Source organism: Prionailurus viverrinus, chromosome D1 (assembly GCF_022837055.1).
Source record: "Prionailurus viverrinus isolate Anna chromosome D1, UM_Priviv_1.0, whole genome shotgun sequence".
In the NCBI taxonomy this organism is placed as follows: Eukaryota; Metazoa; Chordata; class Mammalia; order Carnivora; family Felidae; genus Prionailurus; species Prionailurus viverrinus.
In genome coordinates this window covers 62355201-62499379 of record NC_062570.1, presented here as the reverse complement: position 1 = coordinate 62499379, position 144179 = coordinate 62355201, and the positions used below count along the sequence as shown (strand labels likewise).

The 144179-nt window shown below is 40.8% G+C and overlaps 7 protein-coding genes across 12 annotated transcripts; all 7 read right to left on the bottom strand.

The window, feature by feature from the left end:
• Positions 1-157: 157 nt before the first annotated feature.
• On the bottom strand, positions 158-1132 carry LOC125176900 (olfactory receptor 52H1-like). The gene has a single exon (XM_047878819.1). It carries the CDS (start codon positions 1130-1132, stop codon positions 158-160), a length of 975 nt encoding a protein of 324 aa, XP_047734775.1.
• An 8996-nt stretch (positions 1133-10128) lies between these two features.
• LOC125176933 (olfactory receptor 52H1-like) lies at positions 10129-11070 on the bottom strand. The gene has a single exon (XM_047878869.1). The coding sequence runs from the start codon at positions 11068-11070 to the stop codon at positions 10129-10131; it is 942 nt and encodes a 313-aa protein (XP_047734825.1).
• Positions 11071-28182: 17112 nt separating this feature from the next.
• On the bottom strand, positions 28183-40670 carry LOC125146492 (E3 ubiquitin-protein ligase TRIM22-like). Its single transcript, XM_047823226.1, is given in 10 exon segments — positions 28183-29949; positions 30206-30232; positions 30537-30637; positions 31877-31899; positions 34737-34967; positions 35599-35694; positions 36281-36545; positions 36547-36643; positions 38682-38733; positions 40620-40670. Coding segments are annotated over 10 exon segments (1536 nt in total). The 3' UTR covers positions 28183-29356.
• A 9470-nt stretch (positions 40671-50140) lies between these two features.
• LOC125176111 (tripartite motif-containing protein 5-like) lies at positions 50141-65957 on the bottom strand. 3 transcript variants are annotated; one of them, XM_047877009.1, is made up of 7 exons: positions 65145-65957; positions 59025-59497; positions 58261-58356; positions 57391-57621; positions 53155-53177; positions 52004-52107; positions 50141-51421 (listed from the first exon to the last, which is right to left on the bottom strand). In XM_047877009.1, exons 2-7 carry the CDS (start codon positions 59445-59447, stop codon positions 51402-51404), a joined length of 897 nt encoding a protein of 298 aa, XP_047732965.1. In that variant the 5' UTR covers positions 59448-59497; positions 65145-65957; the 3' UTR covers positions 50141-51401. The 3 variants fall into 3 exon arrangements, with proteins under 3 accessions (XP_047732965.1, XP_047732964.1, XP_047732967.1); XM_047877008.1 differs by lacking the exon at positions 65145-65957 and adding an exon at positions 64526-64784; XM_047877011.1 differs by lacking the exons at positions 52004-52107; positions 65145-65957 and adding an exon at positions 64526-64788.
• Positions 65958-67501: 1544 nt separating this feature from the next.
• On the bottom strand, positions 67502-87848 carry LOC125176109 (tripartite motif-containing protein 34-like). The gene is made up of 8 exons (XM_047877003.1): positions 87641-87848; positions 80826-81315; positions 80128-80223; positions 79091-79321; positions 73323-73345; positions 71759-71859; positions 71428-71454; positions 67502-70945 (listed from the first exon to the last, which is right to left on the bottom strand). The coding sequence occupies exons 2-8, from the start codon at positions 81243-81245 to the stop codon at positions 70380-70382; spliced, it is 1464 nt and encodes a 487-aa protein (XP_047732959.1). The 5' UTR covers positions 81246-81315; positions 87641-87848; the 3' UTR covers positions 67502-70379.
• Positions 87849-102504: 14656 nt separating this feature from the next.
• Positions 102505-111536, bottom strand: LOC125146491 (olfactory receptor 52B4-like). The gene is made up of 2 exons (XM_047823225.1): positions 111517-111536; positions 102505-103468 (listed from the first exon to the last, which is right to left on the bottom strand). The coding sequence occupies exon 2, from the start codon at positions 103465-103467 to the stop codon at positions 102505-102507; it is 963 nt and encodes a 320-aa protein (XP_047679181.1). The 5' UTR covers position 103468; positions 111517-111536.
• On the bottom strand, positions 111282-133063 carry TRIM6 (tripartite motif containing 6). Of its 4 annotated transcripts, none has more exons than XM_047877006.1 (8): positions 132987-133063; positions 124470-124958; positions 123896-123991; positions 122976-123206; positions 120473-120495; positions 119047-119147; positions 118734-118760; positions 111282-111479 (listed from the first exon to the last, which is right to left on the bottom strand). In XM_047877006.1, the coding sequence occupies exons 2-8, from the start codon at positions 124890-124892 to the stop codon at positions 111382-111384; spliced, it is 999 nt and encodes a 332-aa protein (XP_047732962.1). In that variant the 5' UTR covers positions 124893-124958; positions 132987-133063; the 3' UTR covers positions 111282-111381. The 4 variants fall into 4 exon arrangements, with proteins under 4 accessions (XP_047732962.1, XP_047732963.1, XP_047732960.1 ...); XM_047877004.1 differs by lacking the exon at positions 111282-111479 and adding an exon at positions 117557-118511; XM_047877005.1 differs by lacking the exon at positions 111282-111479 and adding an exon at positions 117557-118511 and having other exon boundaries at positions 123896-123988.
• Between the last annotated feature and the right edge of the window lie 11116 nt (positions 133064-144179).

The following is a 144179-nucleotide window of genomic DNA, read 5'->3' as shown; positions in this document are numbered from 1 at the left end:
CTTACTTTGTCTTATTGATTCCTATAACACATGGAAGACTTTTAAGATTTCATATGTATTTAAATAACCATTGTAGATATTTTAGCTGTAAAAAAATAAAATGCATTCCAAAATAAACATGGTTACCTGTTTCCTTTCCCAAGCTCTCAGTCTCATGTCAATGGTTCCTTTTAGGGAAGAAGGGTAGGATGATTTTTTCCCGAATCTGCTTGGTCTTCACCCCATAGATGATTGGATTGAGTGCAGGAGGGATGGCCACGTAGAGGTTGGCAGTCAGTATGTGGAAGGAGTGAGGAATATTGTGACCAAAACGGTGGGTGAGGACAGAGAACATTGCTGGTGTGTAGAATATAAGAATGACACAAACATGGGAACCACACGTGTTGAGGGCTTTCTGGCGGGCGTCTCGGGATGGAAGATTAAAGATGGCACGAAGGATGAGAGTGTAGGAGATGCCAATGAGGATCAGGTCTGATGTAACAGTCATTACAGGCACAGCAAAGCCATACCAGATGTTGATGGAGATGTCCGCACAGGCAAGCTGGGCTATGCCTATGTGCTCACAGTACGTGTGGGGGATGATGAGTGTTCGGCAAAAAGGTAGTCGTTTTAATAGGAACACACATGGGAAGATGATGCAAAAGCTCCTGCTAACAATAGCCATTACAATTTTAGTAATAATCTGACGGGTAAGAATAGTGGTATATCTTAGGGGGAAGCAAACAGCAACATAGCGATCAAATGCCATGGCTAACAGGATGGCAGAATCCATGGCAAAGCTATAGTGGAGAAAGAACATTTGAGTAAGGCATCCAGAAAAGGTGATTTCCTGAGGACCTAGCCAGAAGATGCTGAATGTTTTGGGTACACATGTATTAGATAGGATGAGATCTGTAGCAGCCAGCATGGAGAGGAAAAAGAACATGGGCTGATGAAGGCTGCGTTCCATGGAAATAAGGTAGAGAAGGGCACTGTTGCTTGCAAGGGCCACAAGGTAGATAATGAAAAAAGGAATCCCGATCCAGACATGGAACTCCTCCAGCCCTGGGATTCCCAGTAGGATGAAAGGGCCTGAATTGAAGCTGCTCAAGTTGAATGTGGTCATTATGGTCTTGGACTGGATGTGTCTCATAGACTGAAAATAAAAATTTTGTAACTGATTGTTACAATGATCTACAGACGTCCACCTCTGAGTCTTCTTCAATATTATCCCATCACTTTCAGCTCTGTAAAGGGATAAGCTATCCTTTGCCTCTTCTCTTCACTAAAAATACTTGCCAAACTTTCAGTTACAATTTTAAGTCATAATAGAAGTGGGATCAAAATAATTTTTTCACAGAGACACAAGTCACATAACTCCAGTCATACAATTTTAGTCCTGCCTCCTTACAGGAACCCAGGAAGGTTTCTAGGAAAATATGTACACTAAACACTATTAGGCAGAGAAACAATGACTAGTTAGGAATTTGCAACAAAGTTCAATGTGAAGTTCCCACCCTAGGGAACTGGAATAATAACTGTAGGGTCCCAAGGGGCTAAACAAAGGCAGGCCCAATGTCCAACACCAAAATAGACCATGCAGTCTCTTTTCTTTTTTGCTCTTTCTCTGCAGTGGAGCATCTGCCCTCGTTCTCATCAATATTGTAGCAAAGTTCACCAACATAAAGAGGAGACAAAGAATATTCTTCCCTAGAATCTAAGGTTTAAGTGGTTTACTCTGCCTTCAGATATTACCAGGTTGGGAAAGTTTTCAAGAAAAGGTATTCTCCAATAACTCACTCTGTCACATTGGTCTCAAGGAAAGAATGGAACCCTGCTCTGAACCTTCACAGAAGACATCCCAGCAGAGGGAGCCCAGTCTCCGGGTAGAGTTATGCCATAGCATTCATGCCCCTATCTAATCTATACAATGACTCATTCTTGTGAAACTTAATTGAAACAGCTGGGCCTTTCTTCCAAAACTCTTCTGTTTGTGACATGATATACAAATGTTTTCTCCAACTTCAGTATTCACTCATTTTTCTTTCTACCTGGTCTTAAGTAGTTAGCATTCTGTAGTGCTCTATATATGTCTGCTGCTTTACCTGGCTGATAACCCCAAATGCCATGACTTTGTGACTCCTATGTTGAAGATTCTGAATTTTTTAATTTTGAAGACAATCCTCTCTCCTTAGCTTTGGAATTAGTTACCCAATGTCTGCCATGTTAGAAATCCCATGCGCATCCAACTCAGCATGTTCAAATCTGTTTCTCCTATAATGTTTTCCAATTTAGCAAATGATAGTATAACACAGTTTCTCAATCTAGAAGCCTTGAAATTATCTTAATCATATCCTCTCACATACAATCATCTTATTCATCTTCCAAACAAGTATCATGTTACAGGTTTGTTCCCTAAGTATCTCTGTATTACATCCACTTATTGCTACCCTTGTATTGGCTGTTCCATCCCATGTGCCGTCATCTGTCAGCAAGACCTCTGCATTCGAACTCAAATGTACCAGTTTTCCTTGAGCAATTAAAGGTACATGTGATGTAGAGTCTATCCCAACTAGAGAGGGGGAAAAAAGATGGAAAGACTGTAATTCCAGATAGGAAGAAATAGCAAGTCCGGCAGTCAGCAGCAGTAAATATCTTCGGTACTCAAATCTAAGTGCAGTTCATTTCTTTAAACATAGATTCAGTTACAGCAGAGGCTAATGCATAGACAAGACTGAGCTAGGTTTCAGGAGCTAAAATTTCAGTTCCCTATTCACTGCCACAAAATTATGTATAAGCCACCTTGCCTACATCCCACATCCCCTACCATACTGGAAACTGGAAGGACAAACTATTACAGAGAAATAATAATTAAACAGGAGGCAAAAAATTCCATGACAAATGCACTAATTCAAATGAAAAATATATAATTCCATTTAATACATTTATTTAAAGTATTCTTAGAGTCACTATAGCAAAGCCCTTTAATCAAGTGGAAAAAGTGGCAATGGATATGAATAATCAAGTCACATGAGAAGAAACTCTAATGTTTAATAAATATGTAGAAGATTTTCAGTATCATAAGTAATTAAGTTCAATATAAAACATGAATGATGAGGTATATTATTTACCATTAATAAAGACTTAAAAAGATTGATGGTATGAGTGATAACAGCCAATTCTGTGAAGGGTCTGAAGAAATAAGAGCTGTTATAACTCTTTTAGAAGGGTTTACTGTGTAACATTCTTAGATACTAATTTGCCAATATGAATCAAAACATAAAGTGCACATATCCATTGTCCCAAAAGTTCAAAATATATGAATGCTTCCACAGATACAGTTATATAAATAAATAAGTGGCCTAACGATATTCACAGCAGCAACATTTACAATACAAAATTTGAGTGAAATTAAAATATCAAAAAATAAAAATTGAAAAGCTGGCACCATTTTAATTTTTAACGTGGGAATGATTTTAACATTTACTGTATATAACTTCTAAAAAGAATGAGGTAAAGCCCTATATATAGGAATCAAAAGACACCAAAATACTGCTGGCTTCCTTAGCACACATACTGAAGTTGGAAAGATACAGAGAAGATCAGCTGGTAATATAATTAATGGGTAACAAAACTTAAGAATATTTTTTTAAAAAGTAAAAAATATGTAGCGGCACCTGGGTGGCTGAGTTGGTTAAGCATCTGACTCTTGATTTCGGCTCAGGTCATGAACCCAGGATCATGGGTTCAAGCTCCACATAGGGCCATAAAGCTCTTTCCCATGTCAAAAGTGAGATACCTTTAGTCCACGGAATGTGTCACCCCCCAATTTAAACTTCAGCTTTGGGGAACACTCTTGTCTGATTTCTTTTCCACCTACATTTGTTTTTGGAAGTTTTGTTAGCTTGGTCCATTTCACTCTTTCTCTAGCTAACTTTCCCTGAACAATATCCAAAGCTAGCTTTCCTGAACAATATCCAAATTAGGTAATGTTCCCAGGTACACTCCTGGCACTCCACAGTAGCCATTCGGAGCACTTCCCACACTCTTCTTCTTATTTTACTTAGCTTTCTCACTTGACAAATGGTAAACTTGAAGAGGATAGATATCATGTCTGCTTATTTCATTGTTCTATCCCTAGAACAGTGTCTGCCACAGAATATTCAACAAGTTCTTGTTGAATAAATGAGTGGCAGAAGCCCATTGGACTTGATACTAATGAACTGGATCATCCAAATAGTGTTGTGAACACCCTGTCATTCACCCACCTCTCTCTCAAGTTTATATCCTCAAAGCCTACCGTAATAATATAATGTAGGTCCCTCCACTTAAACTCTGGAAAATTAAAGATCTGGAAAAGCATGAAAACTTGCTTTCTATATTAAATACTTCCATATTTAAATACTTTGGTGAGATGAAGACTCCCACCAAACAAATCTAGGGGATTCACAGTCACCACACACTACTGAAAGATGGTCTGGAAGGAAGGATGTAGCTAAATGTGGGAAATTAGTAGCACTTTCCTCACCTAGAGGAAAGTTCTAGATACATAAAAAGTTCTAGATACATAAAAAGAGGTCTGTGGCTTTACATTTCCATTCTTGAAACCTCCCTGGTGTTACTAACTGTACATTCTCTTTAATCTATTAGTACCCTTTGATCACAGTCTCTTTGATTACAGTTTCCTGAATAGGATTTTGCATTCAGCAAGCATTCTATTCTCACCTTACTTACTGGTCTCTGACTGACTGCTGAGCATTTTTCTCCTCTCTCCTAAGGCTAGGAATATAGGCTATATCTCTATGTTCTCTGTCTCCTCCAGCACTAAACTAAACACAGGACAGGTCCTTCAGCAATACCTTGATCATGGAGTATTATAATCCATACCTTGCCTTTATTTCTCTTTTTTATGCTAAGTGTGTCTATGTGAATATCTTTCTTCTGCCCCATTTTAGGGAGAGGAATATCCATGGTTGGCCCATGGGTCACAAAAGGATTCTTTTGAGACCCATTCCAGAAAGCAGCTGTTCAACTCTATTTTGTATTTGTGTCTCTCTGTGGTGTGTAGGGTGGGTGGATTTTGCCCCTATCATCCTAAAAGAACAGGACATTCAGTGCATTCATAAATGCACTCACAAATACAAAGTCATGCTTACACATATAACCTAATAATCTCTGAGGTGGCATATGGAATTTCAATCTCCATATGTCTGGCCCCAGCCTGAAATGGTCAGTTCTAAATGTATCATGACCACTCATTCTCTTTTATTTATTTATTTTTACATCTGTAGCACTATATTTTTTTAATTCTTTTTTTTTAATGTTTATTTTTTGAGGCAGAGATAGAGCATGAACGGAGGAGGGGCAGAGGGAGAGGGAGACACAGAATCTGAAGCAGATTCCAGGCTCTGAGCTGTCAGCACAAAGCCCGACGCGGGGCTCAAACTCACAGACCGTGAAATCATGACCAGAGCTGAAGTTGGATGCTCAACCGACTGAGACACCCAGCGGCACCTACATCTGTAGCATTATAAATTTTGACCAGAAAAACCCAGAAATATTTGAGGAAAAACAGTGAGAGGGGCTCAGAATTAAGCTCCTAATAGACACCTGTCTATCATACCATTCTCTTAGCATGAGTGTCAGCTTTATAATCTATATGCAGAATTGTAATCTTGTCTATTCCTCTTCCTCAGAGCCCTGTCTTTCCCCACTCTTCCTCTCCTCTTCACCAGCTCCTATTCTCATTGGCTCTGCTCCTTGCTATTACTCCCTAATAGTTCTGCTTTCCTCACCACCGGCTTATACCTTGTAAATCCTGGTCCCGGAACTACTTTGCAAAGGCAAGGTGATGATCAGAGAGTGCAGAAACACAGCAGGTAAAAATCAGACCAAAGAACAAAAGAAGCAGTTCCCGGGCAGTAAGGATAGACATAAGATCATGCTCACAGTAGGGAAGAACCAACACAGAGCCCAGAGAGGTGGAGTGCAAATGTACGTCTCTTATGTCTCTGGGGATTTGAGACAAGTTAGAACAGAGGCCCTCTGAACCCAGGGGACCTATAAGCCTCAGATCTGAAGGCCCCAAGTCAGTCTAGGCCATGAGCAAAGGTTCGACCAAATTAACACTTTCCCGGCTTAGGAACTTACACCTTTGTTCATATTAGTGTTGGCTTGGAAATTCTGGAATCGATGATAGCAGCACACCTGAGCCTCACCAGGGTCTTTATCTAGTTTGATCAGTAATTTGATAAAGAGTCATATCTACCATGTGTCGGCTCAGTATAGAACTCCTAAGACTTCTGGTGCAAGGACTGTTTCATTTTCTTGTGAATCCCTAGCAGAGAGTATTTCATAGTGGAAAATCCATAAATGTCTGAAATGCATCTACTTCTAGCCTTATATAACAAAACCCTGAAGCTATTTCTCACTGGGACTGCATCGCTCCAGATGTGAAGAGGCCTCTCTTTTTAGATACTTACTTCAATGTTCACTCTTGCTTGGCAATTCTGTCCATCTTCCCTCAGTGAAGAATCATTACTAATTTTGTGTTCAGTCAATTTTTAGACTATAGGCTACTAACTATTTGTCTAGAGCAAACCTCTAACACAAAGCAGACACAAATCTGAAAATCATAGCTATCCAGCCAGGGTATGGTCTCAGCCTTCCAATAGAACCCTGTGTACAACTGCCCATCAGATCAAGAAGGAAGTTTACTTTCAATGTCTTATGGCTAAAAATCTGGAATTTATCGCTTAATCCACTCATCCCTCCCTTGTGCTGTAACAAAGTACTTTAACTGTTCTAGAAATCAGTTTCTGCATCTATAGTAAGGGAATGATAACTTGGAAATGCTTAATTTAAAGAAGAGCTCTGAGGAATAAGTGGGGAAACAACTATCACCTTTCTGTGGAAAAATTCTTTTTCCATGACTCTCCATAATTTTTCTTTGATTATTTAGAGTTATAAATCCAAGTAGTCTCCCTCTAAGCAAATGGATTTCATTCATTAATTAAAACTTATACATTTCAACTCCTTTATTCAGCAAATGCTTATTGCATGCCTATTACAACCTAAGAGATTGTAAATGATAGGAATGCAATGGTAAACAAGGTAGGCAGGCGTGAACCTGGTCCTTGATGACACATAATGGGGGAATAGATATTAAACAACTAAGTATACAAGCAATCATCTTATTAAAGTTGTGGTAAGTCTTGAAATAAAAAGTACCTTGTGCAGTGAGAATGTATATAAGAGATACTAATCTAATATTATCTGAGGGTATTTGTAGTTGAAGCCTAAATAGGAATTGCCAAACAAAAATAAATAAATAAAGAGAAAGCACAGGTAGAAGAGAAAAGGAGAAATCTGATGCATTTGAGAAGCTGAAAGCTGGCAAGTATGGCGATGTACCGTCTTAATATATTAACAGTAATATCAGTATATCTTGCACAGTCGTTTTATCCAGCTGCCCCAACATACAGAGCTAAGTTCACTAAGATTCATTAAGATTCCTTTTTTTTTCAACTGAATATGTAAGGAGGACAGCTGAGTTTAGAACAAGTTGAGTTTAGGGTTAACAAGACAATGACTGCAATTATATACTATGGAATCTAAACTGAATAGGGAAGAAAGGAAAAGTTAGGGATAATGGCAGAAAGGAAGGGGTTTCTGGTAAAGTTTGAAGGTGTATGAAACATTTATTGAGAACACATGTTATATCACATACTTTCATACCAAAGGGCATAAGAAGATGCTTAGGACTAAGTTTCAGCCTTCAAGGAGCTCATAATGTAGGTGTGGATAGATAAATTAAAGAGCAAATAAGTATGATGGTTTGTAACTGTGGCATGGATAAAGCAGCCCCGTCTGGGTATCTTCTGAGCTGCCTAAGGGCACTACAGACAGCAAAGAAAATGTCAACACACACACACAGACACACATACACATAGACACACACACACACACACACACACACACACACACAGAGGATCTTATCTCATTATGCCAATTTTACTCTTTACTTCTTACTCCCAAGTAATTTAAAATGCTCATCTTGATTAAATTTATGGCTTCTCTTTCAGTGAAGATTTTAGGAAATGAGTGTTTTTATCCTGGGACAGTTTCTTAAGAGGAACATAGATGAATCCTACCCAACTCCACTCAATACACACTCTACTCACACCAAGTTGTTGTTGTTGTTGTTGTTTTATTTTTTAAATATTTATTTATTTGTTTTGAGAGAGAGAGAGAAAGGGAAAGAGTAGGGGAGGGGCAGAGAGAGATGGAGAGAGAGAATACCAAGCAGGCTCTGCACTGTCAGCATGGAGCCTGACATGGGGCTCAATCTCATGAACTGTGAAATCATAACCTGAGCTGAAATGAAATCAGATGCTTAGCTGACTGAGCCACCACGCACCCTGTGCTGTTGTTGTTGTTGTTGTTGTTTTTGTTGTTGTTGTTGTTTTAAATAATAGGACATTGAGTATGACACACACAAAAAGAACATTGCTTCTGAAATTACTTGCTCAAAGAGTCAGGGATATGCAAATTAAGCAAAATAAAAATAAATGAAGTGTAAATGAATGTAAATTACATGTAAGGCTTTGAGCTTCATGCAAGATTGCTCTTTTTATTAAATTCTTCCATTCCTTGCATTGATACCGAGAACAATATTATGCATGATCTTGAAGGCAATGGAATTATTGAAGAGATTCAAGGTACAAAGTGACAGTATCATATGAATTGTAAAATGATCACTCTAGCTTTAACAGAGAGAGTGGATTGAATGGAGCTCCTATAAAAAGATGACTTTGAAATACTCTCAGAGGGACGAATACTAGAAAGGGGCCCAGGTGAGTTCAATGGTCAGGGTAAAGGTTAGAATGTCATGTATATATCTACAGGTATGGCTTATAAGGACCTTCAAATCAAACATTTAACCCAAGTATTGAATTAATTTTGTTGGATGGTGATGTAAGACAAATCAAGGACAAGCCACAGATTTCTGGCTTGGGAACTCATGTTGGGGGTAGTGCCATTCACTGTAAAAGAAGACCAAAAAGGAAGGGCACTTTTCATGAAGGAAGTTAGTGAGCTTCCAGGTCAGTTTTGAAGAAATTAAGTCTGAGGAGTTTGTAAGCCATTCAAGTGAGTAGTACCCAGGAAGCAATTGGACAGAAAATTCTGAATCAGGCAGACCTGGGTTTAGATCCTAAGTCTACTGATTGTCTCTCTGTAATCTTTGTAGTTCTCCATTTCCTCATCTGTGAAATGAATGAACTAAGATTACCCTCTCATAATTATTTTTTTATTAAAAAATATTTTTAACATTTTTATTTTTTTGTTGTTTATTTTTGATAGAGAAACCAAGCAGGGGAAGGGCAGAGAGAGTGGGAGAGACAGAGAATCCCAGGCAAGCTCCACACTGTCAGCCCAGAGCCCGATGTGGGGCTCAAAATCACAAATTGTGAGATCATTACCTGAGCCGAAATCAAGAGTTGGATACTTAATCAACTGAACCATAACTGTTTTTAATTAAATTGATTAATATTTGTAAAATATGAGGTAGTGAAAATTTTCTTGGAGCGTGCAACTGAAGAAAACAGATACAAAAGAAAATGAGCTCCGTGTAATTTGAGATGGGTAGGGGAAAAAGTAAAGCAAGTACAGGACACGGGAGGAGGGATTACTCATGTACAGACTCAGGAATGAACTGCAAAGCATCAAGCTCAGTAGTTGTAGTAGACAGACTTGATAGCTACTTAAAGAGGAAAGACAGGAGCCTTTGCCTTTAACTCAGGAACTCAGAAGCAAAGGGGTGAGTTGTATATTAGGAAATAAGTAGCCTTCAAATATCTCAAAATTAGCAATAGGAAAGAGGTAAACCTTAGTATTAGTGCTCTTCTCTACCAATCATCACCTTCTTCATACAAGTGGTGAGAAAACTGAACCAAGAAAACCCTTGATTTTCTGGAAGTCTAGAAGGTTTTCTTTTTCCTTTTCCCCCACCTGTCCCTACTTTGCACACGGCTGGAACTCTAAAATTTCAAGCTATAGGAGTTACAGCTTTATTTTTATAGCTCCTATGTTATGCAAAATCTCATCTAATTAATTTACCTAACTTTCTCCATCAGTGGCCCTCCGCATTCAGTGTGTCCTCTTCAAAGAAAAGAGGAGAACAAATTTGTCCTGGATCTGCTTGGTCTTCACTCCATAGACCACAGGATTTAGGGCAGGGGGGATGGCCACATAGAGGTTGGCAAATAGGATGAGCACATTTCGAGGGACACTGTGCCCAAAGCGATGTGCAAGGATGGAGAAGAAGGCAGGTGTGTAAAACATGAGGATGACACTGACATGGGAACCACAGGTGCTGAGGGCCTTTTGGCGGGCACCCTGGGATGAGAGGTGAAAGACAGCATGGAGGATGAAGGTATAGGAAACAGCAATAAAGATCACATCTGAGATGACAGTCATGAGAGGGACAGAAAATCCATACCAGATGTTGATGGAGATGTCAGCAGAGGAAAGCCGAGCAACACCTATGTGCTCACAGTATGTGTGCGGTATGATGCGTGTCCCGCAGAAGGGTAACCGTTTCAGCAGAAAAACATCTGGCAAGATGACAGAGAAGCTCCTCCCAACAATGCTCACCATCAGCTTGATGATCACCTGCCGAGTCAGGATGGTGGTGTACCTCAAAGGGAAGCAGATGGCCACATAGCGATCGAACGCCATGGCCAACAGGATGGCTGAGTCCACTACAAAGCTGAAGTGGAGGAAGAACATCTGGGTGAGACAGCCAGAGAAGGTTATTTCCTGGAAGCCCAGCCAGAGGTTACTGAGCAGTTTGGGCACTGTGGCAGTGGACAGGATGAGGTCCGTGGTAGCCAGCATAGCTAGGAAGAAAAACATGGGCTCATGGAGGCTGTGCTCAGTTGCAATGAGGTAGAGGAGGATGAAGTTTCCCACAATAGCCAAAACATAGATGACACAAAAGGGAATCCCAATCCAGATGTGGAACTTGTCCAGGCCAGGTATTCCCACAAGGAGAAAGGAACTGGGATTGTAGCAGCTCAAATTATGCATGGTCCCTTTAGTCTAGGATCCACTGGCTTCTGAACCCTGAGGAGAAATCAGCTATCATAAGGGGCTGTGAAAGACACTTCTACTCTGCTACTGACCATGGTCGGGGACTGCAACTGTCACATTCAGTGTTCCTGCTTGAGAAGCACCTCTGTTCCCTGGATGTTGGCACCTGTAGAATTGACTTGTTATTGCACCTTTTCTTTGCCATTGGCCCCATTCATTTCCTTATACATTTATTAATAAACCTTAAAGAACGGTTATTTTTCTGGGTCAGCAATATCATATGCTGACTCTTTCTCACTGTAGATTATATGGGATAGGCACAGGTTCAAATGGAAAAAAGAAAGCATAGTATATGTATATGAGGAGAAGAAGGCTTGTGTATGTAAGGGAGAGGGAAGGCAGGGGAGAGAGAGAAGGAGGAAATATTAAAATTATGAAATGGGATGAGCTGTGAGTAATAGGCTTTTGTAGAGCAAAAATTATGTTTCCAACAATGGTTTTGATAAAAAATAAACTGAAGAATTTCAATAAAGGAGTAGAAAAATAATGAAAAAATAAGGAAAAAAGAAAGGACAAGTTCCAGGGCTGTGGGTAGTACAGGAGATTTGTTGCACAGGGATTGAAATATGGTTCCGATTAGGAAGGATGCTTCCTGGGATGTGAAAATAAGAGAATGCATCTACCAGAAAATGCCCAGGGACAGGTAAGCAGCATTCCCCCAACTCAGGCAAAGGGCAGTGAGGTCAGAGGATGATTTATGGCTTCAGGGGCGATGCCCTAAACCTTGGAGGATCTCTGCTCCCTAACTTAGGAGGGGAGACCACTCTACCCATTAGTGAGTCTGACAGTGCCTCTGTGACAGATACCAGCCAGTGTGATTGGCTTGGGCAAAGTCAAGCTGAGCAGATTCTCACCTCCTAGAGATAAAATTAAGAGCAGTGCTGCCCTAATGTTTTCATTTCTGGTCTACAGGTTCGTGGACCCCATCTATGGGAATTGCTAGCTTTGCGCTAAATAGAGTCGGCCTTTGGAGGTGCCTTTTGCATTTTAGTTTTAACTCCATTCTATGATCTAGTTTATAAAGTACTTTTGAAAAGGGTGCCAGTAATGGTGATAAGCAGGGAGTGCAGCCATGGAAAGGCCAGAGCAACTGAGGCCCTCCTTCAACCAGTTTTGGAGAGGTTTAGTTTTTACCCTCTCCAACAAATCTACAAAGCCATTCAGAAAGCTTTGAGGGAAAGGGAGTGGATTTTGTGGGTAAGTCATAACAGTTCTATATTATTGTGTTTGGCAGGAATCTGTAGTTTTGTGACAAGAGAGGGGGATTTTGTGACATCTCCGCCAGAACCCCAGTCAAAACTTTACACAGTGAGGTTCTCTCACATAGGGGATGATTTTGTCACTGCCAGTGTTCTTAATTAGCCAAAGTGGACAAAACATCTACGTGGCTGGGAGGAATGTAACCAGTTACCACTGTCCAAAAGCGGCACCCCCACCCTTGCCCCAAACGCGACTCATCCTCCAAGCCCGTAAGAACGTGTGTTTGAAGTTTCATCTGCAGCTCTGATTTAGGTTACATGCCTGTGGGCACCGAACTTATTCAAATAATGGTAACGACAGAATCTTCATAAAAGTCATCCCTAAAAGGACAGCTACCTCATCTCCTGTGGTATGAAAAGTAGATAGACTGAGAATGCCTCAAAATGTCTCTATAATTTAGGCTAGATTGCAACTGAGTCTCTTGAAACACAGACTCACTGCCTCTTGACAAAAAACACACTTCTTCGGGGTCACAGGGGATACATTTAAAGAGGAGAAAAATAAACCACTAATCATTAAAACCACAAAGGAGGTCAACAGAAAATATACAAACCACAGTTTGCTGCTTCAGCCTGAATCTCTTCTGATTTCACTTCTTTTACCCAAAGAGCTCTTCTTTCCTTCTGGATTCTCCGCTGTGTTACTGGTCACGTTAGTCAGTCTGCACAAAAAATCAATCGTTTTCTGCCAGGAGCTGTCTCTTTATGGAATCACTGGTATCAGAAGGACTCCTTCTTCCCAGAGTCCTGTCCTCCAGGGCACAGACCCTACTTGCGCACAACACAAGGCTACATTATTTGATAAAGATCAAAGAGCCAGTGTAGCATTTTTCTCTTCCCTAATTGGCTGTAGTTTTCAACTCAACGAATTCTCTCTGTCTCTTGCTTTACAATAGTAGAAAGTATCTGTTTGGAAGGAAAACAAGGAAACAAGTAAACTTTTAACAGAGGAGAGGTGCCATAAAGGGTAAAAACAACCTTTTTATGCATTACCTTCTATTCCCAGGAGATAGAACTCAGGTTTATGGGTCCCACCATTGTTTCATCCCCAGACAAGGGAGGAGGTCAAACATATTAACTCCTTTCCCTTGAGATGGAATGTAAGTTGGTGATTTTAGTAGGGGTGGATATTAGATCCCTAGGAGATTCAGCTTAGACAATTTAGACACAGTAAGTTGAGACAGAATTCTCAGAGGCCTAAGAATGTTCCTGTATATGTGGTATTCTTTAATTAGTCTATTTATATAAACTTGCACCAATATTATATAAATACAATTAAAGTTTTCTAGTCTTGATATTGGGATGTAAGACCTTCGACGTTCCCCCCCAAAATTTCTTAGCCATTATTTGCACTATGCGTTGCCAAAAATTTTATAAGCAGTTTCTCAACTTATAAATACATGCGCACACACACACACACACACACGTGCGCACACACACACTCTTAGAGTTTTTGTTTTAATTACATTGAATCTGTACATTAATACAGAAATACCTGATATGTTTATAATATTGTATCCTTATATTATAAATATGACATATTCCCCTATTAATGTAGTCATTTTTAATTTCACTAATAATGTGTTTAAAAAACTAATTTGAAAAGATATCTGCATGCCCATGTTCATTGAAGCATTATTTACAATAGCCAAGATATGGAAACATTCTAAGTGTCCATTCATGGAGGAATGAAAAAGAAAATGTGGTATAGATGTGGATTATACACATAGATAGATATATAGATATATATGGTGAAATATTATTCAGCCATAAAAAACATCTTCCCATTTGTGACAACAGAGATGGAATTTGAGGGCATTATGCTAAGTGAAATATGTCAGACAGAGAAAGACAGATATTATATGACTTATATGTGGAATCTTAAAAAACAAAACAAACAAAAAACAAGCTCATAAATACAGAGAACAGACTGGTGGTTACCAGAAGAGGGGAGTGAGTGGTGGGCAAAATGGGTAAAGGTAGTCAAAAGGTACAAGCTCCCAGTTATGAAATAAATAAGTCATGGAAAGATAATATACAGTATGGTGACTATAATTAATAATGGTGTATTATGTATTTGAAAGTTGTGACAGAGCAGATCTTGAAAGTTCTCATCACAACAAAAAAAATATTTTGTAACTACGTATGGTGACAGATGTTAACTAGACTTATTGTGGTGATCATTTGGTAACATATACAATTTTTTTAAGTTTATTTATTTTGAGAGAGAGAGAGAGAGAGAGAGAGAGAACAAGAGTGGGGGAGGGGCAGAGAGAGAGGGAGAAAGAGGATCCCAAGTAGGCTCTGTGCTATCATCACAGAGCCCAACGTGGGGCTCGAACTCATGAAACACAAGGTCATGACCTGAGTCGAAATCAAGAGTTGGAGGCTAGGGGCACCTTGGTGGCCCAGTCGGTTGTCTAACTTCAGCTCAGGTCATGATCTCACAGTTCATGAGTTTGATCCCCACGTCAGGCTCTGTGCTGACAGCTCAGAGCCTGGACTCTGCTTCAGAATCTGTGTCTCCCTCTCTCTCTCCACCTCTCCCCCACTTGCACTCTATGTCCCTTGCTGTCTATCAAAAATGAATAAATGTTAAAACAAATTTTTAAAAAAGGAGTTGGAGGCTTAACCAGCTGAGCCACCCTGGTTCCCGAAAGTATACAAATATTGAATCATTGTGTTGTGCACCTGAAACTAATATAATGTTGTATGTCAGTTATGCCTCAATTAAAAAATACAAATATTCTTTTTTTGTGGGATGCAGAATATTTGTTTTCTATAGCTATTATAAAATATTACCACAGACTCCACAGCTTAAAATGCCAGAATTTGAGGTGCCTGGGTGGCTCAGTTGGTGAAGCATCTGACTTCAGCTCAGGTCATGATCTCACAGCTCATGAGTTCAAGCTCCACGTCAGTCTCTGTGCTGACAGAGCCTGGAGCCTGCTTCGGATTCTGTGTCTCCCTCTCTCTGCCCCCCCCCCTTTCACATTCTGTCTCTCTCTGTCTCTCAGAAATAAATAAATGTTAAAAAGAAAAAAAATCTCTGTGATTATATTTGAGCCAGCTAGATATTCCAGGAAAATCTCCCTAGTTAAGGTGTAGTTTCATCTGATAGTCATCTTAATCCCCCTTTACCATCTAACCTAACATAATCACAGAGGTTTGCAATGGGGATGCCATTTGAGAGGCCATTATTCGGCCATTATTCTGCCTTGTGGTAGGCAGAATAAGTTTCAGAGTTTGTAAATGATGTTTGTCACACTCGCTATTCTTGATTAATTTAATCTCTAGATATACTGTCAATAATAGATGCATTTAAATGTCTCATTTTGTTTTGCTCATTTCTCCTTGCTTCTTAATTAATATTTCACATATTGAGGCTACATTGTAATACACGTACATAATGTCTGTATGTATTCACAGATCCTGCTGGTTTTTTAACATGATTCTGAGTGGAAGATTCTCTCTGACTTTTCTCTTTCTTTTTTATTTCCTCTTTGTGCTCATTCTTCCAGTTCCCTCAACCTGTTCTCCTAGACACTCTGTCTTGAATGAAAGCTTAGTGTGGTGGCTTCTGATCCTGACCCAGTGATGATTCCATGGACATCACAGATCTAGTTACTGAGATGGAAGAAAATTGGTTCAGTTCCTTGGGGGCAGAATGTATCTCTATCTCCTTACATTTCTAGATAAGCCACTTTCCAGAAATGTAATTCTAGGAAGTGGTTTGATACCAGTTTTTTGGTGTGTGTGTGTGTGTGTGTGTGTGTGTGTTTAATTTACATTTTTGAACAGGAACCCTATCTCTCATTATTCTTGGTCTCAAGTAGTGACCTTAGTTTGGGTCTGCTACATGAAAGAACTTGTCAAAATCTTGCAGAAGCTATATTTCTTTCTAGGCTACTACCTTTTTCTAGATCTGGAACTCTGGATATTATGGATTTGTGAATCCTCTGACCCATGATCCTTGTTTTATTTTTTCCTTGATCCACAAAAACGTTGTTAGTATCTAGGTATCACAATCCTGCAACATTTATTTTCCCAGAGACTAAAAACAAACTTCTAATCTATTTTCCCCATTTTTTATTAGTTTAAAGTGAGAAAGTTTCATTTGTACCATTTTCTTCTCATAAACACTAAAGACAAAGTACCTGTGTTCATTGTTAAAATGACCGCTATCAATCATCTCAGACCCCCTTCCCCACAAGGATGGTGTCCTTAGATGCTGGGAATGCAGTAGAAAAAGACTTAAAGTGTCCATAAAAGTCTTCCCCTGCCTTCCAGCACATCGTATCTGTGATATCACTTGCCAAATTCTCAGCATCCTACTGCTGTTTCCTCAGCCACTGAGGGTCTGCTTACATCTTCTCTGAAAACTACATCAGGTCAACATAAAATGTCAGGGTGTCTTAGTGTCAGAACATGGGACAAATTGGAGGCAGATACTATGTTTCTTCTGAATAGAATGTCATTGAAAGATCCACAAGCAATGTTACCGCATGTCAAAATAAGTCATTACTCTTTAAGGAAAGTCAGTAAACCAGATATTAGATGTAAAAAATACAAATATAAAGTCTTTACTAGAAAGCAGAGGAGAACATTTTTACAGTCTTGAGTAGTTCAAGATGTTTAAAAAAAAAAACATTTAGGCCCAAGATGGAGCCACTTGTGCCCAGGGTGCCACATCAGCAAGCAGAACTCAGGTAACTTTTGTGTTCCTGTAAGTGTTCCACTTGACCATACACACAGTATATCCACTGAGCCAACCCCCAAACGCCACTCCAACTCTGGGCCTTCTCACCCCACACAAAGTTGACTATGTGACCCCTGCCAATTGGATATTTTCTATTTGCCTCTCCCTTGTTGTTCATTCTCTATCCTGTAGAAGTTTTCTGCTTTCAACCCAATTTTGCAGTTGTCTGACAGACTATCCACTTCATGAAGTATTAAAAAAGTTCATGTGTATACCTAAAATGTTTTCTTCAATCATTTCTTCAACAAAGATTTTCTGGAAAGGAACCAGAAATAATAAACTTTTAAAAAATGATAAATCATGCAGGGAATATAGTCAATAATATTGTAATAACTTTGTGTGGTGGTAGAGGGTAACTACATTACCATGGTGAACATTGTGTAACATATATAATTGTTGAATCATGGTCCTGTATACCTGAAACTAATATAACATTACATGTCAACTATATTCCAATTCAAAATATTTTAAATGATAAATTAAACTACAAAAAAAATTAAAGTTCTTCTCAACCACAGACACCAGTAAAAAGACACCATATGTGGGATGCTTGGGTGGCACAGTTAGTTAAGTGTCTGACTCTTGATTTTGGTTCTGGTCATGATCTCACAGTTTGTGAGATCAAGCTCCACGTTGAGCTCTGCACTGACAGCACAGAGCCTGCTTGGGATTCTCACTTTCCCTCTCTTTCTCTCTCTCTTCCCCTCCCATGCTCTCTCTCTCTCTCTCTCTCTCTCTCTCACTCTCTTTCTTAAAATGAATAAGTGAACATTAAAAAAAAGACACCATATGCAAGCCAAAGTCAGAGAGAAAATAGTCCAATATTCACCCAACAAATATTTGACAAAGGACTTGTATCCAGAATCTATACAGAACTCCACAAATCAACAATAAAAAAGACAAAACAATCTAATTTTAAAATGAGCAAATGATTTGAACAGACATGTCATTCTAATTTTAAAATTAGGGAAGGATTTGGAAGTAAAGTTATGAGTGGCCAAGGTGCATATGAAAAAAATTCTTGCCATGATGAGTTCAGGAATATGCACATTAAAATCACAATGAAATAGCGCTAAAAATCACTAAAGTGCTTAGAATTGCAATGACTTACAGACTCATATGTTGGCAAGGGTATGTAGCAATCTGAATCCTCATATGTTGTTGGTGGGTGTGTGAAATGGTACAAATTTGGGAGAAAATCTAGCACTTGTCTTCAAGTGAAATATATATCTACCCTGTAAAAAAGGAATTCAAATTTTATGTATAGTTTCAAGAAGAATTAAGCACATGTCCACCACAAGAAGACTTGTCTATACCTTTATTCATAAAACTAGTAATACCTTAATTAATAACATAAAAAAATTGAAGACACTTCAAATATATCTCAACAGGAGATTGGATACATAGATTGTGTATATTCATACGATGGAATGTTAATCAATAATAGAAGAGAACAAACCACTGATAAATAAAGCAATATGAATAAAGAACAAAAATGTTATGTGAAAGAAAGCTTATCCAATGGAGTTTATACTGTATGATTCCATTCATAAGAAGATCCAAACAGGCAAAATTTAGATTGAACTTCAAATAGGGGAGGAATTCATTCTATCAAAACAACCTTCCCATAGAAAACTTCAAATCATATGAGTGGTGGGATGTAGGGAGGGAAGCAGGGAACAAGAATCTGAAGTCACTGTAAAATACTCAAAAACAGTCAGAACCAAAAGGGAGTATGCCCTTAATAAAAAGGAAATAACATTGGGTGAGTTTCCTGGTTTTGTATCTTTTCAGCTGAGAACAGACCCCAGTCAGCACAAAGTTACACAATTAAAACTTGTAGAGAAGCTCAATTTTGTTGACTAGAAAAGTAATTTAGAAAAGAAAATGCAAGTTTACCACATACACCGGAAAGTGAAGAGAAATACCCACAATAGAAAGAGTTTGAAAATTCTACATATAAATACTGCCAACATCTCTAAAGTACACATGTTTGAGGAAGACTCTATACAATTCAAGTAAAACTGTAAGACCTGAAGAGGTATTTTAGCTGCTACTTACTGCCAAGAAGACACATGGAATTTGACATCAGCCAAGTAAACTGCCTGAAAAAAAATTTCATTCAGAAAACTGTAACAGAATCCAGGCATTTTTGCAACATATCTTTCACAATTTCCAGAGTACAATCTAAAATCACTAGACATATTTAAACATGACCCATGCTTTAAAAAAAAAGAAAAAGACAGTCGTGGAATAGATTCCAAGATGAGCCAGATGTTTGTTAGTGGACACAGACTTCAAAGCAACTGCCTTAACTATAGTCAAAGACGAAGGGATAAATATGTTTCTAATGAATGCACAAGTAGGAAATCTCAGCAGAAAAATAAAAATTATTTTAAAATAATGAAAACTCTGAAGCTATAAAAACAATAACTGAAACTTTAAAACCACTATATGGGCTAAAAGAATGACTAGAGATGAGAGAAGATAGAGTAAAGGAACTTGAGGATAGATTAATAATAATTATCCAAGAAGGAAAATAGTATCCAACTTGAAAAGCATATTTTAAAAACTGAAGTAAAAAAAAGAAGAGAACAGAATCTCAGTGCCTTGTGGAACAAAATAAAAGGAATAATATACATTTAATTGGGATTCCAGAATTAGAACAAAAGGAAAGCAATACATATCTGAAAAATATTTAAAGAGATATTAGCCAAAAAAGCCCTGATTTTATGAAAGACATAGACCTGATTAGAATAAATACAAAGAAAATCAGTTTCAAGCATATTATAGTCAAAATTCTGAGAAAAATTTGACAGCAGCCAGATGAAGCAGCACAGTAAATACAGTGAGATGATTGTTGGCCTCTATTTAGAGACATCAAAGACCAGAAGGGAGTGGAATATTTTTTTAATTGAAGAAAAAAAAAATATATATATATATATATCTGTCCACACTTCTGTATGAAGTGAAAATATTCTTAATAAAGGCAAATGAAGACATTTTATCAGATCAACAAAAACCATAACTATTTTTTATAGCCCAAAGTTGAGAAAAAAATGGAAGTGTTTTGTTTTGTTTTGTTTTGTTAATTTCTTATCCCAGGGGCACCTGGGTGGCTCAGTCAGTTAAGCGTTCTGACTCTTTGATTTCAGCTCAGGTCATGATCTCACAGTTTGTGAGACTGAGCCCCACGAAGGGCCCTGCACTGGCAGTGTGCTTGGAATTCTGTCTCTCTCTCTCTTTCTTGACCCCTACCCCACTCGCATGCACTCTCTCTCTAAAAATAAATAAACAGTTAAAAAAGAAAATAAAATTATAAAATAAATTTTAAAAACTATTTAAAAAAATTCTTGTACTATACCTAATGAAGGTAGACAGAAACAAGGAGACTAAGATATATCTGTACTTAGCAGTGCATGAGTTTCTTAGTGAACAGGAATTCCTGGGACCATCGAGAATGAAGTGAGGGCACAGGTGCCCCTAGTGTCATCAGTTCATTCTAGTTTTGCTAGACTATATTAAACACCAAAAATATTTTATTTTATTTTATTTGTTTAAGTTTATTTATTTATTTTGAAAGAGGGAATGAGAGAGAGAGAGAGAGAGAGACCACATGCACATGAGTGTAAGAGCAGGGCAGGGGCAGAGAAAGAGGGAGAGAAAGAATCCCAAGCAGGCTCTCTGCTGTCAGCGCAGAGCCCAACACAGGGCTCAATCCCAGGAATTGTGAGTTCATGACCTGAGCTTATATCAAGAGTCAGAGGCCTAACCAACTAAGCCACCCAGGCCCCCCTGTTACACATTAAATATAAATGTTATAAAATTGTATAAGTTTGTTGAAGATGACTGCTCAGCATAATGGCATGTTTGATAGAAAGAAAAATAACATTTATTTATCTGCTATGAGGATTTGTTTTCTCCATACCTTGAAAACAATATGGGTTATTGTTTTCCAATATTCTCAAAAACAAGTGAAAATACTTAGAGTCTATGAATGTACCTGTAGGGTTTTAGTAGCAAAGCACCTCTCAGTAAAAAAATGAAGCCACACTTACCACCCCCAACCTACTAGATGACAGTCACCAGAGCTGAGGATGGAGGGGAGAGAGAGATAGGACAGAGAGAATGGCAGAGGGGGAGGGGCTTAGGCCTTTGGAGATTAAAAACAGATTTGGGGTTGGACAATTTAGAGAGATTAGGGATCTGGATCAATTAGATTGTGCAGTATTATCCTTGAGCAAAAAGGAAACCATTGGAATCCCAAAACCATGGGGCAGTCCGCGTGCCAGTCTTCCAATAACAGCATCACAGATCAGCACATTGAGAGATGTCTGATCACTTCTGGTGATGGTTCTAGGTACATTGTTGGTGGATAATCCTGAGAGCTGAAGGCTTCTTATGCACTGAGATTCTCCTGAGCCCACCCAGACTTCCCACTGTGGTCACCCACCTTATTCATTAATGTCCCAGCAAAGTCCTAAAGATCCAGAAACACGAATAGTGTAATTACCACTCAAAATTCAGAGGTAGTGGGGAGGGAAAAGCCCCAGAACAGATACCTGGTCTCTGAGAGTGTCTGCAGCTCCGATGAACTAGGGAGGACTAAACAATCAGGCATCAGAGTAGCTGATTAAATTCAGCAAGCCAAAATGAAAGTAACAGTGAAGCCTTTAAACATTTACTACAGGGGCATGTGGGTGGTTCTGTCAGTTACCACTTCAGCTCAGGTCATGGTCTCACCTTTCATGAGTTCCAGCTCTTAATGGGACATCTCTGCTGTCAGCGCAGATCCCACTTCAGATCCTCTGCTCCTCTCTGCCCCTTCCCTGCTCATGTTCTCTCTCTCTCTCTCTCAAGAATAAATAAAACATTAAAAATAAAAAGGATAAACATTTACTACAGTAGCATGAGGAAGAGGCTGGAACAGGGGAAAGTGCTGTATAAATAACAGAAATGAAACCGGTGAATTGCCAAAGTAGTAATTAGTAAGGGCTTATTTTGCACACACCAGAAAATACAGTTTGCAAACCAAGAGCACTCAGCCAAAAACACGGTATGAGGTGTGGGAGTATATAAAGCAGCTCATCTAGTGAGAAGGCAGTGATTGTTTATTCTTCACAATGATGGGTTATTATATTAGACTTTTCTTTAATGTTTATTTTTGAGAGAAAAAGAGAGAGAGAGAGAGAGAGAGAGGGAGAGAGAGCATGAGCAGAGGAGGGGCAGAGAGAGAGGGAGACACAGAATCTGAAGCAGGCTCCAGGCTCTGAGCTGTCAACACAGAGCCCGATGAGAGGCTCCAACTCATGAATCTTGAAATCATGACCTGAGCCTAAGTTGGCTGCTTAAGCAACTGAGCCACCCAGGTGCCCCAATATTAGAATTTTCTTATAAATGATAGGGAATTGGTCAGTGGTTACCTGATATCAACCGTGGGAAACAGTTCAAGTTTTGCTTCTGATTTCCAAGAACACAAGCAAGAAATGACCCAGGTCAAGGTAGCCTTGCAAAATAAGTTAAATTAAACTTTATATATGACTAAACTGGTTCGTCTGCTTAGGAAAAGGTTGAGTGTCTGTTTATTATTGATTTTAACAGTGCCAACTTCCTCATTAGGTCTCCCCCTGTGGAAGAGTGCACAAGCTCAGGGTCAGATAGACCAGCACAGACCTGGGGGCTGTCTCATTGCCAAGGGAACCCTGAAAAAAAGGTTCCTACAGTTTTGTGAACCCTGGGGTCTGAAGGAGTTTGAGGAAGGAGGGCTAAGAGTGGAAAAGTATTGAGTGTTGAGCCAGAGGACAGTATCTTCCAGGTTTCCAAATAAGAACACCTCCAAGCAAAGGCTTCCAGGCTAGCAGTATAAGTGTGCACCAAAAGCATGGCCTGCCGGGGAGGTGGGGGGCCCGGGTCCTTGACCGCCACTCCCTTCCAAGACTGCCATGCATGGCTGTGTACCAAGTCTGGTGTGGGAGGAGGTTTTTGCCCTGTGACGTCCAGCCTATGAAGTAAAGCTTTTGTCACTGCCAGTAGAGGGGCCTAAGAAATTACACATAGGATTTCAGATTAGAGCTAAAATCCTCAATTTCACTCCCTGACTTTTCAGGACCTAAGCTGGAAACAGACGACATTATCATGAATTCCAATGGGTGAGACTTTGAGGAGTTATGTCAGAACTAGGTAACGAGTCTGACGCAACAGTGGACCAGGCAATGATCAAGATTATTCTGAGGAGGATGAAACCTGCCTGAAGAACTGAATATAACCATGAGTCTTCAGTTATCAAGTCAGAAAAAGAGGTCCCATACCCAGTAGGGCTTCCTTTAAAGAGCTTGAAAGCTTCCCCCTTAAGTTCCTTTTTATTTTAAATGTTTATTTATTTATTTTGATAGAGACAGAGCACAAGCCAGGGAGGGGCAGAGAGAGAGGGAGAGAGCAAGCTCCACACTGTCAGTGCAGAGGCGGACACGGGGCTTGAACTCACAAACTGAGATCATGACCTGTGCCTAAATCAAGAGTTGGATGCTTAACCAACTGCATCACTGAGGCGTGAACCCCCCACACTAAGTTTCTATAAGGATCTTGTCTTATCTGGTCCAAGGCATTGATTCAAGCACAGCACAGCTTTGGCCGCAGTACAGCTGAAGGCTACCCTGAAGCTTTCAGAGGAGCTGAGACAGTGTCAGGATAGTCAGGGTTCACATGCAAGAAGGATAATCCCAGGGGGCAAATGTAGTCTCCCTAAAAACAGGGTTTACAATGTGAGGGCACCCCAAGGGGACAGATACTAATCTGGCTGCAGACTAACAGAGCTCCTGCCCTGGGGTTCCCAGTCCAGACAGAATAATTCAGTTTAGTCCTTGGTTTCAGAACTACCACAGATGGTTCGTTTCAGTCTTATTTGTGTGTGATATCAGTTTATTAGCCTGGTGATGTGAATGACATCTGTGTGTGCTCTGTTGTGTGACTGTGGGATCAGTAGTCAGTCTGGATCCAAAGCACTTACAACAGCTCAGAAAGGCAACACCCCAAGGTTTAAGTTCAAGAAGAAGAAGAAGCTTACAGGGCTGGTTCTAAAAGACCTGAAAGACCACTGATGTTTTTCCCTTTCCCCCTTCCCCATGCCTCCCGAGGTACCAGAGTGTTACGATTCTTTTCTGTTTTTTTGTTATTCATATTCCCATGTTGCTATCAGTATGTCTCTTTTACGTTTTTTAATTCTGTATTTTCATCTAAACCTTTTAGTCTGGAAGGACTATCTGCAAGAAGGGCGAAAGCATTTATACAAGAAAACATTTTTGTACAACTTAATCAGAAAGACACATCATGTTGAAGAATTGGTTAGCACAAAAATCTTGGATCTCTCATCCCTTGCTGTCATGTTAATCTCTGACCTATTTGAATCTTTAGAAAGGGGTTGATGGGTGTCTAGATGGCTCAGTCAGTTAAGCTTTTGACTCTTTGGCTCAGGTCATGATCTCACAGTTCGTGAGTTTGAGCCTCGTGTCAGGCTCTGCTCTCTCTCAAAACAAATAAATAAATTTTAGAAAGGAGTTAAAGGGATTAGAAAGCCTTTTCAAGGTCCTCCACAAATATTGAAATGTCAAAGTTATAAAAGACAGATGTACAATTGAAGGAAGGGAGCAGACATCCTGATCAAACATGAGGTGCAAGTGAGAATTGTCCTTTTGGGCAATCACTGCTTTGAGAACCCGGATTGTTTGTCTGAGATGTGTGGTCCAGGCTGGGGTTGTCTTATCTCTTAATCAGCTGCAAAATTCCATCCAGTAATTGTTCATTAAAATACTCAGTTTCCTTTGTGGCTTGAGTATGGCATGAAGCATGAAGAGTCCACCATGTGTCCCATGATTAGGTCCACTGATTTGTAGCTTGGGCTGCTAATCCAGGGCCATTATCAGAGGCAAAGTGCTCAGGAAACCTAACAGGAAACAAATATGGCCTTGTAGGGCCTGGATACCATGGCTTGAGTCAGTGGAATGCATGGGAGTGCTAGGACAAATACAAAGAAAGTGTCAACTGTAGACAGGGTTGAGTGAGAGCTCTGATGGGACAAGGGGTTTGATGTTAGGCAGGATGTTCTACTGGCCAAGAATATATTTGGCCCTTGGGCAGTTTGGGGATTCTGTCCTTGGGCAGTGATTTTAGCCTTGACCAGAGTCAGGGACAAGCTTTTTATACTATTTCAGTATTTGCTTCTGACAGTGGCAGTCTGTGCATGTAGGCTTTTTCTAGATTTTCCAAGGCCATCCTCACCTGAATTCAAGAGAAGATTGGTCACAAACCTGTTTGCTCTGAAGTAGAAGACACTTTAGTCTCCACATTTAGTTGACAATCATGGTCTGTTCATTGATTGTTTCCTTGGCCAAGTGTAGGTCCTCTCTGCTGAGCATCCACATGGATCACAAACACATTAGGAGCAGAAATAATTTTTCTCCAACCGTTCCATCTCCACAGGGAAACTTGTTTTATATGCCAGGCTCAGGTTCTCTAGCAGCCCAAATAGCCAGGCCATTTACTATCGCCCAGGAATCATGTTGGCTTACAGTCCTTCACATGCCCCACAAAAATATCCCTAACAAAGACTAGCAAAGGTGCACACAGACAATTTAACAATATCAATAATACCTTCAGCAGTGGGGGGCATCACAGTAGAAGTTTGTAGGGGCCCAGAGACACCTACCCATTGTCAGGTTTGGGCAAAGGCCTGGGTGCTGACAAAGATTCTCTCCTGAACTGAACTCAGGCCCTTTAGTATCCCATCTAGTAACCTCTGACCCTGTTCCTTGGCTCTAAATCCCCACTTTTTTTATTGTACTCAGAGTTGAGCCAATCTCTCTCTCCCACTACAAAACCCCATTGTAGCAGCCCCCCTAGAATAAAGTCCTCCTTACCTTACATCTTTAACAAGTGCCCTGAATAGTTTTTTCTTTAAATGGTGGTGGCTTCAGACCCCAAATCAGAGCATAGTGTCTGTTTTTTCTTCATTTGGTGCCAGGGATTAAGGGATCACAGTAACCAGGCCATGGATGTATAAAATGCCTAAAAAGTGCAATTCTCTTTAATCTTCTCATTGAACTCTAACGTTGGCAAAGAGCATCTGGTCCCTACTAGAGACAGAGGGATCCGCTTAATTCCTAGTCTTGTTTATATCTGAAAACAGTTTAGGTCGGGCCACTTCCCTGCTCTCATCTGTATGTCAGTTGGCACCTTGAGCATACTCCAGTGAGACCCTAAAGGAGAGAACCCAGAAGAACTTTACCCAGACTCCTGATCCACAGAAACCATGACATAATAATTGTGTGTTCTTTTAAGCCTAAAATTTAAACCTACCACTAAATTTGTGATAGTTTGTTACATAGCAGGAGAAAATAAATACAATTTCATATAGTCTATTAAGTTAAAGAGACTATTACAATTACAGGAGATGATGAGAATGAAGTAATTTTTACAATAACATAATATTTATTTTAACCGGATAGAAAAAAATTTTAAACACTGATTCTTTACTCAAATTATCCTATTTCTTGAAAGCAAAGTTAATTATTTTAAAATGAATGGATGTGCTTTCTTAAAATCATTTATTTCAAGTCAGAAAATAAACCAATAAAAAGCATCAATAGACACACTCTGGGTCAATGCTTATGTGCTAGAAAACAGCAGGTTGTTACAACTAACCTATTATTTAATTTCCACAACATCCCCATCAGGTAAGTTTTATTATTTTTATTTGTTTTATACACGAAAAATTGAATCTGATAAAAATTAGTTAATGTGATAAGGGCCACAAAGGGATAATATCATTACACAAAATTTGGTCTGTTTTCAGAGTCCAGCTTTGTCACTTTCCAATTATAGTGTTCACCGTCTACATTAAAAGGTGGGGACATTTTCTTCATGTCATCTGCAGTAGCATGGTGGCCATGAAGCATCTCAGCATAATATTATCTATGACCTACTACTGTCTCATTTGGGCTATATGGATTGAGCATATCAAATTGAATTTCATGGCACCTAAGGTTTGCCCTAAGATGGCCAGGCTCCTCCTGCAGGCAGCATTTCCTGGCTCTCCCTCCTTCCCCATATCCTTGGGAGTCAAGTTGCTGCCTTCTCTGTGGTGTGGTGCAGAGGACAGCACACAGGTGTGGGAGTAGCACACAGCTGGTACTATTCCTGCCTCTCTCACTCATTAACCTTGAAACCTTAGGGAAAAATTCTAACAGCTTACAAACTTCTAGAATTTTTTTCTTCCATTTGTAAACCCTTTTAATCTCCTGATATAAATTTCTTCCTCTTAGGATATTTGTAAAGACTAACCAGAATGATGTTAATATATATTCACGTATTTATACAAATGGTTACAGGTATATATACCCATAGGTGTACATGCGTGTGTATGCATGTGTGTATATAGACAGACATATAAATATTGATCCCACGCCAGACACTTTCATTTTCATCCAGCATGGCCAAGGTATGCATCTTTCTCTAAAGTCCTGTGAATCTTGATTCAAATTTTGTACAGTGGCATAGTCTGCTCTATTTTATAATGCATGCTTCTCAAAGAGCAATCTGTGTCTTCACTATGCTAGGTAGTTCTATTCTTCATTTCATATTCTGACAAAGAAGAGGAAGAAGAAGAAAAAGAAGAAGGAGGAGGAGGGAGAGGGAGGAAGAGAAAGAGGAGGAGGAAGAAGGAGGGGGGAGGAGATGGGGAGTGGGAAGAGAAGGGAGAGGAGGAGGAAGAGGAGAAGGAGAAGAAGAGTGCATAGGGTGGTAAATGCAGAGGTATACTCAGATGTTTCACCACAAGGACAAGGACTGAACACCAGAAGGCTGTTTTTCATCAGCACAGCTGAGCCTAGACATGACGCTCTCTACACGACACAACATGAAAACTCATATTGTCTGCAGTGGAGTTTTGGAATCTGGGAAATGAGACTTCAGTGAGCCAATTATCATTTTATTAAAGCAAAACCAAACCAGAACAAAACAAAAAATTGTTCCTCATTAATACAGCTTATATTTTTTCAGCAATAACAAATGTTTACTCTTTCATGTAAGACTCTTAGATAAGTGCTTCACATCTAATAAAATTTGGTTTCTCAAAGTGACCCTAGGAAGTAGGTACAATCTTTCACATGAATTTTTTATTTTAGGAAAATGAGACCAAGAGGTGCTAAGTAACTTGTTCAAGTTTACACAAATTGTAAGTAAAGACATGAGATTTGACCTCAGAAACTCTGAGCACCAAAAATCCACTCTTGGTAAATATTTTATTTGTGCACTTCTGCTTTAACTCCGTCATATAAAGGGGTGCCACTGTAAAGCAACACACTCTGAAGGATTCACTACCAAATGACAGATTCCTATGCACTGTCCTAAGTCCTATGTATAGGGGTAGAATTGATAAGTTTTCCTTGTTAATTCCATTAAACAGCAGCGGGAATGAGGAAAAGAGATGTCAGATGTGGTACAGCAATACTGGTCTTTCTACAGAAAGGATTACATGTGTTCCCTTTGCAAATAAGCATCCTCTCCTCATAATAAACAAAAACAAATAAGAAAAAAAATATTCTTTCCTAGTGAGAACAAAATATTATGTAGAAAAAGGTTCAAGCTTTCGCTGCATGGCAAAGACATGCAAAAGACTGTTGAGTTGACTTGTGTTCCCCTTAAGTTCATGTGTTACAATCCTAACCCCCAATATTTCAGAGTGTGATCTTTTGGAGAGAGGGTCTTTACAGGGGTGATTAAGTCAAATGATGTAATTAGGATGGGCCTTGCTCCAATCTGATTAGTGTCCTTAGAAAAGGGGAGATTTAGACACAGAGGCATGCAACAGTGGGAAGATGATATGAATATACACAGAGAGAAGACAGCCACCTACAATGCAAGGAAGAGACCCTTCCCTCACAGCCCTCAGAAAAAAAGCCAACTTTGCTGACACCTTGGTGTTAGACTTCCAGCCTCCACAACTGTGAGACAAGAAATTTCTGTTGTTTAAGCCACCCACTCTGTGGTAATTTGTTACAGAAGTGCTAGCAGACTCTTCCAAAGACATTCTAAAATAAAAGATGGAGAAAAGAAAGAAGAGGTTTCAGAATGGTGCAGATGAGCTCAGGTGTAGGAGATGAGCCCCAAGGACAAGGAGCACTACACAAAAGTGAGGGGGGTGCCAAGAGGTTCAGGAGCTTGGTGGGCACAGGATGATGGAGACTGGACAATTCCAAGGATTAAAATATGGATAAGTAGTCTGAAAAAACTGACATCTAGAAAACTCGGAGATGAGTGACCCATGGTTTGCGATATTGAAAAATGAGACAATGCCTGCTTCATAGTCTAGGAAAACCCCAATATGGGGAGGGACAGTCATGCAAAGAGTCAAGACCTTGGGATCAAAGGTGGAAGACTCCTCAAAAACGTTATAACCAGATTCATTCTGTAACCCAATAACCCAGTAGCCAAATTGAGGGTTGTATCTGGAGTAAACATCTGGAAGATATACATTCGGGTCAAAAACAAACCCAGAACTCCCCTTTCTCTTGGGGCTTCTTGCTTTACTGTGCACCCCCAGGATCCAGGCGATCTTCTCAGACACATCTACTTCCCAGTAATACTTCCCTTCGGAGAAATGCTGGCAACCCAAGACATCAAAAAGAGAGAGACTACATAGATGTATATTTTGAAGAGAGAAATCTTGTATGCCTTTTACCTGTCTTTTATCTGCAGAAATGGTAATATTCAAAATAGCATTGACTGGCTTCAGCATCACGTCCACTGTGGGAAAAATGACAGGGTTGGGTGAAGGATACAGAGCAGGTGTGTCTTGTGACATTTGAGGTGGAACATCAGGAACTGACTGGGAGGAACTCATGTTGATGGGTCAGAGATGAGTAGCACACTTAAGAACTGTTGTATGCATGCATGTTTGGGGGGGAGCACATGAAGCTAAGATCATGGGACCTGATAGTAACCACAACTTCTAAAAGGGATCAGAACATGGCAGTTTGAACAACCTGTAACTCCTTCTTACCCCAGTAGCGTTGAACTTCTGTCAGCTCTGAAATGACAAAAGTTTCAATGATGTTGTTAAAAGCAAAGGGATTAAACCCTGATACTTGGCTTCTCACTAGAATGGAGGCACGAGGCCCTGTGTGGCTATCAACTGGTGAATGAAATGATGAATCAGACACCTTGACCATTCCCCCTTAGATATGATCTCATCTTCCACACAATATATCTATCTCCGCTTGTCAGGCCTACATCCTCTCTTTTATCCTCATCTAGAAACCACATCCTCTTCCCCATTTTGCCCCAATACTACAACAATTTGACACCCACACCCTTCCTCTGACTCTCCTTACCTTTAAACACTTGCAGCGTCCCTTTCAGATCTGGAATTTGGTATGTACTCTTCGGTTTCTTGGAAACAATGTTTGGCCTCTTCAAAATCCAGCTCTCACTCCTAGAGAAGACAAAATTGGTCACCCCACATGTCTGACCTCTGCAAGACCACTGCTTCTCCCACTTTTCACTCCACTGATGTACTTGAATCCTCTCCACTGAAGGTCCTGAGGAGGGGAACAGGGAGAGACCTGATGCTGCAACCAGAAAAAATATCTGCTCACATCTACCTTTCCATTTGCCTTCTGTGTGACCTTCAGAAGGGGTCTTCACCTCAATGAAGCTCATGTTCTTCCTTCTAAAATGGCGAAACTAACCCCATACTCTCTACCTCTTAAAATAATAAAACTGTATAAAATAATGATGCATTTAACAGGTATTTGATGACTCTAAAAAAAAAATCATGTATTTGATACATGAAGAAGTCACTGCCACCCTAGGGGTTCCACCAGTGAGAGGCCAGAGATGTGAGTTCCCAGACAGGTGGTCAGTAAAGAAGCTCCAGAACCTGACTACAGAGGGATTTAGGTTATCAAGTATGGAGCTCTATGTTAAGAGTCTGAAGGGTCTCCAAAGCCTGGTATCCCAGTACAGATGTCTAGAGAATAACATTTGAGGTTACATTCTCTGGGGAAATATTACACACATGTGGAAAAGGAGAAGTTATGACAACCAAATGAATAGTGGTTTGAATTTCATGTATTTGGGAAGACCTTGAAGCTGCCATGTGGATAGGCCACTTTAGACACAAAAAGGCCATATTTTCTATAAGATACTAAAGTGTGTAAGCAAGTAGAAATTAATTATTGGCACCAGGACCAAAGCCACTGTTCTCCAAGACAGGGGTTGGGTTTTTTTGTTTGTTTTGTTTTTTTGTTTTGTTTTTGTTTTTTCCGAAGCCCCAATGAAACCACTAGAAAGACCTTGTTTCTTCTATCTTCAGGAAGAAAAATAAATGAAAGGAGCTGCCTTTGTGGAAAACTTGGGGGTCTGGAAGATAGAGGATAGGATCCTCCCTGAAATAAGACAGGTACCTATGAAATATGGAAACAAGCTGAAGCAGAGACTAAGGTTTGACTAAAATTGGTGAAATCATGTTCTTACTGGCCCTAACTGTGTGACCTCCCACCACCCAAATTCCATTGAAAACTTTCATCTGATCAAAAATTTAAAATGATATAATTTCCCAATTCCCCAGCTCTGTGGTTTTTTTAAATTTCTTATTCATCCCAAGATAACTCTCATGGCTATAATTCTGTCTTCACATAAGAAAGGACCATACCTGGTCTCCCACACATACCTTTTCATGACATTAATCAAATCCTGGAGAAGAGAGAAAACATGAGTCAAGTACAAGATTGGTATACTTAGAAAATAAAAATGGATAGTTAAATTTTCATTTTAAGTAAAAATATACTTTAGCTTAAGCAAGACTCCTGCAATATTTAGGATATCCTTCTACTAAAAAAATGATTTATAATTTATCTGAAATTCAAATTTAATTATGCATCCTGGATTTGATCTGACAACCCTCCAAGGATTTATAAGCCCTCCTACCTTGAAAAGTTTTATCCACCTTAACCCCCTAACATCCCTTGCTAAGGTGTGAAAAAAGAGATGATCAGAATGTGGAGGACAGAATATATGATAAGATCCAGATCAACCATCCTGAGGACTCATGTGAGTGTCAGAAAGATGCTTCCAGTGCTTGGAGATGGGATATATTTAAAAGAAGAGAAGAGGCTTGACATTTTTAAACAAATACGTACATGAGAAGACCTCATTAATTCATTATGCTTTTATTTATTCCAGAGACAGATAAAGGTGAAACACATATGTCAGACATCATTCCAGGCTCTGGAGAGTCAAAGATGAATAATCAATAATAATAGTTCTCCAAAAGTATACTTTCTTTTGCTGTGGGTACATGCAAACAAACACTTCAAGTGAATGTTTCTCTAGCTTTCTTTCACTCATTCTATATACCTCCTCTCCGTTACCTATAGGTAATCTCATCAATATTTGAGCATGAAATAAGCCAGAGGAACCAGAACCTGAGAAAGTCTAAAATGTAATTTACTATTTCCCAAATGTTTATATTCCATTGCCCCAAATGATACCAATACATACTCCATCACAGTCTTAAAAACTATAATATCTTACTCTGAATTTCAATATTGTATTGTCAATCCAGTCCATGGTCTCAAAATCTTTTAGCCATCTTTTTATTCCCATCATAGAACAGAATGTACCAATATATTGGTTTCCCTCTTTCCAGCCCAACCCCTTTTATACCAATGAAGACCTGGCCTTCAGTTGACTCTACATTTCAGATAAAGTTTTGCTCTCTGTATTAGGCTTTTTCTTGTTATTGTATATGACAAAAACCCAAATAAAACTGGTTTAAATTTAAAAGAAAGATGAATAAATTCAGGAGCAGGTGTAAATTTCGTCATAGGTGGTTTTTAAGTGAAAATCTTGTCATCAGAATCTGTTATTCTCAAAATTCTAATTCTATTTTCTACTTGCAATATTGACTTTCTTTTTAGGCTCTGTGTGGCATCAACTTGAATCTCCTGGTTTAAATGATAATCCCTTATATACTACCTAGTGAAAAAGAGAATTTCTCTTTCCTAATCATGACAGTAAAATTCAAAGGCATAAAAATCTTTGACCTGAATTGGGTCAGATGCATATGTCAAAATAATTACTGCATTATTGGTAAACATAAGAATCTGATATTCTGACTTACCTAGAATTTAGAGACACATCCCTAAAGCTACTGATTTTATCAACCCTAACCAACTACATAGACTGGGAGTAAGAATGGTTCTTCAAAGAGTAATTCAAGAAGTTCTAGAAAGGAAAGAAAGAAAGAAAGAAAGAAAGAAAGAAAGAAAGAAAGAAGAAAGAAAGAAAAGAAAGAAAGAAAGAAAGAAAGAAAGAAAGAAAGAAAGAGGGAGGTAATTGAATTGAGGTTGGACAAACAAAAGTCCCATACAGTCCATCCTTTCACTGATTGCCATCTCCTCATTCTTTTTACCAAATTATTTCCCCCCAAAATGGCTCAAAATAATACAATGGTTACAATACTATTAAACATAGATGACTTGCATCACATATAAATTATAAATCAAGATGAATTAAAGATCTAGACTTGAGATATAAAACTATATAACTGTTAGAAGAAAACAAAGAGAAAAATATTCACAATATTAGATTTGGTAATGATTTCTTGGATATAACAACAACAAAAAAAGCACAAGGAATAAAAGAAAAACCGCTAAGTTGAACTACACCAAAGTTAAAAATTTCTATGCAGCAAAGAACACTATGAAGAGACAATGCACAAAAAGGTAGATGATATTTGCAAATCATATATCTGATAAGGTATTAGTCATAGAATATACAACAAACTACAACAATGCAACAACAACAAAAAGCCAATTCAAAAAATGGGGAAAAATTTGAATAGATACTTCTCCAAAGAAAATATACAAATGGACAATAAACCCATGAAAAGATGCACAACATTATTGGTCTATATTAGGGAAATGAAAATCAAAACTACAAATATTGCACAGTCTAGTACTCAACAACAACAAGAAAATCAAATGTAAATAGAGATTTGTGTTATTTGACAAAACTTAATGAAGAGATGCCTTACAAATGATAGATCATAGATAAGGGGAGCTTATAAAGAATCTTGTCTTCGGGGCGCCTGGGTGGCTCAGTCAATTAAGCGTCCGACTTCAGCTCAGGTCACCATCTCGCAGTCTGTGAGTTCGAGCCCCGCCTCGGGCTCTGGGCTGATGGCTCGGAGCCTGGAGCCTGCTTCTGATTCTGTGTCTCCCTCTCTCTCTGCCCCTTCCCCGTTCATGCTCTGTCTCTCTCTGTCTCAAAAATAAATAAACGTTAAAAAGAATCTTGTCTTCAAATTTTTTGCACTGCCTTTTATGAATTGCTAACAATGGCAATTTTCTTTGCCATTCTTTGAATTATCCCTCCAAGCTTTGAAATGATAGAGAGGGGGTATGGAGGGGCCCAAGAGCCTTTCAATGTCACCATAAGGAAGAAAATGAAGAAATCCAGCAGGGAAGGAAATTTACTCTCTGTTTCCCCTAAATCTCATCATGTAAACGCTCCAACCGAAGCCTTACCTGCAGCATGTCTTCTGAGGACCCCCATATCTGATGCTCAATGTGTGAGATGAGCCCTCTCAAGTACTGCCTCTGCCAGTCCAGCTGGTCTCTGGCCACTACCAAGTTATCCAACACATTTACTTTGTCTTCCTCCAGCTTTTGCAACACCCTTTTCTCCTTGCTGTCCAGGAGGCCTTTCATTTCATTAAACTCTTTCAGAATCCTTTGTCTCTCAGTCTGCATATGATTCTTTGGGGACGGGAAGAGAAAGAGGCAGTCAGTCTGTTTGGCCAAGGGCCTACTTTGTCTGGGCCTGGGAGCCAAGACAAGAATTATCTTCCTCAGGGACTTCTCACTGAGGTAGTGAGCAACTACTGAGAAAGCCATTTCCCCATGACTTTCCTTTGGATTTCTTCCAAAGGAATATATTAAAGTCTACTTTAGCAGGGCCCACCCTCAGACACAATATGACACCTGGATGAGGCTTGGCTTGAAGATATCTGTCCTGGATAATCATGCCACACTGTATAGTAAGCCCTTCCACCCACACCTCCTAAATAGGAAACACTGGGCTTTTCTCAGTATGTTTTCTGGAAGTATTAGTGCCTCAAACTTGATGATGGATATGGAACATGAGATTCATTAGTCATTTTTACATGGCTTTCTCCTATGCCTTCACCTCCAAATATTTGGTTTTATTTGTGATATGTCTACCCTCTGGAACCCAATTCCAACAGGGAAGGAATGAAATGAGGACTAATCAAATATCTTCTGAACTCATTAATTGTGAGGTAACCAAGAGAAAGGGGCCTCCTTGTGACTGGACTAAGATGCTGACTTGTTTCCTGCCTCAGAACTCCCTCAGGAAATATTTTCCTGCCTTCCAGGAATCTCTCTCCTCTCTGATGTCAACTTCAAGCTCTTCTACTTTCTGCTGCTCCTTCCTCAGCTTCTTCAGAGTTGCCTGGAGTTTCTCCTATGAGAAAAAGAATCACCAGAGTCAAGTTATGAGCTTTCTTAGCACCTGGATAGAAGGAAGAAATAAGACTCATCACAGAAGAGACTAGGTTACGGAAATGAAACTGATGATTAGAATCTACTATGTAGACAAAAATCTGAAGAGGTTAATGTATTCTTTATCCCTGTGTGCTGCAAGTTATCACCCCTTGATCAAGAGTAACCTGATTCTCTCTTTTCCTAGAGGAAGAAGTGATCCTGCAGCAAGGAAATTCCTTTCCTCTCATTGACAGCATTCTCCACATCCAACCAGCCATGTTCCCCAAAAACCCTTCTGCTCAAAGCGGCTATCAGATTTTATCTTGGGAAGCATTTCTCCATTCATCCAACTTCTCTTTGCTAAGGGTCTCTAATCTAGACTCATTCCTAATCAGATGAAAGAATGCACAGAAATATCCTTTAGGTCTCAGAAGCTGAGAAAAGGGTATGGAAAAGAGATTTCAGAGCTCAGTTTTATGATGGCAAGGGGAGGAACATAGGCTTAAAAAGTGAAGAATTCACTTCAGGTATCATCCTGCCCCATCTTCTTTCACCCTTGAGCCTACCTGACATTCCTTGACCACCTTCTCTGTGAGGAATATATGATGACCGTGATACTCCTGAGACACTGCAGTATGCTGGCAACCAGCCTTCCCATGCTCCTTACAGAAGACACAGAGTGTTTTTCCATGATTCTCACAGAACTTTTTCTTCTGTGGGCTCCTATTTTCCCTGACTCTCTCCACAATGCCGGCCAGAGGGTGGTTAGGTCAGAGATTCTGAAGCTGATATTTGCACTGGCACACAGGACAGTTGCTCTCCCCTCCTTGGTGAGTCCCTGTTCTTTGCAGTGATGCAATCTCAGCAGAAGGTGTGGCCACAGTCCAGGCTCAGGGGCTCTGTCAGAAGCTCCAGTAGGTCAAGTCCCTCTTAAAGTTTACCTATGCTAGAAAATCCATTGCAGTGCTCCCCTGGCTTCTTCCTTTCCTGACAACTGAGGCTCTTCTTGCTCAGACTCCTGTAGGGCTGGAATGTTGAAGGGGACATGATAAGAAAGGCAGAGGGGGCGCCTGGGTGGCGCAGTCTGTTAAGCGTCCGACTTCAGCCAGGTCACGATCTCGCGGTCCAGGAGTTCGAGCCCCGCGTCAGGCTCTGGGCTGATGGCTCAGAGCCTGGAGCCTGTTTCCGATTCTGTGTCTCCCTCTCTCTCTGCCCCTCCCCCCGTTCATGCTCTGTCTCTCTCTGTCCCAAAAATAAATAAACGTTGAAAAAAAAAATTTAAAAAAAAAAAAGAAAGAAAGGCAGAAATAGAAAGGATACTGATTATGTAGAGATTTGGAATTGGGCAAAACATTAATATTCAATATAGAGAAGAAAACAGACAAGAGAAGTAGGTCAGTAGCAGAATGAAAAGCACTCTTTGTAATAATGTTAAACACGTCACTCTCAGTTTATGTACCATGATAAATTTCACCCCCCATCAGGGCAAGCTTGCTAGTTTGTCTTCTACTGGTAGACAAACTGAAGCCCTTCCTACCAAGAACCTTGTGCAACCCATAAGTTTTTCCGGTCTTTACTTGCCCATCCCAAAACACATCCTTCCTGTTAAATACACTAAACCCACGGTGGCCCCTGGGCTTTTGCACTGCTCTTCTCCTGAGTGGAGTGATCCCACTCTTGATATTTACATGACCTTTTTTAAAAAACAATTTTATCAAGTAATATTTCTATCAAATGCATTAATTTCAAGAGTACAATGCAATGATTCTAGTAAACTTATGGAACTGGATAACTAACACCACAGTCCAATTCTAGAACATTTCTATCACATGAAAACAAGCCTCATGCCATTAGTAGTCACCCCATTCTGAACTTGAGCCTTAGGAAATCATCAATCTTGTGTTTTTATATTTTACAATCTTGTATATTTATATTATAATGTATAATAAGAATGGAATTATAATATATGATCTTTTGAGGCTGACTTCTTCACTTAGCATACTGGTTTTGAGCTTCATCCACCCTGCCTTTCTCTCCAGTTCCTCAATGTCAAAAGCACAGAAGTCACTGCTACCTCAGAAACTTTGCACTTGTTTTTCTCTCTACATAGAATCACTCTCCTCTGACATCAGCATGACTCTTAGTTTTCATTCAGTCTCCTTTTATGCCTTCTCATCAGGACCTGCTTTGTTAACTTCTCTATAGCAATACTGCTGATACTATCGTTTGCTGTACATTTGCTATATTTCTTTTATTTTTACTACATAATATAAAACATCTTTCTTTAAATATCTGTCTCTTCCTCCTAAAAAGTAACCCATAGATTTTGTTCACTGACGGATCCTCAGTACCTAGAACAGTACATCATACACAGGAACACAATATGTGATAAATATATAAAGTTAGAATCTCCTCATCTCTCCATAGATGATTAGATCTTTCTCATCAACTTTTCAGCTTTTTTTCCTTTTTTTAATGTTTATTTATTTATGTTTATTTATTTTTGAGACAGAGAGAGATAGAGTGCAAGTCGGGGAGGGGCAGAGAGAGAGGGAGACACAGAATCCGAAACAGGCTCCAGGCTCTGAGCTGTCAGCACAGAGCCCAATGCGGGGCTTGAACCCACAAACGTGAGATCATGACCTAGGCCAAAGTCAGACGCTTAACCAACTGAGCCACCCAGGCGCCCCAAATGTTTATTTATTTTTGAAAGAAAGAGAGAAGGAGAGAGAGGAAGAAAGTGCACTAGCAAGTGGGGGAGGGGCAGAGAGAGGAGGACAGGATTTGAAGCAGGCTCCATGCTGACAGCAGACAGCCTGCTGGGGGGCTCAGACTCATGAACTGTGAGATTATGACTTGAGCCAGTCAGACACTCAACCGACTGAGCCACCCAGGTACCCCTTAAGCTTTTCTTCCTATCTATTAGTAGTTCTCTAATAACTGAGAAGAATTTATCTCCTAACACACCTGTCCCACATAGAGCCTTCCCCATGCCCTCAAATTCGTTCCCCAGAGACACCTACAGAAATAGCAAGGATCACAATAGGGAGGTAATTTTGTCACTAATGGTTTTATAACCAATTACCATTTACAAGTCACTCTGACCTATTTATTCCTTATATAAGAATCCCTGAGAAATAAGAGTGTACATAGAATCTTTCTTCACATGTGTACATAGAATCACATGGCTTCCAGATCATTCTATTTACAGACGTCATTCTATTATAAAAGGTAGAGTTGAGTGGACATACAATCCTCAGGATCTTCTTTCAGAATTCTCTCCATTACTGCACAGATGTTAACAAAGACAAACAGAGGGAAAGGCTGTATGAACTAGACAGCTACACAGTGCTCTGGCGGTATAGGAATAGAGACCTCAAGACCAGATGGGTGGTCTGGGGAGTCTTGTATTTGTAGATGGAATTTCACCTTGACCTGGACATACAACAAGGAGGTCGATGGGCACAGAAAGGAATATGTTTTTAGGGAGGAAAGAACAGGTTCATATACTCATAGGGTCACAACCTATACCTGAGAAGATAGAGACTCAGGAAACATAAATTCCAATGAGGCAACCGTTGGTTGCTGTTGGTCATGGGAGAAAAGAATCAATATATAATGAAGGCCATAGATAGAAAGATAAAGTCTGTCCTGTTTCAAACACATTGAGTGCTATTATGGTTTGAATTATATTCCCCCAAAAGATGTCAAAGTCCTAACCCCCAGTATGTGTAGATGTAACTTTACTTGGAAATAGTGTCTTTGCAGATGATCAAGTTAATGTGAAGTCATTATGACGGGCCTTAATTCAACATGACTGCATCTTCATAAAATGGGGAAATTTGGGGACACAGATGGACATGCACACATGGAGAAGGCCACATAAAGACAAGAGCTGAGATCAGGGTGGTGCATCTACAGAGAACACCAAAGGTTGCCAGAAAGCTATCAAAAGCAAGCAGAGACATGGAACAGATCCTCTGTCACCACCCATGGAAGGAACCAACCCTGCCAACAAGTTGATCTTGTACTTTTAGCCTCCAGCACTGTGAGAAAATGAATTTCACCTAAGCCAACCATTTGTGGTGCATCTTTTTATGGCAGCCCCAGAAAACTAATATAAGTGCTTATGTTTCCTTATTCATGTGTTTTTTTAATGTTTATTTATTTATTTTGCATGCACTCAAGAGAGAGAGAACTGGAAAGGAACAGAGAGAAAGGGAGACAGAGAATCCAAAGCAGGCTCCAGACTCTGAATTATCAGCACAAAGCCTGACACGGGGCTCAAACCAACGAACCCTGAGATCATGACCTGAGCCAAAATCAGGCGCTTAACCAACTGAGCACTCAGGCGTCCCTATTTCGTGTATTCTTTATTCTGTCATTGAAGAAGTGTTACACCATTGAAAGTCTCTCCACCTTAAACAGACAGACAGACAGATACAGAGCCCAAATGTATACTCCCCTTGGAGATGGTACAAATGTGGAGTTTTTACAGTAGGGTAAGGGCCAACTAGGTCCTAAATTTCCTTATCTCCCTACATCTTGATTGTATGGAGGCTTTCTGTGTCTGCACAGATGAGAAAAATGAAAAGTGTCTCCACAATAAGGGGAGAAAGTCCTATGAGGAATGGAGACATACTTGATCCTGCCCCTGTTCCTGAGTAGAAGAGCCTTCTTCTTCTACCACCCCTTAGAGTCCAGGGTTTAATCTGCCCCACATTAATGACACTGCCCCCAAGAGCTCAAGCTCTGAGGTCAACCTGTTTCAAAGTAGTCATTTTGTCACAGAAGTCCATGTCCATAAGGCTATGGCAGGCTCATCACTGTCTGTCACCATCGGTTCATCAGAATGTCCTGTAAGCATTCTCTTCAAATTATGTCCCCTCCAACTGAGTCTTTTACCTGGATTCCAGAAGTAGCTTCTGCACCAGTCTCCCTGATACTGTCATCCATCTCATGCAGTCTGCTCTCATCACTGTTTACAACCCAGCAGGAATGTTTTTTTTTAAAGCATCCATCAATCTTGCCATTCCTCTGCTCAAATACATGCCATTCAGCTGGAGTCAGTCTTTATCATGGTCGAGTTAGGTTGACGTGACACATCCCTTCCTATGCCTCATCTTCTCAGCCCAGCTCCTACTCCTCCCCAGCCTACACTGGCTGCCTTATATGTGCCTTGCTCACTCTTAGCAAAAATCCATCCTCAATCCATCACTTCCTTGAAAACTCAGCTCAAAATCACCTCTCCACACTGAGACCTAGCCTGAAATCTGTTCTAAATTGCAAATCCTTTTATCAAGGCACAGCGTAGATACCTAGCCCTGTGGTGGGACTTCTTATCTACTAGTGCTCTTGCTTCTTTGTTTTCATATTTTCTCATACCGTGTTACTCTTTTACTGTTTACTTTCTGTCCATTCACCCAGAATATAATTTTTTGGAGATGCTTAATATCTACTGAATGTCCAGTAGATGTTAATACATTTTTTTCATCACAGCTATATGCTTTTGCCTTTGTGAATTTAATCAAAAATATTTTTAAAAATTTTAAAACCATTTTCTCCCATCTATTGGACCCTGTGCTAGCCCTCTGAGTAAGCAATTAATATACACCAAATACGAACCTGGTCTAGATGTAAGACATAGAACAATGACTTCTGAAAAGTGATAGGAAAGGAAAGTGCACATCAAAATATTATATAACATAGAGATCAAGGTACAAGGTGTTCAGAGGTGAGATTAAGATGGAGTTCTTTCTGAAAAATTACCAACTCCTTTCCTTACTCTGAGCAGGGACAAAGGAGTTAGGAGTTGAGCTAAAAAGCAATGGAAAAGTGTGTCTAACAGGACAGAGTTCTGTCATTTTTTTTTAATTAAAAAAAAATTTTTGGGGGGGCGCCTGGGTGGCGCAGTCGGTTAAGCGTCCGACTTCAGCCAGGTCACGATCTCGCGGTCCGTGAGTTCGAGCCCCGCGTCAGGCTCTGGGCTGATGGCTCAGAGCCTGGAGCCTGTTTCCGATTCTGTGTCTCCCTCTCTCTCTGCCCCTCCCCCGTTCATGCTCTGTCTCTCTCTGTCCCAAAAATAAATAAAAACGTTGAAAAAAGAAAAAAAAATTTAAAAAAATAATAATAAAAAAAAATTTTTTTTGAGAGAGAGAGAGCAAGCAGGGGAGGGGCAAAGAGAAAGGGAGACACCAATCCAAAGCAGAATCCCGGTTCTGAGCAATCAGCACAGAGCCTGATGCAGATCTTGAACCCACGAACCGTGAGATCATGACCTGAGCTGAAGTCAGATGCTTAACTGACTGAGCCACCCAGGTGCCTTAATGGAGGACAAGTTCTAAAGCAGGAGAGGACTCCAGAGAGTCCCGAGGTGAGGGTAAGCTGTCCTCACTCAGAAAAGAACAAATTCCCTGTGGCTGGAGCCCCAGAGACAAGTGACCACACGGGAGCTGTAGAGATGAGCAGCAGACTGCTCATCCAGTCTGTCTCATCAGCCTGGCCAAAACTCTGGTGATTTATCAGGAATGTTGCAGACAATTTCCCAGAAGTTACAAGGACAAGAAGCATAAAATGATGGGTTTCAAGAGGTCTTATCCTTGGCACAGCCCCTAAGATCCCTTTCCCTCCCACAAGTCTAGATGAGGGTCGTCATCTCTGCCAACTCTCTCCAGGAACTTGGGCTTTTATGAATAGGGAAAACAGGGCTCCATCTCGCAGGTTTCTCTGGAGAAAAAGAGGAAGGGATTTTCTGTTTCTGAAAAAAAAAAAGTTATTCTGGCTCACCTTGGCAAAAAAAGTCAAAACTACAGAATAGAAAGAAGATGAGAGTAATTCAGCCTGGAGAAGTAATGATCCTTCCAAGAAAAAAACAAGGTTCTTTGCATTCTCAAGCCTCCCTTCTTTAGTGGTCATGCCTCCCCCACACTCAATGCACCTCTCTTCTGCAGAAAACCTACAAGCTGGCTCTTTGGTGAATTCAGAGCAGCTTCAGAACCACAAATTGAACTCATCCAAACACACTCAATTGATTCCTCCCAAACTTACTGCCCTTTGCCTTCACAGACTGCCCCACACACCTTCAGGCTTAAGTGGAGAAGCCTTGACTCAGCAGAGATCAGATGCAGGTATGGTCAATAATTCACTCACCAAGTCAAAGCACTGGTCTTAGTGAGGGAGTTTCCCTCCAGGTGAGAAATGAAAGTCAAAATCTTAGAAGGGGAAATGAAACAAAGGAAGCAGAACAGAAACTTGTAAGATAGTAACAGTGGGAGGGCACCGTGTGGGATGCCAGGGAAGGGTATGTCCTAGGACTTGCACCAGCTAAGCACCCAATCACAACATTCTTATTCCTCCTCCAGCTTATTCCAGCAAGAATATCTGAGTAAGAAAAAAAATGTGAATTACAGTGATATAGCCAGAATATTCAGCATTTCAATTCAATCCTATAATTATTTGTTGAGCTTATCCTATATTCAGGCCCTAAGCAAGTCACAAAGGATAAAATAATGATCCAGAAAGTCTTGGCACCTGAGCTTTTGTAATGCAGAGGGTGATGGGAAATATAATCAGTTATAAAGCTCTGTAAATATAAGCAGACCTAGTAAGCATTAGCAGCCATTATTGTAAATGGCAAAAATAAAATTTAAAAGTTTCTTCAGTGTGCGCCTATGGAAAAAATCTTTCCAAAATATCATTGAAACCATTTTTTGTTTCTTATCCAGGCAGGCCAAAAACAGGCTTCCAGAAATTAATCATGGTAGAACTGAGTCAGTGCCTTGTTACCTAATGAGTAGGAAGCAGGTGAGAACATGGAGTTTAAATTTTTTTTTCAACGTTTATTTACTTTGGGGACAGCGAGAGACAGAGCATGAACGGGGGAGGGGCAGAGAGAGGGAGACACAGAATCAGAAACAGGCTCCAGGCTCTGAGCCATCAGCCCAGAGCCTGACGCGGGGCTCGAACTCACGGGCCGCGAGATCGTGATCTGGCTGAAGTCGGACGCTTAACCGACTGCGCCACCCAGGCGCCCCGAGAACAGGGAGTTTAATAGATGGTGCTATTCAAGTATAATCTTCGATGTGAGGGTAATCTGCCTGTGACATCTCTCACACCATTGATTGCCAGAATTGATTCGGCTGATCTGGCTGGCTAGGCAAGTGTCCCCTTCCTCCCTCACCGCTCCATGTGTGTCCCTCCAGAAGCTACAGCTGCGAGCTCAGTGGAAGAGGATGACCTGCCCCTATAATAGAGGAGGGCCATTCTTTGGTTAAGGGGACACAAGTATCTGCACTCTCCTGCTAGGACCTCCAAGCAAGCTCTCAAGTATAATCTTTTTTTTTTTTAATGTGTGTTTGTTTATTTATTTATTTTTGAGAGAGAGGGAGTGAGCACAAGTGGGGAAGGGGCAGAGAGGCAGGGAGACAGAATGTGAAGCAGGCTCCAGGCTGTGAGCTGTCAGCACAGGGCCCAGGGCAGGGCTCAAACTCATGAACTGTGAGATGAGCTGAGCCAAAGTTGGTCGCTTAACCAACTGAGCCACCCAGGCGCCCCTCAAGTATAATCTTTTACTGAGTAACACACCTTCATAATTTTTCCACCTTACCCCACTTCCTTTGGGAAAAATTTGGTCTTTTTTACACTATCAATCAAAGGCAGATCTGAAATATTTTATACTTTGTACACATAGTTTCGTGCTTTGTTGTCTATCTTGTTCTTGTTCAGATTACATGCTCTTCATGGGGCAACTGCATGATGGTGGAAGCTCCATCATGGGTCCCTGACTGGCAGAACTGGAGAGCACAGTAAACTTCACACATTATATGATGTGAGGCATGTAGCATGACTCAGAAGCTGGTTTGTTGAACTAAGGCACAGATACTTTGTTATTGTCCATATCACACAGAAAAGTGAGCTAATCATGGCTTTTAAACACTGAATCAGGGGCACCTGGGTGGCTCAGTCGGTTGAGTGTCCAACTTCAGGTCATGATCTCAAGGTTCGTTGGGGGATTGAGTCCCATATTGGGCTCTGTGCTGACAGCTCAGAGCCTGTCACCTGCTTTAGATTCTGCGTCCCTCTCTCTCTGCTCCTCCCCCACTCGTGCTCTGTCTGTCTCTCTCTCTCAAAAATAAGTAACCATTAAAAAAATAACCAAAAATATTAAAAATAAATAAACTCCTTGAATCACTTTTATCTATGAGGCAGGAACTGAAAATCATATAGGCATAGTCACCAAGCCATACTGACAGTTTCACTTTCTTGGGTATGAAGTAAGTTTTTGCTAACAGCGAATAAACTGTATGATGCTTCTCAAGAACAATAATAATCATCTAAATTTTGCACACATTACATTTGGAGAGCTAGCATTTTTTATCACCTTTGTTATCATATGACACAATCAATGAGTATCCCTCCTTATGCAGCCCTGCACCAAACAACAGTAAGTTCTATGAAGACCGGAAGGAAACTTTTCTACCTTGTTCCTTCTTGCCTCAGATCTATTACAAAGTGTTGCATACAGGGAGTGACATTTAAACAGAAAGATATGTAGTTACCCAGCCATAGATACAATTTTAGTTGCATTGAGTGTGCTGATGATAATCATGGTTCTGTTCATTTGTTGGTCTTGCAGTTAACACAATTGCTGTGCTGAATGTGAAGTTCTGGTATTAACATCTATATGAACTCCTTTGAAAAATGCTAACCAACAGGTTTTCTTATCTTCTCTGTGTCTTCCTAAGATTTACTCAGATACTTACCTCAATGCCTGTTGTTTAATCTTTCTGTACCAGTACGCTTGAACCACATTACTTCCTGTGGCTTGTGGTTTTTTTCAGGCTGAAAACATGGGCCCAGAGTGGGAGATCTTTCATTTGTATCCCTCTGCAACAGGAGATACAGGAATTGGAGGGAGACACAGAGCCCTAAGGAGGATTTATTATTCCCTGCTCCTTGGGAGCATAGTAAACTGGAAAGTGGATCACAGCAATGTGGTTAGCATCAGAGATAGACTTTGAGTGGCAGGAGGACCATGGCTCATTGAACTTTCCTACCAACCCATGTTTCCTTGTACCTGGCATGCTCAGATTTCCTCACTGGTTTCTCCCATCTTAAATATGATGTCTCAGGGGATGTTCCCAGGGCATCAGTGCCATCTTCCCACCCTCCCACCCTCTTGGGCCTCTGATTCCCTCCCACATCTTCCAAATAAGTTTTTTATTATCTCTTCTCAGACATGCTCAAAAACATCAGGTTCTCTATTGACTGTAATTAAAAAAAAAAATAACAATCATTTATTATCTCACAATTTCTGCAGATCAGAAATTCAGGTACTGCTTAGCTCAGGGTCTCATAAGAGTGCAATGAAGGTATTGGTCAGGCTGCCTTCTCATTTGGTTCTTGGGTTCTTCTCTCAGTCTCAATCCTACGACTGGGAGAATTCAGTTCCTGTCCTTTATAGTTAACTGTAATTTTCAAATGACAGATTGATCCAAGGTTTTATAGCCCAAAGCTGCCCCATCAAAACTTCCTCAGATATGCATCATGGGTACTGGGATCTGTGTTTTGGAAGAAAGGGAGTTCTTGAAAGCTGAAGAGAAGGGATCCTGATTTAAAAGTCAGCTTTTAGACTCCCCCTACTGCCAAACATCACTTTCTTCACATTCCAGAAGCTCTTGTATTTCATACAAGCTTCTCACACAAAGTCTAGAGGGAACCCATTAGTCATCTGGGGCCCAGGATGTGGGATCAGATCAGAGATTCACAGGGAATAAAAGGATGGATATGGGACTTGTGGGAGGCAAGAGAAAGGAGAATATTAGAGAGACAAGAGGCCCTTGGATAACGAACTCCTCTCCTTCAGTCCTCACAATTGTCTCGCCTTTACCTTGCCCCTGTTCACATCCCATAAACAAACCCACACACCCACACACAAAGCCCTGCACTCCCCTCCAATAGTCAGCAAGATATACAAAGCAAAAATAGACTATACCATATAGACTTCTCCATATCACTGTGGAAGGGTGATGTGGGGCTACAAGTTTCTCGAGATTAGGCTATTGATAAGACTGCCTTTTTCTTGTAATTTGCCAAGGTATTTGTAAACTGATGGAGACCCATGTCCTGTATGACTGTGATCTCTATCAGTTGGCCACTTCTCTTCTTTCCTTTCCTTTGTCCTTGGGCAGCCAGGAGTGCCTAAAGAATGTCACACACATCCCAACTTGGGGGGAGCAGGTGTGCCAGTTTGTACTTTGTCCTCTGCCTGCCCCACGCTACCTCATGAAAGAGAACCAGAAAAATAACAGACATCATTCTAGATGGATGTTTATGTTAGGAGGCAGCAGCAATTATTAAAAATATTCTACTAATTTTCACAATAACTCATCAAGTAATTTTCATTACTTTTTTTTTATAAATGAGAAAGAGTATCTCATTAAATTTACTTTATTTGATAAGGGCCAGTATGTGGCAACACCAGAATTATAATAAAAGTCCACCTGTGATATAGAAAGAGAAATACTGCATGATCTCACTTACATGTTACACTAGGAAGTAGAGATTAGGATAGTGGTTGTCAGGGGCTGGGGGCGGGAGGAAATGGGGAAACACACACACACTCACACACACTGGTAACTATGTAGAGGTGATGAACAGGTTTATTAGCTTGCTTGTGGTGATCATTTCACAACATATACATGTATTCAAATATCAAGTTGTACAGCTTAAAAGTTTATAATGTTTATGTCAATAACATCTCACTATCTCAAAGCTGTTAAAAAACTGAAAACAAGTATGCCTATGAGGTGTGTGTGTGTGTGTGTGTGTGTGTGTGCGCGTATCAAAGGCAGAACTGGAAGAGTCTTCTCAGTAGCATTAAGGATCTGAAAAATGGGGGAATTGAGAAAAGCGTGTAAGATATGTCTCTGGGTTATTTCTCACACCTGTATGTGAAGCTACAGCTACCTTTCACTTAAAAAAAAAGTTGACAATTTTGGAAATTCTTCTCTAGGGTACAAGTTTTCCTTCGGTTTTGTATCCTCAGCTGAGCTTTGCTTCCAGGTGGGCAGGGCCCAGGCAGAGGCACAAGTATCCAGAAATCTGTCGGTTTTTCCAGAGGACTGGGCACTGGGCTCAAGAGAGCTGGGTGAAGAGAGGAGAGATTGCAGAACTGAGCAGGGGCCCAGTCATCAAGCCTCCTTTATACAGGTAAAGAGAATGATGTAGGGGAACAAAGGCTGAAGGAAATGACAGATACAATAAAATTTCCTTATAACCTGCAGCCCATTGACAAACGCTTGAGGCCCGGAGAGTACAACATTCCTCCAGAACTCCCTACTGCCTTAAGGTTAATGCTTTGCTAGAGGGAAAAAAACCCTGAGCTTATTAGCCAGGCCTCCAGGATCCTATGAGTCTTCTTGAGCATATGAAAGTCCTTTTGGAAACTTCCCCCTGACTTTACCTCCCCCAACTGCCAAGTATATAATCAATCACTCCTCATAACTCCAGGGCAACTTTTTCTGCCCATAGTTTCTGTCCTTGTGCCTTATTTTTTGTTTAAAATTTTTAAATGTTTATTCTTGAGAGAGAGAGAGGGAGAGGGAGAGAGAGAGCATGAGCAGGGTAGGGGCAGAGAGAGAGAGAGGGAGGCACAGAATCCAAAGCAGGTGCCAGGCTCTGAGCTGTCAGCACAGAGCCCGATGCGGGGCTCAAACTCATGAACTGTGAGATCATGACCTGAGCTGAAGTCGGATGCTTAACCGACTGAGCCACCCAGGTGCTCCATGTCCCTGTACTTTAATAAAACCCCCTTTTTGCACCGAAGACATCTCAAGAATTCTTCCTTGACCTTGGGCTCTAAACCCCAACACATTTCCACATCAGAAAGCACTGAGAATTTCTCTACAGGATCACAAACACACTATATATTTACAAGTGTGAAGAGTTAAGGGAGAGGAAGCAATTGGATTGGCTTTCCTAGATCCCTCTGGAAAAATGATAATGAGGTCTCCTCATTTCCTTTTCTGTCCTGAAGCAGGCAGAGACATCATCTGGGGTCCCTGACTACAGAAGTGACCCAGATGAGGCTATCAAAAGGAGGATTGCCTGACACACTTTGGACACTTGTAATTTCATAATTTTGCACATACTTTTGTTATTATGATCCTATGAAGTTTTCTGCTACTTCTAGAAGATATTTTTGTATTTCCCCAGATTACTCATTGTAGCAATAGGGTGACAGGAAAACAGAGGTCAAAGGGAAAATTTAGAAGATCAATATCCTCCAGTTTCCATGGATGAGTGTTGATAGAGATGTGTGAATGCACGCACACACACACACACACACACACACACAGGTTCTAGAAATATTCACCTTGGAATCCCTTGTGTTATCAAAGGTCATCCAGAGATGAAGCAGATGGGGATTTTGTGGACAAGCAGAAATGAGAGCAGACCTTGTTTAACCAACAGCCCACTTTTTCTCTCTGTAGCTCTGAACGTAGTTAAGAAAGAGTTGGAAATGAAAATGCTAAAAGACACAGGGATCCCACCAAGCCTCAAATGGACATCCACTGCAGAGATAACTCCCCTCCTATCTCACTGAAGGAGGAAAGCAGGATTTCCCTCTTCCTGAGAACTTTCAAGTCACTGCAAAAGGAAAGCTGACCAGGCAAGCAAAACACTTACCTACACCATTGCTAAGAAATCCCATGATTGTACTTCTTGTACTGTATCACTGTGAATAATAACTTTTAAAGCTGGGCCAACATCTCAAATGAATATTTAACTTCAATGAAACAGAATTACTGCAGAAAAAAAAAAAAGACTAGGTACCTATGCAAAAAAAAATTATTTTACAATCAGCTAAAATTTAAAGAAAATTGAAATTCTTTAATGAAGTTATTTTATTTCTTAAAACAAAACGAAAGTACTAATGTTGAAAGAAAGCTAATAGGTATTCTTAAGATCATTTATTTTGGTCACAGTGAGAGGGAGCCAAAAAATGAATAGACACCTTATTGGATCCTGCGTATGTACTAGAAAACATTCTATTTGTTAATTTTCACAATTCTACATCAGGTACTTTTTTTTTTCTTTTCTTTTTACAAATGAGAAAACTGAATCCCACAGAATTTCATGAGACACTGACACAGCTTATATTTTTTAGGAATTAGTAAAGCAATTATTTATAATATTTATTAATAATTTGAGACACTTAGATGCTTTATTTTTATTTTTTAATGTTTTATTTATTTATTTTTAATTTTTTTTGAGAGAGAGGGAGACACAGAATCTGAAGCAGGCTCCAGGCTCTGAGCTGTCAGCACAGCGCCCGACGAAGGGCTCAAACCCACGAACTGCAAGATCATGACCTGAGCCAAAGTCGGACACTTAAGCAACTGAGCCACCCAGGTGCCCCTAGATGCTTTATTTTTAATGACATTTATTTTCTTACGATGATCCTAAGTACAGTGCAGTTTTTACACCACGCTTATTTTAAGAAAATAAACACAACATTAATGTATGTTATTCAAGGTTGCATTTGCTACGTGTGGAGAGAGGACAGGAACTCAGACATGCTGAACATAAACTTCCATTCTTACTATTATGATATTTTCTCATTTTCTCCCTAACTCTTTGATGAGTAAGAGGCATCATGAGAACACTGACACACCACTAAGGGTTCAGTCTTTAGTGAATAATTCCTACGCTTAGGTCTTTGATAATACATCAAAATTGTTGAAAAGCTTTCCTTCATCTTTTCAGTCATGACAGAGGAAATGGGATTGTAACAATCTGGCAGAGCTGTTCCCTCAATAATGATCTTTCTTTATGAGGCATCAGCCCCTTTTTTTTTCCGTTGGGACTATGGAAAATTATGAACAGAGATTCTTTCCTAATGCAAACATCATACTGGGAAAAACATTATTCAAGGCAAATTGTACACCCTGCTGATGAATGAAGGTGTTCACGTAGAGAAAAAGGAGGCAGCAAGGGACACACGGTGAGACAGACTCAATGCATTAGGTGTACTTAAGGCAAGTGCAACTACAAAGAAATAAGTAGGGGTGTAAGAAGGTTCAAGAGCTTGGCGAGTACAAGAACTAGACTCTAGTAGTCTAGTAGTCTAGACTCTACTACTCTGACTCTAGTAGTCTAGAGTCAGTCCCCCCCGAGTCATGGGGTCAGTATATTTCCCAGGGTTGAAATACAGAAAAGCTTTCTGAGAAAAGGAACATGAAGAGAATTTATAGATGAGAAACCTATGGTTTGTGACATTGAAAAAGGAGACGGTGCCAGGCTTGTAGTCTAGGAAAACTCCAACACAATGGGGAGGAACAGGCAAGGCCAGGATTAAGACGAAGGGGTCAGAGAAGGAGGACTCCTCAAAAGCATTATATTCAACCCTTTAACCCTTTAACGCAATAGCCATATTAGGTTGATACCCAGAGTAAACATGTTGGTAATTTTAAGTATGTCTAACATGAAATTTCATATTGGATTCTGGGCATGTTCTATCATATACCCCCCAAGATCAAACCCCCAGTAATGTTTCCCCGAACTGATAACCAGGGAGCCCGGGACACCATAATCGCTGTTACATGCATTATTTGATTTCCACCAGCACATATATCTCACTGGTCTTCGTCCCGTAGAAATGCCAAAATACGTCGTATTTTGGGGTCAGTGTGGAATCACGTGAGCTGCAAAAAAAGTACAGGGTTGGGTGAGGGATATGACGTAGCTTTATTTGTGACCCTGTGACAGGGATCTGATCTTGGGAATAACTGGAGTGGGAACTATGAAAAATCTGTCTTTGGGGAGAGGTATAACACTGAAGAAGCACAATATGTACGTTATGTGTTACAGGGGAAAATATGGGTCTCGGAACATAAGACCTACTAGGAATGAAAAATTCTGAAAGGTGGTAAGTACAAGGTGGTTTGATGATACTGATATCTCCTTACCTTGCTAGTGCTAAACATGTGTCGGTTCTCAAAAAACAAAACAAAACAAAACCCCACAATCAACATAAGCAAGGGAGGCAGCCCTGAAATCTCTTTCCCCTGATGATCAAGGGAAAGACTGGGGATGATGGTGAGATAGTGAACTGGTGAAGGAGAGTATGAACCAGACACCCAATGAAATATGACCATATCATCAGCACAGGACATCCAGTCTCCTTTGTCTTCTCTCTCCATACCCAGAAATTGTGCCCTTTTCCCCATTTAGCCCCTGCCATCACAAGACTCCCACAGCCACCCACTTGCTCTAACACTCCTCACCTTTTTTAAAGGCTTGTATTATCTCTTGCAGATCAAGAGCTCGGAATGTGTTCCTTTGTCCCTTGAGAAAAGTTTTTGGTTTCTTCAGACTCAAGACCCTGCTCCTAGGGATGACAAAAATTGAACCCCACACTTCTGACTTTTTGTCCCTCCACACAACTTTTTATCTTCACCCCATCGAAGCGCTTGAACCCTGAATACCCTGAGAAAGAACAGGAGACTTGTGACCTTAGAGTCAGGGAAAAGTGTTCACACCTACCCTCTCTCAATTGCCTTCTGTGTGACCTTAGGAAGGTCTTGACCTCTCAGAGGCACAGTTTCCAAAATTAAATCATGAACCTCTCCCTCTCTAAATCCTAGAAATCGTATAAAATTACATGAAATAATGGATATAACAAAACAAAACTTTGGTACCTTTAAAAAAAACTTAAACTCTGCTTCCCAGCAGGAAAGCCCTCAGAATAACATCTGAGCTTTCAGGTTTTCTGGGAACGTTTGCAAACACTTGGAACTTGAGCACCAAACTAACGATGGCCTGAATTTCCTGTGTTAGGAAAAAACTCGATGCTGTCACATAGGTGTGCAAAATTGAGACACAAGGATGCCACCTTTCCAATCTGGCTTCCGATGTATGAGATCAAGATGGATCACTTGTGTATACTAGGGCCAAAATATTTCTTGAGATTCGAGTCTGTTTTTGGAAATCTAAGAGCTGCATAGAAGGTCTCCTCCATTCCAAGGGCAGAAATTTAAATATAAGGGAGCTGTCTCCAACTCTGGGTGCTTGGCAGATAAAGAAGATATGACATTCCCAGGATAAGCCAAGCGCCTAAGAAATATGAGAACCTGAGTTAGATATGGGCATGCAAGGTGAATAAAAGCTATCATGTCACAAGGGTCTGCCACGCCTTAGCCTTGATACTGCTACTGACCCAAACTGTGTGACTTCCCACCACCCAAATTCTCTACCACAGAGCCTGGTCTATTCTCAACAGTTACAGAACACTCAAACCACAATTTGTGAACAGAAATTTCACATAAAACTATGCATCCAAATTGTCCGGCCCTGAGAAATGTTTTATTCTAACTGATCACCACAGAACTCTAATGCCTTTAAACCTCTTTCACCATCTCTGATCCCCCACACATACCTTTCCATGAGGTGATTCACATCCTAGGGAGAAAAGGGAAAACATGAGTCAAGAGGTAACAGGCCCTCCCCACTTACAAAGCATCATCACATCCCCACCAACCCTACGGTGGGAATAAAGATGGTCCCAATGTGAGAGCAAATAAGTAAAGATAAGACCCAGGCTAATCATTCCAGAAGACTCATGTGAGGTTGTCAGATTTCCTAAAAGGTAGAAACAGCTTTGAGCCTTGTGGAAGTAAAGCATGAAGCTTCTAGTATCTGGAGTGGAGACACATTTACGAGGAAAACAACAGTTCCATAATTTTTTCCCCAAGTGCATGAGATGATATGAATAATGCATGGCTCTTTCATTTATTCAATAGAAACGTAAAGGGATTTGCTATTATTTGCCAAACATCAGGACAGGCTTTGGAGAATCAAAGATGAGTAAATAATCATAATATCCCTCAAGAGGTTTCCATGCCTTTGCTGAGGATACGAGCAATATACGAAGGTAGGCATTTTTCAAGTCTCTCTTCTCATTACACGCTATCTGTAAGTGACCTTGTCCACTCCCTTAAGTTCAACACACATCCATGTCCACTTAATTTCCAACCCTATGTTTTTACTCAGTTTTGTCTCTTAAACGCAGGTTAATGATTTCAGTAGTAAACAGGCCACAGAAACAAGTAGGTTAGGATGTCTAATATGTAACTTACCATTCACCAACCAAACCGTCTCCTCCCTTACACTCCATTGTTCATAAGGTTGCCAATATCCATTCAATCACTGTCCTAAACATTACAATATTTACAACGCACTTCAGTCTCCACCAAGCAATTCAGTCCACATTCTTTGTCTAATTTTTTCAAGTTTTTATTTAATTATTTTTAATTTTTTAAATGTCTTTGAGAGAGGGAGAGAGAGAGAGTACAGGAGAAAGGCAGAGAGAGGGAGAGAGAGAATCCCAAGGAGGCTCCATGCTGTCAGTGCAGAGCCTGACATGGGGCTCGATCTCACAAACTGAGATCATGACCCGATCTGAAATCAAGAGCTGGACACTTAACCAACTGAGCTACTGAGGCACCCCAAGTTTTTATTTAAAATGCCATTTGGTTAACATACATACATAATACATACTCATAATACATACATAACTCATACATAGTATGAGTTCAGTTTAGTCCACTTTCTTAAAGTTTTTAGCCATCTGATTTTCTTTATCATCACAAATATTGCTTCATTTGTTTGAACAAATATCTACCAGTATATTTGATGTCGTCTACCTCAGACTTCACGTCCCTCATGTCACCAAAAACTAGGCCAACAGGTGGGTCTCCAAGGGCCATTAAAAATAAATGTTCTCTGTATTAGGGCTTTTGTGTTGTATATAACAAAAATCAAAACTAGATTAAGTAGAGAAAAGGATCTGGGGGCAGTTATAACTTTAATGAAAGCTTAATTTTGAAGCTCAAACCCTGTCATCAAGACCCTATGTCTTTCTCCAAATTCTACTTATTCCCTCTTAATTGACTTTATTCTCAGTTCATAAAGGAAACATGAATCTCCTGATATAAACTCCAGAAGAAAAAAGAACTTCTCTTCCCAATTAAAACAAAAAAAAAACCTCTTATGGCTGCATGGCACTGCCCTGCATTGGATCAGGTGCCCATATTAAAAGTATCACTGTAGGGGCGCCTGGGTGGCTCAGTCGGTTAAGCGTCTGACTTTGGCTCAGGTCATGATCTTGTGGTTTGTGGGTTCAAGCCCCGCGTTGGGATCTGTGCTGACAGCTCAGAGCCTGGAGCCTGCTTCAGATTCTGTGCCTCCCTCTCTCTGCCCCTCCCATGTTCGTGCTCTGTCTCTCTACGTCTCAAAAATAAATAAATGTTAAAAAATTTTTTTTAATCATTTATCCAATAATTAAAATTGGTATTAAAATTAGTATTAATCTGAGGTAGATGATGATAGGGTAAGAGGCATGCTGTAATCACTCGAATAACCACTATGGGGAAAAAAAACTAACACTGAAACAAAACAAAACAAAACAAAACCCCCACAGAAATAGGAAAATTTAAAATTAAACTTAAAATATTTGTTTAACTCAAACAAAGCTAGTCAAGGGAAAACAGAACAATGAAAACTACAGGCAACATATGGAGAGAAAATAGCAATATGATAAATTTAAATACAACAACACCAAAAATTGCATTAAATGTTATTGTTTTAACATCCCAATTAAAAGGCAATGATTATACGAGTGCTTGGTGGCTCAGTTGGTTGAGCATCCAACTTTGGCTCAGGTCATGATCCATATTTTGGATCCAAAGACACAAATACAGTAAAAAGATAGAAAAATATATACCATGCAAGCAGTAATCACAAGATAGCTCAAGTATTTATATTAATACTAGACCAAATAGACTTTAAGACAATAAATATTATGAGAGAATGAGAGGGAAGTTTCAGAATGATAAAAGGTTCAGTATGTCAAGAAAGGATATAACAATTATAAACGTATGTGTACCTAACAGCAGAGCTTCAAAATACACAAAGCAAAATTGAAAGGATTAAACAAAAATAGACAATTTAGTAGTTGTAGATTTCAATAGCTCACTCTCAATAACTGACAGAATAACTTGTATGAAAATCTGCAGATACAGAAGACGTGGATAATACTATCAACCAACTTGACCTAACTGACATCTATAGACTATTATATCTAACAAACGCAGAATATACGTTCTTCTCAAATTCATATAGAAAAAGTTTGTGGACATACACTATTTTAGTCCGTGAGACAAGTATCAATACATTCAAATACTGAAATAATAAAATATGTGTTTTCTGACTGCAAAGAAATTAAATTTGAAATCTGCGGCAGAAGAAAAAGTGAGAAATCAAGTATTATTAAATTAAACGCACACTTTCTAGGGATTTACCCAAAGAATACAAAAATACAAATTTGAAGGGATACATGCACCCTAATGTAGCATTAGAGCTGCATTATCTACAATAGCCAAATTATTGTAACAGCATAAGTGTCCACTGACTGATGAATGGATAAAGATGTGATATCTATATATAACGGGATATTACTCAGCCATAAAAAAAATGTAATCTTGTCATTTGCAACAACATGGATGGAACTAGAGAGTATTATGCTAAACGAAATAAATGCAATGCATTTATATCATTAAATACTATTATCAGAAAAGATGGTCTCAAATAAGTAATGAATGTTTCTACTTTAAGAAACTAGAAAAAGGATGGCAAACTAAACCCAACACACACATACTCGCATTCATGCGTGCATACACATACATACACAAAGGAAACAATAAAGATAAAAGCAGACACAAATGACACAGAAAGGTTAAAAAAAAACCTAAAGTCAATGAAATAATAGTTGATTCTTGAAGAAAATCAACAAAGACAAATTGACCAAAGACAACTAAACTGACCAAAAAAAAAAAAAAAAGAAGAAGAAGAAGAAAGAAAGAAAAAGAAAAAAGCACACCACCAAAATCAGGAATCAAAGAGGGGACATTACTGTGAGTGTTGGAAAAGCTAGAGGTATTATAAGTGATTATTATGACCACCTTTATGTCTATATATCAGGCAACTTAGAGTGGAATGATCCCTACAAAGACATATATTACAAAAGCTGACTTAAGAACTTCAACAAAATGTAAATAAACCTAATACATATTTTTAAATATTATTTTAAGTCTTTTACAAAAGAAAAGCCCAGAATGAGATGGCTTCACTGGGTGAATTCTATTGAATGTTTTAAGAATAAATAATACTAGTCCTTCACCACCTACTTTTTGTTTGTTTGTTTTTCAGAAACTAGAAAAGGAGGGAGAAGAAAAATCTTAGTTCATTCTATGAGGGAAGAACAAGTCTCAGGATGTGAAGTTCATTTGTCTGTGACCAAGCTGAATCGGGAAGAGGTACCAGATAAGTCCTTAGCACTAGATCACAGATAACAGAGGCCCATAGACTATCCCTGGATACAAAGCAAATTCTCTCCACAGTGAGATTTCTGCACTGCACTTGATAAATAAATATGCAATTGTTCCTTGCTATTTATTCCTATAAGCTCTGACAGAGATGCAGGAAAGGGGTACTCTGCAGGGCCAAAGGAACCTTAGAGTCACCACCAGGAAGAGCAAAGCAACACGGGAGAGAAGGAAACTTGGTCTTCATTTTTCTCAAATCTCAGGTGCTGGCGCTTCTTCCCGAGTCTTACCTGCAGCATGTCCATCGTTGACCCCTGCAGCCGATGTTCCAGATCCGAGATGAGGTCGGTCAACAGCTGGCTGTGCTGGGCCAGTTCATCCCCAGCTTCAGCCAGCCTGCCTAGAACAGCTTTCTCCTCGTTTTCCAAATTCTGCAGCTCCCTCAGCTCCTCATACTCCAGGATGTCCTTCAGTTTTTTAAACTGTGCCTGGATACTTTGTCTCTCAGTTTGCATTTGTTTCTTCAGGAATGAGAAAGAGAGAGAGGTACCTGGGCTATCAGGCGGAGACTAGGAACCAGAAAGAACTCCTTTCTTTGGAAAGTTCTCACAGGGAAATGAAATAGAAGCCAGGGAGCAATTCTTGGGAAAGCTGACTTTTCCTATCATCTTTTCTCCATCACATTCCAAAATAATGGCCTCAAGTTTGCATTATTGAGGCTAACCCTGAGCCCCAATGGGATCCCCGGGTATGGCTTAGCTTTCACACAGCTGTCCAGGACAACCAAGTCTCCTCATATTATTCTTGACCCCCACCCCTTCACCCTTGGCTGAAAACTGAACGGTGCTGACAGAACCATGAGTCATTGCTAAATGTCTTCCCCTAGAAAGATCAAAGACTCAAAATCACAACAGGAATGTAGCACAGAATTCACTAGCCATCTTCTATGTGAATACCTGCTTCTAAACATCTGTGTTCATTTATAATAGGTTCACTTCTCAGCCCCAACCCTTATCAGAGAAAGGATAAAGAAGAGGACCAATCAAATGACTTTTGGACATAGAAACTATCAGGGAACAAAAAGGAAGGAGGCTCTTTGTTAGTAAGGCCCAAGGTCCTGTCTAGATTTTTGTCAAACTCCCTCAGGAAACATCTCCTACCTTCCAGGAAGTTCTCTCTTCTCCGATACCAGCTTCCAACATCCTAGCTTCCTGCTGGTCTTCCCTCAGCTTCCATAGAGCTTCCTGGAGCTTCTTCTATGAGACAGGAATCACACCATAGTCAAGCTATGAGATTCCTCAGCATTAGCATAGGGTATAAATGAGGGGAAAAATCAGGCTGATCTCCAAAGAGACAAGAGTTTACAGAACCGGTGAAAATAGCAATTAGAATCCATGACTTGGAAGAAAACTTGAGGTGGTGGTGAATGTGTTCTTTAAGACTCAGGTGATAGACATCACCATCCCCTTGTCAAAAGAGAGTGACTGATTCTCTTTGTACCAGAAGAACAAGCTGAATCCTGCAGCCAGGAAAGAAATTACATCTCAATCTACCCTACTGTTCAACGGAGTGATGAGAGCCTCTCTTGGGCACGGAATCTCCACCCATCTAGCACAAGGTACAAAAGTATCCACTTAAACCTGTGTGGTAGGGTTACAAAAAGTTGTAATTGAATGGAATGGCCAAAAATGTTCTTTAGGCAAAAAACAAAAACAAACAAACAAACAAACAAACAAACAAAAAAACTGTCTTTCAGGTCTTAGAAGGTGAGAATAGAAAGACAAAATCACAGGCTTGGGCACAGCCTTCGGGTCTATGGTGACAAGGGAATGCAAGTTGAATACAAAGTGGAGATTGCTCATCAAGTATCGTTTTCATCAAGTATCGTTTTCTGCCCTGTGTTTCCTCCATCCTGGTCTCTTACCTGGTAGTCCTGGGCAATTTCCTCCACGAGGACCGTGTGGTGACCGCGGTGCTCCTGAGACCGTTCGCAAAGCCAACAAATGATCTTCCCATCCGTCTTACAGAAAAGCAGGAGTTTCTCTTCATGGCGCTCACAGAGATTTATCTTCTGCCCCTCCTCGGGGCTCACCTTGACCTCTCTGAGCCTCTCCACTATGTTGGCCACATGCCAGTTAGGCCGCAGCTCCCCAGTACAGTACCTGATTCGGCACACAGGGCATCTGCTCTCCCCTCCTTGGTTTGTCGTGGACTCCTTGGTCTTTGCAGTGATGCAGGCCTGGCAGAAGCTGTGGCCACAGTCTAGGCTCAGGGGCTGTGTCAGGATGTCCAGGCAGATGGGGCAGGTCACTTCCTCCTGTAAGCATTTCAGGAGTTCAGAAGCCATAGCAGCTGCTCCCTGTCCTGACTTCTGTGGCTCTTCTTGCTCACAGATCCCTGCATGATAGGGAAGGTTAAAAGGGGGCAGAATAAGAAAGGTAGGAATAAAATTACACTAATTGCGCAGAAATCGAGGACAGGCCAAAATCATAATATCGAAGGACAAGAAAGAAAAGGTGGAGAAACAAGAAAGGAGCATGGGGACCTGGTAAACAGGACTTTTCTTAATAATTTCAAGTGCATTACTCCTGGTTCATGTGACAGGACAAATCCCATCTTTATCTGCGACGACTATTATTTTCCTTTTATTTTACTAAACAAAAAGATGACCTGAGGCCTCCTCTACCAAGACCCTTGTGTGACCTACCATCTCTCTTGCTTTTTCTTTGCCATTTCCAAAACACAGCCCCACTGTAAAAAGCACCCATCCACATATGCCTTTGGGTTTTTATACCTGTCTTTCACTCAGCATGGATACTGCCCCTGACATCGGTATGACTCACTCTTACACTTCAGTAAACTCTCAACAAGTTCTCTTATCAAAAAGTCCTGCTCTAACTTACAGTGTAACCATTGACATCACTTACGAGAAGTTTGCAATGATTTCTCTTATCATGGCATAATATATGACAGTATGTTTGTGTACACGGTAAAAGCAAACCCTTCATCAGACGTGTGAACAGAGGTGGTAAGTGACTTACAAAGGTCATTTATCTCCAATACAGAGTTGGGATCAACTTAACGTATTCAAAGCCCTCCTACAGAGGTCTGTCCCCTATCCCAATGAGCTAATCAAAGGCAAACAAAAGGACCCAATTAACACCCAGAACAATGGAAGGTGTGGGGATGAAGAGATCCAGACCAGCTGAGAGGTTCTGGGAAGTCCAGTGTTTATAACCAGTGAGATTTCAGCGTGGCCAGGAAATAAACCAGGGACATTAACAGGAACCTAAAGGTGTGTATGTAGGGGGACAGTAGGGGAGATGGTATATACTCATAGGATCATATAAGTCAAATACCTGAAAAAAAAAAATAGAAACACAGATGAAATGTTAGTCTTGACAAAGAAGTCTCAAAATATTGGGCAAGTTTATTCAATTAATTATCATTAATGATGAATTAAATGCCAGCAACTTGACTAATACCCATAAACACCAAAACAAGTCTAAACAGAGGGTTTAAACCCAAACGAGCAAGGGGGGGGGGGGGAGAGAGAAAGAGAGAGAGAGAAAGACTGAGAGAGAGAGAGAGAGAGAAATCAAGAAACAGACTCTTAACTATAGAGAACAAACTGATGGTTACCAGAGGGGATGTGAGTGGGGGATGGGTTAAATAGGCAAGGAAGATTAAGGAGGGCACTTGCTGTGATGAGCATAATGTGTCATATGAAGCGCTGAATCACTATATTGTACACCTGAAACTAATATAACACTATACGTGAACCATATTGGAACTAAAATTTTTAAAAACAGAGGGTTTAAACCACTATGGACTTGGCATTCATAAATTAAGTAATAGACCACACACACATACACACACACACACACACACACACACACACACATACACAGCGTGTGCAAGAAGATATGGAAAACACTACTAGAGAGATGCACATACTGTTGGGAAAACAAACAATGGGGTAAATAAAGGGTTATCCAAGAATTCCAACTTGAAAACAGAAGGGTTGAATTGAAAGCTGAAGAAAATGAAGGAAAGATGGGATGAGACAGGGGACACAATGTACTGGGTAGAGGAAGTGATCTGGTCACAGAAAACATGTCACCTTGTATGAGTTTTAAAAGGTCAGTGTGGCTGGGGTGCAGAAAATTGCTGGGCCTTTGACATCACATGAGCCTTCAGTGGCCATCAAACAGAACACTCCCCAAATTACACAACGTTTAGGGAATCTCTTCCAAGAGCAGGGAGACATTATCAAGGTTTTCTCATCAGAGATGAGTAGGAGCATATTTAGCTCTGCACTCAGGCTGTGTGATAGATTAGGTGGATCCAGTGTGGAACTGGGAAGGTCAGGTGGGATGCCCACACAGCAACTCGGAGAAGGAGGATGATAGCTCAAGGGACAAGTTGATGAAGGAAACGGAGGGCAGCAGATAAGAGTGAGAGATAAGATGAGGTAAAAGGATAGGGTTGGGAGTTGGGAACAAGGGGTTAACATCAGGCTTGGGATCTTTCTTCTGGTAAAGGTAACACTGGTTTACTCTTCTGGCGGGTAGTTTCTTGTTCGTTTTTCTGGGAAACCTACCAGGTTACAATGAAGTGGAAGGTCAGCTGTCTTGCAAGGCCACAATATTAACAGCAAAAATGGCTTGATGTGTAAAGTGCATTGGGACTAGGAAGACTTGATACAGACCTTAAATGCCGGCTGGTAAGCAAAGACTCGCTTTTCACAAGCAGATTGTGACTCTTAGGGCCAAATAGGTCTTGTTTAGGCCCCTGGAAGCTGTACTCATGGGATTTCACCAGGTAATCAGCCCTTTGTAGCGCTAGGCTTATGGATGGCAGGTTCACCCACATCTACCTAGTCTGGTTTCTTAAGAAGCTGAGATACCAGGACTAAAATACCTCCTGTATCACTGTAAGGGCCATCACTGATGGCTCACCTGAAGCAGCCATGCCAGCATGCTGTGTCTCCTGTCCTCTAGCCCCCAGATAAGCTAAATGAACCTGGAGGTTTGCGTCTTGTCAGGTTGCATGGATGGAAATGGTGACCCAAAGTGGAAACTACCACCAGTGGTCAGTCACCACAACTGCAGCTGGTGGGTGTCACACAGTGGTAGCACAATGACACTCATTCTCTGATGGCCCTGTGGCCACAGTCTAGATTCAGGGGTTCTGTCAGGAGCTCCAGGCAAACAGGGGTATGTGGCAAAAAACAGAGAAAGGAAAGATCTCAGTAATGATTAAGGTTTTGATGGCTGCCAAGGTTTGATGGTAAAGAACGATCTCCAGTATGAGACAACCGATAAGGTTTCCCTTTGCTCCACACAAGGGAAGGGAAAGCTATGAAGGCAGCATGGAGATCAATTTAAATCTACTAAAACTGTCCACTCATGCCACGTTCATCATGCATAAAGGAAACCTGATGAGAATAAGGCAGCCATGCACTGCAAATATAATCCAGCTAATGGTAAAGATACTGAAAATAGTTCAAAGACCATATGAAGTAAGCCCCCAGCTGGAGAGACCATGGGTCAGATGAGGCTCTGACAAACAGGAAGATCAGAGGTAGGTATCTTATCAGAGGTAGATATTATATTATGTGTACCTATTACACAATAAAATCTACCCCTATTACATGATAATATCTAGCCAAACTATGTTATGAACATGGAGTGAGGCCTCCAATTATTTCTCATCCCATTCAAGATACAACCAGTGCAGAGAAGCGTCAAGAGCCTTCTACGGGAGGGAGCAACAGCGAATGCATCCTGCTGTAGGGCTGTGGGGTTTATTTTCACACTAGGGCTATAAAGAGCTAATGACAAAGCAGCTGCTGTCACCACTGACACAGGAGGAGGAATGGGCAAAGGGGCTGGAGTTGCCATACATGAGGGAGGAGCTCACTGCTACTTAAGCCGTGACCCAAGGGCTCTGTGGCAATCTGGGAGATAGATACGGGAACATGAGTGGTATCTGCCTGACAGAACTCCCAGGTCAGCTGGCTGCCACAGGTGTCAGGACCCTACTCATGGGTCTTCTCCATACATCTGAGCTCGTGAGAATGCAAACTCGACATGTTCCAGAGGCGAGAGCTAAGGACAAGCAAAAGGACATAAAAAGACAATTAACTATGTAAAAGTCCAAACAGTAAAGATACACACAAAATTTGATTCTTTTGTGACTAAACCAAACTGTTTCTCTAAGTATGATGAAGCCACGAGTTATGGACATATATGGGAAAGAGTCACTTTGCCTAAGTAGAATGGGAAAAGAAAATTGTGCTGTTTCATTTGCCAGGTAGTCATCTAATACTATTTAATATGAACTCCTTATAAAACTAGCAAAATGAAAAAGGAAGCAGAAAAGTAAACAAATCGATTCTAAAACCCTGTGATCATTGGCATGACAAGAGGTATACTATTTGAGTTCAGAAGTCAGGTGCCAGTCACTGACCAGTGGCTGAGAGGGGCACAAGGAATATGTAGCAGAGGTAATAACCTCCAAAATCAGCTTTGATAAAGTGACGTTTGTCAGATGAAGTAAAGTCAGGCAGGGTGGGAGAAGAGATCTGACGTGACGGGTGTCCCCCATCCCGCTGTAAGGGGGATGCAGCTGTACCTCCTATGGGAAGGGGGTGGAGTAAACAGAGGCTCCCCTGCTGTAAACTGCCTTCCCTCCTGGCTCTCAGGATTCTGTAACATACTTCTTCCCACATCTTTTTACATCGTTAACAACAATCAAACTCATTTTGTTTATTAAAAGTTAGAAAAGACCCCGCGTCTGGAGAATGCTCCCCTCACTCCTGATCTCTCCGGCAACCTGTTTCCGAGGCAGATATGGCCTGGGAGAAGGATGAGTAAGGTTGGTCATTCTCAAGGACCTTCTAGACGAGTTCACAGATGAAGGCTGCAGGTCCTGCCGGTTATCACCCCACCAAGCTCCTAGGCACAGACAGGCCAAGGTAGTGAAAATTTATCTAGAGTCATGCAGAAATACTTTATTGTTAGGCGATAGGCATTCAAACGTTAGGATTCAAAGATCCTTCTGCCTTCGGTCTTGCTATGGAGAGCAGGAACTTTCTACCTCTGAAAAATGGAGGATTCTGGCTTGTCCTCAGCAAGGTGCAATTCACACTTGCAGAATGGGAAGGAGAATCTCCAGGGTAGACTTTGCTGGGAGAAATGAAGGTTCCTTCCAAGAAAGAACAAAAAGCCCTTCCATTCCAGTCTTCACAGCTCCCTTCTTTGAGGACTGCGCCTCCTCCAGCCGGCCTTCCCCACCCTCCCCGCCCCCCACACCCCCTCCCCCGACTTGCACCCCTACTCGGCACTCTCAGCAGGAAGGCTGCAAGCTGGGCGTTGCCCCGCCCTTCACAGCAGCTGCGAGACCCCACGTTAGACTCACCCCAAAATTCGGTTCGTCTCCCCACCGCTGCCCTCCGCAAACTACTGCACACAGCTTCCGACACCAGGGGAGAAGTCGTGCCTCCCCGAAAAAGAGTAGAGGCAGACGTGGTCAGGATCCTGTCCCCAAACCAGGCGCTAATCTCCGCTGAGACCCGGAGGAGCAAAGTGAAAACGGAAGTTGAATTCTTGGGGGAAGGCAGGACAGGAGGAGAGGCCACCGACCAATGGGAGGCCTCCGCATAGGACCCCCCCCCCACCGCCCCCCAGGAAAATGACCAGGTTTCCGAGCCGCGGCCGGCCGGATGGGCCCGGGATTGCGCTCCTGCTGCTCCCGTGCTTTACCAGGGTTAAGGCGGCCTTTGGAGAAGGAGGCTTACCCGAGCAGTGTAACTTCGCACACACCCGCCTTGCCTTTTTCCGCTACAAATGAGCTGTCATGGGGAGGGAATAAAATTCCTCCTTTTCCACAAGGAGGCCCCGCACTTGAGGCTGGCCTGGGGCGGCCACATGGGCAGGCTGTCTACAGTTCCGCATCCCCCCGCTGGGGTCTGTGAATCTGACCGGTGTGTGTCCTCATCGGCGTGTGAGAGGGCAGGACTGTGCAAATCTGGCGTTACCTCACTCAGGTGGTCAGTCAGGGGCTGTCACAGAGTGGTAGCACAGCGAAGCTGACCTTCAGATTTTGGATTCAAGACGGCCAAAAATGACGCTTTTTCTACGGAGGCTGGGAAGATGGAGCTGTTTCAAGTGTCACGTTGGGCAACGCATCTTATACTTTTCAGCATATAATCTCTAAAATCCTAGCATAATAAAAACGAAGCAGGAAAATAATCGTGAAGGTTAATGTCATGTGTCAACTCGACTGGCCCCGAGGTGCCCAGATTAAACATTTCTGGGTCTGTCTGGGAAGTGGTTGTTTCTAGATGAGATTATCATTCAAATCTGTCCACTCAGGTTGTCTTCACCAGTGTTGTTGGGCATCATTGAATTTGTTGCGGGGCCTGAGAAGAAAAAGGGATTCATCCCTTTTATTTCCTGCCTGCCTGCTTGAGCCGGGATACAGGTCCTCTCCAGTCCTTGGACTGGAATTTACACCATTACCCACCCCAGTTCTCAAGCCTTTGGTCTCGGACTGAATTACGCCACCAGCTTTCCTAGGTCTCCACTTCGCAGCCACCAGATCCTGGAACTTCTCAGCCCCAAATAATCATGTGAGCCGATTCCTCATGATAAATCTCCTTCATATTGGTTCTGTTTCTCTGGAGAACCCTAACAATTCTAAAATTCTATGTCAAGTGGCATTGGTGAAGTGTGATAATGACAATGATAACAAAACAGGGGAGCTGTGCAGTTTCAAAGAATGCATGCCAAACAGTGATGTAGGAGAGCCAACTGTACAAGGAGGGTGTTGTAAGGGTGATAATGTTTAACATTTTTTTTTGTTTATTTTTAAAGGAGAGAGAGACAGAGTGCAAGCGGAGGAGGGGCAGAGAGAGAGGGAGATACAGAATCTGAAGCAGGCTCCAGGCTCTGAACTGTCAGCACAGAGGCAGAGGCAGACAGAAGGCTCGAACCCAGGAACAATGAGATCATGACCTGAGCTGAAGTCAGACGCTTAGCTGACTGAGCCATCAGGTGCCCCTGATAATGTTTAAAAAGTCAACTTTAATCCCAAAAGACCTGCTCAGATAAGAGGAAGTCACTGTAAAAAAAATAAAATAAAATAAAATAAAATAAAATAAAAAAGGAGTTTTGATGGGATCTGCAGTCTGAATGAGTCAGTCTGGAATGTAGCTGTCATTCACAGGAGGAAAGGTAGTTAAAATAAAGAAGCTTTCCTACTCTCTTTTCTCATGGGTCTTAGGATATTGTTAACATGCCCCTTCTTCTGATGTCCTTTCATATTATTTAACACCAAACAAGCATCTCATTTTGTTTTATTCAGTCGTCAAGATGCCCCTTATGGAAATCCTTCCTATGTGCTCTGGCTGATCTCCCAGGTGAGCTCAGTTTCTGGGTGGCAGCAATGACCCAAGGAGAAGGATGAGCAAAGTTAGTAATTTTGTGTGTGTGAGCTGCTGGAGATCTCGGAGTTTGAATTTGGAAAACTTGTAGGACTAGAAAACACCAAAGGAGCTGTAGAGGGACTGACTGTCATACCATTAAGGTTCCCAGACCCGGGGACACTGGTCCAGAGTCCTGGGCCATGGCCCACAGAGATGCCATAAGTTCTTTATCTAGGGCTTCCTTTGCTTGAATTTCTCTCTGGCAGTCCTTGCTGAAACAAGGTTACTCCTGGAGGTGAGGACTCAGCCACTATACCTTGAGTTAGAAAATGAATATGCAGGGCGCCTGGGTGGATCAGTCAGGTGAGTGCTGATTTCAAGGTTCATGGGTTTGAGCCAGGCATTGGGCTCTGTGCTGACAGCTCGGAGCCTGGAGCCCGCTTCGGATTCTGTGTCTCCCTCTCTCTCTCTGCCCCTGCCCTGCTTGTGCTCTGTGTCTCTCTGTCTCTCAAAAATAAACATTAAAAAATTAGGGGAGCCCAGGTGGCTCAGTCAGTTAAGCATCAGACTTCAGCTTGGGCCATGATCTCATGGTCTGTGACTTTGAGCCTGGCATCAGGCTCTATGCTGACAGCTCAAAACCTGGAGCCTGCTTTGGATTCTGTCTCTCTCTCTCTCTCTCTCTCTCTCTCTCTCTCTGCCCCTCCCCGGCTTGTGCTCTGTTTCTCTATCAAAAAAAAATAAACATTAAAAAAATTTAATTTAATATGCAAAAGTGCAAAGCAACAGAGAGAAATGCAGCAGGAAACCTACTGTATTACTGATATTATCAGTGGCAATATCAGTGGCCACCCCCAACTTCAAGTTTCATGAGGTTAGGCAGGGACTTTCCCTATTTTGTTGCTTATTGCCTCAGATCTATTAGAAGTCATTTCATATAAAGAATGATAAATAGATACACAGATATATAATTTTAAAAATATTTTTAATTGAATGGAACATTTTGATGATAAATCATGCTTCTAAACACTGTTCTTGCTCTGAACACAGTTGCTGCCACATCATAGAATTCGGTTACTCTTCTGGTATCAATAACATATATTGGATTCCCCTTTGATCATTTTTTATTGAAGTATAATTGACATACATTATATTAGTTTAGGTGTACAACATAAGGTTTCAACATTTGTACACATTGTGAAATGTTCACCACAATAAATCAAGTTCCTATCTATCACCATAGGGAATCAAGAAAATGTTTTCTTTCCTGTGATGAGAACGTTTAAGATTTACTTTTGTAGCAACTTTCAAATTTGCAACACAGTATTATTTGCTATAGTCATCAGACTGTATGTTACATGAGTTATTTTATAAGTGGAAGTCTTTACCTCTTGATCCCCTTCATCCATTTTGCCCACCTCCAAACCCCCATCTCTAGCAACCACCAATCTGATCTCTGTATCTATGAATTTTGTTTCATTTGCTTGTTTTGTTTTTTAGATTACACATATAAGTGAAAACATATGGTATTTGTCTTTCTCTGTCTAAATTCACTTAGCATTACACCCTCAAGGCCCATCTGTGTTGTTGAATGTCAAGATTGCATTCTTTTTTATGGCTGAGTAGTATTCCATTGCATATATCTCACATCTTTTTTATCCATTCATCCATTGATGGGCTCTGGGTTTGTTTCCACATTTGACAAATTTTAATCAATTTTTCACATCTCCTCTTTTCTTCCTACAGTTTACGTGGATTGGTGTTGTATCTGTTTCCACCAATATACTTTAACCACGTTAAGTTTTGCTTTATTTACCCTAAGATTTTCTCAAATGCAAAAAGTATTAAAAATCCACGGGCCAAAGGGGGAGATATTTCATTAGATTCCTCTGCAAGCAGGAGATGTAATGACTGGAGGGGAAATACAGAGCCCTAAGAAAGATTTCTTTTTCCCGGTAACTCAGAAGATAATAAGCTGGAATGTGGAACATAGACACGTACTCCGCTCTGGTGAGAAAATATGTTTGGTGAGAGAAGCATAGTAAATTCAGATGTTCTGCTTGCCCAAGTTTTCAGGTATCTTGACAGGACCTGACTTCCCCACTGATTTCTCTCAGCTGCAAAGCTAATGTTTCCTAAGAATGTCCCAAGATACTGACCATGGATGTGGGGTCATTTCAGAGATTCAGATGAAGAGGAGTAAAACCATGGATGTTGGATCTGTGCAAGGATTGGCAAAGGAAGAAGTACTGGGTAGAGAAGAGGTCCTTGGGTGAGGAAGCTCATTTCTTGTGAACACTGCAATCAATACCACTATGCTGCACTCATCACACAGCGAGACTCTGAGCTCTCCAGTCCCCTCCAGTTTTAACCAGATATAACTAAAAACACATCTATTCCTACTATGTCTTCATTAACCATCCTACTCCATCCCATTATTCCCTTTCTGAAATATGTGGGAATGCAAAATGGTATAACCACTTTGAACAAAATCTGGAAGTTTGTATAAAAAAGAAAAAAATACTAAAATTCAACAATTGAACTTATAGCTTAGGATACCCAGGACAAACAAAACTTGTTCTGTTTCCACAAACAGAGGTATTATTCTAACAAAACAGTACCCGTTACCTATACGTCAACATTATGAAACTTGAACAATTGTAAGAACAAAACAAAAAACATGAAGGCACTAGAGAGTGACAAAACACTAGAATCTACAGTGTAATCGACCATGGAAAGAAGGGAATACTACTGGAGGAGTTTCCTGGTTTTGTGGGTTTTTATTTGAAAGCAAACCTCAATTAGTAGTAAGTAGGACATTAAAACTCAGCAACATACAGACTTATTAACTTGAAGAGCAAGAAGAATAATTTGAGGATGTACCTGCAGCTGAAAAATGGCAAAAGAATGTCTGTGAAAGAGAGATCCAGAGAAGGAAATCCCAAACTGTACGTACACACTCAGCAACAATCAGAACTACACATGTTTGAGACAGACACCAAGTAGCCCAGATAGAGCTACAAGAACTGACTAGAGATTTCACCTGCTGCAAAATGCAGGGGAGAATTTAGGATTTGAGTTCAACCAAGTTAACTACCTGAAGAAAAAAATATTCTTCAGAAAAATTAACAGAATCCAGAGTCTTTACATCCCATTCACAATTCCCCTGGGGGAATTTTAGGTACATGTTAAAATTGTTTAACATACAAAGAAAATAGAAAACATGGTCCATACTCAAGAGCAAAAGCAATCAATAGAGATCAACTCCAAGATAATCCAGATATCACATTTACAAGGATTTACAACAAAAAAAGATAAGGACTTAACAGCAGCCCTCAAATCTAAGGTTAAGGTTATGAAAGAAAATATGGTTATACTAATGAGCAAATAGAAAATGTCAAAAGACAAATAAAAATAGTTTTGTTAATTGAAATTCTGAAACTAAAAGCCACAATCACTCAAAAAATAATGTAGGACTGGCTTAAGAGAAATTCAGGATCACAAAAGAAAGACTAAGTGAACTTCAAAGTAGATTAATACAAATTATCCAATATGAAAACAATGAACAGAGCCTCAATAATCTGTGAAAAAAAATATCAAGGTACTGACATAGGCTTAAACCACAGAACAACTACTAAAGTACAACAATAACAAAACTATAAAGGTAGTTGAATTAAATGAGAAACAAAAAGGTAAAAAGTGCACATTCATTTTACATACATGCAGAAAAGCATGCACAAAGACATTCTAAAATAAAAGGAGAAAGGATGGAAGCGGGTAAGCTCAGGTGTAGATGAGCCCAGGACAAGAGGTGCCACACAGAAGTGGATGAGAGACTAAGAAGGTTCAGGAGCTCGGTGGGCACAGGGTGATGGGGCCTGGACAGTTCAAAGGATTAAAATATGGATAAGCAGTCTGAGAAAAGCAACATTTAGAAAATTTGTAGATGAGTGATCCATGGTTTGTGACATTGAAAAATGAGACAATGCCTGCTTCATAGTCTAGGAAAACCCCAACATGACAGGGAGGAACAGCCATGGAAAGAGTCAAGACCTTGGGATCAGATGTGTAAGACTCCTCAAAGGCTTTATACTCAAATTTATTCTGTAACCCAATAACCCAGTAGCCAAATTGAGGTTTGTATCTGGAGAAGACATTTTGATAATCTGTACCTTGTCTAACAGCATATTTTATATTACGGAAACATGTTCTACAGTATACTCCTAGGATCCAAGCAGTCTTCTTGGACACATCTATTTCCCAGTAATGTTTCCCTGAAGAGAAGTTTTGGGAGCCCAAGATACCATAATTATAAGATTTAACAGGCCAAATTGGCATAGGCATTACTTGTCTCTGATCTTCTGAAAGGACAAGGTTTAAATTTAGGTTGATTGGATTCAGTGTGATGTCCACTGTAGGGAAAAAAAAATTATAAGATCAGGTAAGATGTACGAGATAGGTTTATCTAGTGAAGAGGGACCATGGGAAGAGACCAGGCAGAGCTTGTATTATGGGTTGGGGAAGGGGGTAAAACACTGGAGAAATGTATTTATATATATATATATATAGAGAGAGAGAAATATATAATATATATATTATACTAAATATAGAGAGAAATATATAATATTATATATATTATACACATATATAATATATATAAACACATGGGGCTAAGATCATGAGATCTCTGAAATCACAAAAAAATTCTTTAACGTAAGCTTCACACCCAGCACAGAGCCCAACATGGGACTTGAACTCACGACCCTGAGATCAAGACCTGAGCTGAGATTAAGAGTTGGACGCTTAACTGACTGAGCCACCCAGGTGCCCTGAAATCACAAATTTCTGAAAGGGGATCAGAACCCAGGGATTTGAAGAACCAGTAACTTCTTACCCCAGTAGCACTGGACATGTGTTAGCTCTGAAATGATAAAAGATTCAATGATGTTGATTAGAAGCAAATGATTAAGCACCAATACCTATCTCTTCTCCAAAGAAGGGCCAGCAGACGGGAGCCCTGGTAGACCATAAACTGGTAATTGAGATGATGAACTGGACACCTAGCTATTCCCCCTTAGATATAACCACATCTCCTAAAGCAATATCCCTCCTTCTCTGAAAACCCTCCTCCTTTCTATCCTCTCTTTGAAACTATACCAGCTCCCAGTTAAGTCCCTGAAACCACAGGGCTCCCATACCCACCCTCCTGTCCTGGCTCTCCTCACCTCTATGTATGCGCAGCATTGCCCTCAGATCTGGAGCATGGAAGGAACTCTTCAGTCTTCTTGAAACAGTTTTTGGCTTCCTTAGTGTCCAGATCTCACTCCTAGGCATGACAAAAAAATGTTGTTCCTGTATCTCTTTCCTTGTATCCTAACAACACAGCTGCCTTCCTCTCTCCTTCCATGCCACTGATGCACTTGATCCCTCCTCCCTCAGAAGCCTGACCTGGGGGGGAAGGGAGAATCCTGATGCTGGAGCCAGAAGCAATGTGCTCATATCTCCCTTCCCATTTGCCATCTGTGTGACCTTGGGAAGGTTTTCATCTCAAAGAAACAGTTTCTTCTTCTAAAAATGGAATAATTAACCCTTTTCTTGATACCTCGTGGACATAATAGAAAATTTGATGAAATAATGTATAGAAAAAGCCTTAGCTACCTCTAAAAAAGGTATGCAATATGTCGGAAATTCATCACGGTGGGCCTTTCATGGAGAGTTCATAGATGTGTGCTCCCAGGCAGATAGATCAGTAGTGAGGCTGAGGATCCTATCTATGATGTGAGATCCATAGGTCTCTTTTTGAGAGCCTGTGAACTTGTGCCTTAGTCCAAAGCCTGAACCCCAGTGGTATGACCCACAAATAACATTGGAGATTTCCGGTGTTCTGAAAAAAGTTAAAAACCCTTGGTAAAGGAGAAGTATGACCACCAAACTACAAAGGTTAGTATTTCATGTGTTTGTAAGGAACTTAATGCTGTCAGGTGGGTTGGCAACTTAAGCCACAAGAAATATACTTTCCCATAGAAGCTTCTAATGTGTGTGAATGGGAAAAAATTAATTATATCTGTAAGGTCAAAGTCACTAGCCCTGAGGCTCATGTTTGTTTTTGGAAATCTAAAGAGAACCTTGTAAAATGACCTAATCTTTTATTTAAAAAATTTTTTAATGTTTATTTATTTTTGAGAGAGAGACAGACAGAACATGAGCAGAGGAGGGGCAGAGAGAGACAGAGACAGAATCCGAAGCAGGCTCCAGGCTCTGAGCTGTCAGCACAGAGCCCAATGTGGGGCTCAAACCACAAGCCGTGAGATCATGACCTGAGCCAAAGTTGGACGCTTAACCAACTGAGCCACCCAGGCTCCCCAAATGACCTAATCTTTTATATTCCCATGTAAGCAAAGTAACTATAAAGGAACTGCCCTTATAACCTATTTTAGGACTTGATGAAGCCCTCCATGTGATAGGACAAGCACCTGTGGAGTACAGGAAGAAGAGCAAGGACAAAGTGAAGTCACAGGACTCTAATAGTGAAATCCCTGATCCTTATTACCCTTACTGGCCCTACCTCTGTGACCTCCAGCCACTGAATTCACTAGCATAGAATCTCGTCTATTTTCAATAGATAAGGAACACTTAAATCCTTGTCTATGACCAGCAATTTAAAAAATACTACATCCAAATTCCCCTGATTTGGAAGATTTTTCATTCTGATTAACCATCAGATCACTCTTATGGCTACAAACCTTTCTTCAGAACACAAAAGTACAACTCCTGGTCACCCATACGCACCATTTCATGATTCCACTCATGTCCTAGGGAGAAGAGAGAAAACATGAGTCAAGCAGTATAAAGAGTAACGCAGGATTAATGAAAGAAAAAATAGAAAAACACTAGAGAAAATCAGGGAAATCAAAAGTGAACTACTTAAAAATATCAACAAATTTGACAGATTTTATACAGACATACCATGAAAAAAGAGAAGAGAAATTATTAAAATCAGGAATAAAAGGGAAGACATCACTACTGACTTTTGCAAAAATTAATAAGAATATAAAGGCTATGAACAATTATATGCCAACAACTCATATAATATAGATGAAATGGGCAAATTCCTAAAAACACAGAAACTGCCAATACTGATTCAAGAAGAAATAGAAAATCTGAATAGACCTAACACATGTAGTGGTTAGATTGGAAATTAAGAACTTCCTACAAAGAAGTCAGGCCCAGATGGGTCCAGTGGTGAATTCTAATAAAGGTTTAAAGAAGAAATAAAAAAAAAAAATACTTCACAAATTCTTCCAAAAAATAGAAAAAAAGGGAACAATTCCCAACTCATTCTATGAAGCCAGTACTACTATGATACTAAAATGAGACAAACATCAGAATTAAAGTGAACTACAGGCCAGCATTTCTTATGAGTATAGATGTAAACTTCACCACTAAAAAACTGAATCCAGCAAAATATGGAAAATTATCTATACACCATGGCCAAGTAGGATTTATCCCAGAAATGCAAAGTTGATTTCACATAAGAAAAACAATTAATGTAATTCATTATATTAATAGAATAAAAGTAAAAGCCACATGAATAGACACAAGGAAAAAAACATTTGACAAAATTCAATATCCCTTCATGAAAAAAAAAAAAAAAATAGTAACAGCCCACTAGAAATAGTGGGGAAACTTCCTCAGCCTGACAAAGGGAGTCTATGAAAAACTCAAAATTAATGAAGAACTAAATGCTTTTTCCCTGAAATTAGGCGCAAGAATGTCTACTCTTACTCCTTCTATTTCAAGTGGTACTAGAGGGACTCCTGAGTGGTTCAGTCAGCTGATCTTGACCAGCTCAAGTCAGGCTCTCACGGTTGATGGGATTGAGCCCCACATCAGGCTCTGTGCTGACAGCACGGGATTCTCTCTCTCTGCCCCTCCCCCACTCTGTCTCTCAAAAAAAAAATTTTTTTTTAAACAACAACAACAAAAAAAAAGCCCCTAACACTATGGTACTAGAGGTTCTAGTCAAGGCAATTAGCCAATAAAAACAAACAAAAAAAAGCATTTATGTTGGAAAGAAGTAAAACTAGCTCTATCTGCAGAATACATAGTTCATATACAGCAAAACTCTGTTCCATACACTGCTTATTGGTAACCTCTTCCACTTCTTAAATTTCAGCTCACATGCAGGTGTCACTGATCCCAAACTTTACATAATCTGACCATGGCCTATTGTCTATAATCATGTATACAGGATAATACATCACACAATGAAGAAGAAACAGGTACTAGAATCTCAAAATATCTAAAATACAACCTACTATTCACCAACTGTTTTCTCTCTTGTGTCCATTTGTCAAATACGGTACCAATATTCATTCAGTCCCTGTCCCAAACACTAAAACACCCTACCAAGCCAGTCCATTCCACATCCTTAACTTCTTTCAACTAATTTGCATTTCCACATCATCACCACTATGGATTTATTTGTTTTCAACAATATATACCAATATATTTGACCTTACCTTTAAATGCCACCAGCTGGGTTTACAACGAAATCAGAGGAATAGCTTTGCTTCTCTGTATTAGTATAGTTTGGTCGTACATGACAAAGAAGCCAACTAACATTGCCTTAAACTCCTCGCCCCACCCCAACCCCCCCCCAAAAAAAGATGTGGCCAGAGAGGTATTATTTCAGTCACAGATGGATCTTGAAGCTCAAATACTATCATGTATCTAGTCTTTCTGTGTCTCATAATTCTCTTTCTTCTCTGTTGACTTTATTCTCAGACTGTAATTGATAGCAACTTTAAAATCTCCTGGTTTACATTTGTTTCAGTGATATAATTCCCATGCAAAAGGACAACTTTCTTCACTGTGACAATACATTCTGATGCTCCAAGCCACTAACCAAAATTGGGTCATATGCTCAACTGCATGGTTTGTGGGAATATAGGAATTAGATAAACTAATTTAGGTAAGATTAACCCATCCATCCTTGATAATGTTGATTTTCTCAGTCCCAAACAAGTAGATGTACAAAAATAGACATATTGGTGTGTCATCAGAAAAAAAATCCCAGGTGTTGTTATGAGAAAAAGGGGAAAGGATACTAAGCAGATAAAATAATAAGTGCCATCTTCACTCCATCATTTAATTGCCTATCATCATTCATACATGTGTAATTCTACAAAATTTCTAAAACGAAAATGACCCAATATAATAACTATGACAAAAACATTAAGAAGTACCTCCTTTCCTAAGGGAAAGAACCTAAAATCTCATCTAATTTTTCATCCATTTTCAAATACAGCATGTCTCTGTTAGCTCATTCTTCCCAGTCAGTATTGAATGTAGCCCTCATGCAAACAACAGCCCCTCTAACAAACAATAGACATATAATGTCCAAAGAACAACAATGAAGATCTGGATAAAAAGAGCTGTTATAAGAACTTTCAGTAGACAGGTTATGAGGGGACAGCACCACAATCAATAGTATATATCTTAACATTTTGGAAAAGAACATCCAAATTCCCTAATCTAGTAAAAGAGTAAGTTCCTTGGTTGGCCCATTTGTCATTCTTTGAAGATTTTATCTAAATATGGGATGTTAATCCCACAAAATTTATAATGTTTATCTACTGAGTATTGTTTTTATTACAAGTAAACAGATACAACTTAAGCTAGCTTAAGTGAAACAAATGCCTGGACAAGTAACATAAACACAATGGTTGTGTGAAGTTGGAAATTGAAAGAGTTGTGAAGAGCTTGTGGATGAATTATAAACAAGGGAAAGGAATAAATAAGCCTACAAAGTTTTTGGTTTTACTCAGATGTAATTAAAATACCATAAAATTCATCTTTTATAGTGCACAATTTAGTAGGGTTTAGTACATTTATAATGTATATTTACCATCACCACTATTTAATTCCAGAACAATTTCATTATTGCAAAATGAAACTGTACACTCACTAGCAACCATTTCATAATTGCCTCCTCTCCAGAGCCCCCTGACAACCAGTAATCTAATTTTTATGTCTTTGGATTTGTCAACTACAGACTTTATATAAACAGAATCCTACAATAGGGAACTTTTGTGTCTGCCTTCTTTCACTTATGTTTTCAAGGTACATCCATGTTGTAGCATCCGCTAGTGCTTAATTTCTTTTTAGAGCCAAATAATTCCATTGTTTGGATATAACACATTTTGCTTGTGCATTCTTCGCTTAATGGACAATTGGGTTGTTTCCACTTTTGAGCTATTACGAACAGTGCTGCCATGAACTTCTGTATACAGGTTTAGTTGTGGACATAGGTTTTCATTTCATAGGTATGTATCTAGGAATGGAATTGCTGAGCCATACGGTAACTATCTTTAACCTTTTGAGGAACTGACAAGCGGTTTTCCAAAAGTAGCTTCACTATTTTACATCTTCACTAGCAATGTATAAAAGTTCCAATTTCTCCACATCTTTGTCAATCCTTGGTAATGTCCATTCTTTTTTTTTTTTTTTGGTGGTATTATCATTGTGGTTTTGAGTTTACATTTCCTTGATGGCTAATGATATCAATCATCTTTTCATGTGCTTATTGACTATTTATATATCTTTTTTGGAGAAATATCTATTCAAGCCCTTTATCCATTTTTAAATTGGGTTGTCTTTTGATTATTGAGCTGTTAGAGGCTTTTTATACATCATGAATACTAGGCCTTATCAGATCCATGATTTGAAAATATTTTCTCCCATTCTGTGGGATGTTTTTTCACTTTCTACATGGTGTCCTTTAAAACACAATAGTTTTTAATTTTGATGAACTACAATTTATTTTATCTTTGGCTGTTTCTATTCTGGGTGCCATATCTGTGAAGCTATTGCCTAGTAAAAAGTCACAAAGATTTATACCTATGTTTTCTTCTAAGAGTCTTATAATTTGTGCCCTTACATTTAGATTTTTGATCTGCTTTGAGTTAATTTTTGTATATGGTGTGAAGTAAGAGTTTAACTTCATTTTTTTGCATGTGGATATTTTATTTTCCCAGCCCAACTTATCAAAAAGACCTACTGCAGTTTTTACCAAAATTTGTTTGGTATCATAATCACTTAGAGAACCTGGTAAAAAAATGCAAAAGCTATCTTACTACAATGAGCCTGAGGAGCTAAGGTTTTTTTTATTTTTTTTAATTTTTATTATTATTATTATTTTTACTTTTATTTATAGCACTCTAGGTGATTCTGATACAAAAAAAAGGTATGATGCAAGCATCAGAGACAAAGGAAACCAGCCAACACATGAAAGTCAACTATCCTTCTGCTTGATATCAAGAATAAAACAAAAGTGTTTGGAAATCCAGCAAAGAAAGGCAAGAAGATATACAGGAAGTCAAGCAAAATATGAAAAGTCTGTAATTCCCTGAATGACCATCATACTTCATGCTCAGGACCATAGTCAGACTATTAATGCTTAAAAAAAAAAAAAACCTGTCTAAATTTTAACATTAGTTCAAATTGTTCCCTCAAGTCTGTAGATATATAGTAGGGGGTGCCTGGGTGGCTCAGTCTGTTAAGCATCAGACTCTTGATTTCAGCTCAGATCATGATCTCCAGTGGTTTCATGCACCACGTCGGGCTTTGAGCTGACAGCACAGGGCCTGCTTAGGATTCTGTCTCTCCTCTCTCTCTGCCCCTCCCCAACTTGTGCTTTCTCAGTCTTTCTCAAAATAAATAAATACACTTTTTTTAATTTAGAAAAAAAGTGGCGTGCTTGGGTGGCTCAGTGGGTTAAGTGTCCCACTTCAGCTCAGGTCATGATCTCACCGCTCTTAAGTTCAGCCATGTGATGGACTCTGGCTGATTGCTCAGAACCTGGAGCCTGCCTCAGAGTCTGTGTCTCCCTCTCTCTCTGCCCCTCTCCTGCTCACACTGTCTCTTTCTCTCAAAAATAAACATTAAAAAAATTTTTTTTAATTAAAAAAATAATAAGGATTTGCACCAGCATGCTTTCCTGGCACCAGCAACCTTTCCTGGCACAGACCCATTCACACTTGCACAGAGATTCACACGACTCAAGTATAACACTTTCTATGCATGTATGTGCCGATCCTCACAAGAAAAGGCTCAGTATTCTATCTCTTTGTGTTAAAAAAAAATCTAACAAAAGAAGTTTGTGATAATAAATACACACTTTTTAATTAAAAAAAAAGATATATTTCTTAAAGCTGAAAATACATGTATTTGCCTGTGGCTAAGATGAATGAAAAGAACTAGACAAATGTCCAACACTAGATCAAAGATAACAGGAGCCTAGAGAATATCACTGGATACCATAGATCTTCTCTCCAAGGTCAAATGTATTCCCTTACTTCATAAAATAATAAAGTAGGACACTCCCCTGGAATGCTTATATTCAACTGCCCATGATATATATCTCCAATGGAGAAGGGCTCCAGAAGACCAAAGGAAACTTTTAGTGTCAATACCAGGATTAGAGCCCAAGGACACAGAAAAGAAGGTAACTTAGACTATGTTTGAAGAATTCCAGACTGAGGGATTCTTCTTACCTGCAGCAGGTCCACTGTTGGCCATGCACTGCGATGCTCCAGATCTGAGATAAGTTCTTTCACCAGTTGGTTCTGCTGAGCCAGATCATCCTCAGCCTCAGCCAAGTTATCCAGTATTCTCTTCTCCTCTTCTTCCAATTTTTGCAGTTCTCTCTGCTCTTCACTGTCCAGGATGCTTCTAAGCTGATTAAATTCTGTTCTTATCCTTTGTCTCTCAGTCTGTATCTGGTACTGCAAGGTTGGACACACAAGAGAGGTAAAGAGTCTATTAGCCTGAAAGCCTACCGTGGAAGGGATTAGAAGCCAGTAAAAGAAATATTTTTCATTGAGTTCTAACCAATAGAATAAGGGCACAGGGGCAAATTTTGAGAAAGCTGGGTATTTTTCCTGCTATTTTCCTTTCAGTACATACCAAAACAGGCCTCAGACTGTCTTATCTAGGCCAACCCTGGGATGAAATGCAAAACCCAAGTGAGTTTTTACATTTAGGAGTGCCCGGGCAGCTCACTGGGTTAAGTGTCCAACTCTTGATCTAAGTTCAGATCTTGATCTCAGGGTTGTGAGTTCAAGGCCCAAATTGGTCTTCGTGCTGAGCATACAGCCTACTTAAAAAACAAAAACAAAAACACTAAATGAGGTTTATGTTGTAGACAGCTGTACTGAACACTCATGCCTCCCTGCATTACCATGTTCCCAAGTTTGAACCTGGGGGAAAATCTTGGTCCTTTGCCTAGTGTCTTCCACTGGAAGTGTTGGAGCCTCATTGGAAAAGAGGAATTGAAGACAGAATTTTCCACCCTTCCTTGCCAAAGAGTCTGTCTTTGTGCTCAATTCCAAATACCTGTGTGTACTTGTAACATATCCACTCTCCAACCCTCAACTGCAACAGAGACAGGACAAAAAGGAGAACTAATTAAATGGCTTCTGGATGCATTCTGTGCCAGGGAACAAAGAGGAAGGGTCTTCCTTGTGATTTGAACTGAAGGTCCTGCCAAGATTCTTTTGTCCAAAACCTCTCAGAAAGAGTCTCCTCATACCTTCCAGGAAGTTCTCTCTTCTCGGATGTCAGCTTCTAGCTTCTCAACTTTCTGCTGCTCTGTCTTCAACCTCTCCAGAGCAGCCTGGAGCTTCTCCTATGAGGAAAAAGTCACATCAAAGTCAACCTATGAGTTTTCTCAGCAAAGAATAAATGGGGAAGAAATCAGGCTGATCTCAGAAGAGACCAGGTTACAGAAATTGTGATTAGAATCTAGGATATGGGAGAAAAGCTAAGGAGAATACATCCTTTGTTCCTGGGCGACAGAAGTCACCATTCCTCACCACAAGTAGCCTAATACTCTCTTTTCATAAGAGATCGACTGTGCTGCGGCAGGAAAAATCCTATACTTACTGGCACTCTTTCTACATCCAATCCATGGTGTTAAATAGCAACCATCCTGCTGAGGGGGAAAATGAGAGCCAAGCTTGCGAAAGGAATTCCCCATCCATATAACAAAAGGGCAAACAGGAAAACCTCCCACTCATGGCCAAGGGTCTAGGCTCTAGAGTCTAGGCTTATTCTTTACGTAAGTGTAAGGAATATACAGAAATGTCCTTCAAGCATTGGAAGCTGAGCACAGTGTAAGAGATACATGTGGAAAGAGATTACAGGGTGCCAAGGTGAGTAAAGAAGGACCGAAGGGTGACATTTCCCAAGTACCATCTTCTACCTCTCTCCCTCCGTCCTGGGGCCTACCTGACATTCCTTGACTACTTCCTCCACGAGGAATGTGTGGTGACCATGGTGCTCCTGAGACCGCTCGCAAAGCCAACAAATGATCTTCCTATCTTCCTTACAGAAGAGCAGGAGTTTCTCTTTATGGCGCACACAGAGGTCTCTCTTCAGCTCCTCCTCTGGGCTCAACTGGACCTTTCTGATTTTCTCCACTATGTTAGCCAGATGCTGATTAGGCCATAGGTTTTCAAGGGAGTATCTGACACCACATACAGGACAGCTGTTTTCCCCTTCTAGTCTGATCTCTGCCTCCTTGGTGTTTGCAGTGATGCAAGCTTGACAGAAGCTGTGGCCACAGTCTAGGCTCAGGGATTCTGTCAAAAGCTCCAGGCAGATGGGACAGAACACCTCGTCTTGTATGTTCAGGATTTTTAAAGCCATAGTACGTGTCCCCTGGCTTCTTCCTGTCCTTACTCCCGAGGCTCTTCTTGCTTAAAAGACTCCTGGATGGCTGAGCAGATTGAAAGGGGATGAGGTAAGAATGGCATGAATAGCAAAGATTCTAATTGTGCAGATATTAGGGATCGGCCAAGACTAAAATATTAAAGGACAAAAAAGAAGAGGGGAAAAATAAAACAAATGAAATTCAGTAGCCTGGGTAAGCTGCTAATACTTCAGGCTTCTGCATTTGTTCTCCTTTCAGCCTGGAACTGACCTCCCCTTGATTTTTGTATGACTTCCTCTTAATACTTCATTCAACGCCCTCTTTAAATATCATCTCATCAGAAGGACCTAATATGATTACTTTATCTACAGAATAATTACCAATATATTATCTGTTGTACATTTGCCATCTTTTTCTTATTATCACTATATAATATATAATATCTTTTCCTTAAATATCCTACTCCGAAAACATCATCTGCACATAGATCCAACACTGTTTTTGTTCACTGCCGTATCCCTAGTGCCTAGAACACAGGAACATAACCTTTGATCAATACATAAAGACCCTCCTCATTTCTCCATAGATGATTAAAACTTTTCTTTTTCTTTCTTTTTTTTTTTTATCAGCACTTTGTCTTTTTGTTTCATTGATTCTCTGTTCTCCAATGGGTAAACTTTGGGACCACAGATATGGTTTCAACATAAGTGCTTACCTCCAAATGTACCTGTCCCATTTGGAACCCCTCCATTCCCTCATATTCACTCCCAGAGACACTTACAGAAACTGCGAGGGCTATGACAGAGAAGACGTTTTACAACTAAGAATTTTAGAACCAGTTACAATTTGTAAATCACATGATCTATTTATTCTTTATACCAAAGTCCTTGAGAAATCAGAGTACTTTCTTTATCGAAATGTGTAAATTGAATGAAGTAGCTTATGAAGATTATCTCATCCAGTAAGTTGATTTGGGGTGAATACAATTCCTCAGGATCTTCTTTCAGAGGTCTGGAAAGTATGATAAACACTACCACCCAGAGGGGCATGTTTTGGGGGAACTAATAATTTCCCAAATAGGAGAATATCAAAGATATCTCCCTTTAAATAAGCAAAGGTTGACCTAAAAGGTGTGAGAAGGGATATGGAATGAGAAAGAAGAAAAATATATTTTAGAGAGAAGAAGTCACCTATATGAGTGCCTTGTTGATGGAAGATACATCTTCTATAGCTTTTAAAATGCCTATGTGGCACCTGGGTGGCTCTGTCGGTTAAGCGTCTGGCTTCAACTCAGGTCATGATCTCATGGTTTGTGAGTTCGAGTCCCACGTCAGGCTCTCTGCTGTCAGCACAGAGCCCACTTTGGATCCTCTGTCTCCCTCCCTCTCTGCCCCTCCCCTGTTTGCACTGTCTCTTTCAAAATAAACAAATAAACTTAAAAAAATTTTTTAAATGCTTATATGGCTTGGGGCCTGAGTGGCTCAGTCAGTTGCGTGTCTGATTCATGATTTCAGCTCAATTCATGACCTCAAGGTTCATGAGATTGAGCCCTGCATCAGGCTCTGCATTGACAGCATGAAGCCTGCTTGGGATTCCTTCTCCCTCCCTCTCTCTCTCTCTCTCTCCCTGTCCTTCCCCTGCTCATGGTCCTCTCTCAAAATAAACAAGTAAGCCAAAAGAAAAAAAAAAAAAAGGATGCCTGGGTGGCTCAGTCAGTTAAACATCCAACTTCGGCTCAGGTCATGATCTCACAGTTCATGGGTTCAAGCCCCACATCGGGCTCTGTACTGTCAGCTCAGAGCATGGAGCCTCCTTCAGATTCCGTGTCTCTCTTTCTCTTTACCTCCCCCAGCTCGTGTTCTGTCTCTTTCTGTCTCTCAAAAATGAATAAACATTAAAAAAAATTGTAATAAAAACTAAAAATAAAATAAAATGCCTGTATGGCTGGTGTGCAGAGGGTTTCTAGGCTTTTGGCATTACTATGCCTGCAGGGACCAAAAGTGTGACTTCCTAAATGATGTAAAAGAGACAGCTTATTTCCAAAGATCAGGGATCAGTGAGGAAAGGCTGCTAGAGGAAATAGAGAAGCAGATGAGGATGAGAGAAAAGGTAAGATAAAAGGGACAGGACTGGGGTTGGGTTGAATGTATGGGAACAAAGGGTCATCGTCAGGCTTAAGTCCTTTCTTCTCATAAAAAGGACATTGGCATTACCTTCTCCTAGCACTTTGTTTTGTCTTATTTTTCACTTATTTTCAGTAAGCACAGACCTCAGCTTCACAAGTGGGTTGTGACTCTTGTAATGAAATTTGTGCTGGTTGGGGCCTGGAAGCTATGCTCAAGGCTCATACAAGGCAATCAGCTTATTGGACCAAGACTTACCTACGCTATGTTAGTTTCAAACATATCCACCAGATCTTACAAATGACCTGATGAAGGGGATACGGTACCACCTGCAGCACTGTACAGACCCTCATTGAGAGCTCACCTGAGGCAGCCATGCTGATATGCTGTGTCTCCTGTGCTGTATGCCCCAGCTAAGCTAAGTGAACCTGACTGCTTTATGTCCTGCCAAGTCACATGAGTGGGAATGGCAAACCAAGCCAAAAACTATTGCTGGTTGTCGGTCAGAAGGCATATCACAGAGTGGTGGCATGGGGATGTTGCTGATTCTTAGAACCTGGACTCATCATTCTAGACAAGGAACTATGAGGCAAAAAAAAAAGAAAGAAAGAAAAGAAAAAGAAAAAGGAAGATCTCAGTAGATATTTTTGTCATGATACTTGTTCTCATAGATTGAATTGTATCCCCCACGCTGATGTCACTGGTGTGAATGTAATCTTGTTTGGGAAATAAGCCTCTGCAGATGTAATCAAATTAAGATGAGGTAATACTAAATAGGGTGGGTTCTAAATCCAATGACCAGCGTCCTTTAATAAGAGAGGGCACACCACACACAGGGAGGGCAGCCATTTGACAATGGTGGCAGAGACCAGAGCAATGCAGCAACAAGGCAAAGAATGCCAAGGATTGCTGGAAACCACCAGAAGCTAGGTGAGAGACGTAGAAGAGGTTCTCCCTCAATACCTACAGAAGAAACCAACTCTGCCAACACCTTGATTTTGGACTTCTGGCCTCCTGAACTGTGAAAGAATAAATTATTCCAGCCATAATTTGTTACAACATCCTTCGGAAAATAATTTGGAAAGGTTTGATGACGAGGTTTGTAACAAACTATAATCTTCCCTTTGCTCTAAAAAGAGAGAATAAGGGCATAATGACAGCTGTGTGGAGATAAATTTAGGTCTAGAAATATACTCACTTCTCCAATCATCCATAAAGTGAAACAGAAAGCTAACTGTGGGCTGACCAATGTAATCTAGCCAATGGTACAGATACTGAAAATTGTCCAAAGACCATATGCTTTTAGCTCCTAGCTCCAGTGACAATGGTCAGATCAAGGCTCTAATGACTGGCAAGACCAGAGGTTTACACAACATAATGTCCACCCCTGCTTGCAACTGAAGCTATTAGCCAAAAGTGGGGCTAATAGGAGTGGGGTTCTCTGCTATCTTTCACAGTATCCAATCAATGCTGAGAAATACCTAGAGTCTACAGGGGTGTGGACCATGCATTCTACCATGGGGCTATAAACCTTCTTATCGCAGTGGGGCTATAAGAAGTTGATATCAAAGCAGTTGCCACCACACTGGCCACAGAAGGAGGAAAACCCCCACACATAGGCAGGGACCTCTCCAATGTCCAAGAGTGATCCGAGAGCCCAGCAGCAATCAGGGAGATAGGAAGGGAGTACAAGTAGTATCTGCCTGATGGAAGTCCCAGGTCAGCTGACTGCCACAAGTGTCAGATGATCGTATCCTACACTTGATTCTTCTAACATCTGGACTCTGATAATGCAACTCTGCACCTCTTTGCAGGTTGTATAGTAAAATAAAATATCTCCAAGAAGTGGAGTGCAGGGAAAGATGTTCCTTAAAGTTTCCAGACAGCATCCTAGACACTTCCCTTGGTTTCCTAGGCCAGAAACTGCCAGTAGGCAAAGCAGAACCTGTTTTTGACATGGAGAGACCTGGGCAACTCAGAAATAATGCAATCCCCTCTCCCCATTCCTCTGTATTCAGAGTTCCTACTTCAGGAACTCCTTAGAATCCAGAACTAAATATGCCACCAATCCACACTATTCATGAACCTCTCTTCAAGAGCTCTAGCTCTCTGGTAAATATGTTTTTGAAAAATCATATTTTTAAAAAGTCATTTTGTAGCATAGGACCACTTTTTATAAAATTGCTTCTGGCCTCATTAGTTCATCAGAAGTTGCTAAGAGTGGGGCGCCTGGGTGGCTCAGTTGGTTAAGTGTCTGGCTTCAGCTCAGATCATGGTATCACGGTTCATGAGTTCAAGCCCTGCGTGGGGCTCTGTTCTGACAGCTCAGAGCCTGGAACCTGCTTTGGATTCTGTGTCTCCCTCTCTCTCTGCCCTTCCCTTGCTCACGCTCTCTCTCTTTCTCTCTCTCAAAAATAAAATGAACATTAACAAAAATTAAAAAAAAAGTTGCTAAGAGTGTTTTCCTCAAGTTAGTTCCATTCATTTCCACTGCCACCATCCTGGAAAGAGCCACCTGTGTCTCCTGCCTGAATTCTGGAAAATCGCTCTCCCTGAAACTATCATTGATTGCCCTTCTTCAGTGTGCTGCCATGGCTGTTCTTATGTCACGGACCAGAGTGCCCTTCAAAGCAGACACCAGTCCTGTCTATTCAAATGCATGTTGTCCAATATCAGCTGGTCATCATTATGCTCTAGGTAAGGCCACATTAGACACCTCCTCCTACTGTCCTACTCTTTCCCAAAGCCACCTCCTTCTCTTCCCCCTGCATACTCCACCCCAGCCCACACTGGCCTCCTTTCAATCCCAGGAAGAAACCCATGCTAAAGCCTTTAAATCCCTCACATTCTTAAGATTCTACTCAAATATCTCCTCACAATGAAGCCTTCATGAAAACTACTTAAATTTGCAAGGCCTTTACCATGTCACTACATTCAACACTTAAAAACTGTTCCCCAGTAATATTAGTCACCTTCTTGTGTACATATCAGTTATCTGTTTGTTTACAATCTCTCCCCAACCAGACTGTAAGTTCTTATATGTATTTAACATTCACTGCAAGTTGAATGCATATTCATTGCACTTTTTTTTTTTTTTTTACAACAGCAGCTTTGGTTCCTATGAATTAACTGTTTAAGTGAATAAATAAATAAATCCATTCCATCCTATGGATTGAGCCTTGTTTTGGACCCTGGAGAGACAATCAGTGTCTGGGCAAAAATGGACCCATTTCAGGAGCAAAGCATAGGCTCCCAGGAAGACCATAACCATGACTCCTGAAAAGTGGGAATACAGGACAGAATGGGTGTGTCAGAAGGTATGTAACAAATCCATCAGTGTGCAAATTGCTCACAGGTGAGCTCAAGGTGGGACACAGTCACCATCAGTCATGGAGCAAATTTCTTAGCAAGACCATTGGATCTCTGGGCTCCTTCTGAGCAATAATCAGCTCCTATTAATTAGCTATGAGCAAAGAACAATAGTGAGAATTGAGGTAAGCATGCAAAGGTGTGTCTTCAGAGAAGAATGAGGAAGAAAGAGCTCTCAGGCAGGTAAGGATGTGGGGTCAGTGGACTACTGGAAGGAAGTGTACGCTCTTCAGGGAAGCGCCAGGAGACTTCCTGAGACTGAACTTCAAAGGACACGGGATAAAAGGGGGCCACAGAGGCAGGTGGCAGGCCAACAGCTGAGATTCAGGAAGGCCACAGACCACCCCGCAGCTGGTTCTCCGTAAGGGAGTGAGAGAATCCTCCTCTTCAATATTATCCCAGCCATGTCTCCAAAACTCCATTCTGTCTCCTGCCCCACTCACTCTAGGAGCTTGGGTTTCTATATGTTTGGAAAACAGGGACCTCTTTTGCCAGCTTTTCTTCAAGAAGGTAGTGGTGGGCAGAGGAGAAGACACTTTCTATTCATCTTGGAGAAAGAGAGAGAAAGGGAGAGGATTCCAATTCTCCTCAGCAAGGTAGACAATTAAAATTATAGAATAGGAAAGGGACGAGTGAGGATGGACACAGCCCAGAGAAAGAAGGGCCCCTCCAGGAAAGAAACAATGCCCTCCGCCTCTTGAGAACTCCTTTCTCTCCAGGCCGTCCGTCTCCAGAATCTTGGCTTCAGTCTGTCTGCGCTCAGAGCAGGAAGCCTGAAGACTGGCTTTTCTTCCTTTCAGAGCAAGTCTGAGCCACATACTGAACTCACACACCTTTGCGTAGCACCTTCCTTCTGGCGTCTCCCACCCTCTGCCCCTCCCCCCAACCTCCCCACGCACCTTGAGGCCCCAGCGGAGAAGTCTTGACTCCTGATTTTAGTGGCGAAGCAAAGCCAGGGCGGGCGTGGTCAGCATTTACTGACAGAACAGGGAACAGGCCCTGGGCCTGCATGTAGCAGCTCCTGACCAGCTGGCTGGGAAGTGAAAGTGAAACCTCAGGGCTGGCAGGAAGAAGGAAGGGGAAGGAGCTTCTGGGCCCAAGGGGCTACAGTCCTGTAGGGCCACTGGGTATGAAATGTTTTACCTCAGTGGTTCTCTAGTGGGGGAGGGAGGGTTTGCCCTAAGGGACATTTAACCAACTCAGAGGACAAATTTGGCTGTCATAACTGGGGGATGCTACTGCCATCTAGTGGGTAGAGGCCAGAGGCACTGCTAACCACTCTGTAATGCACAAGACAGCTCCCACAGCAAAGAAACATCCAGTCCAAAATGTCTACAGTGTGAGGCTGAGAGTCTGTTTTAACCCTCTCTGCTTCCTGGGCCAGCTAAGAACCAAGGGTCTCCTACCCCTTTCATGGATGTGCACAGGCCCTCAGTTTGGCCTTCCAATTTGAACTATCCCTTCAGGTACCATGTTCCATTTGCCCCCAAAGACCACACCACCACATCCTAGGAAATAGATGGGACTTGGGCAGACGAGGGATGGAGGGTTCTGGAAGAGTTGGCTACAAAGGACCAGAAGAGCTTTTTGGAGTATTAGAAATTCTCTGAAGTCTATTTGTGTAGTAGTCACACAGGTGTAAAACTTTGTCAAAACTAATCAAACTGCATACTCTATATATTTTTTTAATGTTTATTTACTTTTGAGAGACAGAGTGTGAGTGGGGGAGGGGCAGAGAGAGAGAGAAAGACAGAATCCGAAGAGGCTCCAGGCTCTGAGCTGTCAGCACAGAGTCCAACGTGGGGCTGGAACTCACATGCCGTGAGATCGTGACCTGAGCCGAAGTCGGAAGCTTAAGCGACTGAGCCACCCAGGCGCCCCTCAAATTGCATACTCTAAAAGGGTGTATGTTATACCCATAACACATACCCCAACAACATTGATTTCAAAAGAAAATTGTTTTCTGTTTCATTATTTTTTTGATTTTTTAATTTTTATTTTAATTCCAGTTAGTTAACATACAGTGTAGCATTAGTTTCAGGTGTACAATATAGTGACTCAACAATACCATACATCATCACCCAGTGCTCATCCCAACAAGTGCACTCCTTAATCTCCATCACCTATTTAACCCATCCCCACCTTGGATGGAAGGAGGAGCAAGTTTGGTGTGTTTGGGAATCTCCAAATAGTTTCATGGGACACTACTTGGAGCTCTAGGTAAGCAGAAGAAAGGCCACAAGATGTGGACAAGCGTCACGTCATCAAGACTCATTTCCACAGGCAGGGAGAGAGATGGGGAGTTATCTGAAGGAGGATGACAGCCACCACCTAGATCCCAGTGAGGGAGTAAAGTGTCAGCTTGCCCAGGTCCCCTGACTTCCCTCTCATCGTGCCCACAGTACCCACACCGTCCCACGGCAGGGCCCAGTGGGGCTCTCTGCTCTTCGAGCTTGCACTTGCAGAAGGAAGTCAGAAGCCTGGGTTTCCTCAAATATCAGCATGCATGAGGCCCAATGCACATGGAGGATAATTGTGTACATCTTGTAATTTTTATTTTCTTATAAAGCTTTTCCGGTTTTTTTAATAGACTTTTTTTCACAGAATTCTAAAGCTTATTAGTATAGAATTATGTATTTTTTTTACTATTTTTAATTATCTGTAATGAACTACTTTCATCCACAATTTCATTAGTTTGGGCTACCTTTTGCCTTGTTAGTTTGTGTAAAATGATCACCTAATTCTTTCTACTGAAACTTAGTTTCATATATTTTATATGCTAATATACTCTTTCAAAAGCAAATTTCCCTGGGTGAGGGAAGATGGAGGTTTGCAGACAGGAAGAGGCTGGGACAGCTCTCTAAAACTGGAACCCTCGGGGTGCCTGCGTGACTCAGTCAGTTAAGCGGCTGACTTCAGCTCAGGTCATGATCTCCCAGTTTGTGAGTTCGAGCCCTGCGTCAGGCTCTGTGCTGACAGCTCCAATCCTGGAGCCTGCTTCAGATTCTGTGTCTCCCTCTTTCTTTCCCCCTCCCCGACTTGTGCTCTGTCTCTCTGTCTCTCTCTCTCTCTTTCTCTCTCTCTCAAAAGTAAATAAACATTAAAAAAAGCTTTTTAAAACTGGAATCCTTGGCCCAGCTTTACAGAACACCCTGTGCTGTTGCATTTGCCTCCAGTTGTGATACCAGCCAGTGGTCCTTTGAGAGCGAATGATTCAGAAAGGAAGGGGCAAGAGATAGGACACTGCTGATACCAACCAGCACAGCACAGTGCAGACTCACAGACTCCTGGGCCCCAGCTCCAGCCCATCTCCAGGAGACATTTCAGAACGTTTGTATTCATCAGTGCCAAGTGGCACATTCACCGAATGAAGAGTAAAATCCGAGGTCTCTGAGAATATGTGAGGGACCACAGATACCACCTGCAAAATGTGATGTTTGCTTCAGCTTTCCTACAACACAATAGAAAGGTATTCAGGGGTGACTGACAGCTCAGAGCCTGGAGCCTGCTTCAGATTCTGTGTCTCCATCTCTCTCTGCCCCTCCCCTGTTGGCACTGTCTCAAACTCTCTCTCAAAAATAAATCAACATTTAAAAAAAGGTACTCATATCCCACATTAAATAGAAATATTCTAAAATTGTCTGAGTGTGTTCAAGATGACCACGTGACATAACAGCATTTCTGGTAGAAAGATAATTAACACTTATTTATGTACTATGAGGTGTCCCCCCACCCCCCAACCAAATAACTTGAAGACAATTATGACCATGCTTCTTAAGTCTCCAATATTCTCAAGAATAACTTAAAACATTTGGGAGATAGTACCTCACCTGTAGGGTCTCAGCTACAAAGCAACCCTGAGGAAAAAAACAATTCCTCTTTCCTACACGAGGGAGACTAGATGAGTCACTTGCACCGGGTGGTGCACAGCCTGAGAGAGGCACTGCAGAGGGGGGAAGGTTGAAGGTGCTGAGATTAACAAAAACAAAATAGATCTGGGGTGCAGTCAGGATCAAGAGATTGCCCAGCATCATCCTCAGATGAAATGGAAAATCTCTAGAATCTCACACAATTGAGTGCAGATCCTATGTTTATTCCAGTGAGGGTCTCAGGTTCCCAGGGTTGAAAAACTTCCGATCGCCGTTTGGTGATGGCTCTGTATACTGTCCATGAACAGTCTTGTAGTGCCTGAACAGTCCATGAACAGTCTTGCAGATTGAAGGTTCCTTATGCCCTGAGATTCTCCTGAGCCCACCCAAACTTTCCATGGTGGATACCACATCCCTAATTATGACCCAGCATAGTCCTAAGGCCCCAGAAATAAAAGATGGCCTTATAACCACATATACTTTCAGAGATGATGGGAAAGAGAAAGCCCTAGGATGGATTCCTGGATGGTGCGAATCCACACTTGATACCCACTGGATTGTGTATTTTGAATTCAGATTCCTTCTCTGGTCTTTTCTTCAAAATGGAAATTTTAGAAGCAGCTCACAGCAGAGGGCGCCATTTCTTGGGCCAGGATGCTCTGTGAAAAGATCATGGCCCTTAGCCTGGAGATTTCTTTGTTGGGGTTTGCTAACAAGTCCCCTCCTTCCCTCCCATAACCACTTTCTCATCTTGAACTCGGGACTAGGAATTTCAGAGGATGAAAGACCTGAATATCCCTGGAGAGTTGCCTGTCAATAATTCAAGAGAGTGTAGGATGTTCCTAGTGAGGCAGAGCCTCATTGTTGCAATATACTGACTGGTATGCAGGGGTCTAACAGAAATAGACAGAAGCTGATTTCTGCCAGTTTCCATGGATGAGTGCTGGAGATAAGGGTGTGTGTCCATACTCAGAAAGGCTGGATGTATCTGATTTGATATCCCTTCCCTCACCAAAGGTCACCAGGAGATGGAGGGGTTGAAAACTCCCAGGCAAAGAAGGGACCAGAGCAGAAACTGCTTGGCCAAACAGCCCATTAATTCTATTTGTTTCATTTTAGGTGTTGGTAAAAGGATAGTTGTCAATGAAAATGCCCAAGACCTGGGGATATTACCAAGTATGGCAACACCATTTGACCTTCTCTGTCGCTGGAGACTCAGAACAGGCCTTTCTTCATTCCTGACAGGAAAGAGTGAGGCTCATCAAGAGAGGAGAAACACTGACCCACTTACACCACTGCTGAGGGCACCCGTGTGTCCCAGCACTCCGGAGTCTTCCTATGTCACTGTAAGTCCTAATGTGAACAAGCCAACTGAAAAATGGAGACTTGGCTGGGCAAAGAAAGGAACAAGTTTCTAGTGAAACATAATTACTGAGAATTAGAAAAGAATATCAGACACTTGCAGTTTTAGTTCCAACATGTAAAGAATTTAAAAGCCATTACTTCCAACTTTACAGTAAGAAAAAAACTGAACAGAATGACTAAAATCCAAAAGACAAGAAATAACAAGTGTTGGTGAGGATGTGGAGAAAAAGGAACCCTCGTGTACTGTTGGTGGGAATGCAAAGTGGTACAGCCACTGTGGAAAATAGTATGGAGGTTCCTCAAAAAATTTTTTAAAAAAGGGGGTGCCTGGGTGGTTCAGTCAGTTAGGCATCCAACTCTTGATCTCAGAGTTGTGAGTTCAAGCCCTATGTCGGGTTCTGCACTGACTGCAAAGCCTACTTAAAAAAGTAATAATAAAACTAGGACTACCATATGATACAATAATTCCACTACTGGGTATTTACTCAAACAATATGAAAACACTAATTCAAAAAAAAATGTATGTACCCCTGTGTTTTTCATAGCATTATTTACAATAGCCAAGATATCGAAGCAACCTAAGTATTCATCGATAGGTAAATGAATAAGAAAATGCCATTTGCAACAAAATGGATGGACTTAGAGGGTATTATGCTAAGTGAAGTGAGTCACACTGAGGAAGACAAATACCATGATTCCATTCACATGTGGAATCTAAAAGAGCAAAATAAAACAAAACAAATGAACAAACAAAAAGCAGAATCAGACCTATAAATAGAATAAGCTGGTGGTGACCAGAGAGAAGGGGGGAGGGATGATGAAGGGGAGGGGGAGATACAGTTCTCCCGATATGGAATGAATAAGTCACGGGAATAAAAGGCACATCACAGGGAATATGGTCAATGATGTTATAATAAGTTTGTATGGTGACACATGGTAGCTGTACTTGTGAGCATAGCATATACCATATAGAGAAGTTGAATCACTATGTTGTACAGTGGACACTAAAGAAACATTGGGTGTCAACTATACTAAAAAAAAAAAGAAGAAGAAGAAGAAGAAGAAGAAAGGAAGAAAGAGAAAGAAAGAAAGAAAGAAAGAAAGAAAGAAAGAAAGAAAAAAGCTGAACAAACAACATCAATGTCTTTTCCTGGTTGCCACAGAGAACTGAGGCTATAGGATAAACCACCATCCTCGAATCTAGAGTCAGAAGATAGGTAAATGCAGACAATAACAGTCTCCATCTACTTAACTAGAGAAGTTGCATGAGTCATCAACTAATAGGTGCATTAAAATAGTAATTTTATTTTTTATAAATTTTTTTAGTTTATTTATTTAGAAAGAGACAGAGACAGCATGAGTGGAACAGGGGCAGAAAGAGAGAGAGAGAAGGTCAGCACAAGAACCCAATGTGGGCCTCGAACTTGGAACCATGAGATCATGACCTGAGCCGAAACTGAGTGGGACACTTACCAACTGAGCCACCCAGGTGCCCCTAAAATGGTGATTTTAATGAATTGCTAGAGGCCAAGCCTGGATAGCTTGAGAGTGAGAAATTCCTGGGAGAAACCAAGTTAGGGGACTACCTCACACAGTCCGGGAATTTATTTCCAAGAAAACCAAATCAGGTCCACTAATGAAAAGCCAAGGGGGAAAAAGAAAATCTTGCCTTTTCTCTGGCAAAGGGAAGGTGAAAGAACCATTACAAAATATGTCTAAAGAATTACCCATAATAAAATGAAATGCAAGAGAAAAAGGAATGAAAAGGGGGGAGAAAAGAAAATATCCAAAGAATTGTGGGTCAATTTCCTAATATGTAATATATGTTTAACTGGAATACCAGGAGAAAAAAAAAGAGAATGGACCAGGATCACAAAAAGTATTCAAAGTAAAAATGGCTAAGAATTTTCCAAAAAAAACCCCCCAAAAAACAAAAAAAAAACCAGCCAACATCAAATCAGAGATCTAAGAAGCTGAGAAAACGTCAAATAGGACAATTTTGTGTTAATTCTACACCTAGAAAATGAATATCAAATCACTTTTTTAACTATTATGTTCAGTTTGCTTAAAAAGGCAGCAAGAAATAAGAGTAAGGAAGTTTTTGTTTTAGAATAAAGTTTGTTTGTTTAGTTTTTTTTTTTTTACAATGATGAATTCTTTTATAATCATATCAAATTTTAAAATTATCTATGATTAGGGCACCTGGGTGGCTCAGTCAGTTAAGTGGCTGACTTCAGCTCCGGTCATGATCTCACAGTTTTTGAGTTTGAGCCCCGTGTAGGGCTCTGTGCTGACAGCTCAGAGCCTGGAGCCTGCTTCAGATTCTGTGTCTCCCTCTCTCACTGCCCCTCCCCGACTCACACTCTGTCTCTCTCTCTCAAAAATAAATAAACATTAAAAAATTTTTTTCATTATCTGTGATTTTCTAATCAACTTACTCTATTTCTTGAAATAAAGCCAAGGTAACAATGTTTAAAATAAACCAAACTGCATTCTAAAAAGGATTCTTTTCAAAGCATAAAGAAAGGAAGCCAGGATAAAATCAATCAACAGCTATAGATTTAGATAAATAGATCACCTCAGTTATGAGCTATGTTTCACACTGCAACATACCTTTTTTCACACACACGTGACAAATACCCCTCTCACAAACTGCATATCCAGAAGGACTGTACTGTAAGCCTAGATTTAAGGTCAGTTCAGAGAGTCCAGAAGAGATAGGATTAATAATGAATGTGGGTGCTGTGGGCAGGCTGGAGAGGCAAGACAGTGAAGGAGACTTGCATGGTCTCAGTCATGTCTGGGCACCGCTATCCCTCCACTGGGGCCCCTCACACAAACCCACACAAATACAAGAAACCACCCACCCTCCACATGCCATCAGAAGATATATATCTAAAACTCCATCTACTTTTTTTCGTTCTCATTCTAACACTGTTTTCCACACTGGCATCACCTCTTTTCTGCCCTATGGCCTCCTGATGATTTTCCTGATTAACACACTCTACATACCCAATATACATTCTTCACAGAACAACCAAAATTATCTTCTACAATGGAAATATGATCACACCATGTTTGAAAACAAAACATTTCCTTGGGTGTCCATTGCTTTTAGGTTTACAATTTAATTCAATTTTTTAAATATTTATTTTTGAGAGAGAGAGAACACGCTCATGTGCACACACATGGATGGGGGAGGAACAGAAAGAGGGAGACCAAGGATCTGAAGCAGGCTTCACACTGTCAGCACAGAGGCTGATGTGGGGTTCCAACTCAGGAACCACGAGATCATGACCTGAGCCAAAGTCGGACGCTTAACCCACTGAGCCACCCTGGCGCCCCTTAAGCTTAATTTATTAACAATGTCTACCTGGCACTTAGTGAAGGGATCACGGAGAGCTTCTGATCTTAGTTAAAGCCGATCATTGTATTCCATTCCTGCTGCCCCTCTTACAGTACCTCACCAGAGCCAAGCTCCTTCTCATGTCATGTGGTTTTGTCTCCTGAACTCTCTGCGCCTAATTTACTTAACCAAGTCCAACTAATCCTTCATATCTGTCATTAAAGTCTCCTTCTTCAGGTAGGTATCTTTGACCATGGGACCCAACAAGGTCCTCCATTATCACAAGTGTTACTCAAATACTTATTTATATCTTTATTTGTAGTGTCTGTTTTCTCAAGTCAGCAAACTCTGAGTTTGCATATTCCTCTCATATCCTAAAAAATATGTGGAGATTGAAATGAAAAAGTACCATTTTCAAATACATCTAAAGAAAAAAGTGCTTACATATAAAGTTAGCAAAATATGCATTGGATCTGTATGCTGACCATTAGAAAATGCTGATGAAATAAGCCAAAGAAGATGTAAATAAATGGAGAGGCATACTAGGTTCATGAATCAGAAGACTCAGCATAGTAAAAAGATCATATGTCAATCTTTCCAAATTTCATCTATATATCTAATGAAATTCCTATCAAAATCCCAGCAACATTTTTGGTAGTCATAGACCCACTTATTCTAAAATCTATAAGGAGAAGCAAAGGACCTGAAATACATAGAACAATTTTAAAGAAGAATGATGTGTGAGAAATCACTCTACTTGAAGTTGAAGCTAACTATTTAGCCATAATAATCAACAATAGTGTGTCAGTGGCAGAGGATAAATGCAGAGATCACTGGAACAGAATAGTAAACCCGAAAACAGGCCTACATAAATATGTCCACCTGATTTTGGGCAATTAATTATACAGAAGTAATTTAATGGGGGAAGAACAGCTTTTGTCAACAAATGGTGCTGGAGCAATGAACAATCATAGGCCAAAAAGAAGGGGAGGGAAGGGGAGGGAAGGGAAAGGAAGGGCAGGGTAGGGAAGAAGGGAGGAAGGGAGGAAGAAAGAAAGAAAGAGGGAAAGAGAAAGAAAAGAAAGAAAGAAAGAAAGAAAGAAAGAAAGAAAGAAAGAAGAGAGGAAGGAGGAAGAAAGGAAGGAAAGAAGAAAAATGGAGAGAGAAATGGAGGGAGGGAGGAAGGAAGGAAAGACAGTTAACTCAAAATTGATCATAGATTTAAATATAAAATGAATACTCATAAAACATTTGGAAGAAACAGAAGAAAATCTCTCCAAACCTGGAGCAAGATGAAGAGTTTTAAGATGACACCAAAAGCACAACCCGTAAAAGGAAAAAAATCAATAAACTGGGCTTATCAACTTAAAAACTTTAAAAAGTTTTAAAAATTAAAACTTTTTACTCTGAGAAAGTCCCATTAAGAGAATGAAGACAAGCTATGGGCTGGGAAAATTTATTTGCAAACCACACATCTGCCAAAGGCCTTACATTTACAATATGTAAAGAATCCTTAAAACTCAGCGGTAAACACACAACGAATTCAACTAGGAAACAGGCAAAGTACACAAACTGACATTTCATTGAGGAGAAATGTGACAAACAAGCACATGGAAAATGCACATCATTAGCAATTAGAGAAATGCACATTAAAACCACAACGGCATAGCTATCAGAGTGACTGAAATAAAAAATAGCGATGACAAAAAAAAAAACTAGGACACCAAAAGTTGGTGAGGATACAAAGAAACTAGATCACTCACGTGTACCGGTAGAGCAGGAATACAGACTTGTGGTTTCTTATGAAATTAAATATTCAGTTAGCGTGCAACCCAGAATTGCACACTGAAGCATTAATCTCAGAGAAATGAAAACTTACATCTACAGAAACACCTATGCATGAGTGTTCATAGCAGCTTAATTCATAGCCCCAAACTGGAAACAACTGAATCGTCATTTAACATATGAATGTTTAAAAACACTACGATACATCCTTTGTACATCCATGGTAGAATAACAGGGAATTCTACACAATAAACAGAAATAAACTACTGATACACAGAACTATGTGGATGAATACCAAGCAAATTATGTTGAGTGAAATAAACCCAGTCTCTGAAAGGTTATGGGCTGTATGATTCCATTTACGTATCATTCATAACAAAATTTTAGAGATGAACACCCAATTAGTGATTGCCAGGGGCTAGGTATGGAAGGAGAGGGATGTGGATAAGGCAACAAAAGGTATCATAAGTGGTGATGAATAATTCTGTTTCATAACTATGGTGGAGGTTCTGTGAATCTAACATCATAGAATTATTTAGAACTACAGGCATACATGCGCACACACACTCACACACACAAAGAACTATACACACACAAGCACACATACAAATCGTACACATAAAACTGATAAAGTCTAGTAAGTTCTGTGGTTTGTACCAATGTCAACCTTACAGTTCTGATATTGTGTTAACTAACATGGGGTGTTACCATAGGGGAAAACAGGTTGATAGAGAGAAACATGAACTCCCAGTACATAGTTATTATGCAACTTTCTGTGAATATATAATTATTTTTAAATTTTTTTAATGTTTATTTATTTTTGAGAAAGAAAGAAAGACAGAGCATGAGCGAGAGAGGGGCAAAGAGAGGGAGGCACAGAATCCAAAGCAGTTTTCAAACTCTCAACTGTCAGTACAGAGCCTGTCAAGGGCCCGAAACCCACAAACCATGAGATCATGACCTGAGCCAAAGTCTGACGCCCAACCGACTGAGCCACCCCGGTGTCCCTAATTAATTCAAAATTAACAGATGTTTTGTAGGGGCGCCTGGGTGGCTCAGTTGGTTAAGTGTTCAATTCTTGATTTCAGCTCAGGTCATGATCCCAGGGTTGTGGGATGGAGCCTGCATTGGGCTCCATGCTAAGCATGGAGCTTACTTGGGATTTTCTCTCTCTCCCTCTGCCCTTCTCCTCTGCTTGCATGCACTCTCTCTCTCTCAAATTAAATTAATTAATTAACTAATTTAAAAAAGATGTTTTGCAGTTGTTAAATGTGAAAAAAGGTATCTTAAGATGAATGAAAATAACAAGCAATAATTATAATAGCAAATATACATAAGTATATGTTTAACGACATTCTAAGCATATTACATACAGTAACCCATTTAATCCTCATAAGAACTCTATAATGTTTATAAAGTAATCCTAATTTAGCGATGAGAAAATGAAAGTAATGAAATTAATATGAATAATACTCAAATCCTTGCTTATAGTGAATTTTCTATGATTAAGCAATGTAACAAGACAGAAAAGACATACATATAGCTATTAATGTATTTAAATGTTAAATATTTAAATCAGTTTATAAAAACAATAAAAATAAAAATTTATCTAGACATATTGGATAAATACTTAAAAATGATACTGAAAACATGTATTGTTATAATACAATTTAAAATTAATGAAAAGAGATAAGGAGAACCCAGAGTTTTGAGAGTTAAATGGCAAAACCAAAAGTAACTAAAATCATCTGGGGGATTTAGTAGTCAAGAGCACAACCTGACAAATAAAAATAAAATGGATTTGTCTTTGCCTCTGACATTTTCCTTGGTAGAATTTCTGTTTCCCCATCTGTAATACCTATTTTATGAAGTGCAAGCGAAGGTGATGTGAGGTAATGTATATAAAATGTTTTGCATGGGACCTGTAAAGTAAGTACACAAATGATTGTTACTATTACTTTATAAGATGAAATATGGTCATCTAATATATGTTTAACCTCAATGTCAATTAAAAATATAAGTAAAAATTGCAGTGTAAAGCAACTTCTTACTCAACATGTCTCCAGAGGCAAGGGAAAAAAAGCAAAAATGAACTACTGGGACCTCATCAAAATAAAAAGCTTCTGCACAGCTAAGGAAACAATTAGCAAAACTAAAAGGCAACTGACAGAATCGGAGAAGATATTTGCAAATGACTTATCAGATAAGGGGTTAGTGTCCAAAATCTATAAAGAATTTATCAACCTCAATACCCAAAAAACAAATAATCCAGTGAAGAAATGGGAAAAAGACATGAATAGACGCTTCTCCAAGGAAGACATCCAGATGGCCAACCGACACATGAAAAAATGCTCCACATCACTCTTCATCAGGGAAATACAAATCAAAACCACAATGAGATACCACCTTACACCTGTCGGAATGGCTAACATTAACAATCGGGCAACAACAGATGTTGGTGAGGATGCGGAGAAAGAGGAACTCTTTTGCATTGTTGGTGGGAATGCAAGCTGGTGCAGCCACTCTGGAAAACAGTATGGAGGTTCCTCACAAAACTAAAAATAGAACTACTCTACGACCCAGCAATTGCACTACTAGGCATTTATTTACAGGATACAGGTGTGCTGTTTCGAAGGGACACATGCACCCCATGTTTATAGCAGCACTATCAACAATAGCCAAAGTATGGAAAGAGCCCAAATGTCCATCCATGGATGAATGGATAAAGAAGATATGGCATATATATATATATATATATATATACACATACATATATGTATACACAATACACAATGGAGTATTCCCTGGCAATCAAAAAGAATGAAATCTTGCCATTTGCAACTTCGTGGATGGAACTGGAGGGTATTGTGCTAAGTGAAATTAGTCAGAGAAAGACAAAAATCATATGACTTCACTGATATGAGGACTTTAAGAGAAAAAACAGATGAACATAAGGGAAGGGAAACAATAATATAAAAACAGGAAGGGGGACAAAACAGAAGAGACTCATAAATATGGAGAACAAACTGAGGGTTACAGGAGGGGTTGTGGGAGGGGGGATGGGCTAAATGGGTAAGGGGCACTAAGGAATCTACTCCTGAAATCATTGTTGCACTATATGCTAACTAATTTGGATGTAAATTTAAAAAAATAAAAAATAAAACAAGCTAAAATTAAAAAAAAATTGCAGTATAATATTTTTGTCCTTTTAAATGGCAAAAAAAAAATTAAAGAAAACTGTGCAACTCCATTATTAGTGCAGAGATAAATTATCCTCATCCTTTCTGAGGACATTTTTATAAGATTCATAAAAAAAATCTATAAAATCTGCAATAGCATATCTAGGACTCCATCCTGAAAATAAAAAATTGAAATACCCAGAGTAAGATGTATGTTCAGGGAAGTCTTATTTATATAGTTAAAAATGCTCCAAATGTCCAATAATATTTAAAATGTATGAAAATATATATGCAAAGAACAATGAAGGTAAAGCAATACACCAAACTGTTACCAGTGGTTTCCTCCTGACTAGGGATTTTCTTTATATTTTTGTTGTTTTCCAATTGTCTTACATTGAGTATTTACATCTTATATTAAAAGAAAATATGTAAAACTTTGATTTGTGAGCATAACTCGTTCTGGAAACATGCTTGTAATCCAAAGCACTTGTATACCAAAGCAAATTTCAAGAACCCTTGGCTCAGTTGTGATCATGTGACATTGGGCATCACGCACTACTCCAATTACAAGACATTGCTCATTTATCAAGTTAAAATTTATTAGAAATGTTTACTCGTCTTGCAGAACACTCATAGAACAAGTTACTCGCAATCCAAGGTTTTACTGTTGCTTACAAATAATTTATCTAAACATATCTGGTCTGTAAACTTAAGCAGCAAATAAAAATGAGCCTTAAATTTGTAAATATATAGTCATAATGCTATGCAAAAAGGGCTTAAAATAATAATGCTTCATTAAATATAGTAACACTCTGCAGTAAACTACTTCATAGGCATAGTAATTGATTGTATAAATGCATATGTATTAGAAACAATGCCAACAAGTACTGCCAGAAAACTAGTTATACATAGTGGAAAAGAAACATATATAGTACAATCAATATTCTGTTTATGTATCGTATGATACTATTTTCCAGGTAGATAAAGGAGTAGATCAAGCTTTAGATACAGATGGAGATGAAATACAAACACAGACTCAGAGACAGGTGTACATGCAGATATAGAAGTATATAGATATGGGTAGATAGCCATAGAAGACAAAATTTTAACAATAAGATTGTTCAGGGGCTGTAAGTTTATGGGTTTATGAGTTCCATTTCATGTTTGTCTTTTTTCTTAATTTCTAATATTTTCTACAAGAAACATAGATTTTTAAAAAGATACATATTTTAAAATGAAATATGGACAACACACTATCTTTCTCAGGAAGGAATTATCAATGAAAGAGCACACTGGGCAGGAGATGTGGTTGGAGAAAGGACCACAGAAGAGAGGAGATGAGAGGTGGGCATGGAAGGAGGAATAGGAGTTTTCCACAAGTTGATGGAGGTTATTCCAAGGCAGATCAGGGACATGGAGAGCATGGCATGATCTAGGGAAGGTGGGGCATTAATGGCCCAGTGTGTCTGATGCTTGGGTTGCTTGGAGGTGACATGGCAGTGCTGCTATAAAGGAAGTCAGAAATCAGGTCATTAAAGGCCTTGAATGCCCTGCTGAGGAGGGGATCATTGAAGAACATAGCCTGATGTTGAGATAGGAGGGTCCCTGTTCCCAGCACACACCACCCCCCAGAAACTACAGGAGAGACCAGTTTCAATCCCCTCAGTCTCCTCAGGGGGTTTTCTGCCAAATACAAAACACAATTCATTTATTTTCTCTTATTACAGACATGCATGCTGATTGGATATAAATTATAATGTAATAGGAATAACTGCAAAACACAGGGATCACTGATTCTAAGAATATCATTAGCCAGAATGAAAGCCATTAAGGAGCAGAGGTTTGTATGTGATTGTCTAGAAACATCAGGAGATGTCTCAGAGCTTGAGAAACTCAGTGAGAAGTAGCTAAGCAAAATCCCAGGCCAGAGCACAGCTCTCACTTCATCCATTTCTAAAGATCATCTTAGAGTCATTAAGGACATATGACTTCTGAAAATCAATGCATCCTGTCCCAGGGTCTTTGCAGGAGCAGGCTTGCTCAGTCCAACATGGTGCTGAGCTCAGTTGTTTTGACAATGAAGGAGTGAGTCCTCCAACCTCCCTGGTGGTCTTGCTCCAGAGACAGAACCCACTGAGCTTTCTCCTGGTGTTTCAGCTTATCTCTCCCACCCACCACTTCCACAGACCACTTCACATATGGTTAGAGATTCTGAAAACTCAGTTCTTCAACCAAAGTGATTTCTGCTTTGTAAACAACATGTGAACCACCTGCTCTCTGATTTGCTTGGTCTTAATCCCATAAATGATGGGATTCAGCATAGGTGGGGCAAGCATGCAGATGTTGGCCAACAAGATGTGGGTATGAGGAGGAATGTGGCGTCCAAACCGCTGAGTAAGGGTTGTGAAGATCGCGGGGCTGTAAAAGAGGACAATGATGCAGACATGGGAGCCACATGTGTTAAGAGCTTTGTGGCGAGCATCTCGGGAAGGGATGTGGAAGACAGCACGGAGAATCAGCACATAGGAAACAAAAATTAGCACCACATCTAAAACCACTGTTAATATTAGGATGGAAAATCCATACCAGATGTTCACACGAATGTCATTACAAGCATATTTGGCCAAGCCAATGTGTTCACAAAAGGTGTGTGGAACAATATTATTTTGGCAGAAAGTCAATCTTTTCAAAAGAAATACTATGGGGAAAAGTGTACAGAAACTTCTCAGAATTATAGTCACACCAATTTTTCCAATCAGTGCACGTGTAAGAATAGTGGTGTATCTCAGTGGGTAGCATATGGCAATGTAGCGGTCAAACGCCATCACCAGCAAGATCCCCGACTCAGACATGAAAGTGCAGTGGATGATGAAGAACTGAGTTATGCAGCGATCCAGGGAGATCTCCCCAGCACGGAACCAGAAGATGGCCAAGGCCTGAGGTACTGTGCACGTGGAGAGGACAACATCTGCTCCGGCCAGCATGCAGAGGAAGAGGTACATGGGTTCATGGAGGCTGCGCTTTGTAAGGATAATGCAGATGAGCAGGCTGTTCCCAAGCAGGGCGATGACATAGGAAACAAAGAAGGGGATGGAAATCCACACATGCTGGTCCTCTAGCCCGGGGATGCCCAGCAAGTGGAAGATTGTATGGCTAACAGCAGTGTGGTTTATGGTTGTCATGCTTGGAGCAGATGACCTGGGATCTCACTTTCTGTTCACAAAGAGATGAAAGAATTATTCTAATATTCCTTGTGAATATTAGGACTTTTGTCATATCTCACACTCTTCATCTTCTCAGAACATGCAAATAGGAAATATGCAAGGATGAAGGATATGGTCTGCACCACAGTGAGTGACAGTCAATTATCCTTACCTCCAACTAACCAAAGTCAGAGACATTACTGTCTGTATTTCACTTTCAAAGAGGATTATGCATAAATAGAGAAACTCATTATTCATGACTGGGAAGAGTGTAAAAAGATACTTGAAACTGACTAATTTAGTAGACAAGAGGCAGCATAAGAAAAGGCGAGCATACCAATCAATGCACAGTATGTTCATGAAACACTTCCAGCGTAGGGTTACAGGTGCATAGGGACTTGCACAAGCAGTGAAGAACCTGATCACAACTTCATACTTAGACCTCACCCTTCACACAGGACACAGCCATCAGATGTCTTAAAGCTATTAGTGTTGAATGATAACCTGTGAAGGTTTATTGGAATAGTAATTGAAGAGATTGGATGCTAAAAAGTAAGTTGGGTTCCAGGAATAGAATGGATCTGAATGTAATACAGCCACAGAGGAATTAAACTAATGTTTATTAAGCATTGTTTTATGCCAGGAATTGCAGTATGAACATTATACGTGGCATTTTGTATGCTCTTCATGTAGGGAGCAGACATCCCCTCTAGGGAGTGGATATTGTCTCCATTTCACACCTAAAGAGGGACTCAGAGAATATGAAACTCTTGTCCAATTTCCCAATCAATAATTGATAGAAATGAGTTTGAAATTTCTCCGACTTCAGTGCATACAGTTTGCTCACTTGTGAAGAGAATCAAGAGAACTTCAAGAGGTAACAGGGCTTGTGTGTCTCATGTTCATACCTTGGGGAGCTAAGCCTAGAAATGACTGAAAGTGGAAAAACAAAGGCATTATTTCTGGGGATGGGGAGTCGCAGTACTTGACATTTGTAAGATTCTTCTGATAGAAACGAACATGTAATTTTACCATTTGTTTCCTAATACACCTTCCTTCATTCATTAGCTTAATCATTCAGCAAGCTTATTTGGAGCATGGGCTGTTTTTCAAAAATCATGTCCTGTGCTTGAGTCCTAACTGAGCTTATAGATTGAGAGAATTGTGGGTAGGTAAGCAGATGAGATCAGTAAAATGTTACAGGTGTAATGGGCTCAGAGGGCACCTCCTGACAAGACAGCCATATCTAATCCCGTTTTTACCAGAATGAAGAAGAAATGGAACCAATAATAAAATACCTTCATCCTGGGGTTTCTGAAGATGTTAAATGACGAGGTATCTTAAAATATCTAGCTCAGGGGCTAAGATAAATCTTATGCTCACTAACATTATTTCTTCCACTCCAGCTCCCTCTTTTGGTGCTGCGATTTTTCTTTCTGGGGAGGAAAATCAGCTCCTAGTTTTTCACACCCGCCGAGATGCCCTGGCCCCTTTCCCAAAACTCCCTCCAACATCTGGCTTTGGGGCAGGTGACCAGTTTGCTGCCATCCTCAAGGCTCTTTTCATGGTTTTCCAGGAGGGGTCCATAGTCTAAGTAAATGTGTTTTCTGTTTTCTCATCTCTCGTAGAACTATGCAGGCACCTGCCATTAACTGGATTGCTTCTCCTGATTTGCCACCCTACAGGAACTTCCATCTGGCCCATACATTCTCATCTACCCTCCCAGACCTCACTTTCCACAGCTGCTAGAACCAATCAGATTTGTGCTTCTGGTCTTTACCATTCTTTGTCCAGATGTATCAATAGCCTCCAAGAGGCCCGTCACCTCCGGCCTTTTGGGGACAGAACACCAGCCCAGTCCTTACGTGGATATTGGAACCTCTCTACCCCCAGATGTCTAATTCACTCACCAACCTTAGGCTGAGTCTCCAGGAACAGAGGCCATGAGATCCATAATAAAAATTGCCTGGTGGGTCAGGAGTTGGGCTGTTTATCCTCTCTTATGGAACTCTGGAGGGAAGTATTTATACCAGGGCTCAGGGGACAGAGCAGGTCTCCACCAGCCTCACCTTCTTCCCAAATGGGCTGGGTCTCTAAAATCATTTCCCATTACCCTCCCTTCCCCCTGACCCTCTTACTCTCTTGCTTCTCTCAAGATGCTCTGATAAGAAAGCCTTTTCTACCTAATCTAGTCTTGCTAGAGGCTTATTTAATGAATGTTGACTCATTTTCAAAGGGAATATTAAATACTCACAATTACTATGTACCAATGATTTATATTTGTAGAGCTTTTTCCTCACAAAAAGACTTAGGTTGAAGTTATATTCATCCCCTGGATTTTAATAAGTTGGAAATTTTAGAATCATGAATAATGATGTTTAAGTATTGCCCAAGAGTATATGAGCATTTATAAACTGTTAACATGCTTAACAGTTAGTGGAAAAGGTGTGAGTCTTAATTACCTTAAACATTTGTATTTTATTTGCCTGCTCCCTTTGGCGGCTGTTAAGATTTTTCACTTTATCTCTTTAGTGTGATTGTGACATACCCAGACACAGTTTATTGATTTGTATTCTCTTTGAGGGTCAATGAGCTTTTGTAATCTGTAAATTTATGACTTTCATGTAATTTGGAAAATTCCAGTAATTATTACTTCCAAAATTATTTTCTACCTCAGTCTCTCATCTCAATTTTGGGATCCCAACTACATATGTTAGACCTTCTGGCATTGTTCCATCAGCACCTGAGGGGCTCTTCATTTTTTTTTTTTCTTTTCCTCTCACATCTTTAGTTGGAAAATTCTACTGATAAATCTTATGGTTAATTATGAGAAGTACAACTATCAAGGTCAAAGAATAAATGTATTCATAGATTTGTTAGGTATTAAAAGTTCCCTCATGGTGGTTGTACCATTGCCATCTGTCATTCTGATTGTTTATCGAGTGTGGCCATTTGCAAGAATGGCTGCCAATAATTCTTCCCTTGGCTGCACACACAAACCAATTCCCCCAATCATGAGGTGTAGTCTATTCTCTGACCCATCGAATCTGGGATCACCTTATGACTTGCATTGGCCAATAAAATAGACTTGAAACGAGGTGTGCATTCCAAGGCATATGGACCTGGCAACTTCCATTTTGTCCTCTTGGAGGCCAGCAGCCATTTAAAAAGCTGAGGATAGACAAATGAATCAGAGAACATGTGGAGAGAGATCACACAGAGGACAAGAGAAGCATACCAGCTGACAACCATAAAGGTAAGGGTTTTGCTTTGAAAAAAAAATTGTTTTAATGTTTATTTATTTTTGAGAGAGTGAGAGCACAAGTTAGGGAGGGGAAAATAGAGAGGGAGTCAGAGACTTGAACTCAGAACTGGGAGATCATGATCTGAGCTGAAACCAAGAGTTGGACGCTTAACCAACTGAGACACCCAGGTGCCCCTAGTTGCTTCTTTATAGCATAAACATGAACTGTTCTTGGCATACAGTAGGCACATGATAAATATTTATTGAATGAAATATGATAGAATGAATAAACTTTGAGCAATAGAAATACGTGACTTCAGTTGCTGGGTGTCATTTAAGGTGCTTGGATACCCTGAAATCTGGTGATTCCCCGATCAGGGAGAGTTTGGTAGAGTTTCAGAATGTTTTATTGGTGTTGGATGATGCCAGGGAATGGGATTTGGGAGCCTCTCACTATTCAATTCATCGAGGAATTTATCAAGAATTCCCACCTCAGCCTGGTACCTCAGGCAGCGAGGCATTTCGCTACAGGCTACATTTACAGCAATATTTCCCATTTCATTTTTCATAACTGCTCCTCAGACACAGTGCATAATTCATCCTTCACCCCTCGTTTGTCATGCCATGCTTCTTCTACTTCTACTACTTCTGCATCCTTATACTCATTGACTTTTTGCCAAAAATATCCTGTTTGATTTTTTTTAAGTCATATAAAATTATGAAATTTTTACTTTAATTTTTTTTAAGTTTATTCATTCATTTCTACAGAGACAGTGAGCGCGAGTGGGAAGGAGCAGAGAAAAAGGGAGAGAGAAACCCAAGCAGACCCTGCACTCTCAGCACAGAGCCTGAGGCAGGGCTCAAACTCACAAAAACGTGAGATCGTGACCTGAGCCGAAACCAAAAGTCAAATGTTTAACCAAATGTTTAACCGACTGAGCCACCCAGGTACCCCCTGAAACTGTCACTTTAAAATAATAGTAATGAAATAAAAAAAAAAGGACAACTGTTGCTAGTGAGGTTTCATTTACTTTTTCTTTGCTCTTTTATATATATCTTTTTACATTCATAACCAAACTATATCTTTTATAGAGATTTATAATAGTTACTATATTTCAAACATACGATTTTATGGATGCAAAATACATCAATTTATGATAGAATCATATTTTACCCATCCATTTCATAACTGTTTGTAAATTTTTAATAAATTTTCATTGTGATAAATATATATAACGTAAAGGTTACCATCTTGATCATTTTTAAATGTACTGTTCAGTAGTATTAAGCATGTTCACACTGTTGTGCAATCGATCTCCAGAACTTTCCATCTGTAAAACTGAAACTCTATAGTCATTAAACAACTACTCAGTCCCCGCTTCCCTCCAGCCACTGGCAAACATAATTCTTTTTGTCTCTATCAGTTTGAGTACTCTCAATATCTCATGTAAGTGGGATCATACACTATCTGTCTTATGACTGGCTTATTTTATTTGTCAAAACGTCCTCAGGTTTCATCCATTTTGTAGCATGTGTCAGAATTTCCTTCCTTTTGAAGGCTGAATAATCTATTATATGTATAAACAACTAATTTACAGGTTCTCAGACCCAATTCCAACATGGGGGAGGTCCTCCACAGAACACAAAGCAATTCTAGGCAACGACCAGGGTGTCCAAGAATTAACTTCATTCTGACACCACCTTCCCAGAGATAGCATCAGATTCCACAGATTACGTGTTCAGTCCTACAAAACTACCTACCCCTGCCCCCATTTGAGACACCAGGTGCAAGTCCCAGGCAGTTACCCGGGCTTCTGACTTGTACAACCACAACCTCCTCCTTAGGTTCTTTTAAACTCAGGGAAACACTTACATTTGTCAGCTGAAGGATGGAATCAGCATCCTCATGGAAGAGATATGTAGGATGAGGTATGGAGAAAAAGCGAGGAAATTCCAAGCTCTCTGAGTGCACCACTTTGCCCCAAACACCTGCTGTTCACCCAGTCCTTTTGGGTTTTTATAGAAGCTTCATTCAAAGTCATGATTGACTAAGTCATCGGCTATTGGCTGATTCAACCTCTAACCCCTCAGGATGTCAGGGGTGGGACTGAAAGTTCCTACCCTCGAATCACAAGTTAGTCTTCCTGGCTACCAGCTTCTTGGGTGGTGTCCAAAAGTCACCTTCATTAACATAACTAAAGACACCTTTATTGCACTTAATCACAGGAAATTCCAAGGGTTTTAGGAGCTGTGAGTCAGGAACCTGGAAAGAAGACCAAATACATATGAGGAATATATTTTGGTTGTCTGGATGACCAAATACATACATTTCTAATAAATCACAATATTACAACCACATCACGTTTGTCCATTCATCCACTGGTTACGATTTAAGTTGCTTTCACCTTTCGCCCATTACCCATAATGCTGCTATGAACACAGGTATACAAATATCTCTTTGAGACCCTACTTTTAATTCTTTTGGATATATACCCAGAGTGGATTTGCTGGATCATGTGGTAATTCTATTGTTAATTTTTTTTTAAAGAACCATCATACTGTTTTTCATAACACCTGCACCTACCAGCACTGCACAAGGGTTACATTTTGTCCAACAGTTAAAATTTCCTGTGGAGATATTTTGTTGTTTTTTGTTTGTTTGTTTGTTTGTTTTGTTTTTTTAATAGCAGACAGCCTAGTAACCCTGACTCACAAAGGTAATGTAAACAGATTAAGAAAAAATGTAAATCTTCTCACATAAATATTAAAGCGTTATCAAAAATGCCAAAGTTTAAATGACTTGCTCACTAAGGCATGTATTTAAGTTCAAGTTTTTTCTAAATTATGAAGGAATGTATTTTTTTAGAGTTAGTGTTTTAAACATATACGGATTTTCAAATTATTTGTGCTGATTTAAAACGGGATGAATCTTTACTAACTCCCATTCAAATGGAAACAAGACTATTTGATGCACTAATGCTAACAATGCTAACATGTGTAAACCTGATTTGGGGATGGTATTGTGGAGGAGGAGATGCGCAAGCTTGGAAAGCCATAAATATCTGACCTATGGATGTGGGTCAGAGGGAGAGATGCTAAAAGGCGGCTGGCTCTGCTTCTGGGCTCCCTGGGGTAATAGCTGTCCTTGAGACCTTGAGGCAAATATATAAACTCACCCATCACTCTGATAATTCCTGTGGTGATTCATGCCATCCTAACCCACAGGGACCCCACTTGAAGCAAATAGGTGATATTTTCTTTCTGTGGAGTATAATTTCAGGGTGGAAGACCCTAGCCAGACTGTATGTTATTGGATCTAAGGCAGGTGGTTAGCAATATTAGGACTGTCGTCGACAGTGAAGTTGACAGAGTTGGAAAGACTAGAGCAGTTGTATGCTAGCGCCACAGTCACTGGCTGGCAAAGTCAACTGTGTGCAGGTCTCTCAAACGCAGCATTCTGTGACATTACACTGACAATGCGAAATTGGCCATAGTAGGAGAATATGCACCGTGAAAACTGGCAAATACTACAAATTAGGGCCCTGTTTCTATTCATTTTTTTAATGTATTTGTTTATTCATTTTTTAATTTTTCTATTTGTTTGTTTATTGGTGAGCTGGTTTACCAGCATACCACGGCACTAGACTCACAAATAAGGGCTGCCCAAGTAGAGTGGAAAGTATTATCTGGGGGGCAGTATGAATATTCTGGGCATGAGGACCCTCTTTAGCTCTCAGGGTGCCAAAGATCTCTGAGCCCCTCCAATGACGTTGCACAGTGGCCTCCGATCCTTTTTATTATAAACACCCAAGGATTTAAAGGGGCTTATTTATTATTTCCTTGTCCTGATCCTTCATTACACTCATCCAATATTTGCCACGTGGTTGTTTTGTTAAACATCTTGAAGACTTACACCATGCATCAGCATACTGTGGAAACACACAGAGAAAAAGGATAATTTTGTGAGCCCTCACAAAATTCACTATTAATTGGAGGAACATGGCCAAGTAGTCAGATATGCTCCTATCTGAGAAAGAGCTACTGACTGACTAAACTCCTTGTGAAAACAAGGGAAAAGAAATGGTTTACGGGGACATGTATCAGTAAGCACATTCCTGACATACTGGGCAGATGATAAGAACTTCCCTGAAAAAAGGTCTTTTTCTCAGCAAGACAAAGCAGGGAGCTAGAGGTGCATTGTCCAGGATTGTGAAAGTACCTGGATCAAGGCTAATGAAGGATTCATGAGGCATCTGAGAAATTATCTTCAGTGACCCTGAGCTAAACAATCAGCCACTTTAGTATATGCAACTTCACCTGTACAACAGACCCCAATTCTGGGCCTCTTAGCCTCTATATTCTTCCTCACGGTAGAAAAACTCTCTTTGCTCCCCCCGAAGTATCCAATGAATACCACAGTTTGTAATCTCTTCAGGCTTTTATTCTGCTTCAGATTCATCTCCTTTTCCTGCTATTTTTTCACGAGCGTTGCATGAACAGCCGGCCACCAACCTCAGTAGTATTATCATGTCTATTTTCAATCCTTCCATCTCCTCCAGCAGGATAGCTTTCCTCAGGGATGTGTGTTCTCAAAGTGGTTGTGTGGCCACTGAATGACCTGGTGGTAGTTGTCCTCAGCAGGCAGGTCCTCACAAGCCTCTACTGGCAATTCTTTCACATGATTTATTTTCAGTGGTTTCACCATTACCGAGGGTTATAGGAACAAAAACAGGAGGGGATTTTCCTACTGCAGAAATAAAATGCAGAGATGAGGAGAGTAGAACCCAGAGAGGGAGACGACTATGTTGACACGTACTCACTGTGTGCTAATATTTGAGTCACACACTAAGTCAATACAGAGATGATGATGGTTGTGTATCTGTGAACTTCACCATAGCTCAGTTCAGATCCTGAACTTCTCACTATCTGAGTTCAGCACCAAGCTCCTCTCCTGAGAGTGGAGGTAGGGATGTCAGATTCAACACACAGAGAGGGCATGGAAGTGAAGCCCTAGAGTGTGGCCTGGATAATATTGGTGGGATTTCAGACAAGTAGTTTCCAAACCCATGTTCTATTACCCCTACTCTTCATTCTATAGCAGAAAGGTTAGGACATAGCTACCTGCCCAGGGAATGCCTTTGTTCTGCTCTTTCTCCGACCCCCTAATCGTAGTCAGAAAAACCTTCTCAATTTCATTCAGTTCAGAAAGGTCTTTTGCCCCTTAATCCACTCACAGAAGATGAAAGAATGTGTAGTAAGTTACAAAAAAATCTTCAATTCCCAACTATATTCCATGGAGCTGTGACAATGTTCTTGAACCTCGAAGTCTATTTGGGAAAATTGGTGATGACAATATCTATTGCCTTGTACTATTACAAGCCATTACAGATACCATGGGCAGTATTTTTATATCAGTGCCTATCACTGAGATACAAAGGATCACTTTCCAGATCTTATCTATTTCACTGGGCTAGTAATCCTTCGGTTTATATTACTAGTGTAAACACTTCAGTGTCCAGATATTCTAGTCTTTGTTAGCTTTCCCCCTTCTAGTCTATCCTCAACTCAGCTGCTAGATTAATATATCCAATTAATGTTTTCCAGTTTCTTTTTTTTTTTACATTTTATTTATTTTTGAGAGAAAGAGAGACAGAGCGCGAGTGGGGGAGGGGCAGAGAGAGAGGGAGACGCAGAAGTGGAAGCAGGCTCCAGGCTCCGAGCTGTCAGCACAGAGCCCGATGTGGGGCTCAAACCCACGAACCGTGAGATCATGACCCGAGCCAAAGTCAGTTGCTCAACTGACTGAGCCACCCAGGCACCCCAATGTTTTCCAGTTTCTTAACTCATCATGGCTGACCATTTACTCACAGATTAAATCCAAGATCTTGAATTTATACTCTGGGCAAATATGCTTTGGCCACCATCTTCCCAAATTTACACTGCCACCACCACACAGAGCTGAAAGCTGTTTTGTTTTCCCCAGAGTTCAACCCATTCAATGTTATCCATAACCAAGGCCCAAGAGTCAAAATAATCTTATATTTGTCTCCATTGTTTTATAACCATGTCATATGTCAATAGCCATACACAACGTATACGGTTCATCGTACTAGGCTGATTTTCTCACTTCTTCTTTTACTTTAAAGCTCCAATTGACATCCCCGACTGTGGTGTCAAAATATGCATATGGAAATATCTTACTTTCTTTCCCAACATAAGCTTTCAACTTAAATTTTTTATCATTACCTTAGTCAACACAAACTACAATTCAACTTTCGTATTTCTTAGTATCATTTTTAGGTAAGGTAGCTATTGAAGTCTTTTCCTACATTTTGAGTATTATGAATTTCTTTTGACTCTTTTGTAATACCATTTACATTTCAAATGGTTCCCTGACTTGTCTTGGAATATCCATTATTGGTCCAAAACTAAAAGAGGATAGTCTCTAGGTACTGTGATTGACAGATCATGGATCAAATAGTTGGTGGCCATTAATAAAGTATAATTTTCAAAGACTATACATGCTGCTTAGCAGATCCAAAAGCTCAAAGATTGTTTTGTGCTGTCAGCGCAGGGCCACTGGCACACATTCCAATCACCATCTTCCAATGTGTCTTTGACATGGAAGTCACAGGGATTTGGATTTATTCCATGATCCTAAAGACAGAGCCATCTGAACATTCTGTTGTAGCACAAGGATGCCCTTGTTGCTCTAGAAGCCACTGCAATTAAGCACAAGATATATAAGAGAAGGTGATATCATTGATCTGCTGCATGGAATGTAACCCAATAGTGCTACTATTGAAATGCCATCATAAAATGAAATACAGAAAAGGGAAGTCTATTAAACATTTATGTAGTAGATTAAAATAACAAACAAGAGGCTCCAAGTAACCCTGGAGTAAGACTGTAAACTTACATTGTGTATGAAGACAAATTGGCTTTATTGATAGGAATAATAACAATAACAGCAACAAAACAGTCAAACACATACAAATCCCTTTTGTTTTGTGATATCAACTAATCTTCAAACATGCAGTACGACTGGTCCTAATTTGTTCTCTATCCAATGAACTATTTTGTTAATTCCTCTTAGTCCATTGACAAAATTTAGAACCTCTTCAATGGTTATTAAAGATGACTTAATGACTCAAGTCTCTCTAGCCCTTAAGTTATTGTGTAGTTTCCTCCAATACACTGTGGTAATCTTTTTTTTTTTTTCTGTATGACTCATTTTGGCTTTGATAACATTAGCAGGTCAGTGTGCAAATGTCCTATAGTAATAAGCATAGAACAATTATTGCAATTACCTTATTTAGAAGCTGACATTAACTTTGTTAGAGAAGTACATCAATCCAAGACTATAGGAGAAAACCAATGACCATAATATTTAAATCGTATGGGTATAGCTTTTCTTTAGCAGGATTTATCAACAAAACGTGCTATTACATTTTAATCTCAAGAACATCTCTTGATATTATCTTCTACAATGGTAGTTTTACTAATGTTGTAACATTGTCTTCCTATCAAGCGTTATATTATTATTGGTGAATAGAGGTTCTACTTCTTCTTGTGATATGGAATTATCATAATAAAGGAAGGCAGAGGAAGCCTGACCTCTCATTTTCTTTCCATAATCATCTCAGTAGTTTATTGATAGTCAGCTCCTTGTAATTATTTAACATCTATTTTTCCCCCTTTAACTTCATTGTTCAGTAACTAAATGAACATCTCTTTTTTTCCTTGAGCAAGTGCACACATGAGTTGAGGAGGGGCAGAGAGGGAGACAGCTTATCCGAAGCACGCTCTGCGCTATCAGCAGAGAGCCATTATGCAGGGCTCAAACTCTCGAACCGTGGGATCATGATCTGAGCTGAAACTGGAGGCTTAACCGACTGAGCCACTCAGCCACCTCTGAACATCTATTTAAGTAGGTAACTTTGTCCATCCATATTTTTTCCTCTAGTTCTTTTTGAATTATTTCATGTCTTTATGTATGTCCATAGGCCCAACCCCCTCAGCTCAGCTCTCATTAGTACCTCAGTCTCTGCAGACGTCTTCCTGGCAGTGACAAGATAAGAGACTGAACAGAACCCACTTACAATCTGTACAGGAGTTCATCCAATCAGATCAGAGTATACATTCCAGATCTGGTTGTCTCCAACCTCCTGAAAATCCTGATAACACTCTCTACCAGTTCTATTTCTCTTATTCTATCTCCTTTAACTTTGAGCGTAGCTTGGCCTTTAATTTAAAAAGATGGTTGTTACTTAGCTTATGCCTATGTGTATGACAACAAAACATCTCATCTCTTCCCCTCTTCTTTATGAGTTTTAGGCTACAAGATGGAATAAACATGGTTCCAGAAAAAAAGCTAAGATCCTGAGTCTTTTGTAATGAGGAAGAGGAATTGCCTTAGGTTCCAGGCACTCCTGACTGTCCCACCTAACAGACCACTAGGTCTCTGCAAAAATCTGCACTCTCCTTCCCTTGAAATTTGATTGTACATGATTGCATGTGGCTAGACATTTTTACATTTTTCCTTGCAGTTAGGTATGGCCAGATGGCTATTCTCAGCAACAGAAAGTGAGCAGAAATTACGAATCCCGTATATAACTGAAAAATTTAAGAAACAAACTGCCTCTCCAGGCTTTTTTACCCTTCTGCTGGCTTGATGCTTATGACAATACTGTCCTTGGGGATGGCAGAGACTCAGGTGGAAGAAAGCTTGGTGCATGAAACTCACATGAAACAGTGCCACACAGCACTAATTACACTCGTGTTTGATTTTTATAAGAAATAAATGTCTTTAGTGTTTGATCCTAAGTTACGTGTTTGGATTTACTTTTCAGAGCAGGTTTGTCCTGCTGTGCCCAAAATGTCAAGGCCAGTAGGCCTCTGCCCAGATTTCCCCAGGAGTCAGGGCTGCAAACTCATTCCTCCAAATCTCAAATTGGACAACTTTCCCCAGACCTCACCGACACAATCCCAGCTAGTACTATGTGTTTCCTTATTGTCTACGGTCATTCATGGAACACTTCTGCTGGCAGAGGACAGCTGGGCTAACTCCTTTTCCCTGGAATTTATTTCCTGGGAAACTAAGTGACAAGGGAGCAATTACTCAGGCCGATTCCCTTTTTCATTTCTCATCCGTGAACACCCACTAACTCTGTGGACAACCATTTGCCAGCTCTATCTCCTTTCACATTTCTTCCAAGTGAAATGGAAATCAGGATGAAGAGTGTGCACTTGGCCTCTGGTCTCCCACAGATTTCATCTCTCAAGTAAAACCCTGCCCTACAGCAAGCCATTATTGAGCTCTGATTATATCCTGTACTTCATCTCCCCCCAGACACCAGAGCTGAGCCTGAGGATGAACTTGTTAGGATTTCCTCAAACCATGAAAGAACTACAAAAGTCCAGCAGACTGATGGCTAAAGACAGGGACCAGACTAGGCAGTCATATTCTCTGGCCATGATCCCTTGCTATGATCTCCCACATTGTAAATATCTAGATATGTTGAGATTTCTCTGCCATTACCTTCTTCTACAAAAATGCCTCAGAGGGCCAGGAGGTCTGTGTAGAGATGAACATATCTGCCTACACAAGGCCCCCATAGGGATAGAAATTGCATTACAATAAGAGCTATTCAATAGAAAAGCTACGTGAGCCACATATGTAACTTTAAATTTTCTAGCATTTACATCAAAAAAGTGGAATGAAACCGGTGTAGTTAACATATACTTATTTAATCCCGTATACGCAAAATATTATCATTGCAATCTACAATAGAAAAGTTGTAAGATACCTTACATTTTTTTAAAACTAAGTCATTGGGGCACATGGGTGGCTCAACCAGGTAAGCATCTGACTCTTGATTTCAGCTCAGGTCATGATCTCGCAGTTCATGAGATTGAGCCCCATGTGGGGCTCTGAGCTGAAAGCACAGAGCCTGCTTAGGATTCTCTTTCTGACTCTCACCTGCTCTCTGTCTCTCGAAATAAATAAATATAAAAAAATAAACTAAGGCCTCAAAACCAGGTGTGCATTTTACATGTACAGCAGACTTCAATTCATAATAGTAATACTTGAAGTGCTCAACAGCCACTGGTAGCTCTTGGCTACCATATTGGACAGCTCTAGCTAACTTCTATTTCCACTCTCACATCCACCTCATAATTTCTTTTACAGCTGGCTCAAAAGCATATAGCACCTCTGCCAAAGTCCTAGCAGCTCATTCACAAAGCTGTTCACATTTGAGCATAAAGAAAGGGGGTAAAGCTGGAAAAAACCATTCTCTTCCTTAAAATTCTTTATATTATTTTCTTTGTATGTTTCCTCCCATTCTGGGAGAAAAACCTGTTTTGGATTTATCATTTTCTTCTCTCCTTTTTATATTCTATTTCTATTCAATTCTGTTCTATTTTCTATTCAATTCAATGAATTTGGGAGATTTGTTTTAAATTTTCAAACATGACGCTTAAAATTTTAAATCCATGAAGGCTGTAGTAAACATTGAAATTAAAATTTCTTTCTTTGAATTTAAAGCCATCAGAATTAACATTCTAATGGTTTTTAGCACTCAATCCTATATATACTTACACAAAAATACAATACCTTGTTCATTTGTTGCATTTTATAAAACCTGACAATGATGTTATAAGAATGTAACATTACAGGTCAAAATCTTTCATAAACAGAGATGGGAATGAAACCTAAACAATGTATTAGCAAAAATAAATCCAGTATCACATGTGAAGAATAATAGTGATTTATTTCAGGACTTTGTGTTGCATTTAAAAATGGAAACAAATCAATGTACTCCAATAACAGAATAAAAATGACACAAGAAATCTCCATCTTATAGACAGTATCTGTTGAAATTCAATTTTCCATTCAATATTAAAAAAATATAGAAAATAGAACAGAACTTCCTAAAAATTTGATCCCATGAATCAACAACAAAAAGAACTCCATCAAATATCATGCTTAATGGTAACATGTTGAAAGCTACCCCCAACCCATCCAAAGGTCTGTAATTAACTAGTTAGGGATGTTCACTATCACCTCTGGGTATATTCTAGCATTGAGTACATGTTCAAAGTGAAAGGCATGAGAATGCAGGAATACAAAAGTTCAGAAAAGAGAGACTGAGGTACAGATGGACCTCAGACTAGAGGGTACTGCTCAGGTGTGAGTGGAGATGGCAGAATGTTCAAGAGCTTGGGCGACGCAGGGTCATCGGGACCACACAGTTGCAGGGATTAAAATATGGAGAAAGGGTGCTAGGAAAGTAATATTTAGAGAAGGTGTAGATGGGAAAGCCATGGTTTGTGACATTGTAAAAGGAGACAGTGCCAGCCTCATAGTCTAAGAAAATCCCAACCCGGCGAGGGGGCACCATCATAGAGAGGAGCAGGGAAGTGGAAGATTCCTCATAGGCTCTATATTCATGTTTATGATGTAGCCCAATCACCCAGTATCCACTTTGAGGTTGATATCTGGAGTAAACATTTCGATTATTCGTAAACTGGTTGAAACAGTACGTGGGTTCCGCTGAATTACTGCACACCCCCAGGATCCAGTCAGTCTTCTTGGCCACATCTACCTCCCAGTAGTGTTTCCCAGAGGAGAAATGTTGGGAGCCCAGGATACCACAGTCATAATGCTCTTCCAGGTAAGACCCAGGCAGCGTGGCACCCACAAATCTCACTTGTCTCCGGTTTTTAGACATGACAAGATTTAAGTTAGCCGTGTGTGGATTCAGAGTCACGTCCACTGTGGGAAAAGATACAACATCAGCAGGGGAGGATAGGTACGTGGGTCTTAAGACACTGAGAAGAGGAAACACAGAAGTGGAGGAATTGGAACTACATGGGGGTATGGAGGTATGGTATTAACACTTCGTGCCTTAGAGTATGTGGGTATGTCAGAGTAGGGGGGGAGCATGTGAAAGAGAATAAGGACATGTTGCTCAAAGATGCCATGCTGGCTACTTACCCCAGTAGCTCTGGACATCCGTCAGTTCTGTAATGATAACCAGAGTCAATCATGTTGCACAGAACTGACAGTCTCAGGTCTGCTGTCTCCCCATCATGGATTGAGGGGGGAGGCAGGGACTTCTGTAAGGATGCAAGTTGGCCATCTCATTCCTCCTTAAATATGAACTGTATGTTTTGCAGCATGCTATGTCCCTCCCTCTCTGACCTCTCTCTGCACCACTCTCCCCAAATATCAACTCTTTGCTCTATTCTATTTATTGCTTGGGCTACAATAATTCCACATCCAAAAGCTGTCCCTTGAATCTCCTCACCTCTAAACACTCGCAGCATCCTTTTCAGATCTGGGACTCGAAACATACTCTTCAGCTTGGTGGGCAGAGCTTCTGGCTTCTTTAGGGTCCAGAACTCACTTCTAGAGAGAAGAGACCTTATGAATCTCCTACACTGCTGCCCTTGGGTTCTTCCAACACCCATCTCCCTCATCTCCCAGGTCCCTGGGAGAACTTAAACATTCTTTCTTGACGAAAATTAGCATAATTCAGCAAAGAGCCCTAGCACTGGAACCAAAGACTTGGACTAGAAACTAGCTTCTCAGCATCTGTGTAAACTATGATAAGATCTAACCCTTCAAAGCCTCATTTTGGTTGGTTTTGTTGTTTTTGTAAAATACAATCATTTTCCCTTCTCTCGCTACATCTTAAGATTATATAAAATTAAATAAAATAGTGACTGGGAAATCCTTTGCTTCCTCTAAACAAGATACAAAATGCTTACAAGGGCCACCTTAGAGGGTCTACTACAAGGGGCTGTGTTGAAGGGAGACTGCCAGGAACCTGCTGCCAGGGCTCTGAGAGTATTGAGTAAAGGGCTTCTTCTGAAGACTGAGTTTAGGCCTTAGGGTCTCCCAGAGGCCTAGGGAGAAAGGCCTTCAAAAAGAGGCCTGTCTCTAGGAATATTATGCCAGTTGGAGAAAGGAGACATCTTCTCCAAACTGAGAGTGAAGACTTCAGAAAGGACAACAGTCTCCATATTTCATGTGTCTGTGAGGAGTGTAAAGGTACCAGGTGTGTGGACAACCTTAGCCGTCATCTTGATGGATGAAATTCTAGAGTATGTGATAGAGAAGAGAACAGCTTTTGTTTGAGGCCTAAAACAACTCTTCTCAAGATTTCACATCTATGTTTTTATTGGAATTGAAAAAAATGGAAGTCTGAGGAGAAATAGGTAGCAAGGCAGGACTGTTCTAAAGCTAAGGGAGAAAGGGAAATTGAAGGCAGATGCCCCAAGAACTGATTCTTGGACCTTGGGAAACACAGATGGGAAATTTCCCTCTGATAAAAGACATGGACAAAGAAAATCCCTGTGTAGATTAAGGTAGCTATAAACTACTGGAATCAGGGCTGGAAGCAGGTAGAGTTTTGTGGCAAAAATGTTCCATCATAGGATACTAGAAGAGTAAATGATACTGTAACCTTTTATTCTTAAGAACCACTGTCCCCAATTTGTAACATCCATCCCCACCCCATCACTCAAATTCTCCTACCATAGAAACCAGGTCATTCCCTTTAGTTCAGGGAACCCAAAAATCCTCATGATGAGCAACTCAGGACATCATAGTCCTAAATCTCCCATCTTGTGATTTTTCTTCTTTCCTTTTCCACTGACCACAAGATAATTCTATGGGTATCGGAACCATTGTCAATCCAAGGGAACCACCCTGTATTCTCCTACACATACCTTTTCATGACATCACTCACATCCTAGGAAGGAAAGAGAAATTGTTAAGGCAAGGAGTTATAGGTCTTATCCTCTAACACAGCCTCATCCATATTCCTTATCCATTCCCCTCAACCCCATGATATCATGGAAATAAAGATGGACCCATATGGAGGCCACAAAGTGGAGATAAGAACTCAAAGTAGACTGTCCCTGAGGCTCTATGTAGGAATGTTGGGAGATGATTCAACTCATCAATAGCACCTTTATTTTGACAATAGTGTGTGTGTGTGTGTGTGTGTGTGTGTGTGTGTGTGTAATGTTATATATGCACATCACCTATTAGCACTAGAGAATCTCACATGATTAAGTCATAATTTCTGTCCTTGAGATGCTTACATTCTAGTTGCTAAGGATACAAGAGTCTTAACTATGGTTATTTTTCAAACTTTGCCTCTTCTAGCCCTCTAAGCTATCCTTGCTGACTTCTTCCAGTTTTCTTGATTTTGACACACACATGTGTTGATGATTCCCAAATCGGAACTTGTGCTCAGATCACTCTCATCTGCACCAGCAAATGATCCACCGACACCACAAACTCAAAATGTTTAAAGCAAAACTTACTTTTTCTGCAACCATGAGGTCTCGTATCTTCCATCTTCCTCAGTGTTACCAGCATCCATTTAGTCACCACATTTAGACAAAGTATCATCCTAAAAACTACCTTACATTCACCCTGACATCCCATCTTAGGCCAAGCCAGTCCATTTCATGCTTGCAACTTCTTTTAGCCACCTGGTCTTCACTGTCATCACTGCCACCTCCTCCCTCACTTGAGCAGAAATGCCTCATAGCCTCCCACTTGGTCTCCCTAACTTCTGCCTCGTTACCACAATGACTGAAAAAAAGGCCAACGGTTTCATCTATTTTCTCTGTGTCGGGGCTATCTTTAAACTGGCCTGCATGTGGGAAGCAGTGGAGGTGGTGGATACGTGTCAACTTACACCAAATACCCAAGGTTGTGTGGGCCTTAAGGCATGGCTGTACTGAGGAACCCAAATGGCCAAATCAGGGTGCCACTTCATGGCTCTTTTTCTTTTGTTAGTGTTATTCTCAGGGGTCCTATTTTGAAACTTGAAAGCTGTGGGCTTGCAACAGCTATCAAATCTTACTGCGCAGCAAAGCCCCATAGATACAGAAAAGAGAAGAGGAATGTGTTTGTGCTGGACAAGCTCTAGAAAAACTGACTGTGAGACAGCACTCAAGTTAAGACGCCCCCTGGGCAAGTCATGCTAATGGGTGTGAGAGTATACACAGGTGCCTGGGAGAGCGACATACACTGATGATCCCTTTGCATGTACAGAGCAATTTTTACATCTTGAGGGGTCTGTGGAGAGGCAAGAATGGGAGCAGGGAGAAGCGTCAGGGTAACCCAATGTCAAAGACGAAGCAAAAGGGCAAGAAGAATAAAATGAAGATGGGAAATCAGGAGGAGTGTGGAAGAATGTCAATAGTAGGGCGCAAGAACAGGCAATGATTATTCTACCACCAAAGGGAGAAGAGGAAAGCAAGTAGGCAAACAGAAAGTAAGGAACAGCCTGAAGGTTCCAGAAGGTTACAAAGTACATCCTGTCTCCACTTCATAGTCACCCTATTCACTCTATGCAGAAAATACCTGCTCAGATTTCAACTTCAATTCAAGCTCCTGCACGAAACCTCTCCAGATTTGACATCTGGCACCCTCCCAATACACACATACGCTCACGCACACACACCCCAGAGTCCAGTCTTCTCTGTGCCTTAAAAAGACCTGTTCGAACTTCTATCACAACACGTTAAATGATTCTGCCCTAAGAAGACAGTAAAGCAAAGAAGGGTTTGTGATTACATACAGAACCTCTAAGTACTTGAGCTTTGTAGGCCTTTGCCGGGGACTAAGCTGGGTGAAAAGTACCTGACAAATCCCAAGTCAGCATCAGAGACAACAGGTGCCGAATGCCTACCTCTTCTCAACAGGAGAAGAGGCATTATGTGCCCCACAAGGGTATTTGGCAATATCTGGAAGATTTCTGGTTGTCAGAGCGGACAGGGGTGGGGGGTGGGGGGTGGAGCTACTGGCATCTAGTGGGTGGAGGCCAGGGATCCTGCTAAACATGTTACAATGCACAGAGCAGCCCCTCCCAGCAAAGAATTCCCAGCTCAAAATATCAATAGTGCCGAGATTCAGAAGTGCTGCTGTAGAACATCAATGGATATAACAGAGCTTCTCCACTGTATCAAATAAAGTTTTGGACCTCAGTTTATACATAATAAGTAAAAATGAGACATTCCCCTAGCATTTGTACTTTAATTATTCCATTCTTTATCCATGACCTCTACACAGTTTAACAGGTAAAAGGCCCAAGTGGGCCAAACGAATTGTTTTCTTGCCCCCACCAGGTCATCAGTCCCGTGTAAGAAGGGAAGGAGAGTTAGTCTCCCTTTGCCTGGACCGTCAGACCAGGGGCTCCTTCACAAGTCTCACCTGCAGCAGCTCCATTGCCGACCCCTGACACCGAAGCTCCAGGTCTGAGATGAGCTCCCTCAGTGACTGGCTCTGCTGGTCCAGCTCATCCTCAGCCTCTTCTAAAATACTCAGCCCCTTCCTCTCTTCCTCCTCCAGCTTTTTCAACTGTCGTTGCTCTTCTTTGTCCAGGATGCTTCTCAACTTATTAAACTGTGTCTGGATCCTGTGTCTCTCAGGTTCCATCTGATTCTTTAGGAAGATGCAAGAGGAAGAGGCTGCTAGTCTGTTGAGCTGAGGGTCTCCTCTCTGGAGCGGGGATGCAGGGTTGTGGGGGGGGGTCAGGCTCAGCACTGCTCTTGGGGCCAGGTCTCACCAGGAGAGGGTAAATGGGGGAAGAAGTCCTGCAGAACCTGTTCTTCCCTTCTGTTCTCTTTTCAGCTCTTCCCAGACCATGAGCCCCAGGCTACCTTATCTAGGCCTCCTAGATATAGACTATGGCTCCTGGGTGAGGTCTAGATTCCAAGATGCCTCCATGGCCTCCCATGCATCTGCATTGGCCTCTCCTTCCAATTCGGAGTACCAAGGTGGGAATGATTGGCCTGTGTGAGACCTGTCTTTCCAGCAGCTTTCAGAGCTTGAAACCATAGAATAAGGCCTGGAATCAGGAATTGGGGGCCACCAATGGCCTTTCCTCTCCTATGTAACTATCTTCAAAAACCTGAATTCCTTTTTGATGTATTCATTCTCTGACTCCTCCTTCCCCAACTCCACAGCAAGAACAATACCCTTGTTTGTAAGGGTCACAGTGAGGATGGGGCAAAGGGAAGCTCTTCCAGCCAAATGAGGGAACAGACAGGACCAGGGCTCCTTTGCCCTCGGTTCCCATGCCCTGCCCTGATGCCTGTCCCAGGACACCTTCAGGAAGAAATCTCTCTTACCTTCCAGGATGTCCTCTTCCCTATGATAACAGCTTTTAGTCTCTCGGCTTCCTGCTGCTCTTGCCTCAGCTTCCTCAGAGACTCCTGGAACTTCTCCTTAAAGAAACATCAGGTCAAGCAGGGTCAAGCGCTAGCTTGTCTCCGTGCCCAGAACAGAGTAAATGGGGAAGAGATTATGCTGACCTCAGAAGCCTATCCTGCTGGGGCTGAAGAACTGAGAAGGCCTAAGGATCTTTTATGTAGAGTGGATGCAGGCTGATTGTCTCTCCTCCCAGGGAAAAAACCTGCCCACGAAGGACTTTCCTCTCATTGCCACCATATTCCTCACACTTGATCCACCAAGGCCCCTAGCTGCACCCCCCTCCCCTCCCCCCACATCATCCTCTGTTCATGCAGAGCAGGTCTTGAGCAAGAAAGAGATAAAGTTACCCTTGGGCAGTGAGGGCCTTTTCTAGGTTCATCCTCTAGGTAAACAGGAAAACTACAAAGAAATTGCGTTGCAGCATGAAGAAAAGTTACAATCTCCTGCGAAGGCCCCCTGCTCCTCCTGCCTTCCTGCCATGTGGGCTCCCACCTGGTACTCATGGGCAACCTCCTCCATGAGGACTGTGTGGTGACCACGGTGCTCCTGAGACCGCTCACAAAGCCAGCAGATGAGCTTCCCATCTTCCTTGCAGAAGAGCTGGAGTTTCTCTCCATGGTGTGCACAGAGACTCGCCTTCAGTTGCATCCCGGGGCCCAACACCACCTCTCTGAGTCTCTCTGCGATGTTGGCCAGGTGCCGATTCGGCCGCAGGTCCCCGGGCCGGTAGCTGGTCTGGCACACAGGACAGCTGCTTTCCCCTTCTTGGCCTATCACCCATTCTGCGCTGTTCCCCGTGATGCAGGCCTGGCAGAAGCTGTGGCCACAGTCTATGCTCAGGGGTTCTGTCAGGAGCTCCAGGCAGATGGGACAGGTCACCTCCTCTTGTATGTCCACCAGGACTGCTGAGGTCATTGTAGCTATTCTCCTGGCTCCTGCCCGCCTAGCTGAGATTTCTAAGACACCTCCTGCTCACAGATCCTGGGTAGATGGGCAAACAAAAAAGGGTCAGAGTAAGAAATGAGGGTGAATACTGGGTGGCCCAGTCAGTCAAGTGTCCAACTTGGGCTCAGGTCACGATCTCACAGTTCATGAATTCGAGCCCCAAGCTGGGCTCTGTGCTGACAGCTCGGAGCCTGGAGTCTGCTTTGGATTCTGTATCTCCCTCTCTCTCTGCTCCTTACCCACTCATGCTCTGTCTCGCTCTCAAGTAGAAATAAACTTACAAAAAAAGAAAGAAAGAAAGAAAGAAAGAAAGAAAGAAAGAAAGAAAGAGGAGAGAAAGAAAGAAAGAAAGAAAGAAAGAAAGAAAGAAAGAAAGAAAGAAAAAAAGAAAGAAAGAAAGAAAAGGTGATTAAAAGGATGTTGGGTATTCTGAACAAAGAGATCAGATACCTGGGGCAACAAGGGCTTCTTATCCTGGCTTCAGACACGTTATCTACCCCAACTCATACTAGACGTCAATTTGTGCTCTCAGTAGAGCAAGAATTATAATTTCTCTTTACTCCTACTGGATGGAGGGACCAACTGTGGCCCATGAGAAGTGGCCTTGTGCGAGCCACCATCTGTTTGTTCTCATCCACCAAACACACCCTCAGTATTAAAAGCACCAAACAGGGGCTCCTGAGTGGCTCAGTTGGTTAAAAGCACCAAAACACGCGGCTACCTCAGGATGTGTGCACTTGCTGTTACTGCTTCAAGAAAGACCGTTCACCCTGATATCCACCTGACTCAGGGACTTCGTACCACACTCTGCTTTCATGCTCTCTTATCAGAAAAGTTGGCTCTGGGGCGCCTGGGTGGCGCAGTCGGTTAAGCGTCCGACTTCAGCCAGGTCACGATCTCGCGGTCCGGGAGTTTGAGCCCCGCGTCGGGCTCTGGGCTGATGGCTCAGAGCCTGGAGCCTGTTTCTGATTCTGTGTCTCCCTCCTTCTCTGCCCCTCCCCCGTTCATGCTCTGTCTCTCTCTGTCCCAAAAATAAACAAACGTTGAAAAAAAATTAAAAAAAAAAAAGTTGGCTCTGTCTAACCTAACTGAAGCATGGCCACTCTTATAAAAATCACTCTTCATATACTAACCTGCTTCATTGTTCTTTTTATCACCATTTAAATGTACATCTTTAATTGCCTGAATCCTCCCACTAGAATATAAGTTCTAGAGATCGGAGACTGTTTTTGTTCATTACTGTAGCTCAGAAATAGCAGTGCCTACACATAGATCCTCAACTTTATTTTTACACTTTAATTCCAGTATAGTTAACATACAGTGATATATTGGTTTCAAGTGTAAGGTCCTCAACTTTTGATGAATAAAAATCCAGAACCTCCTTTTTTCATGAGCTTTCTTGTGAGATTCATTTATTGTGAAGACACTTCCACCTTCTTACAGCTCTGTTCCATACAGAGCCCTTTCATCCCTCATGGTCACCTTCCCAGAAAAAACAAAAACACCAGCAATGACCACAATAACATGAGGTAATATTTTTATAAAACTTTTATACCTAGTTGTGGTTTAGAAATCACATTCCCCTGATTTCTTTAACCCTCATAGAAAAAACCCTGAATAAATAAGTATTTTTGGCTCTTTGATAAAACAATAGAGACAGACATTAAGTGACATAATAAAATCAAATAGCTTATAAGTCATAGAGTTGGCAGAACTTAACATGTCCATAATCCTAGTTCAAGGCTCTGTCCTCAAAGTCAGAACTTTAAACCGATGTTCAGTGGTGACGGTGGTAAAAATCAGACACAGACCCGGGACTTTAGGGATGTGGAAATGAGAAAGGTCCTGCTTGATGAAGAAATTTCACCAGGGCCTGTCATAAATTTTGACAGGAGCCTTAAGGGATGCATGTGTTGAGAGAGGAGAGGGGAAAGGTGGGGCTGTTGAGACCACGTGCCCTTCTAGTGTAGGACTAGTCCCCAGAGAAAGACCTAAGGAAGATGTATGAAGGGACAAAGAGGTCTTATAGCATTTCAGGCAAGCACTGAATCACTAATGGGATAGAAGTGTATAAAAGTGGGAGGAAGGCGGGAATGAAGTCCTGATACATGCTGCAGCGTGAATGCCCTTGACAACATCAGGCCAGGTGAACGAAGCCACACACAAAAGATCACATATTATAGAATCCCATTTACACAAAAGGTCCAGAGTAGGTGAATCTTAGGGAAAATAGATTAGTTGCTGAGGGAGAAAGAATGGGGAGTTACTGCTCAGAGGTTTAGGGTTTCTGTATGAGGTGATGAAAATTCTGGAATTAGATAGTGGTGCTTATTGAATACATTTGTGACTATACCAAAAAATATACCTTAAAAGGGTGAAATTCATGATATGAGAATTATATCTTAATAAACAAAGTGCATGAGAGGAAGAAAGAAGAGGAGGGGGCTTACCCATAACCTCCAGTGCAGAGTTCTCCCCGCCTCTCAGCTTGTATAAAAGGCATGTGATGGGAGAGTACTGGAAAGTCAAGCATGGTTCTATAGCTGCTGTGGGGGAGATAATGATGAATGAAACAAATACTCCCCAAGGGCATATACTATTTAGACTCCCAGCAGGAAACAAATCTACTCTCAAAGACACAAAGATAGATAACCGTGATTAATGCAGACAAGTGTATATGAAATGTGTATGAAGGAAATAATCATCAATACCATTTTCTGATCACTTCTATGTGCTAGGCAATGGCTGAACTCTTTACAGATATTATATAAGCAATCCCCACAATAATTCTATCAGGGAAGTTTAATAACATCTATTTTCTGAATGTGAAAAGTGAATTTCTTAAAAAGGTGTTTAACTACCAAAAGTCTCAGAGTGAGTAAGTGACAAAGTAAAGATAACAATCCAGTTTTATGCAGTTTCAAATCTCAGGTTGTTAATCAGAGACCCATCTGGTCCTTAAAGGGAGAGAATGTTTTCTTCATGCTACCCACATCACCTGCAAGGGCACTCCAGTCATGAAGTGGCTCAGCTTGCTTCTGTCCATATCCTGACCAGCGCTGGTCTCACTTTTTGGCCACACTGCTTCAGGATGGAATCCCAGTTCTTCCTAGCATTTAAAAGCATCCAACAGGGGCACCTGGGTGGCTCAGTTGGCTAAGCATCTGACTTCAGCTCAGGTCATGATCTCACGGTGCATGGGTTTGAGCCCTGCACTGGGCTCTGGGCTGACAGCTCAGAGCCTGGAACCTGTTTCCGATTCTGTGTCTCCCTCCCTCTCTGCCCCTCCCCCACTCATGCTCTGTCTCTGTCTCAAAAATCAACAAACGTTAAAAAATAAATAAAAAAAAAAGCATCCAACAGCTCTTTCTAAATTATCTACAGGCTCCTTCCCCAGCCCAACTCTGCTTCATTCCTGGCATTACATCTTGCAGACTCAGGCTGCCTCCTTTTCCCTGGCAGTATAGGGCAGTAAGGAAGGCATTGGTACTAGAGTAACATGGACCCAGGTCTAAATCCTGAATTTATCAGTGTCTAGTTTTAGAACACTGGAATAATTCCTGATCTGAGATGTGGCTTCATCTTTCGTGCACTGCTGAAATCACTCCTCCCTTAGGAGTACAGTTGTGATAACTGTCTGAGCCAATGCAAAAACTAGTTATGGTTACACCTAAGCTGGCACTGCTCTCTGATCTTCTGGTGCTCTTACCTCTCACCACAAGGAAAAGGGCCTCTGGATATTTTTACTGGGGACAGAGCAAAGTCTGGCAGATAGATAGCCCTAAATAAGTATCTGTTACAAGAATTCATGAGGCACTTTCTTACCACTTTTCGTATCTTCTTACTTCTTTTGGACCTACGATGAAAATCCACTATTTCCATTCATAACAAGATTTAATGAGATGGCATTTAAGGACAACATGAGAAAGCTCAGCCTGAGCCAGTTGCTTCTGTGTGCCTGGGGTAAGGGTCAGTTAAAAAAGCTAGAAGCTTCTCTAACTAGACAGCTAGAGATGCTAGAATTTACTCTAATTTTATTTCTTGCCTGTGCTGAATTAAGACAGTTGTCCTTCTCATTGAAAAACACTATCTTTTTTTTTTTTTTAATTTTTTTTTTCAACATTTATTTATTTTTGGGACAGAGAGAGACAGAGCATGAATGGGGGAGGGGCAGAGAGAGAGGGAGACACAGAATCGGAAACAGGCTCCAGGCTCTGAGCCATCAGCCCAGAGCCCGACGCGGGGCTCGAACTCACGGACCGCGAGATCGTGACCTGGCTGAAGTCGGACGCTTAACCGACTGCGCCACCCAGGCGCCCCGAAAAACACTATCTTATTCTTATTAGAAGTTTTCAGTTGTTAAATTATATTGCTATTGTCTTAAATCACAAAGAGAATTTTTTAAAGACATCTTTCTTGTGCATGTATGTATGTATGTATAGAGTGAGTGTGTGTGTTCTGGCATTTAATCACTTTCCTTGGAAGCCATTTGTCTGCTTGCCTAGCTGGAGCCTTGTCTGGGACATGAAAGAGCCAGCTCACAAATGCACTGCCTCGCTGAAAGCACACTAGCCCTGGGCTCCCAAATGTGACCTTCATGTACAAGATAGGCCACGGGGCATTTCTGCCTCCTGAAAGCAATGTAATGCAATAATAGCCAAGTCCTGGAAATAATCCATAAAACCATTAACTGGTAAATGAACACATTTTGGTATATCCATACAATGGCATATTACCAAACAATAAAATGGAATGGATACTTAACCACAAGATATACTTCAAAAGCATTATATAAAGGGAAAGAAGTCAGATACCAAAGGTAAGTTTCTATATGATTCCATTTATATGAAATCTTAGAAAAAACAAAATTACAGTATACGAGTTGAAAACTGACTAGTGGATGCCAATGTCCGGGGGTGTAAGAAGGGGATTACTTGCAACAGGACACAAAAACTTTTGGGGGTGATGGAAATGCCCTTTATATAGGATTATGTTGGTGATTACCAATTTTCTACATATCAAAGCTCATAGAATTGTGTGCTTAAAGTTAACTTGATAGATGTAAATTAGAACTCATTAGAGCTGACAAAAACAGAAAGAAGAAATGTATTGAGAAAAATTGAAGGCGTGGCTCTCTATCTTCTAAGCATGAATTAGAACTGAGCTGTCAAATATGGTAGCCACTTGAAGTGTGGCTAGTCAAAAATGAGGTCTTTTAGGGGCGCCTGGGTGGATCAGTAGGTTGAGTGTCTGACTTCAGCTCAGGTCATGATCTCACAGTCCGTGAGTTCGAGCCCCACATCAGGCTCTGTGATGACAGCTCGGAGCCTGGAGCCTGCTTTGGATTCTGTGTCTCCCTCTCTCTCTGCCCCTAATCGACTCGCATTCTGTCTCCGTCTCTCTCAAAAATAAACAATAAAAAAAAAGACATCTTTTAAATATAAAATACACACCAGATTTCAAAGATTTTGTTAGAAAAAATAATCTAAAATGCAACATTAACTGTTTTTATATTGATTACTCATCCTAAAAATTGACACATTGAGTTAAATAAAATATATTAAAAAATCCATTTCACCTGTTTCTTTTTAATGAGGCCACAAGAAAATTTAAAATTATACATGTGGTCCCATATTTCTATAGTTCTTGTTCACCTAATGCAGTACTATAGATATTCAAGACAAAGATTTTTGAGCAGAAAAGATGATGTAAGAGTTGATGTCGCTTCTCAACGTGTATAAAGTTGAGGCTGCAGAAAAGAAGAAATTGTGAAGGAGGGGAGCACAGAGCTAGCATGTTTGAGTAACCCTTGCCCACATCCCTGCAGGCCTTTGACCACCCGCAGCAGCGGAGCGCAGCCCAGAGAGGACATAACAGGTCAATTCAGCCTCCCTTGGAGGCCGGTCTCAAGAGCAGTGTGGCCGGGCTGAGATGACAGCCTGGCCGGGCTGAGATGACAGCCCGGCCGTGTGAGTGCAGATCCCAGAGCCTGAGGTGCCTGAGTTCAGTGGGTCAAATTTGCAAATGAAAGAGGCCAAATTCATGACCAGGCGGAACTATTAAATCAGAAGCAGATGCCTGAAAAAGAAGGTCAGGTGGTCGGCTAACTATCAGCATTGGCATCCAATGGAACTCTTTATGCAGAATCTCAGCCTCACCCTGGCCAATTCAGTTTCTGCAATTCAATAAAGATCCCCAGGTGATGCCTATACACAGACAGGAAGGCTTCAGAAGCACTGTTTTAGATACGGGCGCTTCCTCCACAGGCAGATGCAACACAGGGGGCAAAGTAGCTAGAAAAGGGTGGGGAGAGGAAGAATCAGAGAATGGCTGATATTTAGATCTGAAACATTGGAAAGAATGGAAGCTCACAATTCAGTATCAAAATGGCTGCAGAAAAAAAAGCCAGTGACTGGGCAGGGAATACTAAAGGTTAGCGCAGGCTGGGGGCTCACAATAAGTTAGAAATAAGATGGCCAGGGCTGCCCACCCCCCCCCACTCCAGCTGGGAGGTATACTGAAAATGCAGCAAAAACCCAATCGGGTGGAAACTGCTTTCATAAGTGAGTTTAGTTTCTCATGCTTAGGGAATAACGGTATTTTTTTTTAACCTTTGTATAGGGTTATTCTACTTTAACCTATTATCTGGAATGGATTATCTAACAGGTGGCACTTGATAAATATTTGAATTGGAATATTATCTGCTTCACTTCTTTTTTAAATTTACATCGAAAGAATCTCTATCCCATGCGTTTCAGAAACTTGTAATAACTTTGCAAATTCTTAAAATATTGTCCTGCACAGGTTTTCTTCTTCTCCCTGAGTTTTAGATAATCCATTAACTGAGGGTTTTTTTCTAAAGAATAGCTCATAAAATCCTTATTTTCCCCTTGCATTTGTGAATCCCATTTGAAATCCCAACTTTTTAAAACTCTTAAATTTTTAACTTTAGATGTTAGCCATATTCTTCTTTATTATTGTGCATTTTAACATATTGTGTTCCCCACTCTATTTATTCTTGCAAAAATCGTTTTAATTGTGGATTTTAAAAGCTCAGCATTGAGTTTGTCAAGAATAATGACTTGATAATTTACTATTTGTAGTCGCCTATGTGTTTAAACCCTCAATACTCACCCAAACTCTAGGGTACAAATATTTCTCTGTCCATTTTATAGATGGATGAAACCTAAACTCAAAAAGGTCAGGGTCGGAGGCAGAATTTGGACACAGGGGGTTCTCAAGCACATATTTCTGCCTCGATTAACTAATCAACGTTGTCACTAATCTGAATTCGCTGAGTTGGGGTGAGGATGAAAAGAAATAACGATCAAGTCGTCTATATCATGAGCTCGGAAAAGGAAGGGACTTCATGTCTTATACTGCCCTGTCACCTCGGCCAGAAGTGACAGTAAGTGGCGCGTCACAGAAAGGCAGACATCTCCCGGTGGCCGGCACGTCGAGAGAATGGGAAGCCGGAGAGGATCTGGCTGTGAGCAGCCCCGGGTGGTCAAGACTCTCCAAGTAGTTTTAAGTAGATTGTGAGGGCCAGAGGGTGCGGGGCCTGCTCGGTTCCTCGACAGGCAGGGCTCCAGGGCCAGCCCCGCCTCCAAACGGACCCGCAGGTCTGGCGAGAGCGGAAGGCTCACCCCCCCAACCCCCTGGCGAGAGGTCAAGGCCTCCCGGGTGGAGGATGAGCGGTGTCACTTCCTGGGGCAGAGCGGCCGAGACGGGGGAGGGGGTGCTGACCTCAGAATCCACGCCGTCCCACGGTTTGCGCCCATTCCCGAACCCAAAACTTCCAGGGCTGCACCCCCTTCCCCCGCATCCTACCGCCCCCTAACACCACCCTTTACACAGACTACTCCCGGCTCCCAAGCCAGGGGTCGCCGGGCCTTCCGCGCTCCCTTGCCAAACTCGAGTCAACTCGAAACCGCAGAGGTCTCCGTCGCTCTGGTCCACCCGCGAAGTCCCCCCCCCCCCGCACCCCAGCCTGCAGGGCGGGCGGGGCTCCCAGCGCCAGCGGGGACAGCGGTGGCTGGCCAGAAAGCGGACTTGCTCACTAACCTGGACTCTGGGTCTGGATCGGAGCCGAGGACTCGCAGGAGCGGCAGCCTCCACCCACCCCTGCCCAGAGACTCCGAGCCCAGAGGCGGGGCGAGGAGAGGGCCAGAGGTTGCTGATAGGGCCGGCGCGTCCCGCGGCGCGGGGCCCGCACTCCAGGGGTGTGGTGGCCGGGGCCCCAGCTGCCAGAGGGGGCGCTGTTCCGCTCACCTGGGAGCCGCGAGTCTGGGGCCTGGTGGAACACCTGAGCGCCCGAGAGGGCACTTGTGCATCGTCTTCACTTTACCGGAGTCTTCCGATCTCACGTCAGTGTTGAGTAACACTGATAATACACCCGTACGCTCTATTAATTAAATTGTCTGAATAAAAGAATCCAAACGTATACGTGTAGGTAAAGATAACCGCCTCGCACCATAATGGTATGCTTTGCAAAGACATCATTAAAAGGTATTAACTTAAAAACTGTACCTGCAATTTTAACCTATGTGACCCATGTACACTATGAGAGACGATAGATACGTGTATTTAGGTCCTTGTGAATACATGCAAAGCTTACGAAGCCTGAGAGCTGTAGCTGTAAGGTTTCAATGGCACAGCAACTCTTAAGAAGAAAAGGAAGGGCAAACTTTTTGCCCCAAGAGAACTGAGGAGAGGAGCCTGACTCGGTCTGGGAAAGAGGGTTGGGGGATGGGAGTCTGCAAGGAGGAGGGTGTCCAGATCGAAGTCAGGACAGGGGGTTGGGCAACATGGCTTTTTTTCACTTGGCATACTACTTCTAAATGTTCATTCATGTTGTGCCATGTATGAGTACCTTATTCCTTTGAGGGCTGAATAGTATTCCATGGCATGGATTTTCCACATTTTGTTTATCCATTCATCAGTGTTTAATTTTTTTCTTAAATGTCCATTTATTTTTTGAGAGAGAGACAGAGAGACACAGAGGGTGAGTGGGGGAAGGGCAGAGAGAGAGAGGGAGACAGAATCCAAGCAGGCTTCAGACTCTGAGCTGTCAGCACAGAGCCCAACCCAGGCTCAAACTAAGGAGCAGTGAGATCATGACCTCAGCTGAAATCTAGAGTCAGATGCTGAACCAACTGAGCCACACAGGCGCCCCAGTTCTTAGACATTTTAGACTGTTTCTATTACTTGGCTTTCATGAATAATGTGACTATGAATATTCTTGTACAATTTTTTTTTAACTTAGGCCTTTTGTTTTTCTTGGGTATATACCTAAGAATAGAATTGCCAGATCATGCATTTACTGTTTTGAGAATCTTCCAGATTGTTTGTCAGCACTATTTTACATTCCCACCAGCAGTGTAAGAGGATTCTAATTTCTCCATATCCTTGCCACTATTTCTTATACTCGTCTTAGTCTGTTATAGTCATCTTAGTGGGTGTGCAGTGGTATCTCATTGGTATTTTAGTTTGCATTTCCCTAAGGATTAATGGTGGTAAGCATTTTTTCATACACTTTACTATCATTGGCATATCTTCTTTGGAGAAGTGTCTATTCAGATCCTTGGCCTATTTTTTTAAATGGGTTGTCATTTTATTATTAAAAGTTCTTTATATATTCTAGATTCAAGTCCTTTATGAATTCTGATTCGTAAGTATTATTTCCCATGCTAAGGATTGTCTTTTCATTTTCTTGATTGCATTCTTTAGAAGAACAAGTTTTGAATTTTGATGAAACTCCTTTTTTGTCACATACTTTTGTTGTCATTTCTGTGAAGGCATTACCTAACCCAAGGTTATGAAGAATTATTCCTATATATTTTTTAAAAACTTTTATAATTTAGGGGTGCCTGAGTGGCTCAGTTGGTTAAGCGTCCAACTTCAACTCAGGTCTCGTGAGTTGGAGCCCTGTGTTGGATTCTGTGCTGACAGCTCAGAGCCTGAAGCCTGCTTCATATTCTATTTCCATCTCTCTGCCCCTCCCCTGCTTGCACTCTGTCTCTCTCAAATATAGAATTAAAAAAAAATTTAAAAATTTAAAAATTTAAAAATTTTTGTAATTTAGCTCTTATATTTAGGTTTACAATCTATTTTGAGTTAATTTTTATTGTGTGAGATAGAGGTCCAATTTTATTATTTTGCATATAGATATCCAGTTGTCCCAGGACCATATTCTTTCCCCACTGAATTATCTTAACATTGTTGGCAAGCCACTAAAGAGTTTTAATAAGGTGTGTGTGTGTGTGTGTGTGTGTGTGTGTGTGTGTGAGTGATGGTATGGGGCAGGTAGGGAATGACATGTTCTGAATTTGAAAATGTAAATTTGTAAATGTAAGAAAAGATCACCTGGCTGCAGTGAGCAGGGTAAAGATGTCTGGAGGTAACTAATTCCTCTGTTCCTTTAGTACAGACGAAAACATGCTTAACTAGATGCTGTTGAGTTTGGATGAAAGAGAATGGATCTGGGAAATAATTGGTTGTCTCTCCATGTGAGCTGATGATAATGTGTAGGTGGGGATTAAGGATAAGTAACTCTAGGTGCATATCCAGATTTCTTACTCTCACATCCTAATGAAGGACATGAAGAAGAAGAGGTGAGCTAAGAGAAGAGTACAAGTAAGAAGAAGAGAAATGTGAAGTGATATTCAAGGGAGCACACTGAAAGAACATCTTTCCAGGGAAAGTACCCTGAAGAAACAGAGCAAAGGGCCAAGGAAAAAGCTCAAGGGAGCCCTGATGTTAAAGAAGGCCTGGGGTAGGACAAAATAGATAAAGGGAATTAAGAGGTATACATACTTCCAATTATAAAATAAATGTCACAGGGATGAGAAAGTACAGTATAGCGAATATTGTCAATAATATGTAATAACTTGGTATGATGACAGATGGTGACTACGCTTACTGTGGTGAGCACCGAGTAATGGATAGAATTGTCAACTACGCTGTACGTCTCAAACTAATATGACACTGTATGTCAACTATACTTCAATAATCAAAAAAATTTTCTTAGGTTTATTTATTTATTTTGAGAGAGAGCAAGAGTGCACATGCAAGTGGGGGAGGGACAGAGAGAGAGGGGAGAGAGAAGTGCAAGCAGGCTCTACACCATCAGCACAGACCCTAATGTGGGACCCAAACCCATAAACTGCGAGATCATGACTTGAGCAGAAAACAGACGCTTAACCATCTGAGCCACCCGGGAATAAAACAATTTTTTAAAGGAAAAGTCTGAGCTCTAAGTCTGGAAAAGATGCAAAGGAAGGTTGGTATCTAGCACAGGAATTAGCTCAAAACTCATTTCATCAAAGGCTTTTTAAAACAGGAGGATAAATCAGTAAATCAAATAGTAGATAATTGATCCCATTCAATACAACTTGCATTTCTTCTCTGACTTGTGTTTTTCCTGAGATTAGCCACTCTGAAATTCCAAGCCAAGTGGCACACTGTTGTGCTGTTTTTAAAATGTCTTTTTATCTTTCAAATCAGTTCAAGTTCTCTTACCAAGGTTTTCTTGATCTCTCTTATTTCATTGACTCTTATTTGCTGGCAATGTTGAAACCCTACTTCATGCAAGCCCAATCCACCACCCTTGCTCTTTACAGGCCTTTAAAAACTCAGTTTTTGCTCCTGAAATTCAGCTTATCACAGAAAAGACAGTGAAAGATGGAAATCCACTTTACAAAGAAACTCTGAGAAACTCAATTTACGTATGTTTGTGTAAAGTTAACTGGCATATTAGGTACTGAGTAGGTGTTGTCCTGTAATGTGTCTGCTAGTTTACTTTCCATTCAATAAGTATCTTCTATGGGGTTTGATTTTTATCATCTTATAGGCAGTGGAAAGTGCAATTATTTGTATTTTGGGTAGATCTTTTGGGTGTCTGGGTGGGTGGAAGCTAGGAGGTACACAATGCTGAAATCAGGGAGATCAACTCCCAGATGATTGAACTGGTCCAGATAAAACTAAATTAAGGCAATATATTGAGATATGAAAGAACTGATAATACAAGCTGCTGAGCTGGAAAGATTAGGCTCGGTGACAGCAACATATTTGAAGGAGGAGAAGGAGGAATCTGAGGTAGATTTTTACATTAAGCAGTTGGGAGGATGGTGAGACTCTACACCAAGGTGGGGAATGATGGAGATTAAGCAATTTGCTGGGGGAAAAATGCATGTTTGTTGTTGCTTTAAATCAAGTGTGCATTACATGGATATCATTCAGATGAAATTAATACGTTCTAATTTCCAAGTATCTAGCCACTAGACTCAGTATAGATTTGTGAGCCAACATAATATGTGGGGGTTAAAGTCAGAAGATTCACTGAGATCTCTGAGGCATATGTATGAATGATAGGAAACAAGGGCTGAAGAAAAATACACTGAACTCTAAGATAAGGGGAAATTTCTGCATTCTTATGTGTATATCTAGGGTGTCGAACAATGTACAGAACATATTAATTATTCAGAGTTGGCTTGTGGAAGGAAGGTAGAAAGGAAGAAGGGGGGAAAGAAAGAAGGGCATGACTCCTCTTTGCTTCCCACAAGTGTCTCAGGCTCTAGACACTAGAGATCACATTTTGCATTTTTCATGTACCGTGGTGGGTTTCTAGAATAGTCTGCCTGGGTCTTGCTTTTCTGACCTCAATTTTAACCCTTTCTAAAAGAGGGTGTGTTCTGTGATTTCTGGACTTAACCGGTCTTTCTTTGCTCTCACAGGAGGAAGTGCAAAGTGTCCTAGAAAGGAATACATGGATGGGGTTGGGGTAGAGACTGTTAGTCACTTTGACTTGTGAAGTCTGGTATGAGCCCTTGTGAGAATCACAGGGCAAAGAAGATGGGATATTGAGCAGTTAGAAGATACAGGTCACTGATCTGGCTACCAAGGAGTCACGATCAGCAGGAATGGACAGATGTCTGTGGTAGGAGAATTTGTCAAGATCTCAAAGTCAGTGGGGAAATGTAGAGTAAAAGGAGTCTCAAGATTAGTAATTCTCCCAGATTCCTGTGTCTTTACATTATTTTTATTACTGCAGACTTGGTTATTGGTCTGAGCCATACTTTACCTGTTGATCTCATCATTGGATGCTCATTTGCCTCTTCAAATTCTGAATCGTTTCTGGGACTTGCAGCATTGTAACTTGTGCTTTCCATCATTGTGGAGGGAAGAACCCATCTGGCCCTCAGACCATACAATACCCATACCCTAGATGATGGAATTTCTAGCGTTTTTCCATGTTTAGTTTCCATGCTTACTGTAAAAGCCTCTCCTGTGGGGTTGAGGTCACTTGAGTTAAAAGATCCTTCTCTGACTGCTTTTAGCTCTTTCCATACTCACTTGGATTGCCAGGCAATTTGTCCTCCATGAAACTTTGGCTTTAGTTCAGGAGGCAAAGATTCTATGTTCCTCTGGACTATGGGAAAGACATAAGGCAACTTGAACTGTAGAACACACTGCTGCATTCCATGTCAGCAAGATGTTCTACACTTGTATCCAGAGACTTTAAGAAGCAAAATGAGGACAGACTTATATAATGGTCTTCTGGTAGAGTCTATCAGTTATCTCTGTGTCTGACATAGGGAGAGAGTGGAGAAAGAGGTATCTCTTTTTTAGGTAGGGAAGAGGCTGGGAGCCAGAGCTGTCTTCTTTCTTGGGCAATCAACCATGACCTCTCCTGTAGTCCCTTAGCATCCTACACAGAGACCTAGAAATTTACTTGAACAAGCACAGGAATATGGCGATTTCTACACCACAGTTCTACACCACACTGAGTATGCCTAGAATACTGCTTTTGCTGTACAAATATCTGATCTCATCTAGCTGGAAAGGCCACTTTTGTGAGCAAACTCTCATCATTTTTCTTCCTCCATGTTTGTATCATACATTTAATATCACCAAATACTTTTAAGCCATTATTCAACATTCATGACAACTCGGGGAAATAAAATGGGCAAGAGATTATAATCTTGTTTAAGAGATGAGGACGGAAGCATGGCTCCCAGAAAACTAGAACATAAGTCTAAGTATAAGGCATCTACTATCCTAAATGAATTGGATTCACTTTAACATATTTTATTCATTAATCTTTCTAACATTGTAGTCCCATTCCCAGGAGTATAGATGAAAACTAGCTGGGAATTTATAAGAAACAGTGCTTACCACCATTAGCCATTAGGGACATACAATTCAGAGCCACAATAAGATACCATTTCACACCACTTAGAGGGCTAGAGTTGAAAAGACAAATAACAAGTTTTGTCGATTCTGTGAAGAAATTGGGACCATCATACACTGCAAGAGGAAATGTAATATGGCATGGTCACTTGGAAAGCAGCCTGACAGTTCCTCAAAAGGATAAATATAGCTACCGAATGACTCAGCAATTCTTTTAGGTATATACCTAAGATAATGAAAACATAATTCCACACAAACACGTGTATCTGAATGTTCATAGCAGCATTATTCATAACAACCAAAAAGTTGAGACAACCCAAACACCCATTAATTTATAAATTGGTAAACAAATGTAGTATATTCATACAATGGCATGGTATTCAGCTTTCAAAAGGCATGAAGTACTGATATATGCAACAACATGGAGGAACTTTGGAAACAGTCTGCTAAGGGAAAGAAACCATAGAAAGGATCACATATTGTATGATTCCGTATGTGAAAAGTCCAGAATTGATAAATCTATAAAAAAAAGAAAGTAGTTTAGTGGTTGCTTAGGGCCAGGAGGTGGGATGGAAGAAAAAGGGACACTGGTTTTGTTGGGGGAGGAGGGGAAATGGGGATGTTCTAAAATCGGTTGTGGTGACAGTGGCATGGTTTTATGAATACAATAGGAGATACTGAATTATACACTCCAAATAAATGAATTGTGTGGTATGCGAATTATATTTCAGTAAAGCTCTTACTTATATTGGAAGAAAGAAAAGAAGGAAGGAAGCAAGAGAGGAAGGAAAGTAGGAAGGAGGGAGGGAGTGAGGAGGGAAGGGAGGAAGGAAGGAGGGAAGGAAGGAGGGAAGGAAAGAAGGAAGGAAGAAACTGGACTTATTTCTTGGGGCAGAAAAAGAAAGAGAAGTGTGGGCCACGGGCCTTTCAATATTTCTTATCTGGTGGCTCCATGCCTTTATTCAGGGCTTCAAGCCTGCCTCTTCCATTCCATTTAGTTTTCTGTATCAGGGTGTGCTGGACAATAGCCTTTACACAGCTACTTCATGGCCCAAGGTCAGTTTTTCTGCGCTCTGTCACTAAGCTTGGATCACACCTTAAACTTGCAAAATTTCTACAATTCTCCACTCGACACAGTCCACTGCTGAAGTCTGACAGAGAGGCCGAAACTCTCTGTAGGAAGGTTGAAGGACACCTGGCTTCACCCACCTATATTTGCGTATACAGATCAGGACCAGAAGCTAGGGAAAGTTCTGGGGATGGGGGAGGGGTAAAAGAGAAAAGAATGGAATGGGGCAGTGTCTTGAAGGGATGGGAGGAGCAGGAAAAGCCTGCTATAGGGAGGAATTCAAAGTACATCCAGTCGTTCTCAGTCTGTGGTTTTGTCAGGAATGTTGCAATACCAATCAGAAAATTGAAAGAGGAAGGAATGTGTATCCCAAACAAGGAAGAGCTGTGATAGGACCTCGAACAGCAAATACAAAGGGCTTGGATATTGCTAGAGGCCAGTAGATGGTGATATTGAGGCCTCGGCCTCAGGGATGTTTATTCTTCCTTCCTGATTTAACACAAAGAAAAACATCTTAAAAACTTAGGTCAATCTGAGGGTTGATGGGGGTGGGAGGGAGTGGAGGGTGGGTGATGGGTACTGAGGAGGGCACCTGTTGGGATGAGCACTGGGTGTTGTATGGACACCAATTTGACAATAAATTTCATATTAAAATAAAAAAAATAAAAAAGAAAATAAAGAAAAACATGCCCACATCCCATATGTTCAAAATAATTAACTAGGAGAGTCGAATTGAAGCATACAGCATGGTTAATAGTTAAGTATTGATTAAGTTTGGTTTTACAGCTTAGCCTCCCCCCATATCACAGAGTCAATACATCCGTAGTTTTTAGGATCCAAATAGTTTTTTTTAAACGTTTATTTATTTTTGAGACAGAGAGAGACAGAGCATGAACAGGGGAGGGTCAGAGAGAGAGAGGGAGACACGGAATTGGAAACAGGCTCCAGGCTCTGAGCTGTCAGCACAGAGCCCGACGCGGGGCTTGAACTCATGAACCGCGAGATCATGAGCTGAGCCGAAGTCGGATGCTTAACCAACTGAGCCACCCAGACGCCCCAGGATCCAAATATTTTTGTAAGCACCTAGGAAGTCCCGGAGTCCATCATTATGCATTTAAGACAGAAAGGAGCCTGGGAGAACTCCACTGGCTTGTGGAGAATAGCTGAAGTCCATTTTGTCCAAAAGGAGCGTAGAATGTTGGAGTGATGCCCCAGAATCAAGAGAGCGACCCTCTGCTTCAGAGAAGGAGCCCTTCCCCCACCGAAAAGACAACAATGAGTTTTCCATCATACCTCCCTCCTCAGGATGCTCACCACCACTCACTGCTTTGAGACCTTCACAAACAATGTCACTATGCATTTTATCTCTGTTTTGTCACATACAAGAAGCTCGTGATTCGAAGTCATTGCTCAGATTCTCATCTCCATAAGGCCCTGGATATCCCTAGTTTTGATTCCACATACCACCCCTCTCCAAATTTTGAAATTCTTCACTGGACATTCTGGGACTTATAGTCAGCTGTCAGAAAAACTCAACTTCTTGGAATATTTTCTTTCCTTTCTTGGTCTTGCTCCTGACTCTTTGTTTCTGTCTCTGTCTCTACCCCTCCATAATTCTCTTATCATGATTCCTGATATTTCAAGACCTAGGGGTGTCTAGGTGGTTCAGTTGGTTAGGTGTCGGACTTTGGCTAAGGTCATGATCTCACGATTCCTGAGTTCGAGCCCCGCATTGGGCTCTGTGCTGACAGCTCAGAGCCTGGAGCCTGCTTTGGATTCTGTCTGTCTGTCTGTCTCTCTCTCTCTCTGTCCTTCCCTCACTTACACTGTCTCTCTCTGTCTCTCAAAAAATGAATAAATGTTAAAAAATGTAGAGTTTTTAATTCAAGACCTAAACTGAAGTTGGACGCTTAACCAACTGAGTCACCCAGGTGCTCTGTCAGCACAGAGCCCACTTTGGAACTTCTGTCCTTCTCTCTCTACCTTCCCCCCCACTCAAAAAATAAACATGAAAAAATTTATAATAGTGACAAATTTGGTAGCAACAAAATATCCATTAAAACACCATTTATTTTGTTTTGTCAGGCTAATCTCTTAAATAATCAAAACAACTCTGCAGTAGGTGTTGCTACTTTTTTTACAGAGAAGGAAAAGAAATTTAAAGAGGTTCCATATTGCCTAATGACAAACGGCTGGTATGTACTGAATAGGGTGACTTTCTCTAACTCAAGTCTGAGTGGCCTTAAAGCCTTTGTGGAACTTGGGGAAGTTTCCACTCCTAGTAAGCATATGGGTATGGCATTGGGGCTCAGCGATTCAGACTTCATTCAAGTTTTTCAAATACATTAGTTTGTATAATACTATGGCAATTGTACTTGCCATAATTACTAAACTTGTGCACATGTTGTTTTGTATCTGTGAAGGTCAGTCTGGAAAGCAATTTCCTTTGTGGTTGCTGAATCAAAGGAGAAATGCATGAGAATTTGGTTGAGGTATTTCCAAATTCCACAAAAATTCTGTTGTGTTTTATATTCATGAGTAATGTATGAAAGAGCTTGTTTTCTTAATTGTTTGCCAACATGATGTTGATCCTTTTCATTATTGCCGATCTGATAGGTGAGGAATGGTAACTATGCTATAGCCTCAATTTCATTTCACTTATTAATAGTTAAGCATATTCCAACTGACTTTGTCATCTTTCATCAGACTCTTGATCATTTTTTCCCCCTACACTTTATGGGCTCCTTGTGTATTAGGAAAAATTAACCATTCATCTGTAATATAATTTGAAAATACGTCTTCCCAGTTTGACTTTGGCTTTTGACTTTCCTTATGGTGATTTTTTTGGTTTTGGTTTTGTTTTTTTGCCATGAAAAAAAAAGGGGGGGGAAGGCATTTTTTATTGGAAGATCATAGTGATGTCTCTGTGGAAGAGACATATAAACAGAAAATTGAAGGAAAGGAGAGTAATGTAAAGATTAAGAAGAGAGTGGATCATCAGAGTGCTCAGTTGGTTAAGCCTTTGACTGCTGGTTTTGTCCTTAGGTCATGATCTCATGGTCACGGGATCAAGCCCCATGGGCTTTGCATTGAGCATGGAGCCTGCTGAAGATTCTTTCCCTCCCTCTCCCTATGCCCTTCCCCTACTTGTGCATGCACAGGTGCTCTCTCTCTGTATCTGTCTCTCTGTCTCTCTGTCTCTCTCTCTTTTTCAAAAAATAAAAAGGAGATAGGAAGAGGATGTTTCAGGCAACAGATTAACAGGTACCAGGATCTGAGGAGGAGATGAATTTAGTGTATCTGCAAAACAGTGACTAAGTATATGTGTTTTGTAGTAGGTGTACTTGTTTATTTTTGTTTTTATTTTAGAGAGAGAGAGAGAGAGAGAGCGTGGGAGCATGCGCACAAGTGGGGGAGAGGATGGGAAGAGAGAGAATTCAAGCAGTCTCCATGTGGAGCCTTGTGCAGGACTCAATCCCACAATCCTGAGATCATGACCTGAGCCAAAATCAAGAGTTGTGTGTTTAACTGACTAAGCCACCCAGGTGCCCCTGGAGCAGGTGTAATTAAAGCAACATCTACAACAATTTCTAAAGGCATTTAATTTTGATATTTAAATATTATATTTGGTTGAATTCAGTTATTATAAAAATTAGATTTTTTTAAATCTTGTTTTCCCTTTCCTATTCTTCTATGTAGAAATAAAATTCATGTATGATTATGCAATCTGCTTGGGTCTCAGGACAACTTTTTATTAATTATGAGATAATGAGCTATTAATTGAGTTGAATGAGCTATTAATTAATAATAATTAAAGCAAGAATACAAATAAAGCTATCATTTGTCAAGCATTTATTATATACCAAGCACTTTTATACTATATATATAATATATATTTATACATATTGTATGTATTATAAAATATATGTTATAGAATATATAATACATATCTCTCATACACACATTAAGGAGAAAATGCAAGTGGATACTGAGAAAAG

Excerpts from the sequence above, each read along its gene's own strand:
- LOC125176900 (XM_047878819.1), bottom strand. The coding sequence starts at position 1,132 with ATGAGACACATCCAGTCCAAGACCATAATGACCACATTCAACTTGAGC.
- TRIM6 (XM_047877004.1), bottom strand. The coding sequence starts at position 124,892 with ATGACCTCAGCAGTCCTGGTGGACATACAAGAGGAGGTGACCTGTCCC. Across the intron at positions 123,992-124,469 it reads AGGTTGCCCATGAGTACCAG|GAGAAGTTCCAGGAGTCTCT; the intron begins GTGGGAGCCCAC and ends TGTTTCTTTAAG. Across the intron at positions 118,761-119,046 it reads GATGCTGCGAGTGTTTAGAG|AACTGACGGATGTCCAGAGC; the intron begins GTGAGGAGATTC and ends TTATCATTACAG.
- LOC125176109 (XM_047877003.1), bottom strand. The coding sequence starts at position 81,245 with ATGGCTTTAAAAATCCTGAACATACAAGACGAGGTGTTCTGTCCCATC. Across the intron at positions 80,224-80,825 it reads AAGTAGTCAAGGAATGTCAG|GAGAAGCTCCAGGCTGCTCT; the intron begins GTAGGCCCCAGG and ends TTTTCCTCATAG. Across the intron at positions 70,946-71,427 it reads ACATGTCCAGTGCTACTGGG|TGGACATCACACTGAATCCA; the intron begins GTAAGAAGTTAC and ends TTTTCCCTACAG.
- LOC125176111 (XM_047877009.1), bottom strand. The coding sequence starts at position 59,447 with ATGGCTTCTGAACTCCTGAAATGCTTACAGGAGGAAGTGACCTGCCCC. Across the intron at positions 58,357-59,024 it reads AAATTGCCCAGGACTACCAG|AAGAAGCTCCAGGAAGCTCT; the intron begins GTAAGAGACCAG and ends CCTGTCTCATAG. Across the intron at positions 51,422-52,003 it reads AATACAAGCCTTTAAAAAAG|CTCACGTGATTCCACACTGA; the intron begins GTGAGGAGTGTT and ends CTTTTTTTGCAG.
- LOC125176933 (XM_047878869.1), bottom strand. The coding sequence starts at position 11,070 with ATGCATAATTTGAGCTGCTACAATCCCAGTTCCTTTCTCCTTGTGGGA.
- LOC125146491 (XM_047823225.1), bottom strand. The coding sequence starts at position 103,467 with ATGACAACCATAAACCACACTGCTGTTAGCCATACAATCTTCCACTTG.